Source organism: Dysidea avara, chromosome 14 (genome assembly GCF_963678975.1).
Source record: "Dysidea avara chromosome 14, odDysAvar1.4, whole genome shotgun sequence".
NCBI classification, from domain to species: Eukaryota; Metazoa; Porifera; class Demospongiae; order Dictyoceratida; family Dysideidae; genus Dysidea; species Dysidea avara.
In genome coordinates this window covers 8,990,703-9,134,881 of record NC_089285.1, presented here as the reverse complement: position 1 = coordinate 9,134,881, position 144,179 = coordinate 8,990,703, and the positions used below count along the sequence as shown (strand labels likewise).

Genomic DNA, 144,179 nt, shown 5'->3' with positions numbered 1-144,179 from the left:
CATGAGACACTTGGCATGGCTGTACTTGCACTTCATCATCATCATCATCATCGCTTGTGTAACTCTAATGCCTTCGCTTTCAAAATAGGGCCGCTGATAGGAATTCCATCCTCCCGTTTTTGCTTAAACCATATGAATAGAGCCTTCTCCAATTCTACATCCTTCCCACACTTCATAACTTTCGCTGGCCTTACCATCCCTATCTCTTTCATATTGCGGTTGTATTCTCTCAGTTCCGCTTCTTTACGCTTGATGTCGCAAATTGTCGAACGTCCTACGCCATACTCCTCCGACAATACGGTGTATGATTTTGTCCCTATTTCGTCTAGTATCTTCATTTTATCTACAATCGTTAGTGTCTTATGAGCGCGCTTCACCATTCTTTAAATAAAATTAATTACTGTAGCACTAAATTAAAATTACATTCGATTGTGGGTTTCGCATTAATCATGTTCGGATTATCGAGCGTTCGGATTACTGGAGTTTGGATTAGTGAGGATCCACTGTACCCCTTTTTGCTAGGAAAGGTTTTTTCACCAATTTACAACACCGTTTTTCAAGGGTCAAAGTACATGAAAGTAATTATGAGCATATTTATGATGGCAACCTGTACAAGGAACTAATGATTTCGAATGGCATACTATTATGTAAAAACAACTTTTCCTTGACATGGAATGTAGATGGTCGACCACTGTTCAAATCCTCTAAGTTTAGCTTGTGGCCTCTGTATTTCATCATTAATGAACTTCCTTATAAGCTAAGCTCCGGACACTTAAAGAAAACATGATAATTGCTGGTCTCTGGTTTGGCGAAAGCAAACCAAGCATGAATATTTATTTAAAACCAATAATTAGGAATTAATGGTATTGGAACAGCGTGGAGTTGAAGTACAGCCACTTATGTGCAGGCTATTTGTCGTACTAGCTGGAACTTGTGATTTTCCCGCCAAGTGTTTAGTGTTAAATTGCATACAGTTCAATGGCAAGAACAGCTGTAGTAAATGCTTGGAATCTGGAATTACACTTACCACAAGTGCACGTGGTCACACTCATGTTTACCCTTATAACACTCTATATTCTGATGGACATTGCCAAAATCGAGCAAAAGAGACACATTGTGCGAGCTCCAGAGAAGTGTTGAAAAAGAGTTCAATAGTAGATGGAGTTAAAGGTCCGTCATGGCTGATGAAATTAAAACACTATGACATCATTAGAGGCACTAGCATTGACTACATGCATTGTGTCTTGCTGGGTGTTATGAAGCTGCTGATGTCACTTTGGTTCAACACGACACATAATCATGAAAGATACTATGTAGGAAGGAAAGTTGGGTTGGTAGACAAACGTCTTTGTGAAGTTAACCCACCATCAATAATTACCCGGAGACCACAGGGATCAGCATTTTAAATTTTACAAAGCCTCCGAATACTGATCCTTTTTACTGTATTATTCTTTGCCCATATTGCATGATATATTACCACAGGAATACTGGAACCACTATGCATGCTTCGTAATATCTATTTATAACTTAATGCACCAGTCTTTTCTGACAAACAATTGGAATATTGTGAGAGAACAATTAAGAAGTTTTGTTGCCAGTTTGAAAACTTATGTGGAAAAAGATACATGATTGCAAATATCCACTTGCTGCTTCATCTAACTCAATGTGTTAGAGAATTAGGTCCACTATGGGCCTACTCATGTTTTCACTTTGAAAGCCAGAATGGTATTTTGAAGTCATTGGTACATGGAACGCAGCATGTGGAAAAGCAGATAATAACTTCATTTTCATACCAAAAAAATTTACCTTCAGCTGTCAAGGAACTAATACCAGAAGACAGTGTATACGTGCAGGCATTTGGTCAACTACCTTTTTTGCCACCACATTCCAGGGCACAACTGTACAAAGATATCTGATAGTGTGTATTTGCTAGGAAAGCGACAAAGTATTCCACATATACAAACTTGTAGTCCACCATCAGATTTAGATGTTGTAGCCGTTGAGGTGACTGACATTTGTAGCCCTTGTGTTTACATGTCATTCACTGATATAACTGATAAAACTTTTATTTCTGCATTAGCCAATGTATTAGAGAAAGATTGAACTTGTATAACCATATGTTGTACTATATATCAGTATAAGTCAATTAAATGAATATATTGGATTTACATGTAAATTGCTATAGTAGCAAGTTAATACCACAATTCTGCTATCAAGTGCTATTAAATTGTTTGCATGCAAGTTGACTGCATGAATTGTAAACAAGCAAGTGGTTTGCAAGCACACTACTGCTACTGTTATGCTCGCAATTTGCTATCATAGTAAACTTTTTGCTTGCATGTGAATCGTAAACAACTTGTTATCTGCTATTGACATTTTTGTAAGGGACGTTACTGAAGATTCCCAGTGACCAGACACGATATGCTACCTTGATGCTGGATGAAGTACCAAGTGTGAAATTGTTCAGGAAACATGCTCAACGATATCACTGAGTGGACATCACAGCTACCGCAAAACTATCTTCATTTCTATTCACAGAATATAAGATTTCTCCAACAACTGGAACCCACATCTCCTTATAACGTGATACTTTCAGATAATGCTGTCCATGCACTGTTGAGCTGTTAGTAGTGAAACACTTCATGCAGCATCTTGTAGCAAGATTTAATTAATTAGCACGTGCAAGTCAAGATATTTAAATAATTATTGATTGTGGTTTCTATTTTTATTGGCTAGCTGTTGAAATCCTTATTATGATGTTAGAGAGATGTTGATCATCCCTCTTAGGTAGTCACGGTATATAGCACCTTTCCTCATGCATTTCTGATTCAGTGAGTGTTGCAGTTGACCCAGTTGCAGTATCGTCAGTTCTTCCTCAAGTTGTTACTTTTGGTCCCTGTAGAAAGAAATCCAGAAAATAAGCAATAGTTAAATGTTAACTGATCATAAATTGTAAATAACAGCCATGAAGCATGCAGACTGTGTCAGGGATGCCTAGATCCCTAAAAGTTCAACAATAGCACTGGGTTGAGAAAATTTTTCTTAATTGCTTGGCCAGACGTGAATGGAATTAATTTATTATTAAGGAATCTATGGTACTTATTTTTTATATATACAGTGGAACCTCTCTTAAAGGACTCTGAATTAAGGAAACCTCTGTACTAAAGACAAAAGGTTTTGGTCCCAACAGGTCCAACTCCATACATTTCTACCTCTAAAAGAGGAAGCCTCTATATTACAACCAAAAATTTCTGGTCGTAAAGTGTCCATTATAGAGAGGTTCTGCTGTATTTTTGTAATTATATTCTTGTGTTTATTAGTTATTGTACATTGTTTTACTGGAGCTGTGATTTCAGTTTCAGTTCCCTGGGATATTAGCTATCAACAAGAAACTGTGTATTCCAGTTAGCTACAAATCAAAATAATACTAACGTATAACTGTTGTAAACAACTCTTTATGTGGTAACAATTCTGCTACAGCTTCTTCAACAGGGTTTACAATTAGGCTTCACCAATGGCGATGGGTGTGGTCACGGATGCCAGATAACATTCGACAACCAGATATTATCCAAACAATACACAAAATGTTTAAATAAGCTTCTATTTGTTTGGACGAAATTGAAGATACTGCTAGCAATGGTTGCCTAAGCACTAAGAAGTGTGTGGTAGCAAAGAAAATGGTGGAGAAGTGGGTGTCTAAAAATAATAAAAGTCTTGTCAGATGATACAATGGTTCCGGTTTGAAACAGCATCCGTTGATCGAGAGCACATGACCATGCGTCAGTCTACCATTGTTGATACAAATAACATTATTCACGTTATAACAGCATTGCCTTGTGAAATGGCGAATGGCACCAGCTATCATTGTATGATGTCTACTTTACAGAGTGCGCCATGGCCACCACACTGTCTCACTATTCACTTAATAACTTCAGTTTTGTGTACAGTAGACCTTCAAGATTTGGTAGAGGCACTTGGGAGGCATATTTTAGTAAGTCTTTGCATCGATTTTTCAAGAATCACATTCGACAGGTTGGTTAGACCATAGTGAAGAAAAAAGTATGCAACTTTCTGTTTTGTAAAAGGGAATGCATAGAGCTGTTCTACAAGGTGAGAAACCGTAAGAGCCAAGACGGCTTAGCGATAGGCTTTATCTTGGAGAGTTATTTTTAAAATCGACTTGCTATTTTTGAGTTTCATAGACACAAAATTAAAACTGGTGATTCCACAAAACATGGTATGGTAAACTATAACGCTACAAACTATTTTTAAAACCCTTTAGATGTAGACTACATTATTCACAAGTAGAGTTCTCCACCATCCTAAATTAGCTCATTAAAGCTCAATGCGTAACTATACAGTAGGTTGGCCTTTATTGAAGGTGCGGCCAATATTTGTGCTTTTACTGTCAAGGATCATGTGGCAACAGATTTAGTTTGATGATTTCCTTTCAGACTCTTATAAGTCACGAGAGTAAAACGACAAGGATAAGTATCTTCTCTGCAATGCAGCTCCTTCACTGTAAAATTTTCTAAATAAGGCTGATCATTTTCTCCCATTGCTCTTACTAGATCACTTTTACTGTTTATGATTTTAGGTCAAGGATCATTGGAGGCAATCTCAATTAGGGCTGAGCAATAGTATCGACAGTGCGATATATCGCGATAGTAAATCACTATCGTTATCGCGATAGTAGGGATATCACTATTGTGATAGTTATGATAAGCTCAGATCTGCATTAAAATGGTATTAACAACCCTTCTATACTGTTTTACAGTTGGTATTACCAGCTTTCTTACAAAGGAGTGGCCTGTAAAAGTTTTACCAAAAGTCCATATTCCATCGGCCGCTCACGCAGTTAATTAACAAATGTCCTGTGCATGCAAAATAACTTTCTATATGACTACAAATCATAGCTATACCACTAAGACTTTGTTAAGAGCAAAGTGTTTCATAAACTATTGGGATAGTATTCACTATCGCGATATTTAATGAGTAACTATCGTGATAGTAATATTTTTACTATCGCTCAGCACTAATCTATATTATAAGACTGAAAAGCCGTCCGTCTGTCTGCATTCCGTTTGATGTCAGGCATGTACTCTTGAACCGCTGCGCGTTTCGAAGCGTCTTTGTGTCTAAATAAGCGCTCATTATCCAGCTCTACAATGACGGTTTCGAAAAGTTCGTGCAAGCTATCGTTTGTCCGTTACCGCTCTTTAAACGCGAAGGTGTAGAAGAAAAATGGCTTAAATTCTTTCTATAAACCGCAAGTAGACACCTATCTCAGTCCATTTGTACAGGTCTTTATAAGACAAAAATAAAGGTGTAGCCTCAGGTGTAGGGCAGGTAGGTGAATGGGTTAGACAGCCGCCTTACGTGTAGAAGTTGTGGGTTCAATTCCAGTTGGTGATAACTTTTTTTTTTTTCGATTTGGGCACCTTTTCAGTACACTTTTTTTTCGATTTGGTCACCTTTTCAGTACACTTTTTTTTTCGTTCAGGTACCTTTTCAGTGCACCTTTTAGTCACTCTGGGTACCTTTTGAAACTTCAATGTGTACCGTGAGTTCGAATCCTGTACTGTATATGACTGTAAACACATGATCATACACGTTACATTTGCCGAGACTGTACACACGTGATATTGCAAATTCAAATTTCATTTGATGTGCTGTGTAAGCATGCCGCCTAAGCGAAAACGATCGTCTACCTCTTGTGCGTCTCAAGCAAAGAGACACAAGCAGAACCAAAGATTAGATCCAGCGAAGAGACAGGAAGAAGCAGAACGACAAAGACTGCGCCGCCAGGAGGCTTCAACTCGAGCTACCACCTCGACCAGTGCCAGGTGTGAAGTCTACTCACAACATAGACGAAGACAACGTGACGCAGAAGCCCATCGTGTGGCCCGCCAGGACGAAGAAAGAAGATCACAGGAACGGATCCGCGATGCATCTGCCCGTCGACTGGCGCGTGAGGACCCAGCTACAAGGAGGGAGGAGCAACAACAAAATACAGCTGCTCATCAAGAATCTCGGGCTGATCCACGCTACAGAGCTCAGGAGCAGCAGGCTAACACCACACGCAGACAACAGGTACGTGCAAGCACACACCCAAGCTTTAGGGGGTTTAACTATCAGCCACACAACTTCTTCAACACTACAGATGTAGGCGCACTTAGTGTAGAATGCACACACTGTGGCGCATTAAAATTTCCCGAGGAGACGGAATCCCTTTGTTGCTTGAAGGGAAATGTCCAGTTAGAGGCATTTCCACAGCCTCAGTCATTCTTAAGACACCTGTATGAAGGTACGGACTCGGCAGGTAGACATTTTCTACATACCATACGTAAGTACAATAGTGCATTTCAAATGACAAGCTTCGGCTGTAACGAGATAACTATGGCTGGCTTCAATCCTTCTTTTAGAGTACAGGGTCAGGTCTATCATCGTATAGGTAGTTTAGTTCCATCAGCAGGTGAGTCTCCTAAATTTTCCCAAATTTATTTTATTGACAATCAGCAAACTGAATTAGCTACTAGGTGTGGAATAGTTGATGGGTTAAGGCTTGACATAGTTAGGGGCATTAATGAGCTTTTGCATGACAATAATCACTATGTTCAGCTTATTAAAGTAGCTAAAGAAATATTTGAGCAGCATGATGAGCCAGCGAATGTTAGGGTAGTGATTAACGAGAACAAACGGCCCGTAGGAGAGCATGCTAGGAGGTATAATAGCCCGATGTGTGACGAGGTAGGAGTGCTAATGCCTAATGATAATGTAAATAATAGGGACATAGTTTTGCACTATAGGGATGGGTCTTTGCAGCGCATTTCTGAACTTCATAGGGGATATGATCCTTTGCAGTATCCTTTACTCTTTTCCTATGGCACTGATGGATGGCACATCAACCTGAAATTGGCTAATGGTAGGAAATTAACAGCCATGGTGTATTACCGCTACCACATCATGGTTAGGCAGCAAGTGCCTGTAATGCTTAAGGCTAAATGGCTTTTCCAGCAATTCCTGGTTGACACCTACTGTAAGATTGAAACTGAGCGCTTACAGTTTCTCAGGCGTGAACAGAAGTCACTACGTGCTGATTGCTACCAAGATTTGCGGGATGCAATGGTAGATGGGGATGGTGACCCCAGGAATGTTGGTCGTAGGGTCATTCTACCATCATCATTCACTGGTGGACCACGCTACATGCATGAGCGTCAGCAGGACGCAATGACTTACGTTAGGAAGTATGGCCACCCCGATCTCTTCATCACCATGACCACCAATCCTAATTGGCCGGAGATTAGGAACAATCTACTACCAGGTCAGGAGCCTCTGGACCGTCCAGACTTAGTGGCACGTGTGTTTAGGCTTAAGGTGAAGAAATTGTTAGAGATGTTCACAAAGGAGATGATTTTTGGGAAACCACGGGCAAGGCTCTACTCAATAAAATGGCAAAAGCGCGGTTTGCCACATTGTCATTTGCTGTTGTGGCTTATTCCGGAGCACAAGATTACTCCAGATACGATTGATGATGTCATCTGTGCTGAGATCCCTGATCCAACGGTTGATCCTGAGCTGCATCAGATCGTGACTTGCAACATGGTACACGGGCCCTGTGGGAGCATCAACCCTGACTCCCCTTGCATGGAAGATGGTCGCTGCAGTAAGAGCTACCCAAAGCAGTTCAAGGCTGATACCCAACTAGGTGCAGACAGTTACCCACTGTACAGGAGGAGGAGCCCTGAGGATGGTGGACAGGTGGCTACCATTAACATGAGGGTGATGGGGTCTCGCATTACTCAGGAGATTGACAATAGGTGGATTGTGCCTTACAACAAACTTCTGCTTCGTTCTTTAAACTGTCACTGTAATGTCGAGCTTTGCATGTCCATCAAATCCATCAAGTATGTACTGAAGTACATACACAAGGGTTGTGATCAGGCAACCTTTGCTCTGAGGTCTCATCAGGTGGATGAGATCTCGGACTTCCAGAATGCACGCTACATCAGCAGCAGCGAGGCTGCCTGGAGGATACTGGAGTTCCCCATACATGAAAGGTTTCCTCCTGTGGAACAGCTTGCTGTTCACTTGGAGAATGGCCAGCGAGTGTACTTCACTGAAGATACAGCAAGAGAACAGGTTTCTGGCGACCCTCCAAAGACTACGTTGACAGAGTTCTTTGTTCTCTGTCAATCTGATGATTTCGCCAGGACTCTGTTGTATCAAGAAGTGCCTCAGTACTACACGTGGAGTAGGAAGACTTGGAACAGGAGAAAACAGGGAAAGGATGTCGCTGGCCATCCTGGAGTTAAGGAGGCTCAGGTTATAGGCAGAGTCTACACCATCAGTCCACGTCAGGGAGAATGCTTCTACCTTCGATTGCTGCTTCATCATGTTAGGGGACCTCAGTCTTTTGCTGACTTGAGAACTGTTGAAGGTGACCTCTGTAGTTCCTTTAGGGATGCATGCTTGAGGTTAGGTCTTCTTGAGGATGATAATCAGTACCACTTGGCTATGGATGAGGCATCAGTAAGCAACTCACCTGCAAGTCTTCGCACCCTGTTTGCAGTGATCCTTACTTGGTGTGAACCATCCAACCCTCTGGAGATTTACGAGAATCACAAGGAAGACATGGCAGAGGACTTCTTGCACCAGCAACGTACTCAACATCAGGATGAAGACTTGGAGTTCAATGATGACATCTTCAATGTGGCTCTCAATGACTTGCAGGAAAAAGTTATTTCCATGGGAGGTAGGGAACTGTCTGAGTATGGGCTCCCCCATCCTCAGACAGTGGATAGCGATAGGTTTGCACGCGTGTACCGTAGGGAGATTGACTATAATCATGAAGAGCAACAAGCGTACATAAATTGTAATGTTCCTTTGCTTACTGCTGACCAGCGAGATGTCTATGACACCTTTTGCTCCATGATAGATAGGGACGAGGGAGGCATGTTATTCTTGGATGCTCCTGGTGGAACTGGCAAAACTTTCTTGATCAATCTTATTCTAGCTAAACTTAGGTCTGTACAGTAGGGGCCATAAAAAAGTTTGCATTTCGTTTGTGAACACCATCATTAAACGATACATTTCATCCTTCTTCACATGAAACGATACCATGCACGGCGACGAAAACTGTACTGTACGAATCGTTATGCATGCAGAACACACTAAGCTATCGTTACAATGCATTACATCATCATCATGCGTATAACAAATCGTTATTATACATTGCGCAATCGTTAAATCGTTCGCGGTGCATGAAATATGGGCGCTAGCGGGAAGGCGGGGTTATTCTTTTACAGAGAAGAAAGTTGGAATGGCTGTTCCTGTAAGCGTGCGAAGGGCCTTCGCTATCGTCTGCAAGGAAACGCGTAAGTTATTGAATGTTGCGTAATGTTTAGTGGTTTGTACAGTGCGGTTTCCTTTGAAGCCCACAAACGTAATTAACAGGTGGTAAGCCAATTTGTAAGTTTACCTAATGGGTGTGAATTGTTAATTACTCTATGAAATTCATTTGTTACAGAAGCTCACAGTCATGCCTTAGTGTACTGGCCTAATGAAGGCAGTGTTTCCACTGTGGAGCGTGCTTCCATTGACGAGACCACCATGGAGGTGGGGAAACAATGTACAGTACAGCATAAATATAATGGGATGGTTGCTGCTCAAGGTAACACATTATACACACACTTTAAAAATCATTCAAAACATATTACAGGAACCAAATCCGATATGGAGAAGCTGGAAGATAATTTCGTGAACAAGACATGGTCACCATCTTTTTTAAACACAAACGAACCACCTAAAAAGAAGAAAAGAAAGAACATTTTAAACACAAATGAAACACCTAAAAAGAAGAAAAGAAAGAACAAGAGTAAAACAGAAGATAAACAGGACAAACAGGCAAAGGACAAACCAACAAAAGAAAAGAAGAAGAAAGAAAAGGGTACAAAATTCAACATATAGTACTGTGGTGTAAGATATTTTATTTCAGGTAGAATCTTGGAAGTGTCAGACATACCTGTTGATATCATTTTTGCTCATCCTAGTGGTGAGAGCATCTCTGGTGCTGGAGTATCACCAACTGTACCTCTCACTGTCTCTAGTAGCTCAGCACCTCCTGGTGGTGGAATGATGTTCGGTGCTGGAGTATCACCAACTGTACCTCTCACTGTCTCTAGTAGCTCAGCACCTCCTGGTGGTGGAATGATGTTTGGTGCTGGAGTATCACCAACTGTACCTCTCACTGTCTCTAGTAGCTCAGCACCTCCTGGTGGTGGAATGATGTTTGGTGCTGGAGTATCACCAACTGTACCTCTCACTGTCTCTAGTAGCTCAGCACCTAGTGGTGGAATGATGCTTGGTGCTGGAGTATCACCAACTGTACCTCTCACTGTCTCTAGTAGCTCAGCACCTCCTGGTGGTGGAATGATGTTTGGTGCTGGAGTATCACCAACTGTACCTCTCACTGTCTCTAGTAGCTCAGCACCTCCTGGTGGTGGAATGATGTTTGGTGCTGGAGTATCACCAACTGTACCTCTCACTGTCTCTAGTAGCTCAGCACCTAGTGGTGGAATGATGCTTGGTGCTGGAGTATCACCAACTGTACCTCTCACTGTCTCTAGTAGCTCAGCACTTCCTGGTGGTGGAATGATGTTTGGTGCTGGAGTATCACCAACTGTACCTCTCACTGTCTCTAGTAGCTCAGCACCTCCTGGTGGTGGAATGATGTTTGGTGCTGGAGTATCACCAACTGTACCTCTCACTGTCTCTAGTAGCTCAGCACCTCCTGGTGGTGGAATGATGTTTGGTGCTGGAGTATCACCAACTGTACCTCTCACTGTCTCTAGTAGCTCAGCACCTAGTGGTGGAATGATGCTTGGTGCTGGAGTATCACCAACTGTACCTCTCACTGTCTCTAGTAGCTCAGCACTTCCTGGTGGTGGAATGATGTTTGGTGCTGGAGTATCACCAACTGTACCTCTCACTGTCTCTAGTAGCTCAGCACCTCCTGGTGGTGGAATGATGTTTGGTGCTGGAGTATCACCAACTGTACCTCTCACTGTCTCTAGTAGCTCAGCACCTCCTAGTGGTGGAATGATGTTCGGTGCTGGAGTATCACCAACTGTACCTCTCACTGTCTCAGCTCTTCCTAATAGCTCAGCACCTCCTAGTGGTGGAATGATGTTCGGTGCTGGAGTATCACCAACTGTACCTCTCACTGTCTCAGCTCTTCCTAATAGCTCAGCACCTCCTAGTGGTGGAATGATGTTCGGTGCTGGAGTATCACCAACTGTACCTCCCACTGTTTCATCACCTACTAGTAGTGGAACAGTATTGAATGCTGGAATAATACCAACTGTACCTTCACTATTTAGTAACATCTCAACTGAAGATGCGAATACTGCGCTGGACATGTTTGTCGAAATGGATCAATTTTTAGAAGACCACACTGGTTTGATGGATGAATCTGCAGACAAGAAGAAAGGTAAAATATAAACAAGAAGTTTTGTTATGTTTTGCATGATCCTTTAGATATGCAACAACAGTTTGAAGATATATTGGCTACTATTCAAGCAATTCTCCGAAATCAAAATGACCTGATGTTACGAATTGAAGCATTAGAAAAGTATATTAAAGGTAATTTATGCATTGGATTACAACTTGCTTCCTGCAGTCTACAGTCTATCTAAACTTTGTAGTGCTTTTAACCACATATGTATTGCAAGTCTATGGCAAACTTGTACTGCAGAAACTAATGTAAAAATGTAGCTGTTTAACATGTTATCTTACTTTAACAACTGTCCAAGGTTCATATCAGCCACCCACATTTTCTTTCCGCCATAGGTAACAACTCCAAGAACAACCAATCTTCTCTGATGGTATGCCCAAATGATCATCATGAAGAGACACCTACAACACGAAATACCAATGGTCTCCAGCCATCATCACAACCAGCATGCATACCAATCGTGCCAAAGTTTGAACACCTACCTTCAAAGGAGATTGATACGACAGGATTAATAGACCCACATATTATTATTGCCAAGTATCCACAATTCCACAATGAGAAACGGGCTAGGACACTGGCACGGAAACTGGCGGAGAGATCATATTTTGGCGACCGGGTTCTTCAGCAATGCACAGTGGCTGGCTCACGTAGTCAACCAGGTCTTCCTCTCAAGGAACTCGATGATTTGAAGGCAAAAATTTTCTCCCTTTTTCCAGACAAGTGGGGAAATCCACTCTCCTTTGAACAGATCTGGAAAACATGCACTGTGTCTATTGGGGAAGTGTGTAAGGGCCTCAGAATAAAGGAAAAGAAGTGATAGCATACGTATTATTGTATTGGCTTTTATCTATTTACTGTCACACGTGTATATCTATTTAATGCCACGCATGTATCTATTTTAATGCTACCCATAAAATGTTTAATTATACTGTACTTACCTTTCGTGATGACGATTAAAGAGATACAATTTAGCTGCTCAGATAAAACAACGGAGTTCCTATAGTTCATTTAAAAGCGTGACCTTTTTCCGTGATGACACACGTGATTGCAAAAATTCTGCTGACAGGAAGCACGTGACTTAATTAACTTACCCAAACTGCTGACAGATTAGCACGTGATTTAATTACTTGTTAACAGCTGGCCTCACAGTTTGTACGTGCGAAAGTGTAGAATGGAGATATTTGTATCACTGAAGAAGTCGCACTTGTATCTTTTCAGAGTTACCGTTGTAAGGTTAGTGATTATAATACAAGAATACAACAAGTTTAGTATACAATAGATACAACACAATGTTTAATAACCAGTAGCAGCACCGTTACATTCAATTACTTTAGGTAAAACTTTTTTAAGGTGATTAATATATTTGTTACATTTGGCTACAGTAACAGTTTCCCAAAATTGCTTTATTCCCTGAATCAGTTCTTGTTTTGTTGTAGGCTTGACAACTCGGCGATTATACTCCTTGAGCTCGTGCCACAGATTTTCAATGGGATTACAATCTGGCGATTCTGCTGGAGTCCTCCACCATTCAACGTGTTTCTCAGTGAGGTAGTTTTGAGCTTCGTTGGAGGTGTGTTTAGGATCATTATCAGCCATAAAGCGATGGCCATCGGGATAGACAGCTGAGAGAAACGGCAGTAGCGTCTTCTCCAAAACTTGAATATACAGTGGTGCGTCCATGATTCCTTCGAAAATACAGATTGCTGTTCGACCGCGTCTGCTGATTCCAGCCCAGACATGGACTTTAACTGGATGTTTAGCTCTGTATAAAATAACGTACACATTTTGTAATAGTTGAATTGATGAATATATCATTACCTGGGTTTTAATCTCGGTGGCTCTCCTTGCTTTCTGCAGCAAAATCGCTTGTGGCTTTCCAACTGGACAGAACATTCGTCTGTCCAGACCACATTATCGAAGTTATCGTGAAGATGTTGGCGAGTCCAATCCAGTCGCTTCACTTTGTTAGCATTTCTTATCAATTGACAGTATGCACTGCCTCTGAAAGTCCAACCTAATTGGGATCGACAGCGGAGAACGGTTCTCCTGCTGATGTTAAAGCCATAGGACAGAAGCAGGGAGCAAAGTTGGTACGCAGTTGTTTCGTCGTCCTCTCTCATCCTTGCTTCAACTATTTGTTGCATCTGTACTGTGATTGAGGGTGGTCTTCCTGAGCCCGGCTTTCGTGAAAGAGATCCACTTTCCACAAATGTTGCGATAAACTTAGCCACACCCACTCGCGATGCGGTTATGTCTTCTTCGCCGAGTAGCTTGACGATAGTCGGTGGCTTATGCCCAAGCTGATGAAAATGAAGGATTCTCCGCTTCTCGTACGAGCTGTAAACCATTTTGTTAGTTGGCTACGCTTGCACAATATTTGAGACGCCTCGCAATATTTATACTAAATCGTTAGAATGATTACTTACTGTAGCATAATCGTCGCTACATCATTACAACGATTCAAATCGTTGAACCTGATAACGATACTGTAGCTGTAATGCCGTTTTAACGAACCCTTGCAAAATCATTTAACGATATTATACAATCATTTATTAATCGTTTTCCACAAACGAAATGCAAACTTTTTTATGGCCCCTACTGTAGGTAATATAGCATTAGCTACTGCTTCTAGCGGAATAGCTGCTACTCTCTTGACTGGAGGACGTACCTTGCATAGCACCTTTAAGATCCCTTTGGACTTGCATGCATCGGACATCCCCATGTGCAACATCAAGAAGGGAACTGCACTCTGCAGGGTGATCATAGAGGCTAAAGCCATAGTAGTCGACGAAGCCCCCATGACCAACAGGGGTGCCTTTGAAGCTTTGGACCGTACCCTGAGGGACCTGACAGGGAGTGATCATCCAATGGGAGGCAAGTGCGTACTACTGTGTGGTGACTTCAGGCAGATTCTACCTGTCATTCAAGGTGGCACCAGAGGTAACATTGTTGATGCTTGCCTCAAGCGATCTCATCTGTGGGACAGTGTGGTAGTTAAACAACTACACAGTAACATGAGAGTGCACCTGTGTGGGGATGTGGCAGCTGAACAATTTGCTGAAGAACTATTGGCCATTGGAGATGGGAAGTTCCCTATTGACACTCCACCTGATGTTGTCCAGCTACCTGACATCATGGGAACCTTTGTGAATAACATGGAGGAATTGGTTTCCAGGGTGTATCCAGATTTGCTCACTAACTTTAGGAACTTGGCTTGGCTTTCTGAGCGCTGCATTCTTGCTCCTCTTAACAAGACCACTCATTCCATCAACATGACTCTGGTGGAGCAGTTACCTGGTGACTGTTGTGAGTACAGGTCCTTGGACACCATACCTGATGAATCTCAGGCTGTTCACTTTCCAACAGAATTCTTGAACTCTTTAGAGGTATCTGGACTACCTCAGCATCTTCTCCTACTTAAAGTAGGTGCTCCTATTATTATTCTACGCTCTCTAGATCCTCCAAGGGTTACTAATGGCACTAGGAGTGTAGTTACTAAACTCTCGGCTAACACAGTAGAGGCTAAGATTTCTCATGGTAGATATGCAGGACACGATATTATAATACCACGCGTTCCTCTCATTCCAAGTAACTCGGTTTTGCCTTTTGAATTTAGACGGCTTCAATTTCCAATTGCGCTTTGCTTTGCTATGACCATTAACAAAAGCCAGGGCCAAACTTTTAAGGCTGTAGGATTAGACTTGACAGACGAAAGCTTCACACACGGCATGCTTTATGTCGCACTATCTAGGATAGGTTCAGCAGATAGATTGACACTTTTAGTTAGAGGGGATTGCAAAACACGTAATGTAGTCTATAGTGAGGTTTTTAGATAGGCAAACACACGCACTTTACTTAGGTTTGTCTGCTGCTACTGCTGCTTTGTGGTATTGTGAATCAGCACCTGTAGATGGTGGTAAGGAAGGTATTATGGTAAACAATGTATCAGGTGATTGCTTTGTATATTTATGTATGTGTAAAACTATTTATCTTTTCTATTCTTTTGTCTGTATGCATATCCTGGATGGTTTGCTCCTGATTACTGGAGGAGGGATGACTGCAGCTACAGTGAAATGATAGCGGTCCCGTGGCAGACTGTTCTTCACAACATGGGGCATGTTATGCAAATGGGAGCTATTTATGGACTTACAGCATTGATTTGAACTCTTTTCTACACATGCATAAACAGCAGAGTGGAGCATTTTTTGGTTTTTCCTGTACAGCAAAGAAATAAAGAAAAGGCTGGCAGGTTTTTCCCATGAGTTGTCTTGGGCTGGATGACTCAAAATTTTTTGTTTATATTTATTATTATTTCTTGCTAGCCCCCACTGTTACATTTTGTAAAGCGGTTATATTTTGTCATAACAGAATCATTGTAGTGCAGAGTACAGTAATTCATGGTGTCTTTGGATGATAGAATTCGAGCGATGCAATGAATATCTGAAGTCACAAAATATTCCAATACTATAAGTGCATACCTCTAACAATATCATTAACCCCAGCCCCTGTTAATTATGAAATGATTAATAATGCCTCAATCAATTTATATTAGAATATTATGTATCAATCAACTAGCTATTAATCAGTAGCTAAACATGTTAATCAGTCACTTGTGGTAAACATAGTAAATGACACCATTGCTGAACTTCATGTCAAAAGGATCCACCTTGATCAGTGCCTTCTTAGTGATCTTCTCCATTGGCAATTCAGCAATTTTCATTACTATGTCATCAAAAGCACTCAGACAAAGTCTATCATTTTCGCCCTTGATCCTCAGTTGAGCAAAGATAGCTTTAATGATATGAATTAATATTATATGGGATTGGGTTTATCAAGCACCGTTATTATCTTTGCTACCTGGCATTCAAGCACACATCAGGAGAACATTGTAGCTGCTAATTGATAACTATAGAGTTAAAGGGAAGTATTGTGCACATTCCTGTCAAAACCACAAACAAATGTGGTTATCCAACTCAGCTGCAGGCCTCAGTGACAGCATGCTATTCGATGTCATGAAATAGTACATTTAACCTCAAACTTATTGAATTATTAATAGTGATTTTCAAGCACATCATTAGTACAGCGTTAACAAGTCAATAAAGTATTTAATCACATATGCAGTTGCATGCTACAAAAGCTACACTCTGGTGACTGATTGGATCACTCCATGCTGGTGAGTTGCACTGAAAGGTGTAGCTTTTAAAAGTGCAAGTGGACTGGAAACTTCTTCTCCAGCTATTTCCTGTAAGCTTCTTCCAAATGCTTTTAGGGTAACAACACTGCTGGAACTTTCAGATCTAATCATCATTTGTGCAGTCGCTTCTGTTTTGCATTCATCCGTGCATTGCAGCATACCACATCTGCTACAAGTATCAAATTCTCCTTCAATTCCATGTGGCAGTTTGCTGCGGCAGTTCAGACAAGCTTTGTACACTTCAAATAATTGTACACCAAGTACTTTTGCTTCATCAGTGGTATGCACCTTCTCTTGCTCTCTTATATTTACTGCATCAATGTCATCTATTTCATCTATTTTGCTCTTAGACACAGACAACTGCGTCTCACCACGGAATTCCTTGACAATGACCTTTTCAAATTTGTAGCATTTGGATGAAGACAGCATATTTACATCATCTCCCCACAAGACAATTCTAGCTGTACCAGATCTATCTGCAATCGTAACACTCTGTAGCTTTATTCCATTTGCTGTTTCAACAACATTATCTACTTCAATCACCTTGCCTTCACAAGTAACCTTTGTGTATTCTGGAATATCAGATAGATCGCTTAATGCAGTGTTACAATCATCATCAATTTTCTGTACATCATACTTTCGAGGAGATTTCTCTATTGTAGTTTTCTTGCTCACTAACACCTATAACATGCAAAAAATTTAACTAAACTGTATTAAATTCTACTAAACATTTACCTCATATTCATTGCCATGGCGAGCTTTCTTGACTTCACAATTTCCCAAGACAACCGCTTTTCCAGTTTCTTCAAATAACCGTTTTCGGACTGAGCTGTCAAACCCATACAATCTTATTTTCTTTTGCTCATCGCTTATCTCGCCATCAAAATATGATGCACTCTTGCCTCTCTTCATAGATGAAATATCTCCCAACACGCCACCTATGCGTGCATCTATTGATGCACCTTTGATACCACTAACATCCATTTCTTCCGTGTTCAGATTCATTTCAAGTTACAAAACTCAAGTGAGTGAAAAGTATTTATTTGCAGCTTATTTATACTATCCAACTAGCTATGCTGGAGACCTATTGGAATTTACTGGAATAATCCTCTTTGTAAACATGTTTTGGAGATACGCAGCTCACACTATTTAATTAATCTGCTTGGACAAAAGGGGTACACATGCTATGAATATTTTCACTGTTCTCCATTGTGCAAGTGTTTATTTGTCTGGGTTCTCCAAAAATAGTTTATGCATAGTACAAATATATACTATCCAACTAGCTATGCTGGAGACCTATTGGAATTTACTGGAATAGGCCTCTTTGTAAACATGTTTTGGAGATACACAGCTCACACTATTTAATTTATCTGCTTCAACAAAAGGGGTACACGTGCTATGGATATTTAAGTACTCTCCATTGTGCAAGTGTTTATTTGTCTGGGTTCTCCAAAAATAGTTTATGCATAGTACAAATATCATTCCCAGCAACTTTATTTTGCACTACCGATGCACAATTTTATGATTGATGCTCCAAAATGTTGCAATGCATTATGACTGAATATATAGCTGCATTGTGTTTAGTTCTACATTATAATAGATGGTGATTTGCTCCGTAAATTTCAATGACCCAGAAAGGCAATCATAATATGCTGTCTTTGTAATTATTTTATACTATTACATTAATTTTTTTATTATAATACCTGCACGTAGGGCAGGTAACAATGCTAGTCTCAATATATTGGCAGAATTTTCTTTATCATGTAAAATACTTGCCTTCTGTAGCACTTATGAGCTCTTCCTAGTTACTTGCTTACCATCTCTGGTCGTAAGTACATCATCACCCATGCTACTTTCTTAGATGTTCAAGCTTTCTGTGTACATCTTCTTCCTGGCTTCTTCTGCCAGCTTAACATTGTGTTAACTTAATCAGCTTCATCATTTTAGCCATCACACCATAAAATTTAGTTAATTACCAAAATAATTTGTAAATCTAGTTTGGTGCCATGTACAAAACAAATATCAGCATTTTCTTGGCAGATCACATCTTTCAATTAGCCTTCTATAGTTTTCTGAAGCTCTTCATAAGGGTTAACAAGATTTGTGTTTTACCTCTTTCTAAAAACTTTGGTCAACTTTCTTCCCTCTACTTGTATCTTAATTTTGTTGATGAACTGCAATGACAATAATGGACTAGCATTGGGCAGTGACAATTGTGCCGTGGACAGGCTGATGAAATACATCTGATGTCTGCATGGTGTGGATGGGGTTACAAATCTGTGTCTATTCGTCCCATTTTTAACAGCAGCTGCATTTTCAGCCTACAGAACAGGTGTGTTAAATTGTGACCATTCCATAAATCACAATCTGAATATCGTCATCGCTAATTTTGTAGCAGATTTCAAGCAAAAATGTTTGATTAAGTGCACTTACCTGTATCACTCTGTGACATATAGTGATGTATTCTATGATGATGTATGACTGATTATGTAATAATTGATGATGTTACTATACTGATGATTGTAATATATTATGTGTTTAACATTATTATGATGTATCAGTTGTGATTGTAACATGGTGTCAGAAGTGGGATTGAACATTTTTGTTAGAATAGATGACAGAGTTTTTTGTGGACCCTCTACTGCTTTTGTCAGCTTCCCAACGGTTGAACTGAGCTCCACTAAAGACTTCTCTTCAGTGCTTTCAATTTTTAATTCCTTCTTTAGCTCACGAATATCTAATTCCTCTTTACCACCAATGTAATGATGCACAGAACGGTCACAGTCACAATCACTTGAACTCATAGCCACTGGTACCACAATTTCTTTGTTAACTGCTCCAATAGAATCTCTCATATGCTGTAATTCAGTATCATCTTCACTGTATTCTATGACTGATGATGTACTGTAACTATACTGTATGATTGTAATGTATGTGTTTAACATTGTTATGATGAATCAGTCGTGATCGTAACAACTCAACCTCGAAACTTCTGTAAATGTAGCTCCTGTCTATGATAGTCTGCTGTCTTAGGGTTTTTGATGTGCACTTTTGGCAGAAATCACCAAATTTTGCACAAATGACCATTTATAGGTACTAACCAAATTCTGATATAGGACACGCCCCTTGTGTTTAATTAACATGCATTTTGCATAATACCACCGTTTTGATACTTAATTTGTTTTCACTATTGTAATAGAACTTGTTCTGTAGCTTTCATACAGTAATGGTAAATATTTTGAAGGTCATATGATAATCTATAACTGTAAATGGACACAAAGTTAATTAGTAGATGATGTAGTTTCCTGCGGCTGCCCATAACATGTTCCTCCACATTTACAAAGGCAAAGCAAAGCCAAGCCTTTCAGGTGCCATGCTAGCACGGTCAAGCCTTCCCAGTGACCAGCACTGGGACATCTGCGCGCTACTTAGAAGTTAGCTCTGGAATCCTTCTGTATCAGTATAACCTGCAGGAGGCTGTACCATGTCCCCCTGGCAACACAAACACAACTAGGCTTGAGTACATTATGCTTTTTAAAATGCATATGCCTATTGTTCTTTCTGGCAATTCTTCACCTATTATTCCCAACTATTCCTGGAGTAATTCATGGAATTGTAAAAGTCAAATGGATACCACTTGCAAGCATAAAAACTATACCTAAAGATCAAGATACTCTAATAGAGCAGTCACAACTAAACTTGTCTGACTGTTCTATTAGGGTAAGTGAATGCTCTATTAGAGTATCTCAATCTCGTTGCCCAATTTTGTGCTAGCAATGATTGCAGATGTTCCTTTATGAATTTTTACTACACGAAAAGTGTGTGAATTCTAATTAATTGTTCTAGAAGATCATCCTATTTCAGAATTATTCTTGATTCTTTTTACCACTGATTATTCCAAAAGTTATTCCAGCATAATGTATGCATGCCTAAATACAACACATACAGACACACACACATACATACACATACACATACATACCATAGTGCAACTAGCTTCCTCTTCACTGCTACCATAGTTCGCTTCTTCACTGCTACTGCTGCTTATTATCACTTTGTTGGTAGTGCTAAAGAAACACAACACAACCATGCATGCAATTCTAATATTCTATCAATCAGCATACATCTCATCTGATGCGGGAGCCATCTTTATTAACATGTTTTCTGTTCATTTCTGATTCATTAGGAGCACTCACATTAAAATTTATAGTTCCAAAAAGAAGATGTAATGTGATAGGTAGCAGCATCAAATTATAATTATAAACCCCTTGGGTGAAGTTATCATCTTGGGAGGAGCATCAAATCAAAAAACACTTGTAGTAGAGTTTGGAATGTTGCTGGATAGGCTGTAGAGGAAGAATTATTGCCTTATAAAGAGTTGTTTACTACTGATGTACTTGAACAAGTTCCTGTAGCAGCTGCTACACCATGTTTTCATGTTTTCTCGAGCTGCCATTCTTGTTATGGATAAATTTAACTGTAAAGCGATGAATTCTATTGCAAACGGACAAATTCAATTGCAAATGGGACTAATTCAATTGCAAAAACCTAATTCTTAATTTATTGTATTAATTTTGTTTACTTTTTGTAACAATTATTATGACTGTGATCTGTGCATACTACGTCAAAAGAAATGATGGTGCCAAAGGTAATATTTTTGACTAAACGTGTGCCCCAAATATCAATTACTGATTCAAAAGTGAAGTTGCCACTATGTTCAGCCCATTTCATACTGTAGCTTTACAAACAAGTAACACTGGAAGAAGCACCTCTGCAATCAATCTAGTCACCATGGAAAATACAGACAATTCTTATTTACAAATGTAGGAAAGCCATCGAGCCACCAAGATTTGACACCTAGAGATGTCAGCAAAATGAAATGGGACACAAAAGAGGACTAAGGTAAGTTCATGATGTCAAAAGGCGCCTGTCAGGTTGAAGCATTAAACTTCAGATGATATCACTTATCCCCTAAATATGAATAGTTTGGTTCCATGTACAAAATTATTTTCTTGGCAGATCACATCTATTAGCCTTCTATGGTTTTCTGAAGCTGTTCATAAGAGTTCACAAGATTTGTGTTATGCTAATTAGGGATACGGTCTGTTACAGCATAGTTGATACTGATTTCAATGTCAACTTATAGTTCTAGTTTTTTTATAACGAATACACCTGGTAAGCACAAGTGTGTATCAGCCGGTATACTAGTAACACTTATAAACTGATGCAAATATATCAGCAGACCAGATAGTGAATAGAAAATTGAAGTCCATTGAGCAAGAAATTTATCAATACAAATATTGTATCTACCCAAATTTTACTACACTGTAAAATTTTGGGTGTCATGGCAATACCAAAAAGGGGTGTCCAGTTGCATGTTTAAATACAACCCCCCATGGGTGTTACAAAGGTGCTTCTGCAACACTCTATCAGGTGTTGTACAACACCATCATTAGTGTTACCACAACACCAACCCTCCAGTAAAAGCGTATCTGCAGCACTGTAAAGGTGTATCTGCAGCACTCCATCAGGTGTAACATAGCACTTGAAATCCCCTAAGGGTGTTGTAAAGGTGTATCAGCAGCACTTGAAATCCCTTAAGGGTGTTGTAAAGGTGTATCTGCAGCGCTCAATTAGGTGTTACATAGCACTTGAAATCCCCTAAGGGTGTTGTAAAGGTGTATCAGCAGCACTCTATTAGGTGTTACATAGCACTTGAAATCCCCTAAGGGTGTTGTAAAGGTGTATCTGCAGCACTCTATCAGGTGTAACATAGCACTTGAAATCCTCTAAGGGTGTTGTAAAGGTGTATCTGCAGCACTCAATTAGGTGTTACATAGCACTTGAAATCCCCTAAAGGTGTTGTAAAGGTGTATCTGCAGCACTCTATTAGGTGTTACATTGCACTTTAAAGGTGTTGTAAAGGTGATCTGGAGCACCATGATCAGGAATCATGCATGCATGAATGCATGCAGACACTTTAAATGCTGTTCTTATGCACAAAAGAACAGATATCAATTAAGATTAAGTAATTCTGTCCACTTTTTCAAGTAAATGTTAATAGTTAATTGGTTTCTTCATCAGCACATCTGTATATCCTATGTGTGAAAACAGGCATGTTAGCATTTATTTTGAACAACAACCTGCAATCACACATGCACTTATATACAAAATATTCTTATAAAGTAGTCACAAGTTGTTGATTGCTCTAATAGAGTAGTTACTTGACTGCTCTATTAGAGTATTTAATCCAAACCAGCCAAGCTGTGAAAAAAGAAGCATGGCCTTCCCAAATAGGCTTGTATGAGAAAGATGTGATATCAATGGTGGCGGCCAAGAAATGGCTGTAGCAATAATAATGCCAATCAATACACAATTGGCATTAATATCACTGCAGCCATTTCTTGGCCGCCAACTTTCTTTTCCATGCTATAGCCATTTTTGGAAGGCCGCGTTCTTTATCACAGCTGTAGATATCATTTCTTTTGTATTTATATATTGGGGCTTGTTTTGCTTATCTTTTTTATTTTTCTACAGGTAAACACAAGAACTAGATTTGATGCTACATTTTTATGTGTTTGTATTTTTTGTAACTTGTTGAATGTTCTTTGTATGACTGCTCTATTAGATTGCCTTGAAATGCAATTGTTGCATGTACATGTTTGGTTTTCATGTTATAGCTCATTGATGTTTAAGGTGATGTCCATTCCATAATGTTTGTACCTTAATTGATAATTTACCAACATGGGCAACTTAGGTGGTAGGAGTGACAATGAATCGCACTATCGACTGTTCTATTAGAAGATCTCGATTCTTGTGCGTTTGGTTTTTGCATTATATCTCCTTGATCTTTAATTTGATTTCCACTCTGTAAAAGAAGGTTTGTACCTTGAGAGTCTGCAAGAAACTTCAGCCAGTTTGCGTAAGCAGTTTATGCAGTGAGTGTGCGCAACAATTGCACTTATAATTATTTGAAAACTGTGTGTAACTTGCCTGTACTTTATGCAATCTGTACGAAAATTGAAGGGCAAATACGCTTTAATATGGTCTTGCTAAATCTGAAAATCAAATAAAGCATGTGTGAGCCACAACGTTATTCTAAGTATTACGAAAAGAAGTGGTGCCTGGATGGATTAAGCTCGAATTTGGTATATACGGTGTCCCACCATGAGGGATTACCACACCAAAATGGTCTATTTCTATTCGAGCATGACCGATTTACGTGTGTGTGAAAGTTTCATTCTCTTGGTACATGTATATAATACACACTTCTCTGTTGCATACCCGCACCAGCAATCCTTGGCCACACAAACACATTATTGTGTGTCTTAAATCTCAATTGCTTTTAATGAAATGGTAGGTGAAAAGGAGGATTCAATAGCTATAAAGGATGTTAGTTAAGTGCAATTGCATTCATACAGCCAAAATGCAGGACAATAGGGTTGTTTACTATGATAAATTGTCAACACAGCAATAAAATAGCTACTGAATTAGCTATAGACTGCTACTGAGCTAAATTTAATTTTCGACCGAAACCACAGAAACCCATCTAGATTGGCCACTGCAAGGATCTACTTCTGGGAAAAGCAGAGCTTAAATTTCATGCACACACTGTCTTAATAATATAAACAGGCAGGTTTAGACTCCGGTGAATATAAACATATACAATGAGGGCGCACACCATGGCACAGCTATATATGTAAAGTAGAGGTGGTATCAGATCGGTATCGGTAATACAAAGTTGCAGATACCACCAGTAGACACTTACCATGTTTATTATATCTTCAACCATCACTAACTAAATTTCCAGTAGCAATAAGTTTGTTGGGCTAACAAAGTAGCTAATACAAAGCCTTTGTTACTCTTTTCCAAGTATTGCTACACTTGCTTCGTGTGTGTTCTAATAAATTAGAGTATACATGAATCCTTTGTGATTAAAATTTAATGACAGTGCAGTTATTCCTCAAAAAGAAGCTAAAGTGTGTAAGTTTACGGTGTTTGCAGTAGTATATAGGGTAAATAGATTTAGTTCACTTATAAGTGTCTGAGTGTGGAATCCCATGCACTAAAACTGTTGCTTGAGAAGCTAGCTTAGCTGTTTTATAACTACCTGGCTTGTTTTTTCATGAAAAAGTTTGGTTGCAAAGCTGTAACAAGCACTGAAGAAATATTGGCCGCCCACGCAATTAATTACTTAATTAATAAGCTTACAAGAAAACCACCCCAGACCAAGCAATTAATAATCCACAATGCTGCAATGCTTAGTATCGGTATCAGCATCGATATCGGCAGATGATTTCACTACAAGTACTGGTATTGGAAGTATCGGTAAAAAGCGGTATCTAAATTGTAAAGTATGGACTTACATAGACATGTGTCTATTATGCCAGAATAATTTTGGGAAAAATAGGTGGTGAAAAGAATTGGGTGTGATGATAGGGTGAATTTAAGGTATTATAAATTTAACTTGGAGGGGAAGGTACAATTCTTTTAGATGGCTAGCTACACCTCAAACATTGCAAGCATGAAATTGGCTTAAATATTGAGATACTCTAATAGAACAGTCACTTGCGGTCAATATATTCTAATATAGACTGGCCACTTAAGTATGCATGAAGTGTAAATAATACTCTTGTAGTCTGGCACCCTACTCCCAAAATTTGAATAAAATCCTCAGCCTGTGTTTAACTAGCAGTTTTGGAACAGAACGTGCTCATGTAATAAAATTAAATATGGCATCTTGCTATGGATATTACATTTTAAATGCAGCAACAGCATGGCCAATTAATAGGCTTAATTAGCTTCCAAGCTTTACAAATAAGTATAACTAAACTCATTTACTCATACTCAGTAATCATACACTCACCCCTTGAGTGAATTGAAGACTAGTCTACTACTGACAGTTTGAAATCACGCCGGTATTCCTGAATAACAGGTAATTATTGTGTAAAACATTGCATGCCGCAATGAATATAAAATTATATACACAACTTCTACACATAATGCGCTAATAATACTAACACACTGAGAAATGCGGGGTGAATGTTTGTAGAAGCCACGGTGCTAATCTATAATCATGATAACTAGCCACATTAACAGCCTGTGTGGTGGAAATTAGGGCTGGGCGATAGTGAAATTTTTAATGTCCGAACGGATGTTCACGATAGCCGATAGTGAAAATTTACCTATAACATGCCAAAGAGAGATGCAAGGAGGGATATACTTATGGGTATGTTTTTGACTAAGAGACTAAACAGCCATTTTAGGATGCTCCTTGTTCCCCAAAAAATCATTTCGCATTTATATCTGCATATTTTTACATGTTATATTTTTACATGTTAGGCAGGTTATATAGAGCCGGTACCGGTTACACTGTTTTGCCGGCAGTGGAGGGTATAATACTTAGAATGTTACGTGCATTAAAAAAAAACTTGTACAAAAAACCTAAGAAAGCGAAAAAAAAAAGTTGTCTAAGCGAGGGTTCGAACCCGGGCATCCGTACTCATAAGCAATGTTTGTAACAATTATACCACCAGTGCTGCAGCTAGTCATGTTATTTAGTTTCTACGTTATAAACATCCGACTGAAGTGAACAAGAGTGAAGAAGAAACCAAAGCTGAACCCTAGCCTACCCCTAACGCTAAGGAACTACTTTTCGCATCCCCTAAAGTTGAATGCTCGAGGCAACCTATTAGTGCCGGCACAATAGCCGTTAGTGTTTGCAAACCGGTACCGGCTAAATATACACTTTGTACATGTTAATTACTGTCCTATAGTAATTTTTCAAACGATAGGCGATATCCTATAGCAATACTATCCCAATATTTCGATATGTTCATACTATCTCCCAGCCCTAGTGGAAATGCTATAGCTACTTCAACCTACTTGTATAATGAACACTCCAATCACCATTTGGGGACCGGTGCCTTATTTGTTATTTCTTTACCCGCGTGCAGCGGAAGGCTCACACTTGTAGCTGCTCTAAATATAGCCTCTCACCTTAATTAAACTGAATCTGATTAATGCATCAAAGACTGCATTGCCACGACTGTGCGTCACCAAATGCTAGTACTCGATTCACTACTCCCCGGCTTCAGTAAGAGTGTTCAGTTACGCGCAAACAATTCTTCGTCTATCATCAGGCTCATTGGAAGCGAAGTATAGCTTAGAAGTATAGCTAGAAGAAGCTGGAAGTATATCAGTTACTATATACAGTAATCAAGTTGTTACCTTTCATCATATTTACCGCCCATTTTGAAATCTTGTCGCGTGAAGTACACCACGGAACTAAAATCATATGCTTGAAAGTAGCCAATGAAATCAGTTGCCTTCATTTAAACAGCTTGTCTTGCGCCGCCAGCCCTGCAGTAGTTACTTTTTGTGCACGTGGTACTATGTGATGTGAAGAACCAACCGGAAATCGACTATAAAACCACTTGATCACGCGAAGTTTGCACGTGGGAGGTAGGGTCGAACTGCTGATTATTGCCTGATAAAGAGAATCAAGATTTTATTAGCCTCTCACCTTTTCACGGGGTAACAAATATACGGCGAGCTACAGTGATTTCAATCTCTAGTAGCTAGCTACTATTCTGCATCTCACACAGTGATTTACCAAAGGCATGCCTTTACCAAAAGTGAGTAGCTACTTGTTCATTGTGTTTGATGCACACTGGGTATGTGTCGCTATATGTAAAACACCAGCAATACAGTAGAGCATTGGCCTTTAACATCCGAGGTATTTTTGCACTGATGCTTTCCAGTCACTGACCTAGCTGTGCGAGGACCTGTGTAACTTAAACAAGCTTAACTGAATCTCGTAGCTCAAATTAAAGTCTGAACTACATGGCGATCTTAAAATATCCAACTATAGCTATAGTTTAATTTTACTGATAGCAGAATTTGTCCAGTGCCCAATTGGTAAACTTGATAATAATAATGATAATGGAACAAAGTATACACACTGAAGAATGCACTCGTCATCAGTACTATATAGCTAACAAACTAAAACTACAGTTCAGGATGCTGATCCAAAATAAAACTACAGTTCAGGACTTGGTTGATGCTGATCCAAACTGGTCAGTACTCGAGTAACAACATCAGGCACTTTCTGTTTGTCTTTGATACCTAGGATATATCGCTGAACAAAAATTAAAATAGGGTACAAAGATTTAGGATAACAAATATCAAATACATAATATGAACAGATCATTTTGATTAAAGCATCCTTAAATGAAACACATATCATGGCATTTCTCCTTTCTATTGTAATGAAATAGTCCCCTGGACTTGTCCGAGCAATGTAAGGCTCATTTTGATCTATTGTACTGATCTCATCTTCCAACTATTAGATACAATGAATCACTATACAAACATTAGTGCAGACAGACTTACAGCAATCTTGTGAAAGATCTTTTGTTTTGTTTTAGGTCCGAGGAGCTGACTAAGTAAAATTATAGTATTTTCATCCTGCACATTCACATTCTCTATAAGAAAATATTACATGAATGAAAAAAAAATGATTTTACCTTCATCAGGTAAACTTTGAAGAAGTCTACTCATCGTTTGAGAAGTACAGCCTTCTAAATTAGCTTGAACCCATACTTTGCTTGACAGCATATCTAATTGGCTTCCTGCATCATCAATTTCATCTGTGCCCCTGCATTCTTCTAATATATATCTGATCTCCCTTATGATCTGTATAAAAAAATGTTTAATAATAAATATTACCAATTTTGTGGCCGCTATATTTACATATTTTTTTGTTTCAAGAACTGGAAACTTCTGCAGTACTTTTTGTACTGGTGGACACTCTTGAAGCAACCATGCTCTTCTAGCTTGGTAAGTACTCTTCATAGCCTTTTTTACAAAGCCAGTATCGCAATTCTCTTCTTGCAAAGCATTTTCCAAATCTTGCAAAGTTATTGCTTCATCTTCTGGTGGCGGTGTCAGTCTAGGTGCAGTTCGCTTCCGTTTAGCAGAAGGCAATGACTCTGAAATACTTTCATCTGTCTCCTGTGTGCTTGTATCTGATTCACTTCTTCGCTTTCCCCCTCCTTTGGATGCTTCTGAAGGTCTTCTCATATTCTTGAGCTTCTGTCGAAGTTGAAGCTTCCACGAACCCTATATAGTTACATAAATACGTGCTATTATTTATAAATTTGTGCTAACTTACATATCCATTTCCAATGGTGTCTTTCAGTATAGGATGTGTTTGAACCAGCATTTTGCACACAGTTGTATAGTCCTCAGAGGTTGGATACTGTGTAAATTGCCATATTTCCCATGCAATAGTGGTAATGATTTCTGTACGCACTCCTTTCACAATCTGGGACTTCTCTATAGATTCACATGTTTTCCTTGAAAATTGAGGAATTTTGAATTTTGAGTGCCAGTCAGAGTTAGTCCTTTTGACAGCACCTTTTGTTGTCTATAAAATTGATATAGTTATATACATACACATGTATAGTCATGCTTACTGTGATAGCTGAAGACTCTTGGTTGGAATGAATAATAGAAGTAACAACTTTTCTCTCTCCGATAATCGGCACTATCTCCTGAATCTCTTCTGGCAATAATTTCAAAAATGCTGAGCCGTCGATTTTATGATGTTTGAAGGCTGAAGCCACAGAATCAGGAGACTCAACTCTTCCTTCCAGGTTAGAAGTAAGGAAAGCCTCCAACTCATCCACAGTGCACTTTGCAATGTCCATGACTCCAGCAAAAATCCTGACATGGTAACAGTGATTTCTGCTTCTTTTATACATCACCACTGGGGCAGATTACAGCATGTATTTAATCAGCACTGGGTGTGAAATAACACTTAACAAAATGAATATACTATAGAGCAAATATACCCATCCTATCGTGTTTAATTGGCGGCTGCTGTGCTATCCAACTGAAAGTTAAACACTTGCAGGGCTGCAACTGAATCTTAGCTGATTCCTGAGATGATATTATAATAATTTATACCCATATCCTCCATTCTCAAACACTTAAGTCCTTCCTCGCAGCATTACTGTACCCCTCTACCATTCCCCATGAATTTAGAAACACTTACATATACTTGTGGTTACAACAACAAGTTCATTTGCTTTGTGTAATATGACACCTTTATCATTATACAGATGATAGACTGAGGTAGAAAGGTTAGTTATTCATTGCTAAATGCAACTACACATACAAGCACATACTTCCAAGCTGCACGTGTTAAGCACTTAGTATTTTTGTAATAAAATATGAACACAGGAGTCAAATTTACAGAAATGAATTGTGACTAAACACTTTCTGCAATGTGGTATCTAACTATCACAAAATGTTTGCTATTTTGAGTCTGCAAAATTTCTGTGTAAACATAAGGTAGCTTTTCAATATCTACAAGTAGTGATATGGATGTCTCTTTAACTTCATAAGAATGATAATGGTTACAATATGATATGGTTTCATAGGTAGTGGAATCTAATAGAATCTTGCTGTTTGATATGTAAATATTTTCAATTTTGGCAAACTTGGGATATTCACCATCTGCTGCTTCCATCATTATTAAATGGCTTGTTTGATATTTCTGTCCAGCAAGTTTTATCCACTTTGCTCTGCAAAGTATGTGTGCAAGTAATAAAGTTTGCATGGTAATTGAAGTTTGTGGTTACCTGAAACAGTCAGAATTCCCCCTTAGTGATAAGGGCCTGTCTCTTTCTGCAACAAGACTCCCTATAAAGTGCCACACACATAATTTATGAATTCATCTGTTTCACCAAAATTATAGATGGGTATGTATTTGTTTATATAAGATCATAACATTATGAATTTACAATTCTGGCAATCGTGATCAGTTATAGCTATGTATTTACCTGGCCCAACTTCTTTCTCTTCTTCGAAAAGTGATTTCTGGCTTGTGTGGTAAAAGCACTGCAGCATTTGGTGCCTATTTGCTAGTGTCCATGGTAAATTAATGTAATTTCCCAAGCGCTGAGCTATTTTTTTGAAATATTTATGTTTTGCTTCAAATCTAAGTGCCCACAACCTTGAGAGTGGTCCAAACCTATGGTGTACACATGCATACATATGGCTAAATCAAGTATAATATTTGCTTACTTGGATATGAGTCTAGGAGTATGAATCAGGTAGTGCATTTTTGGAATTACACTTTTATCTGGATACAACTGTGTAAACCTTATATGATGATCTTCTATTAATATTTTTAGATACGCAGTTTCATCTATTGTAATACTTGGTGCCATTAGGTAGTCAGTTATTTCCAGCAGAGTAAGAAAATTGTGCCAATAGTTGTCATCACTTCGGATATAGTGTCCAGTGAGTATTGGTAAATAACGAGCAAAGGTCCACATTTGGACTGCTGCAAAATTTCATGCGTAATTTGTATAATTATGTGCATGGGATGTTCATGTAAACTGGCATGGTAAATAAAATAACATTATAAAATGCCATTGATATCACTGCAGCCATTTCTTGGCCGCCAACCTTTGATATCACCTCTAAATATGTAATTTCAAAATAATGCGACATGCATTTGTATAGTTTGCATACAGCTATGTGTGTGTTCATTTACCTTTTTGGTTCAATCGGCTTGTATTTGAGTAAAGTGTTTTTCTCTCAATTGGTACAGGCGTATCAGATTCTGTTCCAATGGGTAATTCCAGAGACTCAATGTGCTTGTTTAAAGTTTCGAGTGTAAGGTAGTTCCTTTCAATTAATTTGATAAGCATTAGTTTTGTTTCGTATTGCAAGACTCCCTCTAATAAGTCATGCATCATATCACAAATTAGTGCACCACTGCAAATATCAAAATGTAAAACTTCCATCAATAAGCTTCTGCTGTTCACTCCATATTCGCGTGACTGAGATGGGTCATCATCAATAGCTTGTAAATGTGTCTCATGTGTATGACTGCTTCGCAATTCAAAGTGGTCTTCATCAAACTAGAGGTATAAAGAACATAAATGTTTCTACTGAATATAAATCACTATATACTTATATGCTAACATGTATTTTGATTTCTTCTGCTGTTCCTAAGCAATGACGGCAAGGTAGTTGGGCACTAGCACTTTCTTTAAATCCACCTAAAGCAGTGCTGGCAGGATTGTCAGCTATTACAACAGCAAGTGAACCAAAAACTTTCTGTGGTCCATTGAAGGTAACAAGATCATAGCCATTTTCCTATATAAGTGGAATATAATTAAAATTGAAATGACTTTAAACTGTCCTTACCAATTTTTTAATGTCCTCTACTATTGGCTTAATTACTTTACTCATGCCATACTTTTTCAGTGTCCTGGATTTGCACAAAGCAAGAAGTTGTATTCCTTTTAGCTTAGAACGCTTGCTTGGAGTAATATTTCCCAGTCCAAAGTAAAAGGCAGCTAAAAGGAGCCATGTTCATTAAGACACTATTATCGGTAGTACGTGTATTTTATAATTACCTAGTTTATGTTTTCCTTTACTTGAACCTAACGGGTTACACACCTCAACATCATCATAGTATAAAAAAATTTGTAGTGCTGTTGGGTGTTCACTGAATAGTGGCTGTGTAAAGTAATGAGCTCCATCACAAAAATCTGTCAGCCTTTCTGGTGTAGTTGATGTGTGACCTTTTTGGACCTGGGTAGCACATGCAGTAATTACAACCACTATAATATTTTACGTGTTGCATACTTCAGTATAAATACCCTCATCTTTAAGTAACATTTGTAACGTCTTCAGCAAGGGTACATAAACTAGTGTGTCAGTGACTTCTTTCAAGCGACGCTTCCTTCCGTGTCCACGGTGAATTCTTCTAGTGCCCATCTTGATTTTTGTTGGCCTCTGTATGTAAGTGATTAAGCGACAATACTTTCATTTGTATGTTCTGGTGTCAGTTGTGTGTAATACAGTATTAAATGTGGTTATGAATGCAAACATACACTACCACTGCCGTAGCATTCTGTTTTGTAATTTAATGAACTTACAACTAAATTAAAGTTCTCTCGAAAATATGTGAGTTGTTGGGCTGGTGTTTGAAATCCTCTGAATAGCCTGCTGGTAGCCGAATAGAGATGTTGATGTATCAGTAGTTTAGCTTCTGCCATATTTGCTGTACTATCCATCATTGTCCCTATCTGACACCCTATGTTTTCTATAACACTATCAAATAGAGTCTGCACTTCTTCTGTGATTGTGCTCATTGCAGATTGAGGCATTCCATGTACTTCTTTTAATTTAAGTAACCAGAGTGCGACAACTCTGGAATTATCTGTGGATTCACCATCTGCAGAATAATATACTGCACTATACTATTGTACCCAGAGTATGTTGTTACATCATAATACATTGTGTACATGTAATACCTGTTATGCTTGAGATAGATAAGCTGTCTTCTTGTAATGTTGCTTCATTAGAGACCTGATCCCTTTCAGTGTGATTGCTACCATCAATTACCATTGGCTCAATATCACCAGTGTAAATATCATACAGACCTACACTTTCACCAGTGGCTTCTAACTCCATTGTGTTATTTGTACTGTTGTCACTATCCAATCCATGCATTGAGTAAACATGATTTCGGTAGGTGTAAAAGTTACGAAAAGTCCTTTGACAGCCTTGCAAACCACACTGCATATGAAAACATGGATCACAAGCATGGACCAGTCGTATGTGAGTCAAAAGCATTGAAACAGAAGCAGCACTAGCTGCACACAAAGGACACGTAATCATTTCCTGTGAACAACTATCATACATATCTAGTTGCATGACTCTTTTTATATGTGCTGGTTTCACAGAGACTCATAGCCACTAATAATTTCTGTTCCATCATCACAAGTAATGGATGACTTCACTCAAGAATATGGCTAATTGAAGTGCCAAGCCCAAAATAGTTGTGTAACCCTATCTATAAAAATGATAGGCAGCAAAGTGTTTATCTTGGCTTGGTCAAGTTGGTGATTTGTGTAACCACCCAAAACCATGTTGGCATTACATAATGATTACAGGCCAAATCTAAACTTGTACACCCAAAAGCTTAACTGTTTTTTTTTTTTTTACCATGCAGTAACATCTACATACCACATATGAGGTACATGATCAATAACAGTATATGCTAACAATTTACTCTATGTACACAGATTTCTATTAACCAATTTCATTTTTGAAAGTGCGCTATGGCCGACAAACTTTTAAACATAAGTGGGTATGCTCAGAACCAAGAGCTCATAAATGCGTCACAAGGCTTGCTGCACTTATGAGCTCCTGTCAGAACTGAAGCCAGTAAGGGGTGATAATGAATGCCACTGGTTTACCCAGCAGCTATATATAGATCAATCATCTGAGGATGGTTTTTTTTATAATTGCATTTTTGTATGCATAATTATAGTGACTGCTTTGAGAATGAGTTATTAATAGTCTGTTCTTTTGTAACAGTTATAATGGTTGTTGTATTAATTCACTATAGTCTGTTCTATTGTGTGAGGCTTTAATACCAAAGACTTCTATCACCAGTAAAGGTCTTAATTTTCTTCATAAAGAACTAAACACAGTGTATTTGTGCTGTATTGACTTTTTTACTGATCTTAATTATTGTATAACTGCATTGTATGTAAGTACAGTCACTACTGTAATAAGTGTCTTGCAAGGTAAACTATATACTGCTCCAGACTTGTGTAAACCACATGGACTTTGATTTGTTGTGTAATAGTAAGTGGGTTGGTACTGCTTTTGCTTTCAGTATCAATTCTTGTCATAATATAGTTAGTGATTCCCACACTGAAGGGAAGATCTAAAAGTGTTTGAGTACCAAGCCTTTGGTCAGATCAACATCTTTGTGTCTGGCCATTAATATTGTTACTCTGTTGTGTAAGACAGTTTTTGATATATGTGAGTCTGCTGGTGATGACATAATGTTATTTAAATGCCATTATGAACTGGTGCCAAGGTGCCACACCAAAAAGTCAGTAAAGTGATTAACCTAAAATTGTAATTGGTAGCTATAAACCAAGCCAAAGCAATTGGTCAGGTCAAGTCTTTGTGTCTGTGTCATTTACTGAATGCTGCCATATGGCTGACTTGATAAAGTAGTTCAGAGGTGTACAGGTCATGAACTACAAGGTGAAAATTCCATGATAGCTCTCACACAGCTGGTATTGCAGACTGCCCTCTATATGGACAATCATGTTCACTAGCTTGCATGATTCATTCTTAGGTGCATGGTAAATAAAAATAAGCTTGAAAGGAAATGTGAATTATATTATATATAGCTAGGTGTTCCTGTGCTTAAACATTTCCCAGCGCCTATTTTAACCTTGGCATCTGCATCGTACATATTGTCAGTGGCGGATCTAGGAATTTATAAAGGGGGTTTCCAGTTTAGAAGGTGGAAATATATATTGACATGAGATACGCAAAAGTTTGCACTACATCGTCTGGTTTGGTAAGGTGAGACCAAAAAAAAAAAAAAAAAGTCACAGCCTAGTAATAGTACATAAAATATATTAAATAACTTTCTACACACTACTTTAGTAGCTACTGTGACTGCTCTATTAGAGTATCTCGATCGAGACGCACGCCGCGATAATTAAAACATTTAATTGTTACACAATCATTTTTCAAAGGGGGTTTCCGTGGAAACCTTTGAAACCCCCCTAAATCCGCCACTGATTGTTAATATGCATGCATGAGTACCAAATAGCTACATAAAGATGAGCTTTCACAGACTTTTAGGAAGTACTGCATGTCTTTGAGTATGTAGTGTAGTGGATTCCTATAGGTATTTAATGCTTTCAGGATTTCTGTGGTCATGCCAAGTCCATTAGTTGTAAAGGTGTAACCAAGCTAATTATCTATTTGGTTAATTCAAAGCCTTAATTTGCTTTTATAGCTGGCCATTAATTTTGTTTAGCTGGGGTGTGTATGAGTTTTGATGTATGTGTGTGTGCTGATGATGATATAGATAATTTGTATCTATAGACAGGTGTCACTTATAGTACAGTGCCATGCCAAAACATACTTGTAATTTATTTAAAGCCAAAAATATATTTTACTGCCTTGCAAGTCACATACCAAGCCAAACATAATTATTTGGTCATCTTTGTGTCTCCTGTACTTTAAGTTATGTTATCCTGCCATATATGGCTGACTTGGTAAACTAGTTGAGTGGTTTAGGCCAAGAACTGTCTACCTTTGAAAATTTAAACACAAAAACGATGTATACTGTAGCTTCACTCGTGCACAGTTATGTGCAAGTTATGAAGTTCCCCAGGTCAAAAAATGGGTCCAACTTTTTTTTGCAAATCTTACTTTATTTGAAGTGCTGTGTAGATAAATTTTACTTTACCCCTGTAGCCTAAATTTTGTAGGTGTGAATATCTAATGCAACCTCTCAAATTTCAAGAGTAACATATTTCAGAATTAATTCCCATACATTATCAGGCAACAATTGCCCGTTCTGGACAATCACATGTATGGAAAACCATGCATGAATGCAAAATGTCATTTTTTAGTTTGTAGTTTTTGCAACAGTTGGCTAGCTTTTCTGCATGAGATTCTATGACCTATATACACTTTTGGAGAGATTATTTGGTATTCACATGAGATAGTCATTGATCTCATGACCCTACCTACACATTAGGGTAGTTCTCAAGTATTTAGTGCATATATTGATGATTTTAATTAATTAAACATGTAGGTTTTGTCACTGATGGTGAATGGAATTTACTGTGTACTAAAGGGAATACAAGACCACTATCAGTGCTGCAGATTCAAGCTAATGTTAGAGCAAATCATTTCACGGATGGGTTTTAAGAAGTTATCCACTCTTTCTGTACGTTGTTTTTTTGAATGTGCAGCTGTTTATAGCATAACGAGTACTATACGAAAAGTATTTCCCCATTGTTTGTATGCGTGTATGCAAGTGCGTGGATAGTATAAGGCATGAGTGATGTTCATAAGAATAATAATATTCAACAATTACATTCATTCACTGTATAAGAATAAAGATGCAATATGTGTATGCATGTGTATGTAATGTACGGGTACTATACGAAAAGTATTTCCCCATTGTTTGTACGCGTGTATGCAAGTGCGTGTATAGTATAAGGCACGAGTGATATTCATAAGAATAATAATAACATCAGTCACCGAAATGGTCCACATACAATTGCCTGTTGATGTATCATTCCCCGTCCGCTTGGTGTCGTCATATAAAAGGTTCCACATGATACTGCTGCTGCAGTGCATTCTGATCCCCACTGGTAGAGGTTACTGAGTTGCCCCAGAATAGAACTGAATTCGTTCTGTTTTAACTGATGGTATAGCCCATCTTGCCTGACACCATTAAGATTATACACTCTGACTTCATCTTTTGCTACTCCGGTAATTATCATATCTAACCAATAGCATAGTGCTTGTTTGGACAGTGCAGGGGTTCCTCCTAGTAGCACAACACAGTAGTTTAAACTCCTAGTCTTGTAAACCAGTCTCTACATTTAGTTTGGGGAATTACAACTCATGATGGAATGAAATCAGAATATATGATGTAATCATTTTTAACATTAGCTGCATTGCATGAACCAAGTAGAGTGCATAGCTATAGGCTGTTAAGCAGTTCTGTTTCAATAACAGGTATGAAGTAGGCCACAGTAATATCATGACAAAGAAGCACACATTTAAAAATCTAGTGTTACTTGCATGTGGGAAATTTGACGAAACCCTGTTACATAAATAGTTGTATCGCTTCAATCCATTTTCGGTTAAGGTTAGAGCTGAGCAATAGTACAACTATCACTATTCACAAATTGATAGTAACTTTTATATCGAGTAACAATAGTATCACGATATTACTAGCAGTTATCAACCTCACATATACGACGCATGAATAATCCAATTACACACCACATATCTGCTTTTCTTACACTCCATTGGAAAACACCACTATGTATTACAGTTGTAATCTTGGTTGTGCACACTCTACTGAACTTTCACAGTTTCCTCAACTTCAACACTTATCACGTTTGCTTCTGTTATACATGTTTTTTGACTAAGCACAGATATGGATAAGTTACCATGATTGTTACTCACAATAATGATTATCGATTAATCGCAACTAAATTTAGTAGAGGCAATGCTATTGTTAACGGCGTAATTCCCCAGACTCTCTAAAATACAATACTTTTCTCTATAATCAGCGTTGCACCAATATGCATATTTTCACATTTACCAACAACTGATTATTTACCCATTCCTGTACTGATATGCCAATATTCACTGATACTCTTTAATACTTCGTGAATTGCTATTTGTTATGTCTGGGGTAGTTGGGTAATTAATTGCATGGGCAGTCAATTGTACAATGCTTGCTACAGTGCTGTTTACCCCTTTCAAGAAGAAGGAAGCCAAGTAGTTAGAAAAACAAGTAAACCAACTTCTTACTAAGTGTTTTTATTGGGATTACAGACCCTTTGCGAAAGGCAATTGATGGCAGCCAATAAATATATGCCTGTTGTAGCAAACTTTTCGGGGACAAACCTAAAACAGTTATAGCAAATAAAACATTTTAGTTACCACTGCGTACACAACTTTCTTTACTGATACGTGTTCATTACCATCAATAATGATTGATTGTGGGTTTTGGTTAATCAGCTAATTATTTCCACTTCATAACCGATACTAATACTTACAAAATTTGCCGTTACTGATTATTCAACCAACTATTGGTGCAATAATATTTTAAAGTTGGTCAAAAGTGACCCTTTTCCAACACCTGATTATTGCTTTGTGTTTGCTATCAATAAATCAGCTAAGCACCTTTGATACAATAAAGTCAATTGACTACAACATAACACAATACTGTTTGTTGCACTATAAAGCCTATTAATATATAATATATATATACATCAAAGAGGCTATATAAAGGGGAACAGAATATTCAGTTATCCACCCAACATCTATCAAGGTGGCAGTCGAGTGGTTGGCATGCACCCCCAACAGTGAGAGAAAAACAAAATAGCTCATAGCTCATCAAGTGCAGGACATGACTAAAACGCAGAACGGACTGGAAAACGGACTTGCAAATGGACTGGCTCATACAAGTTTTTAAACACGGATTTTCCACTTTTGTTAACAGTATACCATCTCAACCTACCATCTATACCATCTCTTACCTTTGTCCTCCTTTGTGTCCCATTTCTTTCTCCACTAGCCGCATAGGTGTTAATTCGTGGGTAGCGCGTGTCAATGGCTTCTTGTGCTGACTATCACATTATGAAACGGCAATCGTGTGATTTTTCCGTACCACGCCCCTACGTTTCGAAGCGAGTGGATTGATTGCAGAAGCACTTCTCGCACTGTTCTTCGTACGTATCGCTGTATAACGGACACAACATAGTTGAAAACGAACTAACGTTGCTTGGTAGTAATTGATGGTCAGGGCACACACTGAGACGTGTAATTATTTGATTTGCCTGGCACCATCCGTTTCTTTGATGCGGTATGCAAGGGGGTTCACTGGTCATGAATTTACAAAAAAAGTTAACAAACAAGTATAAGAAAAAAAATATGAATTTTAAATTTGAATAGGGATTATAGAAATAAAAAGTAGTGAAACAAGGGAGATCACCTACACCTGCAGCCATACACATTTAATCCCTACTTCAGTCATGTAATGTAGTATAGCCATGATCCCTACTTAAATTTAAAATTCATAATTTTTCTTATAGCTACTCGTTATTATAAAGCACACTGGCTATTTCGCTTCGTTTTTGGCTATGTTCTGCGCGTTACGCAGTCACGTATTGAAAATAGTACATGGGGCGCCTCTACAATCAGCTCACTTCAACGTGGTACAAAAATTACGCCCATTTCATCCTTGCATGAAGTCAGCACAAGAAGCCATTGATGCGCTACTGCGAATCAACACCTTTTCGTTAGTGGAGAAAAGAATAGGGACACAAAGGAGGACAAAAGTAACTCCATGATGCATGCACTGTAGCTCCTTCGGTTGGTGAAAAGGCATGTCTCGGGTCCAAGTGACGTCTAACAGTGAAAAAATCAAGCCTGTAGCGTTAGCCATTGTTGAGTTACGCTTGTCTGAACGCATCAGTTAGTTAGTAAGTATGTAAGTCAGTCAGTAAGTCAGTAGAAAATTCCATTAAACAAGTAGAAGGAAAAATTAGTAATTTTAAGTTCGATTAGGGATCATAGAAATAAAAAGTAAGGAAACAAGGGAGATCGCCTACATCTGCAGGTATATACTAGTGGACATTTAATCCCTACTTCAGTCTATATATCTCTTCATGGCTAGTTATACACTGAATTAAGGATTAAATGTCCACTAGTATATACCTGCAGATGTAGGCAATCACCCTTGTTTCCTTACTTTTTATTTCTATGATCCCTAATCGAACTTAAAATTACTAATTTTTCCTTCTACTTGTTTGTTAACTTTTTGTAACATAATTATGACTGGTGAACTCGCAAATACCACTTCAAAAGCAAGACAAATGTTTTGTGTAAGCGCACACCCCAACTATTAATTATTGAATAGCTAGTGCTTCGTTTCCAGCTATGTTCAGCCTATCACACAGCGTTATTAATGAGGAGATTACATTAGAAGCGCTTCTGCAATATATCGAGTCCCTACGGAAAATATACGAAAGATTCACTCATCAGAATGCGCGCCCCATTGATAAATTAGTGGAAGTTATTGTAGCCATTACGCTTCATTGTTAGCTTTGTTCAGCCCGTTTCACAGTGTTGTAAACGGAGGACATCGTGAGAAACGTCTCTGCTGTCACTACAGAAAATATGGGTGATTTAGCCACCGGGAAGCCATTAGCGCTGCCACGAATCAACACCTCACATGTCAGCAAAAAGAAATAGGGCACAAAGGAGAACAAAGGTAACTTTGGTAAGTTCATGATGCACCCCTTGCACGCACTGCGGTATGCCAAAAGGCACCAGTCGGGACGAAGCGACGTTCAACAGTGAAAAAATCAAGCCCGTAGCCTTAGCCATTATCGAGTTACGCTTGTCTGAACGCATCAGTAAGTTAGTCAGTCAGTCAGCAGAAAATTCCTTTAAATAAAATTTTTTTCAAAATTCATAGCAACTTTTCTGAAGTATTTTGGGCTGACACTTTTGGGCTTGATTCTACCTAAACAATGCTGCCAAGGTGCCATGAAGGTATTGTGAGGCTGATTTCTGGTGAATATTTTTTTGTAAAAAGGTGCTAACCTTGTGGATACAGTATTACCATACTGTATGATAAATTGTTTTTATAATAAAAATTTTGTAGCAACCCTACGGAAGCATTTCGGGTCGTTCTGAAGGCACGTTTAGGCTTGGTTATACCTAACCAATATTACCAAGTCCTCGTGAAGGAATGGTAATGATGGTTTTTAGTAGATTTTTTTCATGGGCCACGTCCAAACCTTCCTGATCCCTACTATACAGTACGGTAGATAGCACTAATAATTCCAAACATCATTGAGTGATTGATGTGTAAATCAGGTCTTGCTACACACGATTATCTAATATCTATGAGTCTACGAAAGGCTAGCTCGTGCAAGTGTAGGAAGATTCTGGAGCGGTGGTAGCCCAATATTACCCACACTTGGCATCCCTAAACACGTGTCAATGTCCGCATCACTGGAAAATATTATCGTTATTCCAGGATCTTGATCTTCATTGGACTGATCATTAGATTCCTGCAACAGAAAATATGCTGAGGATAAAAAAAAGTGATCCCAGAAACATACCATGGAATCTTCCATGCTGTTCAAAATGGCCAAGGTTTGATCCAAAGTTCCAAACTAGATGAGCAGAACAGATGAATGTCCATACATAATACAAAATAGGGTACGTAAACACACAGTTGGGCTGAAGCAACATCTAGAAAAACTCAAGCCTGTAGCCTTAGTGGGTGGGTGCTTGTTTCCAAACAAAACACACACACACACACAAAGTAAGAATATTGCCTAGCATTGATTGTAAACGATGGAGGTACAAGAGCAAGTTCTTTCGACCTTAAAGTGACAGGTAAAAGAAAGGTCAAGGGAGATTTTTAGTAGCCAAACGTGGGTAATTATGTGGGAACTTTACCTCATCAGATCGCGCAGTCATGCGCACACGATAGAATTTACAATGAGTGAAGATAAAACATTGCCTTTAAAAAGTACAAGTACTGGTATAGTGGATTTTGGTTGCGTTCGAATTTCCCATATTCTGTATTGTTTCTTCACTTTTAAAGCCTGCGTAGCCATGGAATCAGCTTGTGTAGTACGGTAGATCTAGGAAGATCGTTAATGAGCTGATTGAGTGGCTACCAGGCGTTGACAACCGCCAAATTACTTGAACACAACCAAAATCCGCTGTACAGGTATTTAATTTATTTAATACATTGGCGACAGTCATACATGTACATAGATCTATAACACGCGTAAGCTCACCTCTACAAGAAAAACCTTTAATAGATCGTGAGTTGACAACTGCCAAATTAAGATCGTGAGTTGACAACTACACTGGCAAACAGTCTTGTAAAATGCAGCGAAAACTCTGCACCCTCTAATAATGGTCAGCCGTGTTTCTCCGCGTAACTGGCACATTTTCATAACGAAAAAATAGAACATTAGGAATTACGGAACGGGGGGTTGCGCGTGTATTAGAAATAATTTTTACAATGGTTCATTCTTGTTGTGTTCCAGGCTGCAGTAACGATTCCGTGAAGAAACCTGGTTTGTCGTATCACCGACTCCCATTGAAAAGAAAGAAGTTGATGAAGGTATGGATACACAAGATAGGTCGGAAAAACCTACCACTCAACAGAAACACCAGGGTTTGTAGTGACCACTTCGTGAACTCGGTAGGACGACGGCTACGAAAGGATGAATTCCCAACATTTAATCTCCCGATACTTCCTACGTCAAAAACTGTGCCAGTTAAGCGAAAATCCCCAAGAAAGTGGTGTGAGACTCCACCTGAAGATGATGGAACCAGCGAGGAGCTCGAGAGTGAATCAAGTAGTGATGAAGAGATTGTAAGTGATGAAGAATGTAGTACTGAGCAGCTTACCATGGTTGATATTAAGCAAATGGAGGAACAGATTGAAGCAATGAAACAGAAGATAACAGAGTTAGAAAAGGAAAATAAATCATTAAAATTTAACCTTGATAACATTGCATACACAGATAAGAAAGTGTCATTTTACACTGGGTTCCCTAGCCGTGCAGCTCTGATGTCATGCTTCAAGTTCCTTGGCCCAGCAGTCAATGAACTAATATACTGGAACTCCAAGGTAGATGACACTGCAAGTGGAGTGAAAAAGAAGGGTCGTCCAAGAAGCTTGGCTCCAATTGATGAGTTTTTTCTGGTTCTGGTACGACTCCGACTGGGTTTGCTAGAGCAGGACCTTGCTGATCGAGTAGGGTTATCCTGTGCTACTATATCAAGAATATTTACTACTTGGATCAACTTTCTTTATTTAAAACTGAAGGAGATTCCACTGTGGCCACCAAAAGATGTTGTAGCAAACATGCCAAAGTGCTTCCAAGACCTGTACCCAAGAACACGAGTCATCATTGATGCAACTGAAGTGTATATTGAAAAGCCGTCATTACCAGATCTGCAGCAAATGACTTTTTCAAATTACAAAAACAGCAACACATTTAAAGCTCTAGTGGGAATTTCCCCTTCTGGAGCCATAACATTTGTTTCTAGCCTTTACTCGGGTTCTATTTCAGACAAGGAACTCACAAGACAAAGTGGAATACTGGCATTGCTTGAGAAAGGTGATTCTGAAAGAGCTATGGAATGTATCAAGAACTATCATATATTTGACAAAGATATACCATCACATTTGACTGATCTAGCTGACCAAATTTTTTTGTATGCTCTGTATTAAGTAACTTCTGGCCCCCACTTTGTGAATAGTATTTTTGTAGCATCATTTTTATAAGTAATATGAAGGTTTGTACAATGGATACACTATTTCTGGTAACATTTCACACTCAAAGTAAACATTTAATTGTGGGATTGCTCTGTTAACCCATTCACTGTCAGAATATATACGTTTGATCATTAACCCCTTGGTGGTATAGACACAAAAGTCACACCATTCACCAACTTATCCTAAGAGGTGCATTCATAGCACCCCGACACAAGGTGCTGCAGAACTAAAAAGGGTGTTGCAACATGTAAATTTGGGGTGTTAGGGAAAAGGCAACACCCATTGGGTGCAGTTGTAACACTTTTCACTTTCAAGGAGTGGGGTCTCAACACCCCTTTGTTTTTCCAGTTAAAAGGGGGTGTTGCAAGTGCACCCGAATTTTAACAGTGTATATATATATTATATCTATATGAACTCTTGCTCAGACACTATCAGGCTCAAGAATTTGATTGGACTTTACAGTAGCAGTGGTAATCTTAGCTTCAAGATATTCTAGTGAGTGAACTTTGTGTATGAGTGTCATCTTTGATCTTGGCATTTTCTTCATTGCTTCTTATATTTCATTGGAATACTTTTAAAGTCCCAGTGACTTTGAGGTGGCAAGTTGCAAGAGAACATGGTAATAGGTGATGAGTCACTGAGGACATTACAGGCTTCATCAGAAATACCAACACATTCCCACTCATGGCCACAGCAAACCATGCATAACCTTCAATTATCTAATCGCAAGAAGAGCATAATGTACTTGACTCACTTACCCTTGAGTTAATGATGGCATAAATGACTGAATTGCAAAATGAATCATCAATTACTCAAAGGCGATGTCATGTACTTAAAATAGCATGATGCATCTTAAAACCCTTAGTCTGAGCAACTAATAACTTAGCACACTATCAATGGTAAATACATTCCAATTTCTGTAATTGTGGTCCTAGTGTTCACCATCAGAGTCATTCACAACAGAGTGATTTTGAGGGTGACAACTAGCCACCACGGTCAATAGACTAACACTGTCACATGTGTCACTAACATAGTCCTGGGTATCAACTCTTGTAAAGGTCACTGAATTGTGTAACCTTGAGAGTTGATGTCTGGCTAGCTATGCTATATAGATTGTTATTGTTACAGTTTGAATCTAACTTTTTATGAAACATCTTAAATTTGATGACGCTTATATATAGTGGCATCAGTGAGTTGTAGAAGAAGCCTTAATTGTACCTTCCTGTAATGCCAAATTGATTACTGCTTTGCCAGCAGAAATCAGTAACTATCCAGTGGCAGATCTAGATGGGTTTCTGGGGTTTCAACAGAAACCCCTTTTGAATTTAGCTTAGTGGAATTCTCAATAACTTAACACTATTTACAACACTTCACTTTTCGTCTCCAATTGCATTAAAAACAATCGAAATACTCTAATAGAGCAATCAAAGCTACAGCTTGTAGTCACCATATTTGCCTAACTATTTACAGTGTATTTATTGTAATTGCTAACTAAAAATAGCTTAAAATCTGATCTCAGAGCTTCTAAAATATCAAAAATTTTCCAGAGAATGGTCATCAGATGCTTTATTTAGCTATACCAATTTTCAGAAACCCCCTTTTAAAAATCCTAGATCCGCCACTGCTATGCCCTTGTCAACAGGAAGTTTTGGGCCAACACTTGGCTCAATAGCATATTTTAGTAAGTTCAGTAGATTTATGTTTGCTACAAACCTTGACACATGTGCTGAGCAACTCTCTTTTTAACAATAGGCTAATTTTAAAATGCTTAACTTCTATACAGATAGTAGTTAATCGCATAATTTGGCAGTAATCACTTGCACTATTACATGAATAAATAGTGCATCATCATCTCTCATAACATAATGATAATTCACACCACTTTATCCGTATCTTCCTTCAGACCAGTGTTGTAATAGTAATGTGTTCTAAATTTTGTTATTGTTGTTGTTATTGTAGAGCTTCACAAAATACTTTTAGTTTTAGTTATTAATTGTTAACAGTGAAGCCAGCGGGTACAATTTAGTTATTGTTAATATTTGTTATTGTTACATTCAAAGGTAAATTACATATTCTATACGTATACATGTATTAAGTGTACTGATCATTAGCCTTAATCAGGACTTCTCTCTCTAAATTAGTGTTGGTTAAACGATTGCGTCTACCAATACAGCAGTACCCTGCTATAGAAAAGGTGCATTCTATTGGAGCACTAGATGCAGGTACTACCATTAAGTCTACTGCTAAGCGAAAAAGATTTGGTAATGTAGTTTCCAACTCTAACCAAAATGTAAGAGCATCTTTTTTTACTGGGCGTTGGTATGTTGAACCGCAATTCATAAAATCTCTCAATTTCATTTTCAGCAGTAGTTGCAGCTATACCTTTGTCAACCTGGTGTGCTTCTCGTAATCTTTGGCTTATGATACTGGATAAGTGACGAAATTTCTTTAGAGGAGGTTGTTCATCACTATTTGCTACCACAGACACAGTTTCTGTGTTTCCTGACTCAAGGGTGGTGTCAGTAAATTCTGATATTTCAGTTTTCAATGCAACTATAAGATGTGCCTTTACCACTGTGGTCTGTTGATCATTCAAAATTAGCGTGTATTTTGGATCCAGAAATGTTGCAATTAAGTAATACACATCAAATCCAGCTGCAGAGGGATTCACATATTTATCACCTTCATTTTGCATATTTTCTTTTTGTTGTAGCTGTATAATTTTGAAAGCCTTCACCATGTTGCTCCCATTATCAGTTATTATGCTTCCAATCTTGTGATCAGGAATGTTCCAATCTTTGAAGATTTGCAAAACAATCTTTAATACTTCCTCTCCTGTATGAGGGCTTGGCATGCGTTTCACTGCTAAAGTGACACTGTGACGCTTGTGACTGGCAAAGAAATTACAAAAATTTAATTTTCTAGCTTGCAACATGTGGGACAAAATATTGCCTTTTAAATCTATAAGCACTTCGTCTATCTTCTTTGACATCATATACCTAGATGGAATAGAGTACCTACTGCCTAATTCTGTGATTAGTGAAGAGAAAGTTGGATCCTCAACCAAGCTAATAGGGGCACTAGATGCTGCTAAAAATATAGATAACTTTTTTGTGATAGCCTTGCATTTAGGATCTTCATTGTTATACAGCTTGGGCCTCTTAAGAAAAGTAGTGATTTGTGGTTGATTACTTTCCATTGAAAAATTACAGGCAGCATTAGCTCTAGTACATGACTTCTTTTCATTTTCTTTCTCTTTGTTTTGCTTTTCCTTCTTAATTACTTCATCATAGGCTTCTCTATGTGATGACTTCAAATGCAACTTTAGGTTTGTGCTAAATTTTCCTGAGAAGGTTTCCCACACTTAGTCTTAGTTACTACATTTGTTATAACCTCTTCACATTTGCTCTTTTTAGCACTTTCATCATATATTGCTGAAATAATCCCACACTGGACTTGTTTTAGGTCTTCCCAGTTACTGCTAAATCACTCATTGCTATCATTCAAAGTCAACTAGTTTTAGAGCTTAATTTACAAGTGAAATAGGTGGTTGGTAGCAAGTTATTTATGCCTTGGCTGACCCATCCCATAGTACATCTGCTTGTTGTATTGTTTACACCTTCACAGAATGCATGGTAGCTAACTCCACCTGGTTAGTTAATTGCATGCTTTTCATAGATATATCCTAAATCATATATACTACCAGGGGAAGTGACTTTAACCAGCTAATTGTCAAAGCAAATCCTTAATGTTACAAAAACTCTGTGACCATTATTGTTATTGTTATTAATTGTTGCAGTCTATAAAAAATCTTTTAGTTATAGTTTTGTTATTGTTAACAATAAATTTTATCCCTTACAAAAACATCCCTTACAAAAACTGGTTTTTGATATTGTTATTGTTAACAATTACAACACTACTTCAGACCCACTACAAGCCACATACATATGTGTACTAATTGGCTTATGTAGAATCACTGTAAATTTCCTCATCTTTTTTCTCATCTTTTTCTGTGCACCCTTTGTGCTGCTGAAATTTCTGCACACAATTCTACTAGCTCAAATTTCAGTGATAGTTTTAGGAATTATTACAATGTAGTTAAGCTGATGCTTATTTATTATAAAGACAGTTAAATCTAGACTTCTATGGGTCTGGATGGTGGAGCAGAGAAATCAGGAGGAATGTCACCCATCCCTTACAAAAGATTTTGGGTTTGGAGGTAATCTCAATATATTGGCAGAATCTTCTTTATCATGTAAAATACTTGCCTTCTGTAGCACTTATGAGCTCTTCCTAGTCATAGAAAGTTACCTGCTCTTGTTTAATATCCAAGTCTTGAATGGAGCCTCCATTTACCATCTTCACAGCAGGGGTTCACCTGGGAATGGTGCAAGTTGCAGTCTATTTTTCCAGAACAAATGTATCCTCCGCTTGTCTATCATGCTTTGTTGTACCCAGATATAAATATTGCATAGTTGTAAGTACTCGAACTCACGAGATGATCAAGTGTATATCCTCTTCCTGGAGTTTCTTGCTGACTGAACATGTGTTACTTGATCAGCTTCACCCTTTTAGCCATCGCACCATAAAATCTAGATAGTTGACCAAAATAATTTGTAAATCTACATACGAATAATTGATGTAGTAGAAGGCTGAACAGGTGGATTCGCTGGAAATGCCATCAATTCTTTATCGGATGATAGCCAAGAAGGAGAATTCAGAAAGCTGTCCAGCTCCTCATCTGTTGTATCTAATAAATCTAACAAAAGTTGGTGTTGGGGCTCTAGGTGCCAGAACTGGTGGAGTCATTTGCTGCAATGCTGTTGGCTGTTGAAGTGTTTGCTGTTGGAACAATTGTTGTGGTGCAGTAGGTTGTTGGGCAGTGGGGCTGGCTGAACTACTGGAGGCTTGGTTTGCTGCACCATAGTAGTAAGCAGTGAAATAATCTACCCCTGCTTTACTAGCATTGTCAAAGTCTTGTTCTCTTCACCTACAGTTGTATGAACGATATGTACAAATTTATATTATGCTACAATAAGTGTTGCACTGTAAAAATAAGTGGTGGGATCTGTAGCAAGATAGTGGATGTCTTACAGTGACTGCTACCAATAAATCTAGTGAAGATTATGATCTCGCAACATATTTCACCCCTTTTTTTTTATTGCCTGCATCTAATACACGCCAGAATGGTGAAAACCTTAAGATTTTTCTGGTTTTCATTAATTAAGTATTTATATTTTCCGTACTTGTTATTCCCATTCCAGCTATATATTCCCAACCTCCAATACACTTCCAGTTGCTGTATCTGAGTAAAGAGAATTACTGGAGATCACTTCATTTGTAAAATGCATTATACCTTTTGAGATAATTACATGTAGATGCTTAGCTTTTGATTTTTCTCTTGCGATCCATGCCAGTTAATTCTGCATTTACTTAATTAAAGTTTATGTACCGTAGATATATATATTTTTTGTGGATTTCGTTGATGTCTTAACCACGTAATTTAAATACTTGACGGCCATGTACAAATTGTATGGAACGATCTAGAGATCGATGTCTAAACACTGTTCTCAGGCATTGTAGGGTCCATGTTATATCACCGGACAATTCAAATTCGCGTGTTTGTATGTTGCCTGATAATAATATATCCCATACAGAAATTTCAGGGTTGTTACATAGTTGTCACAGCCTTGTGTAACATGCATGTAACAAGGTTGTGGCAGCATTGTAACATTATATATACAGCCCACTTACAAGCATGTGACAAGGTGTCAACATGGTTGTAACATTTATGTTACAGCCTTGTAAAACCAGTGGAATTGTAACGCCTTTTGGATTGTTACAGGTTTGTTACATGCATGGTTGTCCATGAATTGTACATGCTATATGGCTAGATATTTAACTGCCATGCACATGCATGTATGCAGCTATATGTTTGCACATAACGTCATGTGTTTAATGTATAATGAAAAGAAAACATGTACAACTGCATACAATATAAAATGCAAATACTGTTACAGTACCTGTTACAGTACATCACTGTGGGATGTGTCTTTAGATTTGTTTTTGAGTTTTCTGCGCACTTGTGCACATTTATCATTAATGGTCTCCACCAATACCGCTTTACCAACTGCTCTTTCGGTATTTGTGTACTTGTCCTGAACAAATTCTATAAATATAAACAAAGAATAATATTGCATGTATAATCATGACATGAATTTTTACTTACTTATGCAGGCTGCAACAATATCCCCATCAAGAGGCTGATTGCCTTTGTTATTTGCTCCAGCTTTGGTGGTTCCGTAACAGCTGGAGCAAGCCAGTACTTCTTCCTTAAAGAAAACACTGAGCAAGGCCCGCATCATCTTCGTAGGGCCGGCAGTTGATGCAGCACACACTTCATCCAGTTGTCGTCTAGTGAGCATGACTCCATACCCCTTCACCAACTCTACCATCGCTGATTTCATCTACCAAACCATATATAGTTGTTGTTGTACATTTTAAATACGTACCTTTACTGTTTCATCCTGAACTTCCTGTATTGTTCAATAGTATAAGTTAATACATTAATGTACCGTATATGACCGTATTAAAGCCGGGCTCAAATACACGCAGGGGCTCAAATATACGCCGGGTACAACTAGGAGACTGTCATAATAAACGCCGGGGTGCTAATGATATGTACTGAAAGGGGTTCTAAACTCATGTCAGCTGCTAACTATACAGTGATGTCTCGTCACCAGTCTTATGATGTCTCGTCACCAGTCTTATGATGTCTTGTCTTGTTCGACTATGCCTTCTCTTCTGGTGATGGCCATAGCGTATTTATCGTGGTCATTGTCATCTTTCCACCCGACTTCCAATGTTTCACCCAGCAGAGGAGTCCAAATGGGTTTATGTACGTGATAGGCTATGGATTTCGTATTTCGTAGGTACTTGTACTGACACCTGTCATTCTCAACGAGTGGCTAGTAAGAAATAAACGCCGGGGTCCAAATTAACGCCGGTCTCGTTTAAACGCCGGGTCAAAAATGATTTATAGGAAATAAACGCCCAGGCTTCTATACGGTCATATACGGTATATGCAGGTGTACATACTATGATGTGTAGACATGCAGGTGATATATCTTAATCAACAACATGTTTGTTTGTTTGTTTGTTTATATTAACATGTTTGTTTGTTTGTTTATATTAGTAATTTGAAAATGATGAAAATTATTATGTAATGATGGCTATGGGTACTAATAGCACATGCTGCAGGCAACATAACTAAAATTATTATCTATATATAGACTATAGTCTTGTCACTGATGGGCTTCTCTTTCTGCTTCGAATTCGTTACTGTAGCAGCGTTCTTCGAGTTCTTTACTTTGGCTTGCTGTGTGCTTTTTGCTTGTGTACTGTGAGGCTCTTCTTTGGCTTGGATGGCTTTTCCAGTGGTAGCTACATTAAAATACATCGAGAACCTGAGTGTGTATAGCTATAGCTACTATAGTCTATATAGGCATGGCCTATGCTATAGCTATGATTACACTATACGTACACGTACAGCCTTACAGATTCAATGTTCGGCTTTGCTGTAGGACTGGGGTTCCCTATAGTTAGCATTGGCGAGGTGGTATCTGGTTCAGTTGTTGTTGATTCAGCAAAATCACAGCCACTTAGAATATCCTCAACAGTGATGTTTCCTTTAACCATCTCATCACAGAGCTTGTTCAAGTTAGGCCGATCCTCTATAAGTATATCACGGAAAAACATATAATTGTACAGGCTAATCTACGTAGCTGTGGACATGGAGCATTGCAATTGCCGAAAAGCATCAGTCTACGTATCTGGCTATATTGTAACTAGCTATACTGTAGATATACCTGATATTTTTAGGATTTCCACGTCATACGGAGTCTTCCCCCTCCATCTCATCTTGACAGTAGCTCCAACATCAGGTTGATAGTCCTTCACAGTTGCGGAGATCGGCATCACTCCAACCTGCCCATCATCAATCCACAGAACAATAGCAAACTGGCTGTTTCCATGTTTAGCCATAAGACTAGCTAGCTATAAGGTACGTAGTCAACTTTCTACAACAAACTGTCAATGAAAATGAAATCTTTAAACTTTGCTGCCAAAAATCAAAAATCAGTTAACTTCATGGCTTGCTTGTGTAATAATAGTATCACGATTGTTACGTAATTAGCTAGCCATTTTCCGTGTATCATTATTAATAAAATTAATAGCAGAGACAACTTCCTCTTGGTGATCTCAGGTAAACTGTTCCAGCAGTCAATTACACCCTTCCCCAAGAGTGCTTCCACCTACACATTGCATACATGATAGCTATACATATTTCAGTGATATAATTGCTTTAGTATTAGCTCCTATACTGAAATAGAGATATGGCCATGGAAAACTGCATAACTAAGTAGCATTTGACAGAGTAGCCTATAATGAAATCTTCATACAATGAACATTTTTCATTTGCTGATCCACTTTCAAAAACTGTTGCCTGTCGTTCAACAAGGCACAGGGCTAAAAAGCTAAAGGAGGATACAAGTTCACTATTTCAACATTCTGCAGAAGCAATTCCCAATATTCCCGATTGTGGTGATGAAAGCGAGGAAGAAGTAATGCTAGAATCACAAAATATTGTGACATCTCTACCTAATGATTCCAGCTTAGATCCATATAGGGGTACGAGTTTTGATATCACTAATGATGAGTTTCAATTGACAACTACCAGTCATCCTCAGTCCCTTGAATTCCTAGAATTAATGGCAATTGCACCAGAACCTGAGCTAGAGCTTGAGGAAGATGACACAAATGATGGTGAAGCCATTAATAGCTCGGCTAATAGTGAACCTTCTATCAATGAGTCAGGAGCTCATGCTGAAATTTTGTACAAAGACTCATTGATCACAACAGCAATATGCAATGAAACACAATCTAACCATGGAAGCTTTGGCTGATTTGCTTCAGGTTGTAAAGCTACACTGCCCGTCACCCAATAATATACCTTCAACTCTTTTTCATTTTAAAAAGCGATTTCAAGATTTGCAGTATACAGTGCAATACCATTTCTATTGTAATGCATGCTTGACAGAAGTTCCAGAAAATTGTGAGGTGTGCAGCAATCAAGATTGTTGCTACAATTTTGCAGAAGCCAAGTCTTTGTCATCTTTTATTGAACTACCAGTGGGATTGCAGCTAAAAAGTATTCTCAGTCGTAAGTTATCTTTTGCATATATGTTTGGCTGAGTCATATTGCATATAAGTACGCCTGGTTGCTTTCTGTACTGATTAAGGTATTAGCATAATTTTATATATCTTATCAACAAATGTGAAGTGCTTTGCATGCATACGCCCTGTTCAGTATAATTATTCCATCTGTTTTCCTTGCAGTTTTTCTCAACAAGAAATAATTTTGTGCGACACTGTTATGGAAAAATGTGTTGGTATAGATTTGACTTCGCAACTTGTACTCTTGCTGGGGCTAGCTGTTGTACATACTTCATGTTTGGAGTTATATTCATAACATGTAAATTTTCACCAGTACTTATAAAACACTTATAACAGTGATTAAAGCCGATTGTAATGACTGATAGCTTGATTCAACATGATATACTCCATTATATACATGCATTGGCAGTCCATCTCTATACACATAGTGACAATCCATTTACAATCTCTACACAAGGTTGTAATAACAATGTAATTGCTTTGACCACCTAGCCACAATCTTATTACAATGTAATCACAATCTTACCAGCATGCCACAGCCTTGTAACAAGCTTGTGACAATCATAAATTTCTGTATGGGTAGGTCCAATTTATTTAGAAGGTTTCCACTCTATTTTTAGAGAATCCGACGATGATGTGGGCGAGGCTGCCAAGCCCACATGAGCCAATCAAATAAAGTACATTGTTATCCATACTATTAACAATTGAATTAGTAGGTGGGCACATTAAATTTGCCTATTATTTTAAACTTTCATCATGCATAACTTCTTGTGTCATCGTGCTACGTACGGCCTTGACATTTTCAGCAGGTATTCAGCAACTACTTGGTTTTATACAGGTTGCAGAGTGCAAATATTTGAATCCGGTACTGAGTTATGTCCAGTTGAATGACAGTGTGTAGTTTGTGCCCACATGCTTTATTTTCGCAGGCCCAGTCACATATAGTGATGATCGGTCCTTCATCATAACTTGTAGTGTTCATGTAGTATTGGATGTTGCCTACTACTGCTCACTCCTTCACTAATGTCAGTACTATTAGTAACAAAATCTCCTTCACTTAAGCTGCTTCTGTTGCTGTCACTACTACTGCTAACCTGTTCTATAGTTGCTGGAACTACTTATCTCCTCATCATTATAAAAAATCATGACATTACTGCTACTGGTTACTAGATCTTCACTACTGGAAGTTACTCCTCCTTCTGATACAATTAAATCTTGTAGTGCCATCTTAATCTCTCACCAAATTTTTCACCTGAACTAAAGCATGAGTTTGCTCTGCTGCTAAAAGTTCATCAAGAAAATCTCTCAGTATCTCCAATTAAAAATCTCTCTCAAAAGTTTTCTGCTAAAAATTTCTCATCTACAAAGACTCACTAGTGTACTTTTACTCCAGTCCTTCGTCATTACTTGTAGTGTTCATGTAGTATTAGATGTTGCTACTATAGTAACAAAATCTCCTTTACTTAAGCCTTCTTCTGTTGCTGTCACTACTACAGCTAACTTCTGTGTCATAGTGACTGGAACTACTTATCATCATAAATCATGACATCACTGCTACTGATTGGTGTATCTTCATTACTGGAAGTTACTCCTCCTCATTCTGATACAGTTGGATCTTGTAGCTGCTGCAGTGCCATCTTCCATCAATGATTACAAATCCAGTGCCATCTTCCATCAATGATTACAAATCTCTCACCAAATTTCTTGCTCTATATACAACTTAGACTAAAAAAAAAAAGCCACACAGCACAAGTACAGTGAAACCTCACTTAGTGGCAAAACATAATCGTGAAATGTTTCAGTTTATACACATAGCTATAACCCACTTTCTAGACTTTCGTGAACTTAAAAATGTGAAAATTGTGTTTTGCAGTTTCTTGAAAGTTTCCCACTATACGGTACTTCTTACCTGTATGGTCCTTACCTTTTTACCTGTAAGGTCCTAAAATTTTTCCAGTACCTTTTTACCTGTATGGTCCTAAAATTTCAGTACCTTTTTACCTAAAATTTCAGTACCATTTTACCTGTATGGTCCTAAAATTTCAGTACCTTTTTACCTGTATGGTCCTTAAATTTCAGTACCTTTTTACCTGTATGGTCCTGAAATTTCAATACCATTTTATCCGTATCCTAACATTTCAGTGCCTTTTATTCCACATGGTCCTGAAATTTCAGTACGATGAGGTTTTAGAATAGTTAACTCAGATTCATACTTTTTATACTGTTACTGTTTACCAACATTCAGATTGTGATAAAAGAACAGTTTCATCCAAGGCCATGGATCGCCCCTCTAAGAAAGGGAAGCAGTCATCATCTACAACCAGAGGAAGTGCTGATGGAGACTCGTCAGAAAAGCCATTGGAGTAGTTTACTAAAGGGGACTATGTTCTATTGAAATGCGAGCAGTACAAAGACTGGATACCACAGATTGGGCAGGTTTTAACAATAGGTGATGCCACAATTAAAATTAAATGGATGGACGGTAGTTTTAAAGGCAAATGGTCACCCTGGAAGTATGGAGGCAGGCAAGTTAGAGTAGAGTTACCTCAAAGATCCATAATCCGACGCATCGAATTCAATGCCAACATGGAGTTACAAGAAACTGACATACCCAAAATTAAAACCAACTATGAGGACATTGAATATGTGTAAATAATATTTGTCACCATTTAGGTAGTTGTATTTAGGAGTGGACTATATGCATGCACATGTGTGGAAAATATTTTGTGGTTTGGTAATTAAAGTGTAATGCTCCAATTGATTTTAGGTCAGCAACCATATCCAAAATCACATTGCAGTGCCGTTGGTCTACTGACTTGTATACACTTCAGTGTTCTATGCAAGGTATTGAATGTGTTCCCAATTATATTTCTTTCTACTCCTCAACTGTAGGTGTAGCTATCTGAAAGACGACGATGTTGGCTACTTTGCTGTGCATACAATGGCAGGTAAAAAACAGTTTATTGTGACAATGATATTTGTGCTGTTTTAGATGAAACGTGGCATAGCCGAGTAATGGCATGGTGGTGTAAGCTTGTAGCTGTCATCTTCAACATTTGGAGAATGGAACAGACTGGACTTAACTGCCTCACATTGTAGTACCATGTGCCTATTGATTCATGTACAATTGTTCTGTGAAGGTATTGCCTGTGCTTTCAAGCATTTTCCTTTATACCATCTGCTGTAGGTGTAGCTATCTGAAAGACGATGATGTAGGCTACTTTGCACAGGTAAAAATATTTTATTTAACCATGCATGATATTCAATGTTGTTATTTCAGACAAAGTGCAACATGGTCAAGCAACGACAGGTGGTATCAGTAGATTTGTTGCTGCCATCTTCTTCACTGATCAGAACATCTGAGCAGACTAGGCTCAACTGGCTTCCTCCACCTACAGAACAATTGTATTTTTTGCGTGTATGTATTTGTATTCATTTAAAGAATGAAATAACTGATTGTGGTAACAAAACATGTAAAATTGCGTAAAACTAACGAAAAAAGGTGTGTTGGGATACTGCTTCCTAACTGATTAAGTCTAGCCATGGATATTGGTCTGAAATCTGTTTTCCAACGAAGAGTGACCTGATATCATCAATCGATATATTCCAATCGTACTTCAAATCTGGATGTAGGTGAAGACATTGTGTTTGAGTTAACTAATGCAACATGACTTAAGCACAGGCTGGACAAATCAACAACTAGATGGGGGTGTGAGCATGAAGACATAAAAACAGCATACCAATTTCAAGTCATTTTGTGTGGGCTTAGTAATAAGTGAGAAGTATCCATTTATTGCTGCAACTCCTGATGGGCTTCGACAATGTGATTGCCATGGAGATGGTGTAGTGAAAATAAAATGCCTATATTGCACAAGTAATTCAGATGCTGAGTTGGCTACTTTCATTGAGCACACCAGTACTACTACCAGGTTCAAACTAAAATGATGGCTTGTCATGTAGAGTTTACAGACTTTGTAGTTTGTACTTTCCCAAACAAGAATCCATACCAGTACTACTACCAGGTTCAAAATGATGGCTTGTCATGTAGAGTTTGCAGACTTTGTAGTTTGCACTAGCTTTCCCAAACAAGAATCCATCCCTGTTTGTGACACATATCAATATTGATTCTGAATTTTTATCAAATTACATTGATGAATCAGGCACTATGTATCCTACCAGAACTGCTAGGGAGATGGTTTACAAGCCTGAAAGTGCTACAGATGGTAGAAACATTGAGAATAGTTATTGCTACTGCAAAGAAGAACTAGGAGGTGAAATGGTTCACTGAGGGGAGTGGTGTCGTTTAAGTTATAAAGTATCTCATTCAAAAAAGTGGTATTGCCCTGATTGCCAAAAATTCAAAAAAAATTGTTATGTAAATTAATTGTAGAAGCTGTAAGTGCCACTGTCATTTCATCTAACATGACTATTGAAGCAATGAGTTCCAGCATAGTACACGTAATGCGCCATTTATACATCAATCAAAGTATGCATTAGTGGGTCACTGGGATGGCTGGCAACCACTCTCAACATAGCTGTGGTATGTGCATAATCTATAAGTTTGAATTGCAAATTATTGTAGCAGGCTCAATTGATATACAAATTGCAACGATATTCAAGAGCAACAGAGCCAACGTAGATGAAGTGTATGTATGTGGATTCATTCCTAAGTATCTATTACCATCAAAGACACCATGGTCATTAGAGATCCATTTTTGCATCTGCAGTTATTCCTCTCATTGAACACTGCTCCGTTTGGTACAGTAATGAAACCATGGTGATTGCTGCAGGTTAAAGAAGTCTAGAAGAGCATTTCAGATTGGGAAGTTTTTAGGTTCTGGAGGAGTACATGCATGCAAGCGTGAAATACAGTCTATTAATGTAATGCAGATCATAATTATACAGTATCTACATACATGTATGAACCTCAAGCTATTATTATAGTACAGTTATCCATACATGCAGTATTACCTTTTGTTTTTGTTCCTGGGATACAATGTAATTACACTAACTACAGGATGCACTATCGATATCACTGTGAACTTTTTGCCCCACTACATTTCAAGTGTCAGTCTTTTATTAGTGTTACTTGGGATTTCTTGTATTACCCATGTTGATGTGAGCTTTAATTTTACTGATGCCAGACCACTTTGAGCTTATGTACTTTGAGAATCATCATAATGGTGCGATTGTGTCTTCCAACCACTGGATAGTTTGCATAGGTCATCATATTTTAGCAGGCAGTCATGATCAGAGTTCTGTGATTGAAATCTCAAGTAGAATTTTGTCATTTTGGTACTATAGTTGTAACACGGGCATGAGGGCTTTGTCTGATACATATTCCAGACTGCCTGAGGGTTGCAGGCCCAAGGGCAGAGACATCAAGCAAAGCCTGAATGCTCTGTGTTACAGCTATTATGTAATATTTACCAGGTTGATAGCCTGTACAGGGTGATCATCACTGAAACCAATACGAGTGCATCCACTGGATATATTATATATTACATACTAAAATTTCGATTATGGGTCAGCAGCTAGTACATTCTGGTTACGTTTGGTTACAATGAACGGACACATCCTAGAGATATCAGGGAATTTAGGTTTTTCTTTTACAATATAACCTCATTACTTAAAACAACCAGAAATCATACATTTACAGTGGCTATTCTCAGACCTGAGTTGATTGTTCGACTTCATTTGTGGCTTGGGATTCCTTTTTTTCCACTATCACCACTATGCATGTGCCTTGTTTTTGTTGGTGATCACCTTCTAGAATGTTCCCATGAGAATTCGTCACCATGATACATTAAGGTCAAACTAACTGGAGATGGTTTGGAGCAGTCAGAAGCCCTTCCTGTGTTTAGAGCGTGGCAAGGGGTATTCTCGTAACTATCATCTCCAAAAACATCATCAAGAGGATCATGCTCTAACCACCTCCAAAAAATGAAGCAAACTGTCCCATGTGCACTCAGAAACTTCACTCTCCTGGAAATGAGAAGACAATGTGAATTGGAACACCAAAATGATCTGGGTATGTACATTATAACATGTAATGAATTATACTATGTAACTAACTATGCTGTGACTGTACACAATAGGCACTACAGTGCACGAGTTTGAAACAGCATCACAAGATGGAAAGAAACCAAAGAAGAAAGTTTTGTTTACTACACCAAAGAAAAGGAGTACAAACCTTCTGAGAGTAATATTGAGCTAATGTGTGTTTTCAATATAGATCATTGCTTGACAACTAATCATCGCCTGACAACTGCATACCATCCACAAGAAAATGGATTAGATGAGAGGTTTAACCAAACTAAACTATTATAACCAGCTTGACAAAATTTATTCAGTGTTGGTATGAAGTTGTTTATTTGTACAATACATCTGTGCAAGAATCCACTAAGCATACACCATTCCAGGCCATGTTTGGAAGAATGGCTCGGCCAAAAGAAAATTGTGTTGCTGATCACCTAAGGATGACAGTACTGTGATGAATAGCATATGCAAAGGAAAGTATTTCAATGACAACAGGAAACTAATCAAGGGAAAGACATGTTAGTTATAATATTGTGAGTACTTTCTATAGGTAAATATTCAACATTATGAGTATGCAATTGGTACATTGCTCAAAGGAGGAAGTCATTGGGTGCTACTGGTAAGTATCTAACTTGTGCCATGGAAACGTAGCTATATTATGTGTTTTCTAAACAGTGTGTTGATGTGAAGACCAAATATAATTCTATTACTTTAAAACTTTACCACATGTGTCTCCAAAGGAATTATGGCAATTTTCAATACATGGAGGGAAAATGGGGGAAAGTAGGTGGAAAATGGAGAGGAATTACTAAGCACTAGTGTTTGCAAAAAGACATGTGGAGTATTTGTCATGAAGGTATTACATATTATTCCACCTACTCAGAAATTTTTCTAGAAAATAAATTCAGGAGGGGCAATTCGAGCTTTTCAAAACTTGAGGGGGGGGCAGAACTTAAAAATTACTTATCATAAAATAAAAAAAGTTGAAGCATAGTTCAGGGGAGGGGGCAAAATCATTTCAGGGGAGGGAGGGTGCCCCCTTCCCCCCCCCCCCTAAAAAATCTCTGTATTATGTACACTTATTGCACTCATATGAAGTTGCAGAGTGAATCATATCACTGTGATGGTTTCACCTGTCTTGTGTTGCAGAGGGAAATACACTATTGAAGAAGCAGCATGTAAAAACCTACATAGCACTTTTGAATTTAAATAATTACTAATCTGCTACAAAAATATTTACAGCTACTACTGTAACAATTATTTCATGTAAGTATATGATAATAAGACAGATCTACGGTTACAGAGGTTGCCCAGGGACAACTCCACGGAAGGAGGGGTTTACAGAAAATGGTCAAGCATTCTTAAGTGATTAAAAACATGTTATTATTTTAGTTTGCTCTCATTCCTGAGATATATAATGTACACTGTGCCAGTAGAAACAAGCACAAGAATGCAGTAACACATGTATATGCCAGCTAGCTTTCACATATTCATTTTGTGAAAATGCATTCAAGAATATTTACAATCTAATCATTTTGCTGTCTGAATGAATTAACAGTTTTGAATATAGTATACAGTAGCTAGCCAGACATCAACTCTCAAGCACACAATTCAGTGACCTTTACAAGAGTTGATACCCAGGACTATGTTAGTGACACATGTGACTGTGTTAGTCTATTGACTGTGGTGGGCTAGTTGTCACCCTCAAAATCACTCTTGTGTGTATGAATGACTGTGAATGGTGAACACTAGGACCATAGCTAAAACTTCCAAAAATGCATTTGCTGTGAATTATTAACTTTTACTGAAATGTAGCTACATAGTTTATGCAAAGATAGTTTAGTGAAATAGTTAAAATTTATTTATTCACAATGATTAACAACCAGTACAGGTGTAGGCCTTCATAAGTACCCCCAATACAATTTACTTTCTCCAACATCAAACATTTCTGTTACTAAATTTAAATTCCATGGAACACAATCTTTCCTCATCCACACCTTTACCCATGGGGTACACAATTAATGATATTGCTTTGGTACACGTACTGTGAGTTCCTTCAACCCATCAAACTGAAGTAACGGCTTGATATCAGTGCTTAACTGAACTTCTAACTTCTCCAAAAGTTCCATGCATTGTAGGGCAGTTTTCGACTCTATCTTAGTTTCAGGTGGCAAATTAAGTTTTACTACTTTGTTACAATGGCTTAACATTTGAAAGAGCATCGGTGTGGCAGTCACGTGTTCCGGTATGGCTAATCGCTTAACGTAGCTGCCACAAGCCTTCAACACATTCATCACTGACTGTTCCTCTCGACAATCATAAAGTGGCCATACAAACTCACTCCACAGTGATGGTGTTTCGATCACAACTCATAGTATTGATGAAACGTACCTCAACTTCACTTTATCACGAATTATTGGTAAAAACGATATAATGTAGACTAACAGTTCCATGGGAAGATTTAAGATGTTACAGTTTCTAGAGGAGTTATTCCCAACTTCGGCATTTTCTCCACGTGAACACGTTGCCGCGGTATGCTGAAGTTTCGATTTAGAAACACTGTGTTTCCTTCTGATATATCCACACAGAAAACTGTTTCTAAGCGGCAGTGTAAAAATAGTAAAAGAAGATAAAGTGCTATAAACAGTACAGTGACAAGCCTAAAAATTTATGGGAAAGTGAACAGTAAATGAATACAATTGCTAAACTGTCAGCAGCTAAGACAATACAATACAATATGGATCTGGAAAACTGCTGGACTTGACAAAGAGACAATAAATAAACCATTTGCATTCACTAGCAACTTGAAGGTATTAGAATTTTAATTATGTAGTGAAGACAGCATTCCATCCTGTCACGAATGCAAATGAAGCAGATAATACTAGTAAACACATCAGGTATAATGGTGAACCTACCAATCTGATTTGCTGAATAAAATGAAAAATAATGGCTAACTTTATTGATGATGTCCAGCAAACACATCGTCACTAGATATTGATAAATTGAATGCATGGAGGATGGAACTTACGACAATAATTTGGATTTCCGTATGCAAAGTAGGAAATATGAAAAAGGATGGTAGGGGTTTCATACATAATGACGTCTGTGTAACATTAATAAAAGCATGCCTTATATACTGTAACTGGTCACATAAAATATGTTGCAAGAAATTTCCATACTAACTGGAAGATGTACTGGCAAGGAAAAGCCACCAGTATGAGCATAGCTAGCCAGACATCAACTCTCAAGATCACACAATTCAGTGACCTTTACAAGAGCTGATACCCAGGACTATGTTAGTGACACATGTGACAGTGTTAGTCTATTGACTGCGGTGGGCTAGTTGTCACCCTCAAAATCACTGTGTGTGTGAATGACTGTGATGGTGAACACTAGGACCACAATCATTAATACAGGCAAGGTTTCAATCTTGTGAATATTGATCTTGGAGTTATAGCATTGGATTGGATCAGGAAGAAATATGATTTGTACAGCAACAGTATTGCAAATTAATTACAGGCACTTAAATTTATGGATGATACAACTGAAACAGGCAACGATAGGATTTGGCTCAATCTCATCATTAGCTGGCAAATCCAACATAGTGCCTTACCCATGTCCACAGAAGAATAAGCCAAAGACTGAAGTGATAATGGCAAACTCCACATTGTAAATAAGCACCTAGGTCACAATTATCTCACGTGACTTTTGCTTTACACACAATACAAAAAATTTTTAATCTTGTGATCAGGTAAATCTAGTGGTTCACATGATTTATCGATTTGAGCTAGTTGTGTATGTGTTGTACAAAATAATTAGAGATGAAAGTAACACTTAAAATTGCTGGTGAACTATGCATTGATGAAGGAGGTGCTCAAAGGGACACACTAACAGCTTTCTGGGATGGGGCATACTCTAGTGTTTGATGGATCTAACACGGTGATTCCGATGATCCATTCACAAACTGACTTGTCAATGTTTACTACCTCGGGAAAGATTATATCACATGGCGTTATAGCTACACTTATTATTCCTGATTGAATAGCACTGTCTTCACTGTAGCACTCCATGGTCAATACATAAGATATCTTCAACAGTGTTGTTGAATGCACTTTTAAGTTACATTAGTGCAGCAGATTGAGAGATGTTCAAGAGAAGATGTCATTTGAGCCAGATTTCAAGCCAGATACTAGGTGTTTTGTCTTGATTTGGCTGCAGAGTAGTACGAACACATCTTTATTGATTAAAATAGTAGACCAGGCAGTAAGATTTGAATTTTAACTAGCTGCTGCTTTATCCACTATCTATTCTGTCATGCCATAGAGCTTATTGGGATGGAAAATCAGTATGACCTTGTCAAACTTCTAGATGGCCTACTGCAATTACTCTTGTCTTACGTTCAGAGTGTCAAAAGAAACTTTTTTACAAAGTGACCACCTCAGAGGGCATATAAAAATCCACACAAAAAACCAAATCACAATTCAATTGACTACACACAATTCAAATCTGAAACAATAACACACATAGCTACAGTGACATCTCTATCACTGTTAACATTGTACCAGACTGCATTAAAAGTTCATGCTAAATACATGATTTTAAAATCAACTATTAATTAATCAATAAGCCGCATTTTTTCTACTGGAAAAATCCCTATTCAAGTAGTGATAGTTGCCAAAGACATGTTGTTTGATGTAGATATCAATGATTCATTACTTTCTTTAAAGGTACAAGATATTGTTTTCTTGGCAAAGACGGGCTTTGTGATTGATTTAGTGGATGTTAAGAAAGAAGATCAGGTAAACATACTATAGTGCTGCATGTGTGCTTTTTGGAGACACTATAGGCAATGTAGGAAAGGTGATAGGCCTAACGAACGCACTTTTTCCATACATGAATAGCTACTGTAAGGTTACAGGGTGACATGTGTGCTTAGCAAGAGCAGGCACTTACTGCATGTAAGCCAGTCTGTAACCTTGCTCAATTGTCATAGTCCCAAAGGATAAAAACTTTGAAAGCCAAGTGAAGATTAGTCATAAAATCACAGGGCAGAGGCTAGTGCACTATAGTACTGAGAATTATAGAAGTAGTTCAGTTGCTACAGGTACGTAACATAAGCAGCTAAACAGACTTTCAGACTGAATCACTGCCTTCAAAGTTGGGAAAAGTATGCCTAATCTTTGTTAGGGCTGAGTGATTATATTGTTTTAGCGATATAGTGCTACCGTGATATTTTTAAAAAGTATTGATATTTTGAAATAACTATTGTGATATTATGTCTGTACAATAGTACGATTACAAAAACATTTGTAATGCAGATATGAAGAACTGATCAGAGGATGATGGATTCTGAGAGTACCTGGGATTTGTCTCATGACCCAGGCCAGCTGCTGTGTGTATTGATGATAATTGCAGACTTTAAGATTTCGATTCAACAAATCAACAGTTGTTACAAAATTACCAACTGTGGCAGTCCTGGTCAATTTTGTGCAGATAGACAATGTTAGTATGCAAGATTATATGGATTAAGTTTCAAAATTGCAAATGGCATTATAAGACAATTCTGTGAATGAAATGGTCGTCCTTGTTAACATAGCAAACTGTAAGTCAGCAATCTGGAAATTTATTGGCTTTGTGCCAGACAGTAACAGGAGGCCAGCAAACATGAACGAGCCAGTATGCAAGTTGAGTGGAACAGTAGTATCTTTTTTCACCATGGGGCACTCCTTTTTTACAGCTTAGCTGTTTTTTTTTTTTGATTAGATAATTAAACTTCTTTTTGTATTTGTACACCCCAAAACCTACCATTGGCCGGCTTTGGAGCTTTTTAAACTCATCTTTTTTTCTTTACCGAAAAAGACCTAAAGCAGATTTTTAATATTTCAACTACTTTTGATTTTATCAGTAATTATGCAAATTATATACATTTACTTAATACATGCCAATTATTCCCTACAGGATAACTTGTTCTTAACAGTGATCTCTCTACTAAGTGATCAATAAGAAGATTGTTGTACCAAAAACAGGGGATACTCCATTGATGCTTGAGGTTAAATGGTGTATTAGAAACAACATTAACACCTGGTACCAAAGTGAAGCAATGAGTTTATTGTTGGACACCTGCACTTTCCTTGATCCTCGTTTCAAAGACAAGTTTTGTACTGAGGATGAACCAGTGGTGAGGTTGATTGATGAAATAAAGGCCTATGATGACAATAAAATTATAGCAGCAGGTGGAAGACCATCACAAAGTGACTTACAAGCTCCACCAAAGAAAAGGGGAAGGTTCAGTTTTGCAAATTCGTGAAAATTAATTTTTAGCTAGCTCCATTCCAAAATAATGCCCCTAGAAATATTTAGACTAGCTACCGTTGTAACATATATACTGTAATTTACCTTTTATAATTAGCAATTGTAACATATGCAATTTTATGTAACACATGTACTGTAACTTCACGATTACTAAATGTAGCATACGTACTCTTATTAAGTGTAACATGTACTGCACTGTTAATTTTACATCCTCGGCTATGCTGTCTGTCTAGTAATTAATAATAAAGAAAAAAGAGTATAGCCTAAATATTTCGAGGGGAAAATTTTGCAATTTTTGGGGTTAGCTACTGAAATTTTAATCCTTGAGATATTTAGACTCTATATAGTGCATAAATATAATATGCAAAATTTTAAACTAGGTAACATTTCGAAGCCTTGAAAAATTTGCCCCTCAAAAAACTTTACAGCATATGGTACTAGCCTGGTTTAGCACATATTCTAGTCAGGAGCACGTTTTTGTTATATATGGCTGTGCCTTGAGTAACGGCAGTCACATAACTTAGGCAAAAACCTAAGAAAACGAAAAGAAAAAAAACTTTCACTAAAGTAGGTTTCAAACCTGGGATCTCCCACTCTAGTCCAGTGCTCTAACTACTGTATCACTGTGCTGCCAGCTACCCTAAAGCTTTAATTTGTACCTTATATATGTCATTCATGAAAAAGCCTGCATTAAAGAAAAAAACCAAACCTGAACCCTGACCCTAACTCTGTACAAGACGCATACCCTAAATTGAAAGCTCGGGGCATATTACTAGGCGCGTCCCCTAAAGTTGGATACTCAGGTATATTAGTTACAAGGTGTGTGCCCGGCCTAAAGTGAAATATTCAGGGAAAACTAGACGCGTGCCAACCCTATCTCGTCTTAAACTCAACAAAAACTTACCTTAATACAACTAGTGTGTGACTGCGCCATGCTTTTAGCAGCAAAATGTTATGGTGCCGTGACTCTAGGCACAGCGCTTTATTATTGTACCTATCAGTAGCAGGCGCCTCTATAAATGCATGAGGCTTGACAAAATTTATCATTTCAAAAATGTTTACTTACTTGTTAGAGTTTGTTGTGGCAGCTGTCTTGTCAGCCATTTTCTTGTTATGCTGTGCAATTTTCTGGTGCTTCTGCTGTCACAGAAGCAAGATGGCATCTTGTATCTTTCATGCCTGAACAGTTTGCCTAGTTATTGGGCAAACTGGATGAAGTTGAGGGGACTTGTGATGGGGAGAGTGGTGACTCAATGGGTATGAATTATTCAGGTTTATAAGAACAACTATTATCATTGTATTATATTCTGCAGAGGATACCTACTCGAGGTCATCAGGTGACCACAACAACAGCAGCAGCCAAAAATAACTTTTGACTTGAAGGTACTATATATAATGTTTTGGTGGGGCTACACCATGACCACGGGGTCTTTGCTTACCTTACATTTTAGTCCTTGGTTTTCTTCCAGGGTTGCCCTTTCGGTTGACAAGATGATAATTAGAATACGATGTTGCATTGCTTTCTGCAATACTTACTATATATGATATGAACTACTAACAAGGTTTATGTTTGTGACTAAGTTTTCGGAATCAAAGGAAGTTCATAATTAATGCACTAATTTTCTGTTTCATTTCCTTTCAGTTGTCTGATGAAACAAAAGCACTATATACGGAATGCTTTCTATGTGCTTTCAAGTTGTATAGTGCTGTTTTGCGTGAATGCGTAGCTTGCCAGATTACAATCCATGAACTACAGTTTGCCAAGGGTGGCTCCAGAATTTTGGTAACAGGTTTCCAAATTTTCTGTTGCATGCACATATAAGGGACTGGGGCATATTCTTAAGTTAGGAATTGCGTATGCTTGCTTCTGCTAGCATACTATTAGGAGCAGACTAAATAGTTAAAAGGTGAACTATGTAAAGATTGATGTATACAACAGACAATGTCAGGACTTAAATACCTCTGAGATACGATATTTACTGTGTTGGTAAAGATGAACTAAAAATTTTGACTGTTCTATTAGGGTAGTTGACTGCTCTATTACAGTATTTCTTTCCCCAAATCTTCAGGACTACTTTTAAATACTTTTAAAACTACTTTTAAAAGTATTTCTTTCCCCAAATCATCAGGAATACTTTTAAATCAAAGCTTTAGCAAATGGGAAATATATTTTCTAAGATTGGGGGAACAGTGAAGAAAGCACAACTTGACTGTTGGAAAAGTGGAAAAAATGAGACCTAGAAGTTGACAATTAATGAAGCAGAAGTACAAACACAGCTATTATGAAAGAGGAGGATTACAGAAGATAGGTTGAAACATAAGATCACCAAGACAGTTGGAAAACCAAGTAGACAAGCTGGAGAAAACCATTGAAAAACAACACATACAAATGCTTAATTTAAAGTTAGGCAATGATTTAATACCACCTCTTCACAGAAACCATGGACAGAGCTCGCTAAGCAACAACAATACCACAGAAAGGTAAAGGATCTATAGTACGAGTAAGTGAGTTGTCTTACAATGAATATAGCATAGACGAAGTCACTGACCATTTTGCTGGCACCACAATAGAAGACAAAAGGTGGCATCCTCAATACCAAGATATTTGCCAAAAAATCTATGATGGTACTAAATTGAAGCACGATTCAATGACAGCCATTCAGTTAAATGAAGCTGTCTTATGCCACAGCAGAGTGTCAGATTTACGTATACTGATCCTATCAACTGTGGAATTTGCAAGTTAGTACTGGAAGACACAATTGAAAAAGCAGAAGGCAACCTGTCTGCTACATCCAGGGGTAGCAAAACAGATTATGTATGTTATATCTTAACATGGGAGGAGACAAGCCAAGTGTCAGCATCAAATACTATAAGAGTTCCCGTGGTGATGCTAGAAACTAAATGTCTCCAAACACAAAGTAAGAAAGTCATAGCTCAAGCGCTTGGATATTATCGTAAGAGCCAAGGCTTTCATAACCCATCTCAACAAGGGATAGCCATCTTATTGAATGTATCTAGTTGAAGTGAGAAATTTTTTTTCTTATTGTACTTATTTCATTGAAGGTAAAGATACAAAAGGATATGAAATTCAATCACCAGCTTTTGCACTGTAACACTGGAGCAGAGAACATAGACACAGGTGTGCATTAACTGATGAATTGTGGAACAGGATGGTTTAAATCAAAGACAACAGTTTACATTCCACCCTATATGTCAAAGACAGATACTCCATATCAGACCACAGTTACTGTAACATGAGTTAAGCATGCTGTCAGATTTACAATCCTCTATTAAAATAAAAAAGCTCAAATCATAACTGAATTTGTTCGAATATGACATCAAAAAAAGCACCTGGTAATACCATCAGAGTCCAACAGAGTTTAAAAGCCAGAAATAATACAGAGCACATAACCAGAAGACATATCATCATGTTTTCATATCCAAATAACTGTAGATGAGCATGGTCAACTTCCAAAGGCTTGCTCAGCACCAGGTAATCATAGCATTGCCATCTTCAAAATGTCTGAGTCTGATTATGATGCTCTCTGTGAAACAATGCAGGACAATATCAGTGTTGGAGTTTGTGGAGTTTGAACATTGTGTGGCAGAAAAAAGAAACAGAATTGAAGAATTAGAAGCTCATCAAAGAGACATAAAATAACAAAGATGCTCAAAGTGTAAGGAAAAGGGCCACATTAGAGAACATGCCATAATTTAACAATATTCTAATCTCAACATATGTACCACATGTAAACACTATGATAAGTGATTAACTGTTTAATTGGACACAATCAAACCTAATTAATTAACCCTTTAAGGACCGCTGCCGTAATATTATGTCCAAAGTAGGTATTGCTTGAAAGACCAGCGCCGTAATATTACGTCCAACTCTATTGGCAGTAAACAAAGAGCTATAACTCCGCAACAAATGAAGCTATTAGATCGAAACAGGGGCCATTGTATTCGCCATTCATAGGTGATTCTTTTGATATATAAAGCCAACTTATCACACAAAACTAAGCCTGTGTAATATTCCTAACAAAGTACAAACATTTAATATTTACACAACAGTAAAACTAACCTTGTAGAAATCACTCCATAACTTTGGCTGTGTTCATCGTATTAACTTCAAATAAAGCTCAGAGTGCTCACTATTTAGAGGCGAATAATTTGATATACAAGATCATGTGATGCGGTTTTAAAAAACTAAAATGGTGGACTGTTTTTATTGATTGTGTCACGAAGAAATCGATCGCGTGTAGGTGTTTGAAACTCACCTTAGTGCTTTTAAGACATTGGTTCTACACTTTGGTAAATTAGATAATGTTGTTTATTATTGTCAGGCGAGTCTTTTAGCATAATTTGTTATACAATTGAGCACTTGTAGGGGCTTTGTCAATGCTATAAACTTATTATATTTTTTTAAAACACTAAATGCACAATAATAAAACGTGTGGGCTTTCAGGGTAGACTATGCACACAATTCTTGGTCCTTAAAGGGTTAATGAGAGGTACTTGCATCATGATCAGTGTATTATAATAAAACTAGTATATTAAAAATTATAAATTTAAAAATGAAGTAGGAATCCAAGCGATAAAAAGTAGTGAAACAAGAGATGAACAATGGTAGCTATTACAGTATAGCTCAGTGGGAAATCACTACTTTGGCATTGAACACAAAATAATTGTTATACCATGCCAAAGTAGGGATTTCCCACTGAGCTATACTGTAATAGCTACCATTGTTCATCTCTTGTTTCACTACTTTTTATCGCTTGGATTCCTACTTCATTTTTAAATTTATAATATACTAGTTTGTTTAGTTTTTTTTGATAAAGCATACAGCTAGCTATAAACATGAGACTGTTCTATTAGGGTGACTGCTGTATTAGAGTATCTTGAGTCAGCTGCAAAGATGTGTGCCTGCCCCAAAAAGGGGTGTGGTCATTGTGGTTTCAACCAATTCATAGTATTATAGACTAGAGAATATCAAATCCAAGCTCGAATCAACCTACCAACTTGAAGGTGTGTGATTACACATACAGCTAGCGTAAAAGGGGTATGGTAATTGTGGTCTCGATCGATAGATTGATAATACGTAGAATAAAGAATGGGCATGATGTCGTGACCTATCATGGAGTACTGGTACCTCCGTACTCTGCTCTGTACAGTAGCATAGTCTAAGCGCCTTAAATAATTTTGTAGCGTCTATTACGCTGCTTAAAGAAAGTGTTGATATGGACAATTAACGCCTCGATATGGTTTCATTGGATGAAGAAGACAAGCAGCTTGACTGAAGATAAGAGAAAAGACAAGGCGCACAGGGCGTACACTTGTCGGAACCCCAAAAGGCACATCCCACCAGTGAGTTTGTTGGTGTGGCGTAAAAATGGTGACCGTGCGCTGCTTCGTTTGGGCTCTAGGCTTGCAACTGTGGTCAGTGAGTGAGGCAGTGAGACAAAATTTCAAGCTTAGACAAATTTTTAAAATTCTATATCTGGCCGTCAGTAAGCATTTTCTTGTTTTAACGCTACATTTGATGCTAGATGGACTAATATTATTCTGTAAAAGTGATTTTTGTCGCCTAAGAAGTTCTAAGCTGGATTTTAAGAGGCGATATTTTTGGCGGCACGCGTCATTTCAGGGGGATTCCTACTTAAACAGTACTACTGTACTGTTTGATTAATTATTCTGTGTAGATACATGTGTATACCCCAATGGGACCATCTTGAAGTATACACTGACAAAAACAAGTTAGTGAGTTGGAAGAGACTAGAAGGGAACACAGTATCGCAAGGCATTATCCTAGATGATACATTACACAATGATTCACTAAAGAATAATGCCAACATACATCTGAGGGAACAATTTATTAGGAACAGCAACTTCAGGGTGCAAGGATAAGGGATTCATGACAAACTAGGTGACATCACTGTGAAATCAGGTGGTGTTTAAATTTAAAATTACTTTCAACCTCAGCCTACCATGCATATTCCTGAGTCAAGGCACTATATCATGCTTCGTTAGATGAAATGAAAATTAAAGAGAACATAGAACTTTGTGAAAGAGGAGGAACTGAATTCCTTAAATGTGTCCAAAGCTCAAGAAAACTAGAAACAATACCTTTCTTTGTCAGTAGTTTGCCACGAATTTTAAAGACTTGGATAGGTATAACAAGAGTATATATTAGACCTATCCAAAAAAAATTTGATCTAGCACCAGAAGGTGGACAGAGCATAGCTAGATAGCTATACATGTCAACTGACAATTAAGACAAGTTTAAAATTAATATAAGTTCATATGTATTTTATTTAGTTAAAAACTAGCTATAGCCGAGACTGCTAGTATTGTCCTGATTAAGTTCTACTGGTACAGACTCTACTTTGCACTAGATGTTGTTCATCATGCACTAGAGAAGAAATACTTCACACTTTAAAAGGTGGTACTTCAAGAGAACATAATGGCTTGATCATGCAGTCATTATACAGTACATTGTATATCAGTACTGGGTGTGACTATATTTCATACCTCAAATCATTTGGTAAGGCCACAGTTACTACAGTATGCTGCTGTCCCAAGGCAGTTTACTTTATGATAAGAGAAAAATAGCATTTATTAGACTGGTTGAAACATGTTACCTTAATGACTTTCAACTCCCACATAACTTATTTAATTAAAGGTACTTTGTCACCACAATGGCACTTAGTATGGCTGCAACAGGTAGTATAATAAATGAAGAAGACCACTTGTTAACCTATGAAGGCGAGGGAGATAACATCAGTGAAGAGGAAGATACATGTGTCATATCTTCCTGGTTATAGTCAGGCAGGGCATGATTGTACGTTGTGCAACTGTTGTATAACACTCACCTAATAGACGGAGGTCTCATAGGACAGTTGTATATAATCTGGTGCACAGCTATTATAGAGTACACCTGTGTTCAATGACTGGATGGTCACCATCTGGAAAGAAGAAAGTATGTACCACGCATCCAAGATCCCTCAGAGGTGGCTCTGTACACACTCACAGGTCATATTAAAAAAGTAGTATGAACTGCCAGTATACTGGTGTGCATGTGGTACCACATCTTTAGAATCTTCATCTGGCAAGGTTATGATTACACTATATGCATAGATAAGTAGAGAGCGAGCAATTGCGGGATAGGAAACCATTGTGATTCACGCGTTCATTTCATACCCCGGTTTTCAGTGGCGACGTCTGAAAGTGTTGAAGACACGGTTGATGAGTTGTCAGAAAACCTGCGTAATCTTTCTTCCACCCAGCCCAGTAAGTTTGTTATGATCTTGGTGTGAGTTTTGAGTCTACTCAAGTAATTTAGCCGTACAACTGATACTGTATGCTGTGCTCTATTGTCTGTGATACAGTCATGGAATAGTAAAGAGCACTCTTCTCTACTTTTCAAAACAAACACAATGATGTCTAGTAGGCAATGCAATACAGGCAACTTGCCAATGTCTTAGTGTTACAGTAGCTATAGCTAAGCATAATAAACATGAGAATTGTGACAACTCTTTTGCATTAATTAACACCAAGATTAACACATATGTGAGTGTGAATTAGGCTAATGTTTTAAACTGTCTGAACATCAACATAATGACAGCTTTAGTTATAATACCTAATGGCTTTCTACATGCAACAATGTGTAAACCCTATGATGCATGCATGCTACTTGCACATGGTCCAGTATAGCAAACTTTAGCTATGTTTTACAAAGGTACACCCTTTAGGCAAGGTTTACAGTGACTTACAACCTTAGTACCAAGACATACAACTAAAATGTCCTTTCTCTGTTTTATAAACTTCATAACAGTGCACTTAGTACATATAGTACTGTCTGTGCCTTGACAAGCACTGACTTAATTCATGCAATGCTTCACTGCAGGAATTTCTCCATCTTTACGATGTTACCATGGTGCTCTCATGGGAGTGCTCAGTGATGGGCTATTGGAGACTGACAGTGATTCTGTCAGACTGTGCATAAGTATTGCAAAGTATTTAGTTCAATTGTTTACAAACCCAACAGTTAATGACACAAAATTTGTAGATGATATTGTGGATATTTTACTAAAGCCAATGGATTAGATCTCTGGGAAAGTGGATAGTGAAAAAATGTGGTCAGAATTTCACAAGCTACCTTTTCTGATGAGTATACCAAGAAAAGGAGAGAATACTCTGACGGTTGTCAATCCAAACCAGTTTTTTAACAGCATGTTACTACAGCACTCTTTGAACAGATTACAAAAGAAAAGTTCCATTCTTTACAAGAAAAGTTGTGCCCTGAGACCATTCGGGATGAAGTTGGCATTACAATTGATGAGGAAAATGCCATACGGTATGTGGCTGGCTATGTGTTACGTGAACTGATAAAGAAAGAGATGGCACCTACTGCAAACAGATGACGAGTATGTGACTCGAACTAGTTCTTCCCAATGGGTACAATTAATTGATTGTGGTGGGCTGATACACGTATCTGAAGAGTGCCATCAGTTGTTTCTGTCTGCTGAACTCCTCACTCATCACCACACGTACACCAACAACCTAGAAATGTTGGATGGAGGATCCCAGCAGCACTTAATCAACTTGAAAACGTTGGATGATAACGTTCTGTTCAATTGGACTGTGACAGGTGGTGACAAGGTTGTGGTACTCAAAGAGATTGTCCAGTTGTGGATTACAATCCGAGGCAATTCTTTTGCTAAAAGTATTATGGAAAAATACAAGAAAAAAGCAAGAAGATAACACCAGGATTTTTATGTACTTTATCAGTGATAAATGCATAGTTGGTGGGGTGGGCAGCTATAGTCAGTAGGCTGTGACCTTTTTTTTTGTCTCACTTTATCAAATCAGACAATGTAGTGCCAGCTAATTCATTTTTGACCCCCCCCCCCCCTCCCCTTTCCAAAAGTCTGGATCCGCCCCTGTCTCCTGTTGCCTTCTTTTGTGCAACTACCAGTGGTGCATCATAACCTGCATAAATGAAACAGTTGTGTCCATTACTCTTCATCATCCATTGTTGAGATGTAACTTGCTGGTGGCTTCTACTTCCTAATTAATTGATCTCACTTACCATCCGCTATGTATCATGTCATTGGCTTCTCCAAGAAAAGATGCCTTGCTTGTACCAAGTACAGAGAGAATTATCTCCGTGGAAAACTAAGGTCACTCGTGGACTCTTCAAAGCAAAGTAGTTCTGATCCTAGCAGCAATGTCAACTACAACGACCTCGATTTACCAGGCAGACTGAAGAAAAGGATCCAGGATTTACAGACATTGGTGAGAAAGCAGAATAGGCAAATCAAGACTTTGCAAGACTACTGGCCCACCATATTCAGAGTAGCAGAGTAAAACTCAATGATAGCACCCAAGAAGACTTAGCAGTGTCGATACAAAAGTATGGCAAATCTGTACTGGTGAAGATTTTTTCCAAACAGTAATTTGGATGCAAGCACCGGGTGCCTAAAATAAGAGGCAAGTTACATGGCATCCGGTGATTATTTGTTGGGCATTATATTTACATTATAAATCCAGTGGGGCATACACCTGTAAGGGACGCTTAGGAAGTCAGGTGTTATTGGTTTACTAACTACCAGAACTCTGAGAGATTACAGACAGTTTTTGTCTCATTGTCAGGCTGGATTTACAGCTACAGCAGACTGTTAGACCAACTGCTAGACCTCATTGAACAAAGGAGACCAAGTCATCTAGCTAAGTATGTATTTTTATTGATTGATGAAATGTATGTCAAAGAAGGCTTGGTGTACAAGAAGCATACAGGAGCATTGGTTGGCTTTCAGAATAGGTATTGTTTAAGAGCTCAATGAACATGAGCACTTAGTTGCTGGGGACGGCAGGAAATTCCGACAACTGACAAAAACCATGATGGTCATTATGGTGCGAGGTGTGTTTACTGACATCTCATTTCCCTATGCTCAATTTCCACTGGCATCTTCAACTGGTGCAGACCTGTTTCCTCTAATTTGAAAAGCAGTTGACCGTCTAGAGTGTAATGACATCAAGGTATTGGGTGTCACATGTGATGGAGCATGTTAAAAGTACCATTTCACTGGCAATGTACACACTGACAATGCCAGCTAATACAATCACACTGTATGTATTCTTGACTAACCACACACACACATGCACAACTAATTCAATTTTTTCATTCCTAAGTAGCACAAGTCTATATGAGGACATTGACGACCTAATCCTTGACGATCTATTCAAGGACACTGATTTACTTTCCACCACAACTCCCACGATGGAAGAAATTCATATCAATCCCCATCAACCCAACGAGGAGCAACCCTCCCTTAACCACCCCATTTCTCTAATAGAGGCAGGCAAACACCATCTCAGGGCTCTTACTGATCTAAAGATCCCTATCATCCACCCCAGACCAAACCTTACACAACAACCTAAAGTTGAAATGTCTGAACACTTTGGTATACGTTCAGTCAGAACAGTTTAAAATTATTGTAATTTCGGGCTCTGAACACCACATGTGATGGAGCATCCATTAACAGAAGGATGCATGGTGATAGTCGCACACACAAAACAGCTGATGTTTTCTCGAATGATGGCATATCATTGTCGTTTTTCATTGACTATCTGCCTCTTGAAAGCTATATGAAATGGATTTCCTAATCCTAGTCAAAAGTTGTGGTTATGTTTTGGTATATTGTATCACATGCATATTGTTTGTTACAAATGTACAGTGCAATGGTCAACCAATCAGTTTGTGCAAGATGTTTATGAAAAGAATCTGGGCAGCATTTCAAATGTAGGTGTGTCTTTGGTACACAAGCTTACATTAGAGTACACCAATCTGACTAGCTTCTCCAAAATGCGCGTAGACTTGGCAGCACAGGTAGAGTTAGGATTATTAAAGGCTATGTCAATAGATTACTACTGCACAGGTTCTGAGCAGCACTGCATCCTCTACTCTGTTGTACTACTGAAATAGTGAAGCATTTGAGACAGCCTACTTCATTGATAAAGTTGACAAGTTTTTTTACTCCTTGAATGTAAGTAACTTCACACAAGGAAAGCATACCAGAAAGCTATTCAAAGAATCTTATCGTAATGCTGATGATCATTGTCTCAAGTATAAAGTGCATACATGGTGTTTTGCTGTGTGATTTTTATGTATGCACATGCAAAACTGCGTATATTATGACTCTCTGTTTTCTAGTTTTTAAAGGATTTCTTGCAATACCTTCAATCCTGGCAGAAAAGTGTAGATAAAGAAGATGATGGTGCTGCCCCATGAGACAGCTAGTCGCATCCACATAACAGGTACAGTAGACCCTCGGTTATCCGTACCCTCGTTTATTCGAAATTGGAAATGACTGTTCTATTAGAGTATTTTAAGTTTTAAGTATAGGTGTACGTTCTATTATAGTATTTCAATGGAGCTCTGTATATAAATGTATGGGCTTCAGTTATCCGAACAATTCACTTATCTGAACACTTTTATCATTGCCTGAGAACAAAGGGGTTCAGATAATCGAGGGTCCACTGTATTCTTGTTATAAACCAAATGTACTTATTTCTGTTGTTCTCATAGTGTGGTCATTCAGTTGATCTATTTTCGTACTCCTGGTGTTTGTGGCCTTTTAAGATACACAATTAACCAGGATTGTTTAGAGAAGTACTTTGGGATCCAGCGCCAGAGTAGCAAAACCAATGAAAATCCTACAGTTTCCCAGTTCATCAAGAATGCTGACACAGAGTAATACACTCTATATGGATTGATGAAAACACAGAAACTGCAGAGGTCACACTACAAAATGGCACATGGACTTCGAAGCAGCAAGGGTGCCACTGCAAAAAAAGAAAAAGAACTAGAAGTCAGTTATTGTATGTCGTAAGTACTCATTCAAACATTTAAATTTCGTCCGTAAATGATTTTGTCCCTTAAGCCTTTTGACTTAGCTCGCTACACACTACTCTAATACTGTGACTGCTTTGTTAGAGTGACTGACTGCTCTATTAGAGTATCTCAATCTTGGTATACCAGAAATTTTTGGAGAGGGGGTCAAGATCTCCCCCCTTATCTGCCACTGACAGGAGATGGAAACGCCTAAAGTCATTCATACTCAAACACTACTGGAATGACCCTGCTTGTTTTCCAGCCACCAATACTCGGAGATGGAATAATGGATCTCCAGAAGTACGTCCAGAATTTGTGTTTTGGACATCATAAACGAGCAATTGATTTTATCAATGCTATTAAAACAAAGTTTTTCACACCAGGGGAAAAAAAAGTGTACCTATTGTAAGTAATAAGACAGTTTATCCCAGTCAAGATGACGATGGAGGTACAGGTGTTCAATCATATGATCTCAAAGAAATTTCAGACACTGTTAGACAAGAATAGTGAACTGGCAAAATAAGTTACAAGACAGCTTCAAAGTGAAAGAGCTTCAAGAGTTTACTCAATACAAGGTGATGGTAAAATTAGACAGTACAAAAAGCCCCAGTGTTCAATATTTTGTGAATCAACTTGCTCGTAAAAGTGACAAGAACAGTTGCATTGTAATTCCTTCTAATTGGACTGGTACATTAAAGAATGCGTTAAATCTAAACACCAAAATAGCACTGAAATTCCCGAGCAAACCAGTACAATCCCAAAGATCAAACAACAAACACTTTTTGGATTCATCAAAAATCAAGTCTGTTGAATGTCAGGACATGCAATCACAATCAGATAGATAGTAACTTTGTCAGCAGTTAAATATTTCCAGTAATGAAATGAGCAAACCAACATCAAATCAACTAGAAGATAAAGCTGACAATCACATGCTTCCATACAATTCATTTGTGTTAATTCAGCAATGAATTGCACTAATAGATTCCAACTAAAGTTTCTACAGATTATTGCCTTGATGCTGATGGTAAAGTCCAGGATTCCAGGTTACTGACACCTATGTGTGCTGAGTCGAGACTATACAATTACTCTTCAAAAAAAAAAGTGAGCACGTCAAATGACAATAGATAAAGAAACATCACAAATTGTAATACCAAAAGCTTGGAAGTAATGGTATTTTGTTCAGCAGGAAATTTCCTTGTGCTTTGTTCAAGATCCTATTTATCTCGGTGTTAAGTTAAAATCTAGATTGATCAGTGTCTCAAATTTGCCAATGGGAAAATATTCAGCCATAGCTTCCCACCTACATCTAGTCCAAGTGTCCTTTTCCAAGGAGCACCACAATTTACGGCTCAAAGATCTAGACCATCAAGATCAACAGAATTTTGAAGCAGTAAGTAGAATAACAAGCACAAATGTATTAGCTTTGCTAGATACTCTTCCAGACAGCAAAGGCACAAAATTCTATTTGCAGGTTATTAAGAGTATTGTTGACAGCTTCATAGACAAGCATTTGGAACTTTAAGTCGCACTGAAGAAGCATGGTGTGCTCAGTTTTTTTACGTTAGTAGAGAAAATGGATTGATTGTTCTGAGAACTATGATTATGTGCAGAATTTTATTTCTTTAAATTCATACATTTGCATGCCCATACTCTCATTTTGCTGCTAATGATATTGCGTAGTAAAAGTTCAGCAGAGCAGTGCTATTGTCCATGGTTGTTGGGCTCACAACCAAGTGAAAAGGCTTTCCGAGCTGCATGAACTATGACTCCAAATTTTTATACAATCGTAAATTTCAATGTACTTGGGCTGCTGAGACATCTGCACAAACTCCAAATACAGGAATCTCATAGCAGCATTATTGAAATTATTTGTCCACAACAGAGTAACGAAAAAAGTGGTGTGAGCAATGAAAATTTCACATAAGATATTACCAACTCTGAAATTGAACAAGCAGTAAAAATGCATTGGAAAGAGCAAAAATAAAAATCTATAGGAATGAAAGATTTACTGAGAATTGGGATAAGGTTTTCTTTGGTGATGTAGATGATGTAGAAGAGAATGAAGGTAAAGATCTATTAAATTAAAGCATTGAGTGTGACCAAAACAAAGCAGCTGCAAATTATATCAGCAGAGAATCACATATTCCAGAGGGAGTATAAAGAAATTGTTAGTAACTTGGACCTAGCTAAGAAGGATAACGGGTTTCTTGAAGTTCTTCATAATGGTGAGGTTATTTACACCAATAAGTCAATGCTACAGTACACCTGTAGTTTGGATTTACAAGAAGGTGAACGTGTATCTAGTGATCGCCTTTTCAGGGTGAGAATAAAGCAGCCTTACAGCTCAGGTTCTTGCTTCTAAGCTAAAAGTCATAATCCCATAAGTGCAAGAGTATGTTAATCCTGGTGATTTCTGTGTTTTTCTAGATAGTTCAGCTAATATATGCAGCATTGGTTGTGTTGACCAATTTTTGAAATCAAAGAGAAACTTGAGAGTGAAAGGCAGGTTAAAGACTGCAAGGCACCACTTTCATCAATATTGGAGCACTATGTAGCTGTTTACTTGCTCAGATCACTGCAACACATTTGTGTACTGAAATAGCATGCTAAGCCATTGATTACATACATATTTCCATGTCACATGCTTGTACACTACCAGTTGGCTGCTTAGTGGTGAAGGCTCTATGTTTGTTAAAGATAGTTGATTGACTCACGGCTGTCACCTAAGCTGCACACTGCAAGCACTTTGACTGAATGATGATGCTATTTCATTTATAAATAAATAAATGTATAAATTTATGTGACGGTGACAATGAAGCAAATGAGGACAGAGAAAAAGAAGTACCAATGTGGGTTACAAATGCAAGCAAAAGGAAAAAGCACATCTTGGAAAATGAGCAATTAACTGATGTTTTAGTAACTATTCTTGTGGTATTTAAAGAAATAGTTTCCAGAGTTTTGGAGGGCTTCAGTCTACACTACTGCAGAATTCACAATGTCATTCTGCACTCCCAAATCACAATAATTTAGTCCAAGTCATACACATGGAGACATAGAGACACTGGACTATGATTTCAACTGACAGCAACAACATCAACTTGTATGATTCTGTGTACAACAGAGTGTTCACATGCACAAAACAAGCTATTGTATTGAAGCCAATCAGGATTCATGTCAAGAATGTGGCCAAACAACATGGCAGCAGTGACTGCGGAATTTGTGCCATACCTTATTATAATCTTTTAGTTAACAATGTAAATCCTTGTTCTGTTGTGCTTCAAATCGAAATGAGACACCATCTAAAAATGTGCCTTCAAAGAGGATTTTATACCACATTTCCAGTTCTTAACAAGAATCACCAATTTACTTCAGAGGATTGCTTGGTTCATATCATTGAAATATGCCCAGTTTGACACCTATCTGATGATGGAAACTTGATGGTTTTGTGTGACATATGTTAAAAGGTGGATTGTCTTGATCTCCCAATTTTTAATGAAGATGATGACTGGACATGTGTTGATTGTTTAATTAAGTAAATTTGTAATTTTCATTTCTCCCTTTGGTGGTTCAAATAGATGTTGACATTATACAATATCTAAGTACATTGCACTGTAATTTTACAAAACTGAGAAGGTGATAATAATTTAATAAATAACATACAATGGATCTATACTACACAGTATAATATAGCTAGTTACAATAGGTGATAGTTGAACCGACATGAAAATATTACACATACATGTCTCCCAATAAGTGGCACAGATTAACCATCACTCGGCTCCGGACGTTGAATTCTTCCAGCGAAGACTGACTTACTCTTGGATTCATTCCTGCTTGCATTCCTGGTATCCCTGACTCGCCTGTAGCTACTAACTTAGTTCTAGTAACAATGGCCTGTTCCTCGCTGACTTTCACTGACTTACCTGACAATCTCACTGACAATATTATCCTGCTGACCATAACTGTTCCGATGTCTTGGTTAGCCCCAGTATTTCAGGACCTGATTTGGTTCATAATTGTCCAACTGGGTGAGAAAATACTTCGTTAGCTTGAATAAAGAATATGTCATGGAATAGAGAGGAACATAGAGGAAATCGATTGATATTACATAGCATGGAATACAGTGAGGAATACAGAATACAGGCCTTAATTTAATTTTTAAGGTGCCGAGGCCAAATGTCCTTACATATTCACAAATGTACAGACATGAGCTAGAGGAGCACTTTACACTGCCAGAATTGGAATAGGGAGTTTCCATTGAAAGTTTTGAGGCTACATACAACCACATAGCTGCAACATATCACCTGGTCATTACAGCTGCTAGTGATAGCAGTACACAAAATGGAGGTGGCAATGGTGAATCCTTGGGTTGGGAAAATGTAGTATCTCCTAGCAACCAAGTGACAGTTATTGTTAGCACTGCAAACAAACATGCACACATCAGCTTTTGTGGTACCACTATTGGTTTTGCAAGGAAATGTGTGTTATTTGTGTGGATTTAATTTAAAGCCTGGAATATCATAGAATGTGACATATAGTCCGGAATTTGCAGGAATATGAAATACAGTGAAATATTAAGCCCACATTCCAAATACCGTTGACAATTTTGCCAGTGACTGACCCCCGAGCACTCATTTACAAACCAATCAATGTCTAAAGCTGCTTTGGCATCTACCAATGATTGAACTAGTTATAAGTTTTTAAACTAATTCACAGGCAAGTGGAATTTTTGGTTACTATTGTACCATGGTAGTTTTATTATGGTGGAGTTTAAGTGTGTGGGGTTATAAATACTGCATACTTGTGACGTAACTACGTGACATGTCAAGACAATTGTGGAATCCGAACCGGATTTTTCTCTCTACCATAGATTATCGAGTGACGGGATAGAAAACTAATTTTTACAGGTGTACTCCTCACCTACAGTTCCATTTACACCTTTTGTAAACTCTGTCATAAACGTTTGTAGAGAAAAGTTGCTTTCTTCGGGATGTACAGTAGCACAAGGCGGCCTAGTAACTCGGAAGCAGAGCCTCCTAATCATTGTTATCAAGGAATAAGCTGTGCCACAAATTCGCACATAAAACGGCATTGATCGTTTTAAGTTGAACACGTTTTGCCGCTTTCAGCCATAACGAACAAAAGACTTTATCATCAAAATATGACATTCATCAGTGAAGGGTTAGATCAGTCAAGAATTATCCAATTCCATTCCTGTCGTTGGTATGGTGTACCACAAGCTCATGGGCTGGTGTAGGTGAGGAGTGCGCATGGAAATAAAGCTCAACCAGGCAGTGGATAGTTGATGGAACGCCTAGATACACAAATGAGCATTACCAGAGAGCACTATAAACCGTTTTGTGCCACTAGTTTGTGATAAAGAATTATGTAAAGCTGATTGCTACAACAATTTTTAATAAATCACATGATAGTTTTCTATCCCCTCTCTCTCGATAACCTACAGTGGTTCTAAGAGACCTTGCACAACAAGCCAGATCGCGTGCACTAGATCTCATCCAATCAAATCAATTCATTTTTGAAGTTCCAACTATAATTACTCTAGTCTAGACCGACTTTTTTCTTTTGTGTGTGGGTGGGGGACAAGGGGGTCTGGTACACTTTCGATAGAAATTCTGTGTAGCCTTCCATCAGCTCCACGGTGGGTGCTGATTGACAAAGCCATTCACTACTGAGCAAAGTGTAAGAAGAGAATGGCTTTGCCAATCAGCGCCCACTGTAGAGCTGGTGGAATGCCATTCAGTCATTGGGCATTTACCAACCAATTAGCAAGATTGCCACCCATTTCCTTGTTTGGTCTGACATTTGTCAGGTTAGGGAAGGTTGGGCATAGGCTGGGTGTAGGCTGTGGTTCTCACCTGCATAATATTGTTACTCTTTTCGACACGATAACAATGTTCTGTTGCTAGGACATTAAACTAACCAGGTGGACCATAGTGTAAACAAGTAGTTTGAGACAAATAGTGTTGTTGGCTAATTGGCTGGCAGCCTTGTCAGATCAACTATAAACCTGGTCTGACATTTGTCTGATTATTACTGAAAAATCTGGAACAAGTGGAAGTGATTCTACTGGAAGTGCACCCGACCCACACAAAAAAAGGGGAAAAAAGTCAGTATGGCTATACGAGACGGTTTATCTTTGTCAAAAAGACAGGGTGGCACCAAAAGGCATAGCCTGTACAAGGGTGCTTCCCTAACATCCATACACACTATATGTAAACACAAAACAACAGATACAAAAAAAAATTACAGGTACAAGCAGTTACAGTACAATACAAAAAGAAGTAAAATAAGACGAATTATAATTACCCCACGTGATGTCTTGGTCTCTAGGAACCGCTGTATGTCCCTACCCATGACAAAGAGAAATAAGCGGTCTGGCCACGCGAGACTAAGCTTCTCGACGTAGCTGGAAGAGGCGCTTATATTTTCCAATCGATAAATGCCATGCGGTGGCTACGTGCTCAGACTTGATAGATGCACAAAACAACATAATAGTACACCTACAGTTAGCATATGACGAAGTGTGTGGTTCTGTGATCTGGTTTCCCATCCCTCTTCCATCCAGAGATCCCAAGTCGTCCTAAAATTAAATGCAGCTGATCCCGAGGCCGATCCTTATTAATGCGCTTTATAAGTTAATTAATGCGCATGCGCACGCGCACAAATAGACTGTGGTGAAGGCGCGCGAGGCATACGAGGCATACATGCTAAAATTAATGTGATGCGAGGTATGGGAAGTCTAAGTTGGCGATTCTATTGGCTGTTTAACTATGGGTAAGTACACTCAAATGTTAATCTGCCTCTACACATCTGTTGTACGTCACGAGGTACGTCAGGTATATAATGAATCTTGTTATACGCAGAAATCCTACGACCTTTGAACTTCCGGTACCAAAATCACGTGATCACATTTCGGTTCACATGAGTTCCTAACAGTGAGATTCTTCTTTGGTGTTTTATTCTCACCTCAAGTGGCTACTTCGAACTGATGCTACGCTGCTTCTACGGTAAACCATAAATGTTGACAATGGACTAAAAGTGAGTAAATCATAAGGTATTCAGTGCTATCAGTTAATCACAAAGTAGTTATGCATTCTATTATAGCTGATAAGATAATCTACACATCATGCCAATAATCAGTTCAGTCATCACAGGATAGGGCCAAGTTTGCCTCTCTGCCCACAGCTTGTATGTGAAGAGCAAAGACTTTTCTTTAAGTATTGTAGCTGTTGTAAACTTGTCTAGTGTGTGTGTGGTTGTATTTGTTGTCTGTTTTGTAATGTGATTTTTGTATTGTGTGTTCATCTCATGTTCATCAGTTCAGTTGGTGGGTGCTTGTAGTTCTAGAAGTTGCTTGCACAGAGTGCAATTCCCCTGTTCCCACACATGCAACTGGCATAATGTTTGTTGCACTATAAAGCTTATTAATAGATAACAAAGCCAAAAAGAATTAAAGCATTAGCTACTGGTAGGTAAGTAATTGCATCGTTCCAGCTCTGTGATGTCGGCCAGTTCCTTTGTTGTGCAATTTCTGAAACATATGCAGCCTACCAGCATGGCTGTAGATCTGTTTTTTGCTGTAGAACTCAATGTGGATTGCATGGCTGCTGGAGCATTTATTCTTCATTCATATGTACATAGTTAGCTGTTACAGTAACTACAATTTGTGTAAGCGTACATGTGGAAAGGACTTATAGGCTGTGCCTTCTTTCTTCCTTGTAATTTTAGCCATTCCAAATGTGGTCAATACAATTCAGTATAATAATGTAGCAGAATTTTAACCTTAAAATTGCAATTTTGGACTAACCGTATATAAATTTCATGGTAAAGTACATTATGTGGCAGTGTGAATTGTAATTATTTTTCATGTCCTCCCTATTGTGTTGTAAAACTATTTTGCAGAGTATTATACACACAGAATCCACCAGTTTGAGATTTGGTGTACAGTAAGTGTGATGTGTTTATGAATTTGCTATAATAGACCATCTGAGATGTGCAATCTTGGGTGTGGTTTTGTAAAAAGTTGAAAGCCTCGGGTAATGTATTACAAATGGTAATGTTTGCCAGCCATGTATGTTGTCATTAGGTATGTTCAGTACAAATTCATGCTCTTGGCTAGCAGAGGAAATATTAAAACTTTTACCTTAATGCTATCCTGAGGTTTGCTTGTTGTGACTTTCCACTGTCTGTATGAAGGTAAGTTTACGAGAGGGCTGGAGAGTGACTTGTCCCAGCAAAGCCAGGTCAACTCTCAAACTACCATAAGCTTACCTTCAAACACCACTAGTGTGTCAAGTAAAATGAATGCACTGCCAGTTGTTTAACCATTCTCGCTTGAAAACTGGTGCCGGATTCAAGCAAGGATTTTTTTTAAAGAAAAGATTCACAATGACATAGGTATAACAAAGATATTTAAACTGCATGCAATATAATCAATATTCTTAGTGGTTGTCATAATAATAATAATAAGAGACTAGTTAGATATCTCAATCAGTTCACTGGATACTCCTTATAATAAAGGCTGGTCAATGCACACCCTTCCTGTATCCACAGATACTATTGCATCATAATGAGAATTTGTGTAGTATAACAACTCAAAATGTGTTGGCCTCAACAAAGTACATTCTTCTATCTCAGGAATGTGAGGATACTTGAGTGTGGGGTAGTGCAGTGGGTATATAGCATTCCACTTGTGCTCATTTCCTGACTGCTCTATGAAAAATACCAGTACTGCCAAAACTGTTGCTGCAGCTACTACTTCCATCTGAGTGGCCTATGCACCTGACGGCCAGTTTTGCTCACAATGTTTATCAATCTTATCCACATCTTTCCTTGGAATAAAATAAGGTCTGAAAATTAACCATACTGGTTACCACGTGTCGAATTTATGACTTTGTCTGGTTAAATATGCATCACATGATAACATCAACTCCTCAGCTGCCTAAACATTCAGGCAGTATATCAAATACAATTTTAAATATTACTTTAGCAATAGATTATAATAAAATTTGTTGTAAATGTGACTTACACCATGTTGTGTCTTAGGCTGTTTGTTTTTTCCATTGTTACTACCTGCATATATTAAGTATGTCTGTATATTGTTTCGATTTGTTTGTTCATATACCTGATATAAAATTGTCAATTAATTTCTTCGAAATTGTGTCGTCAACAGGCTGAATATTTTCCTAAATATTTCCTGAATATTTTCCTTTTCCTTTCCTATTGTAGAATGACAGATTATCACTAAGTATGAGTATATAATCCATACCTGTATTGACTCATCAGGAATTTCCATCCCACGTGTGTGCCTGTCAGTACCCTCTTGTTTTAGTGATGCCTCACTGCTGTCTCTCATGACCTCCTTACACATGCGATCAAAAAACAAATCTTCAATTTGTAGGAGTGTTCCAACCAGATCATCAATTCTTTTGTTAACTTGATGTGCCAGATATCTTGGATTCATCTTTGGCTTGTTATGAAAACTAGATACATGCAGTAGTATGTATGATGTGTAAATTGCATCTTAACCTCTTACTGTTATACACCTACCTTTCTACAAGCATATTAGTGTCTGTGCTCTGGTGATCAAAGTGACGGTAACACATGGCCCACTTTTCTATTAAATTGTAAATGAACATTTTCAGTAAATATGTGCACAAGTGTTATTACATGTAATTGCTACAACCAAGAGTTCATAATATATATATACTGAGGAGAGCATCCTACTCTCATATACCCCTGTAGAAGGGCGTATCGTGAAGTTATGATATAAGGACAAGATGTTGTGGTTTGTGACGTATGAGCAGCCGTAAAAGTGCAAGAATCGTTAGCACTATTTCACACTCGCGACGCTCAGGATAGCTGTATTCGTGAATGGCCTAGCAAGAAATGCCTACGAAGCGGTCTTAACCCATGAAGGAACAATTGTAGTTCGGTGAGAAACGCTTAGAGCTGGAGTTAATTTGGTTGCTAGCGACATTGTTAGGCACGCGTTCAATCGATACCATGTTCAACTAATGACATCATTAATTATACAAAGAAAAACGGGCGAACTCAGAAGTGTTACGTCATAACTTCACGATACGCCTTTCTACAGGGGTATATGAGAGTAGGATGCTCTCCTCAGTATATATATTATGAACTCTTGCTACAACTGGTCCCCCAAAAGTTGGTCCTCTTGACCACCTATATCAGCCACTGATGGTTCCGTAGACCACTTACAGTGCCACAAATGGTCCCTACGGACCATTTACAGCACTATGGATAGTTTCCATTTAACATAACAATAACCCACGTAACGAACAGGAGTTGTATAATCAGCAGAGTTCGTCACTTTTCACTTATGATTGTGTGCAGTAACTATACCATGTATACATACCACCAATAACAGAAGCCATAAGTTTTGCCTTCCTTTAAGTATCACAATCATGCTGGTTGAGAACATATCATATCACCCGTATCATTGTGGTTTGAGTCATTAGCTAGCTACCTACCATATTATAGCTAGATAGTTAGGCAGGAGGAAAGTTGTAGCAGTAGGATTCTGGTGAGAAAATTTTTGATGAGATTGTTACAGATTTGTATTGGACCAATGATTTGGCAGGTTTTAGTTTGTTGAAATACCACACAGTTGCCAAACTTTCTACAGTATTGTGTGAGTGGGTGGGGATCACTTGTAACGAGGAACTAATTGAGACAACATCATATGCTCTGGCCAAACCATTAGATATACTGTTGTTGGCCTGGCCAGACAACTTGGAATGTGGACCACTTACATCATGACAGTACCAGCTCTGGATCTATACTCATTGTTGTAATACTCTATAAACTTCGGCTGTCTGGTAGACCAATAAGTCGTTAAGGTTTCCTCCTTATCTTTAAATGTGTCGCTGTCCTCTTTGTTCATTAGTATCCATAAACATGCATATAGGTTTGACTTCTGTTCTGAATCCTTCACTAGGGCTTTCAGTTTTCTCTGCCATGCTCTAAATGTTTTGTATAAATACATGTTGTGATAAAAACAAAATGAGGTAGCACATTAACCTGTACCTATGAATATGCCATTTACAAAGCAAATGTCTCACTCCTGGATATACAGTACTACATCCATTGACTCCAGCCAAATCTACAAACATCATTGGAAATATGAAATATCACATCTTGTCATTGTAACACAATAGCTAGCTACATACATCTGTCATCAAATTAGTAATCTTTGCTTTAGGACATCGTTCATGAACTACTTTGAAAAACATAGTTAGTGTAGCTTCATCTTCTCTATTAGAGATCAACCAAGCCATAGGGCATCCTGGGTGCATATAAGCATAAGTATGCACTGTAGGTTCTAATGATATTAAGAATAGTGATTTGAATTATACAAATGATTAGCTGTTCATAGAAATACAAGTGTGCACACTATCTTGTAATGTGATTGCTGGCAGCCTGGCATGACATGTAATTTTTATACCAAATTCATTTGTAATACAATGCCAACCATTAAACCTGCATGTATAGCAGTACATAGTCAGTACAGGGTACAATATGGGACTCACAGCCAAGAAATCAGAATAATTGGGGGGGGGGGGGGGGGGGGTTATTTCAAACTCCTTATGTTTTGCTACTGCTATGTTACTGATTGTTATAGAGGGAAAGAAATTACATACATGAAAAGTTATCTTTAAAGTGGCATTGTATAACAGTTTAATTGTAGTAGTTAGACAGATAGGCAATTAAATGTTAACAAATGTAATGTGAAATTAGCATCCCTTAACTCTGTATATGCATGGAGATGTGCATTTCAAGGTCTTATACTCATTAGGCCATGCGTATCTGATCCCTTGTTGCGCAGGCCCGACCAACTGCATTTTTCTTCAAGTGAAATAGTTTTGAAAATCACGTGTGTGGATGATGTGTTCCAATTAAAAGACCATACAATTGTGTTACAGCCAAAAGGGTCCATTGAAGATTGTCCAAAAGTCTAAAATTGTACAGATATAATGGGAAAGCGCGAAGTGGAGAGCCTAGCTGGCAAACAGGCAGTCTGATAATATGAAACCTGAATTTTTAACTGTGTATGTAAAATATAGCTACTGCATTTTGTATGAAAATCGCTATCATTTTCAAACTAATCTACCTACCCAAATTTAAAATAATTTTGCCTGTGCAACATAAGATCAAGTAGGTATGGCCTAATGATTAAAACAACAGATTAATAATTAATACAGTGCAGTTTAATGTTGTCTTACCATTACGAAACTCATCTGGGACTACCAGTGTTACTAACTTATGTTTATACGAATCCAGGCACACAATTTTGGCTGAAAATTCTTCAAATAGATTCATCTGGAATTCTGTTATGATAGCCAAAAAGAAACTATCATCAGGTAGTAGGTACTTGGCATTGGCAATCCCTTGCTGCTTATAAGCTATAATTGGAGATGGTGATTCTTGATTTAGTTCATTGACAAGATGATGCATCATCTGTGTGTCGATGTTTTATAAATTCATTTAGTTTTCTTCGTATGTTTCTGCAATCTTGGCAAGAAATGAAGTGCTTTCTGTTTGCAGTTTCTCTGAAATATTGTCTCTTCACGACTACCCACACTACCACGGATGTCTGTGTGATTGAAAATAACTTATGTAAAATAGTATTCAGAGACCAATATTATATCTCACAGTAGACCCATGCCATGTGGAGGTTTGACCAGCCTTAATGTTCTTTTGAACAAGGTAAAGTTGTACATATTAAATTCAACTATTTAGATTATTCACTGACCACTGCTGATGAAGACTAACAACTATCACTCAAAGTTGGCCTGAAACACCGGTGAAGGGTGAATACCAAGCCGGTCGACTGAAGTTAAATGTAACAAAGTAATATCGTTAGTGTTGTGGCGTGTGTGGTGTGTATAGGATAGTTCGATTTTAGTTTTCAGTTGAAATATAAATCAACAGTGGCAGTTTGTGTGTGTGTGTGTGTGTGTGTGTGTGTGTGTGTGTGTGTGTGTGTGTGTGTGTGTGTGTGTGTGTGTGTGTGTGTGTGTGTGTGTGTGTGTGTGTGTGTGTGTGTGTGTGTGTGTGTGTGTGTGTGTGTGTGTGTGTGTGTGTGTGTGTGTGTGTGTGTGTGTGTGTGTGTGTGTGTGTGTGTGTGTGTGTGTGTGTGTGTGTGTGTGTGTGTGTGTGTGTGTGTGTGTGTGTGTGTGATAGAATTTCAATTAGCAATATACTTGATGATTATTGTGTTAGTCATAGGCTATATGTAAGTATTAAAAAGCAATGATTCAATTGGCTAGAAGGCAAGTCTGGTAGTACCACCTGTCTTCTGCAATCGCCTAAGCTTTCACACAACTTGGGTGAAACCATTCATTGCATTTGTCGCGCTACACACCATTGGGCTTCCATCATCTATTGATCTGCATAGACAATAGACATTAACTTCATCATACCTTGGATTTCCACCTCTTCTTGCCTTGATCACTGGAAAGGGAATCATCTTCGTATTGGACAAGCACTGCTCTAAATGTTTTCTCATAATACTTTGATTGTACACAAACGATCCAGGATCTTGCCCATGTGCCAGTGCAGTGCAATATGCAGCGGCAAACACACAATCACGATCAGCCATTTCTCCAGCCAGCTTCAGTGGAACGTGCATCCAGTTTCAAAGTTTGAGCTAAATGCGTGCAAGTATATGCTAAGTATTAAATTAACAGCTACATAATTCTATATTACAAAGAATCCCTCGGAGAATCCCAATCTAGCCCAGCCAAGAATATCCATTAAAGTTGCTATAGCTGCGCGTCACTACCAGCCAGCTGCTTGTCCGAGTGCTAGTCCTAGTTCCTGTCCTAGCCAGCTTCTTCTCCAACTGCAGCCACTCAACTTGAACTCAGTTATCTTTTGGTCTCGCATAGCCAGACCTTATTTCTCTGCATGGCGCTTATCGATTGGAAATTATAAGCGCCTGTTTCGGAGCAGGCGCTTATAATTTCCTATCGATAAGCGCCATGTGGAGAAATAGGGTCTGGCTATGCGGGATTAGTTATCTTTGGTATTAAACGCCAAGTTGAGTGCGAGGTTGAGCATCAAGTGGGTAATACTATTGAGCACTGATATATAGTACAGTATATAAATCGTAGCTACTAGCTACATGCTACGACTTACCGAGGAGCCGAATCCAACCAACTTATGTAAACCAACTCAGTGCGAGCACGATCTCAGTACTGCGAGCTCAGCCTTTAATCTGCTGCGAGATCTGAATTGGTAGCACCTGAAAACTGAGCGGCAGAGGGAAAACATGCTTTGATACACGTGTAATATCCGGACATGTCTGCAAATTTCCAGGAACTTTGAAGTTATCAGATTTCAGGATTCCGGAGATTTGTAGCAAAGATTTCAATTGTGGACCTACGAGATTTCTAGCTTGTTGCAGACCCCGCGGTGTGTGTGTACGTGCGTGCGTGCGTGTGTGTGTGTAAGAGGAAATTATATATTTCAAGTTGGATTAAGGATCATAGGATATAAAAGTAGTTATACTACGAGGCAATGAAGCAGAAGAGGTTGCCTATACCTGCAGATATACTATTGGACATTTAATCCCTACACTTCAGTCTATACTGATTTAGGGATTAAAATTGGTATATCTGTTGGTATAGGCAACCTCTTACTTTTTTTGCTATTTCTTTGTTTCACCTTTTTATAACAAAATTAGGAGTAAAAGCACTCATACTAGTCCTGCAAAACCAGACCACTACTTTTTCTTTTGTGTGTGGGAGGGAAAAGTATTACTTTTTCCCACTAAAGTAGTGGTCTGGCTACGTGGGACGAACTTATAATATTACATCAAAAAAAAAAAGAATAGCACCAGGCATGCTATTAAGTTAATTTTACGTCTATCAATTACTGAAAAGTACAGTGGCAATTATGCTTCTTTCTTCAGCTATGTTTGCCTATTAAACAGCAATAAAAAAACAACAGTACAAGAACTGTCTCTGCGTTCACTATGAAATCGAAGTGTTCTACCACCATAGCCATATGGAAGCCATATTATGCTACAACACTGTTATCAGCAGAAGTAACTGGGACACAAAGGAGTAATCCATGATGTATGTATTGTACATACTGCTATAACAAACAGTAAGCAGCCATTATTCTATCTCACAGACCCTACCATTACTCACTAAACTTAGATTGGAATTGAAAGAACAAGGTGTCCTCTACTTGCAGCTATTAATTCAGACGAGTGGGGCCTTTATTTGCCAAGTCACACTGCGAGATATTTGTGCCTTCAAGTTTGACGTCAACTAGCAGTAAAAGGACCTTGCTTTTAGTTACTATCATGACACTGGATGGTAGTATGGACTACTAGTTAGTAACCAGTGACAAAGAACTTGCAACACAGCAGAACTATTAACCACTAAAAAATTCAAGATATTCTTGAAATTGTGAAACATTGCGTACACTACCATATAGCCGAAACTTTTCAAGAGACAAAACTTTCACGAATTTTGCAAGTAATGATAGCTTCGTGAAAATATAATCGTGAGATGTTTTTGGTTTATTTACATAGCTATCATGCTACCAAAACCGTTTCCTAGACTTTTGTGAATTAAAAAAACACGAAAATTGTATTCTACACAATTTTGTAAAAGTTCATCCCTCAAAAATTTTCCAATGCGGTAATTACTACAGCAACAGAAACCATTTCTTTACACAACTGGTTACTATGCCTACGTATACTGAACAATCTAGCACTAATACAGAGGTCTAACTCACTAGTATACTAGAGAAAACTGACGTACAAGTACCCCTCTTACTGTTTAGATACCCCAATTATCCTTGGCGCAAAAAAAAAATCTGTGCGAATGACATGAATCTTCTTAAACAAAACTCTTTCACTATTCTAATCACTTCTACAAATCTCTTCTTTACTACTGACTTAACAGCAGCGAATTACTTCTGGTTACAGAGCCATGCACTAGCAGCACGCAGCATTATTATTATTGCAATCCTGTGATGCATCAAAAGGAATTTTTGTGGTAACCTTATGGCTTCTTTTGTATGGATTCAAATTAATTAGGTTTAAGTGGGCATGTTAGTAATTCCTATGGCTTCACATGCTAAATCTTGGTTTTCATTGATCTGTGCTTGCTTTCCATCCCTTTTTGTATCAGATGTTTTGTGGTAATTAAAAATCACCATCTCCAATTAGAAGTACTGACTTAGTTTAGTATTTTAGACCTAAAGAATAGAATTCTACAAATTTTGGGTCTAGTCTCACAGTTTTAGTTCTAAACTTTGTCATCTGCTATCTAAGTATGTTTGTAACAAAAGTATGGAAGTAATTTTTATCAAATGAGGTATTGAACTCTAAATTTTCTATGAAAAACAGTTATCTCCTCTTTTGAAGCCATAGTAGTCATTCCTGAAATCTGTTTTATGTTACTACAAGCCACTGCAAGAATTTTTGGGGAGTTTAATTAGCAGTAGGAGGAGAATCGATTTTAGTGCTAAAATTACAGTGTTTTGTAACCACGCCATAATTTGTAAATACTTCAGAGGATTTCACTCAGATTTGCACTAAACAGAAGTTCAATGTCTCAACTACAACATGTGTTACTCATCAGGTGGAGAACAGTATCTGTGTTGGTTTTACAGCTTCATATTAAACACATAATTTTATTCACAGAAGCCATATATTCTTGACATAAGGGCTGCAGTACAGATAGAATATGGAGTAAACATTATACTTGGTTCTCAATGCAATGGAAGAAAAGGAGACAACACAAGTAGAGTGTGTAGGGGCAGATTGTAAACATCAGATTACAGTAGTTATCTGTGCTAATTTTCCTACCTAATTTATCAGGGTAAACCCCTGAATTGTTCACGAGATTTGTCTTTCCAGATGATTGGATGTGATGTTTGAAGGGAACACACTGGAGTACATCAACAAAGTAATATTGCCTATTATTTGAGTGAAGCGTGAAGAGCTGAAACTTCAACCAGATTATCGTGCTTTAGTACTATATGATGAGTGTAAGGGCCAGTTAATAGATTCTGTTCATTCCCTTTTAGACAATAATGTTTATGCAATTAAAGTTTCTCCAAAATGTACTGACTGATGAATTTCGCTGTTAACAGATCAGCAAAGGAATTTTTACACAAGAAATTTTGTATTTGGTACTCTGAGCAAGTTGAACAGAAGCTGACTAAATGAGACACTAGAATGGTGTTACATTATTAATGTACTTACAAACTTGTAATAACGTTTACTTGGTTTGATTTGCAGATGTAGCCATGATCCAGTGGAATTATGAGTTGCACCATGTTTTGTTCAAACACAGTTTGTTTCTTTTTGCCTTGCAATACTGTAGAGTACAAACCTTTCATGTATGAAACATCAATAACCATATCTCGCCTGCTATAGTCAGCTTTATCCAGCTAACGTGCAACCATTCTTTCCTTCCTTTCCTGTTGGCACTATTGTTGATTTTGGGCAGGCTCCTCTTCAGTCTCTAGATGCTATTTGTCTGTTTCTCCTTGACCACCTTTGCATTACTCAAACTACTCAAGACTGTTTTTAATAGACATCTGGGTGCTTGAATAACAGTTTCTGGCCTTGTGAAGGTCCTGGCTTCACAACAGTTAGTGGTGTACAGGTGAAAGGACTCATTAGTTGGACAAACATTTTCTGTGTGGATTTCATTGCATATCAGCCACTAAGGAGCCAGTGCAGCCCTAAATTTCCCCTATTGAGCCATGTGATCATGCCTGGAAAGAGTTGGTACATAAGCAGAAAGAGAGGAACACCAGATCTGTCTTTGCTTTGCCGCCCCTTACCTAAACGGCTACATACAAAAATTGATTTAAACACCCTTAGCTATATAAATTTCATTAATGCAGATATGTATCTAATGAAGTTCCTTGTGAAGTCCTTTTTTTCCTTTTACAGTACTCTTTGTAGCTTTTTTGTACTCTTTAAACAGTTTGCTGGTAATGGAGAATCCTCTCACTGTGAACCACAATGTGACAATATCCTGCAGTAGTGTACTAGACGTGGAGATATTAAAATCATACATTATCAAGTCCCAGTAAAACAACAGGTTTTCATCAGTGACTATTTCATTGACTACACTTTCCCTTATTGCTAGCAACTCATATGCAAAGCTTTAAGAAATCTGTATGTATCATCAGATACATGCTTCAAACCACCATGATTAGTTGTGGGTTATCCACACCTTTACATAATCTTAAATAAGTATCATGTGTTTCTATGTCACTCCTAGTAAGCTGATAGCTGCCTTCACCAATTGCTCTCTTGCATCTCCAGACCATGTTTTATACTATTGCAGCAATTTCTTGACTACAGTATAATATATGGCATTTTCTTCCAATAGTAGTCAAATTTCTTTAAGGTGAACTTTCCCTGTCATCTTTTCGTCTGTTGAATCACACAAAAACAATTATACATACTATAAAATTATATTTTATAGGAAATGACACAGGTTATCATTTGACTAGTACATTAAAAATTATAAATTTAAAAATGAAGTAGGAATCCAAGTGATAAAAAGTAGTAAAACAAGAGATGAAATGATGGTAGCTATTGTGGCATAGCTCAGTGGGAAATCCCTACTTTGGCATTGAACACAAAATAATTGCTATACCATGCCAAAGTAGGATTTCCCACGGAGTTATGCTGTAATAGCTACTATCATTCATTTTTTATCGTGTGGATTCCTACTTCGTTTTTAAATTTATAATTTTTAATGTGCTAGTTTAAGTTTTTTTTGTTAAGGTATACAGCTAGCTATAAGCATGTGACTGTTCTATTAGGGTGACTGCTGTATTAGAGTATCTCGAATCGTAGAGGGCTTTGCGATATGGGTACTGACCTTGCAAAAGCAAGGAAGCCGTCATGCTCTGCAGGATTATTTAAAGTGCCATTTGAAGATCAATGCAGGTGTTGCTTACCAGAAGCATCAAAACAAGTAACAGTCACCTTACCCCTTCAATGTGGTACTACAGTTTTATTGCTATTGCTCTCTTGTACTTCTTTATACACACAATTGAACTGCCACAATGATACAATTCAATAACACAATAGTACATGCACAATTTACGATTCACCAACACGACAGAGGCTAACAGGTAACAATTCCCAACAATGAGTACCATATTAACTTTTGACAACCACATTCTCTTAACACACTCTAACAGTAGATAGGCAATGACTCAGATTCAAATATGCATGTCGTTTGGGAAAGAAAGAGATCAGCTACCACTTCTCAGTATGAAGCGATACCTTTCCTCAAAATGACGAGAAATCTCAGAGACTGGAAAGGCAAAAAACATGAAGCAGAAGTTTTAAAAATCTCCAGTGAGTGTCTATGTAGATATGTAGCATGTGTACATTAGACTATCTTTCAAGTAACAGACAACAGCTGAACAAAATTTGTGATGAGTTAATAAGGTTTCAAATAACCCCAGAAGATATCGTTTGTTGAGAGGACAACTCTGAGCCAGAGGAGTCTGGTGATCCTATTAAAACTTCAGCAAAAAAGACTAAAAAGGTGATTCATAGCTACATAATAATAAATAACCATAATAATTAATTTATACGTAAAGAACTACATGTCAATTAAGGGGTACATTTGCAGTATGTTTACAAAGTATTTGCATGCATTTAAAATTACAAAAATGACGGAAAACCCCCATAATAGTAGGACTAAAATTACCTCCAGATTCAATCTTGTTACTCTTAATTTTCAAAAATTTCCTTGGGTACAAGTAACAAATTGTATGTCAATGCATGGAGTGCTGAAGATCAATAAAGTTTTGAAGATGAGATGAATTCGAAGAAGGCAATGTGATGATCATTGAAGATGACAAGATGCCATCTTTTTCATACAAGTTTATCATGCAGCACCATACCCCAGGACTGGCGCACCCACTGTGTGATTCCCATATAGCCGGGAATTGTTTAGGGAAAGAATTTTTGCAAATTTCATGAGTCCAATGCCTTCAATAACACTGTCATCAAGAACTCCAAAGAAAATCACTCCTCCACCTGAATTAAGAAAGGCACTGCCATGCTACAGATTTGCTCCGTCTGTCCACTTCAATCTGTTCCCTACCTTAATGTCATGTGGCCACAATGACTCGAGAATGGATGCATCCATCTCCTTTAGTATAACCCCTTCAATTCACCTTAAAATAACGTTCAGATAGCGATACATCTTGTCTGCCAGGTACTTACACTGAACTTGACTGGTTCAATCTGTTCCCCAAATATTTGTATATATATATAGGTACTCTCTTAAAGGCTTACCCCAGTTGTTATAAACTGCACGGGGCAAGCTTACGCAGTATTTCAAAGAGAAACTAAGAACTATTGCAGAAAAGATTTGTGCATCATTGCATAGCACATTAAAAAGAGCTACTAAGATTATTTGCCAAAAGACAGTAAGTAGTGTCTCTCAGCCAAAACATCACTGCTTGAGCCATCAAGAAGAGTCAGCAGACTGCTATGGAAGAGAAATATATTATCTATTGTTTTAGAGGATCAGACCAAAATCTGACATCTGGGAAACCCTTCAACTTGACAGAAGACAAAGAAATGTGCCTAAATTGGTCCGTGTTTATACATAGCTAACTAACTATGCACTTGTAGACTTGATTTACTCCACTAGGAGAGCTATTCTTAAAGAAATAGAGATGAAATATTGGTTTGTCTTTTCGTGCTTGGAGAAGGCCTTTGAAACCATTGACTTGACATTTTTCACCTCTTTAGTGACAGTGATGTCTTCAAAGTGCACTGCTGAAGATATGTGTGCATTCAGCTGTTAGTATGGAATGTATCAAAGCTGCTGATGCCTGCCTGATGGACAGTTTACAGAAATACTGACTGACTATGTGTATGTGTATTCTGCAATGTTATGTTCTTTATGTATATGTTAAATCATAGCCAGGAGTGCTATATGAAAAATAAAGTACAAGGCGCGCGACCGAGTACTTTATTTTTGATATAGCACGAGCAAGGCTATGCTTTAAATGATTTATGGAACTTTCTAGTCGTGTAGCTTCACCATGCACTAGGACTCATATTTAACTAGCGTTGCACGAACTATTAGCAGCCTGAACGCACATAAACTAGTTTAACAAAGTAACTCACGCGTATTTCACATAGTAGACGATCACTGCGTCTTTTGGCAGGTTTTGCTCGCAACCCATAATCGATTCTATTGTGAGTCACATGGTGAAGTATTTCCGTGATATCTCCAGGACTTGTCCGTTTACATTAACAAACGTAACAGCAACGTTACATTCTCCCACCCATCATCGAAGCATTTAGGTATGTCTATAAAAGCAATCCAGTGGTGAAACTCGTATTGGCTGGGGTGATTGATCACTCAGCGCGGCGAGGCTATCAGCCTTCACCGGCTTGGGTGATTAGTCGTACTGGCACGAGCCCGGTAGGCTATTAGCCTACACTAAGGCACGTGGGCAACTGTGCTTTATTGCCCGCAAAGAGTGCTTTATTGAAGGAATAAAGCACTCTTTGCGGTGCAATAAAGCACTCTTTGTGGTCGATGAAGCAGTTGGCCGGCTGAGAGTGTACTTTATGAAATTTAAAGTACACTTTTTCCTTTGATCTCGCCCACGCAAAGTTCTATAAACATTATTTGTATGAATAGCTCATTTGTATATACGTGGGTGGGAGGTGTGGTTTGTTTAGGGGCTGCATGGCCACCTTCATGACAAGGTTGCCATGGACATGTTAACGCTCCTTGTGTTAATTTTTAGGTACTCTGTGGCTTTCATCATGTGTTGTAGCAGCTAATGTGCTTATATTGAAATGGTCACACACCCTGATAAGCAGGAACAGGATAAATGGATCTTGTAATGTTATGTAATCAATGGATTTGTGGTCGCTTTTAATTACCATTCTGGTGGCTACTTCAAAGAGATACTGGTGTTACGAGTAAAAGGGTGTTACGAGTAAAAGGAAATGGTAAGGAGATAGATTTAGACACATTTTAACACTCTAGTGGGTGATTTTCACGTAACAGATTAGTGGTCTCGTGGGTTTATGCGCATACCTAGTTGGTAAAACACCTGAAAACCAGATTTCAAATACTTAGCACTTTTACACTGCATGACCAGCAATGATACTCAGCCAGCAGTTCCACAAGTGGCATACAATATGAGCAATTCTCATGCAGCCTGGATTATTGTTATGCTAGCAGTTATTCATGTTCAATGCGAGATGTTCAATCCTAAGTTCATGGAAGCAAAACCAAAGTGCTCTTTGCGGAGAATATCCTACAACAGAATTATTGATGAAAACTGTGTTATATTATTGTGCTCTACAACTTGTAGCGGCTATTGCCATTCTTGGACTTCTATTAGACCGCCTTTCATCCAAAGGATGTGTTTTTGTTTCAAGGCTGTAAAGACCAAAAAGAGGACAATAACTTTAAAGTGCATGGACCCTGATCAAGGAGAGACATTTGCCGAAAATGAAGGAAGAGAAGTAACCCTGACCATAGACGAAATTCTTGACCGTAAATGCTTTTTGAGTAAATAACAACTGAGTGACAAAACTGAAAAGGAAAATGAACTTGAAACCTCTAAGGTTTGTCTGTTACACATAATGAAGGCCAACAGTTCTGCGACTGACTCATTTTAACGTTTTAGGCAACAACAACCAGAAAGAAGATGCCACCAGACAACAGATGCCACCAAATATAAACAATACAATCCGAGTTTGGCCAAGATGCTTTTAAGATGTGAGGCAAATATTAGTGTCATTACTTATCAAACGGTACGGTTGTACCGTTTAAGTAGGAATCCAGGTGAAATTTTTGTGCGATGCCCAAAAATCTGCCTCTAAAAATCATCCTAGAGATATCTTACGAAAAAAACCACCTTTACAGAATAGTACTAGTCCATATAATACATTAAATACAACAAAACGCTTACAGGTGGCTGGATACAGAAATTGCCAAAAACTTGAATTTTAGACTGACTGCCTGACTGACCACAGTTGCAAGCCTAGAGGCCGAACGAAGCAGTGTGCAGCCACCACTTTATGCCACAATAACAAACTCACCAGTGGAATGTGCTTTTTGGGGTTCCGACAAGTGTATGCCCTCTGCGCCTTGTCTTTTCTTTTATCTTCAATCAGGCTACTTGTCTTCTTCATCCAACGAAACCATATCGAGGCATTAATTTTCCGTATCAACACTTCCTTTAAGCAGCATAATAGACACCACAAGATTATTTAAGGTACTTAGACTATGCTACTGTACTGAGGCATAGATTATATATCCCTTACCAGAGTTGGGGTAGTTACTTCAGTTACTTTTCAAAAGGTAACTAAGTACTCTAGTTACTTTTGTAGTATAAATTATGACTTGTTTTTAGCTTTTGTAACATGAATTTTGCTCAGATATGCATCAGTAAGGGATGCAATACATATGTGCACTTAAAATAACAATTCTGTGGCTATTTCAGGTCAGTTTTAATTATTGCTACGTCTGTTACTCAAGCTGAATCATAGAGAACAGTACACAGAATCTGTCTACTTAATGTGGCTGTAGCATATATGGCACATAAATTGAAGTGCTCTTGTAGTTTTAAAGCATGATTAGTTATAGTTACAATGTAACTACTGTAATTAGTTACCATTGTAACTTAGTTACTTTTCAGACAATTACTCCTAGTTACAAGTTACTAGTTACAAAGCAAGTAACTAGTTATATTACTAGTTACTTTAAAAGTAATCCGATACGTAACTTAGTTACAAAAGTAACTAGTTACCCCCAACTCTGTTCCTTACTTATATAATCTATGACGGAGGGTACTGTATCACGATAGGTCACAAGATCACGCCCATTCTTCATTCTATGCATTATCGATTTATCGATTGAAACCACGATGACACAACCTTTAACGCTAGCTGTATTTCAGTGACCACCTTCAAGTTGGAAGGCTGACTCAAGATACTCTAATAATCAATCGAAACCACGTCCCTTTTTGGGCAAGCGCACATCTTAGGAACCTTTAACAACAAATGATCAGGATACTTCATCGATGGCACTGCAATAATTGCAGGTAACATAAAGTTTTCTGTCCTTACTTCTGCTTTCAAAGTTAAATTTGCTTCTACTGTCAAGTCTACAGTCGCAAAGGCCTCCCCAAGTACTACCAATATTTCACATCTCTTTCTTTATGAATAGCTCTTGCTTGCAGAATAAATGAAATCTGCAAGTGCATAGTTAGCTATGTATCAGCATTCCTGTCAGCAGACCAAGGTAATGCTGTTCAAATTGTTGAGGTTGTTCTATTAGAATATTTTAAAAATCAAGTACATGGATTTAGTGATGTTGTGGTGAGCAATTGAAAGGTTCTGCTAATGGATGTTCAAAAACTCAAAAATTTCATTGATTTTCAACAGATCAAAGGCCAGTTTCCTTAAATGCTATATATTACTGCAAGCAAAACTTATTTACCATTTAGTAAAGATTTCATCGAATATACCACAGCACAGTGCTTCTAATCTTCACCACAGATGTGATATATATGCTTAAATCCCATAGTATCAAAGTGTGCTGCACTGTATTAACCCCTTTGTGGGAAAAAGTCAGGTTACAAAAGTATGCACCAAAAAGGTAGATTAAATATTCGGATCCTGCTAAAGACTATATTGTAATTATTAAACACATGTTTAATTATTCATGATTATGTTAAAAATGTTTACAAAACACAAACCAAACACAATTTGTTAAACCACATGTCAGATTTTGGTCTGATCCTCTAAAATAGTAGTAAACATAAATATTGTATTCTCTTCCATAATCATTCTGCCCAACTCATCTTTCTGGCACCAGCAGTAAAGCTTTGGCTCAGACACTAATGTCTTTTGGCAAAGACTCTTTCTGAAGTGCTGTGCTATGATACACAAGTCTTTCTGGAATAGTTTCTCTTTGAAATACTGCATATACTTGTCCCCTAAGCAAAGTAGTTACCTAAGTTTATAACAACTGGGGCAAGTTGAGTGTTACTCATGTTAATGCTTCTGATAAGTAACACCTGCACTTATCTTCAAATTACACTTTCAATAATCCTGCAGATCGAGCATCATGGCTTCCTTGCTTTTGGAAGGTCAGTACCTGTTTTGCCATACCCCCCCCCCCCCCCCCCACATATGAAGGTAGGAACTTTTACAATGCGTGTATCAGGATACTTCATTGAAGGCGCTGCAATAATTGCAGGTATTACACAGCAACCAAAGTTTTCTGCCCTCGCTTCCGCTTTCAAAGTAAAGGTTACTTTTACTGTTGAGTCAACAGTCACAAAGATCTTCCCAAGAAGTACTAAAAGATGAAGACACATCTATATCTTGTTAGCAGAGTAAACAAGTGCATATTTACCTAAATATAAGCATTCCTGTCAGCAGACCAAGTTGGGCACATTCTATATAGGAGTGTATAGCTTGATACGTGCTGAGCTACCATGGGTATTTGGTGCTTTTGTTGAGGTAAACAGCAGTTACTTTAATACCAATGGCTTTTACATTAATACCGTGATATTTAGTAATACCGTGATACTTTTTATGGAAGGTATACCGTTTGCTGTTTTTCAATACCGCCCAGCAATAATTAGCATTATTTTACAGATTGACAAGGATCAAGACGATGCCAGGGCTAATTTTACACACCCACATGATGAATCTATTTGAAGTCTTGAGACAAAGTGGCTCATTGGAGTATTAACATTAAAGAAATAAGAACCAACAGTAGCATAAAGTTCCCCTTAGAACTGGAAGTGCTGCAAATTAATCTAGAACATCAAGCCTTGCCTACTTGTCAGAAAGGTGCTAATGAGCATGTTTGAGTTGTGAGGTGTATAGAGCAAATGGACTAAAGCTATAAAAATGCAACAGGCAGGCAGTACTACTCACCATATTACCAAGAGATGACTTATAGCTGTACCAGGTTTGTGCATTATTCTTGATTACTGTAGAGCTCGGAGCTAGTGATTATTTTTATCATAGCAGTAAGTCGTCGTTGGACATTACACAACATCTACTGGTGATGTTATTTTGGCTAAAAAAAGTTGATTGTTTACTTTTATCCCATGAGAATTAGTTCTATTGTAAGGTACAATACATTTTACTACTACGTATTGTACTATATAAAAACCTACTTTAAAACTTTGTTGTGGATACAAATAGTATTTGACAGGAAAGGTCCCTCGGAAAGTTTCGAAGGTGTGGTTTTTGCAAAAATCTGTAAACACTTTTGTTTTAAAACTTCTAAGATGGTTTAAAAGTGCAGGCATAATTATTACAAACTGTAATAACAACTAACCATATTTAGGGACAGTTCTGATAGGAGCGCTCCTTAATGTCTACTTCTCTTCATTGAGTGTTTCCAAGGGGGTCATTGTTGTATGTAGCTCTTCTTCTACTGATGTCAAAATGTCGAGTGTGGTTGAAATTTAGCTTTTATATTACACTTTTTTTTTACTTTAGGATGGTGACATAGCACCTATATTTCAGTAGTTTTCGATTGTGGGTTTGAAATTTGTGCACTTGACCACTGACTTGGCAAGAATCTAGTGGCCTCAACCATTGTCTTAGACTTTTGAGAAAGGTTGCAGATCTACTTATACAGTGAGGCACGCGCTAACAACAGCTGTGAGAGCAAAACCTATTCAAGTAAATTTAAAAGTTTGTTGAAATCTTTTTTGGAGATCTTTTCTTTTAGTACATGTCAGGTTATACTTATATACCTATGAATTGCAAGCCCATATACTGTGTATGATGTATTAATTTGAGCATTTTTAACAGCTTGTATGTGTCAAGGCTGTGATGAATCTGCTTGGAAGTTCCAAAAAGGTGACTGTGCTAAGAAGTGATAGTGCAAAAAGGTGACTGTGCTAAGAAATGATAGTGCAATCGTAAGTTGATTAAAACTGTATGGTTCTATGACGTATTATTGTTGGAATTTTTAACAGCTAATTGTCAATGCCATGGATGTGCTTGCGAAAAAGACAAGTGTTTACGTGAAAACCCTTGTTGTAGAAAGGCATAGCTAAACCCTCTCCGCAAGCACTTAACTTCACCTGATACGTAACATGATTAATATTGGCAATATGTACATGATTCAGTTGATATAGTTATTAGGATTTTAAAGGATTAACTAATATAACAATGATTACATACTGTGGCGTGCTAGACTATACCCTTACAAAAATGTGCATGCAATCTGCATGCATACAGTTATCAATTGTTTACATAATAATTGTATACTTGTGTACACATACAAAAGTGAGGTATTGGCCATTTTGTATGTATACAACTGTTTGTAAATTGTATGCAATCATTTGTATGCATGCAAATGTTTATGAATTGTTCACAAAGAGTTGTTGTATGCATACAAATGTTCGCAAATTGTATACAAGCATGACAATGCATGCGCTACGTAAATTGCATGCGTACTGTACATATTTTGTAGCAAGCAAACTGTATGTAATTTTGTTTATCACTAATATAATATTATCATGAAAAGATCAATGTATGCATGTACATATACTGCAGCTATATTATATTGTTAACTTTATGGTATGGTTGACTGCTACTCTTTTTGTTTCAGTTTTCTCTTCGATAGAGCACAAGCACTGTTCACGACGATGTTGATGGACTCATTCGTTATTTCATTCGGATACCTTCTTGTGAAGTGCTCATACATCAACCCTATTATGTATACATTTATGCAATTTCTCATATGAACATGTACATACGTACTTTTTATTATATCCAGCTTTCTTCCATCGAGGGCAGGGGTAGAATTTGCATTGGTTCTGCCCACAGCACACGACACGGCTAGAACTTGATGGCCATACACTATTGCCAGTATCTTCCTCAAGGCAGGCTTCCATTGTGTGGACATGCTGTTGCATATCATTTTGATCGTAATGTTCTGTTCCCTTGAGAGCCCTAACCCCAAGTCGTCATCATTGTCATGGCCATCTTGCAAAACTGGCCCTAATTCAGCCAGTTTATCCTCGATTATCTTTACCCTACCATCCAGTTGTTGGACCTGTTCATAAAAATCTGTGACCTGATGGTTGGCTGATTGACTAACTGTGGGTTGGGAGACTGTTGAAGAATAGCTCCACATACTGTTAGACTGAGGTGGATATGCAGCATAAGCTGGTGAGTATGGTGGATATTGAGTTAAGTAGTTCCATGCACCACCAGAATAATGAGGCCCAGCTGTTCCATTAAATGTACCAGCTGATGTTATCGAGCCGGTAGTTTGAGTAACAATTGTACTGGTGGAAGAGATGGGATTAGCTGTCTGTCTACTGGTAGGATTGGCTGTGTATCTACTGGTAGAGGAGATGGGATTGCCTGTGTGTCTGCTGCCAACTGCACTGGTGGAGGAGATGGGAGTGGCTGTGTGTCCACTGCCACTGGTGGAGGAGATGGGATTTGCTGTGTGTCTGCTGCCGCTGGTGGAGGAGGTGGGATTGGCTGTGTGTCCACTGCCACTGGTGGAGGAGATGGGATTTGCTGTGTGTCTGCTGCCGCTGATGGAGGAGGTGGGATTGGCTGTGTATCTGCTGCCAACTGCACTGGTAGAGATGAGATTTCTGGCAGCTTCACTCACTGATGAATTGCTGGTTTCAGAGTTTGAGAGAATGTACAATGGAGGTGGGAGTGGTGGCACAAAGTCATCTTCAAAGTCTTCCAGCATTTCAGTTTCTAGTTGTTCTCTGACTTTCTACAGTAGTTTGCTTCTTCTTTCTTCTCTTCTTCTGTTGTAATGTCTGGCTATCCCTCCTCTGTTGTGATGTCTGATTATCCCTCCTCTGTTGTGGTGTCTGGTTATCCCTCCTCTGTTGTGGTGTCTGGCTTGCATTGTTCATTAGTTCAGTCAGTATTGCTTCATCATTTCCTTTAATAGTTAAATAAATTTTAATAAGCAGCTAGCTAATTTAATATAATGTCTTACCGACTTCTATCACCTTGGCAGCATATCGCCGGCCGCCTTTCCACTTTACTACGACCTCTTGGCCTGGGGCAGCTTTGCCACTCACAATTGTTTTGCGTCTTACTACGCTCTTTTTTCCATCTGTCCACACAACAAACGCAAAAGTTGGGTCAGCTCTAGGGTCAGCCATTCCGTAGCTAAATGTAAGATTAAGGTAAATGCGGGTATTTCCGGACAGCGTACAATTCCGGACACTTTGGTACCTTTATCAAGCTAGCCGAGGAACGAAACAACGGATTGCCTTGAAATTTCTGCTGTGAATAGCTATTCTTATAGGGATTATAAAAATCGAAAAGTGTGTTCTAGTTGATTCATTCTTGGGTGCTATACACGAAGTGTCCGGAATTGTGCGCTGTCCGGAAATACCCGCATTTACCTTACGCAATATTATTTTAGCTAAACGTTGCTGTCCACTTACAGTTAAGATCAGTAGCGTCAAAGTAGTTTAACGCAGCAAGGAGCCAAACGTACGCAAGCAACGAAAACAGAACGATTAAATCCAGGTGAGTGCGTAATGGGGTCGCGCCTTTTTGCTAGCTAAAAATGATTGGCTATATAGTCGCGGTAATTTTGCTCGATATCGCGCTACATGCTGAAGTACTAGTCTTTGTTAGTCATCTTAATGTTATGGCCAGTAATTCTATTCCGGTCGATCGAAAGCGTCGCGGTCCTTACCTTCAATATTTGCAAACACGCAACCCCTTGACAGCAATCAGTGCCACGAAGAACTCGACTTCGCTACCACCAAAGAATCTCGCAAAGAACAACTCAGCAATTGCGTAAGTTTCGTTTACCATAGGTAGCTAGCTACTCAGTAGTCTGGAGCCACCACCCCCTACTTTTAGCGAATGAGCGGCGGTGCCAGACTATTAAGGTAGCTAGCTACCCGGCTAGTATAATTCCGTCCACTCAGTATAAATCCACGGGAGTCTGCATGAGGTATGCACCCATCAATCAATTGCAGTGCTTGCTAATAACTATATTTTCATCATTATTGGCTTTATAACAGTATAGTATAACTATAGGCTAAGGCAAAAGTGTGCAGTGAACTTTGTGATTTCTTTACATGGCTTTACTATTTGACCATAAAAGTCCATTCCACTAGCTATACTGCATGCATGAAGCTCCAATATAGTAAAATAATTTGCTGTCAAACCAGTGTACTTATAGATAAAAACACAGATAAAAATTTCAAAAAAGGCTATATATACCCAAAAACAACCAAGCTGTGAAAAAGGTGCGGGCCCCCTCTCTGGACATGGTTAACATAGTTGTGAAATTCAAGGTGGCAGCCAAGAAATGGCTGTGATGGTAGCTAGGTTAACGGCAAAAATTTAATAACAACAATTCAGGTGTATTATAGTCCTAACCTTTTTAACTATGTCCTTCTTGAGAGGGCCACACCTTTTTTACTCCATACCATGTGGCATGTGAGACCAAAACAATAGTACAGCACCTAGTTTATATATATATATCTATATAATTATGTTCACCATGTACTATAGTGCCTAATGAAGAGCCTTCTGCAGCTGAAAACTCAGCTGAACATAGCGAAGTTGACGCATGGCTTCAAACAGATGTACAGCGTGATGATGATATAGAACAGCTTGAAGATTTCAGTGACGTTGATGTTCTGCAGGATGCAACTTCCGAAGTTGATAATGCTTTACAACTTAATGATTCTGTACAGCTTGATGATGCCGTTTCCCAAGTTCATAATGCTTTACAACTTAATGATTCTGTACAGCTTGATGATGCCGTTTCCCAAGTTCATAATGCTTTACAACTTAATGATTCTGTACAGCTTGATGATGCCGTTTCCCAAGTTGATAATGCTTTACAATTCAATGATTCTGTACAGCTTGATGATGACAATGTACAGTTTTATAATTGTGCACAGGTTGAAGATGGCCCGTTAGATGATCCTGTGTAATTTGATGGGCACATGCAACTTGATGATAACATGGCATTTGAAGATCAAGAAGAGAGCAATGAAGGATTGGAAGACTCAGATGAAGAGAATGATAGTGAGCCACAGTATGATCATGATGATCCACTCTATCCAGGTGCAGAGATTACAGTTGGTGTGTTCATGACTTTATTGCTGGCTTTCGCTGTTCGTCATAAATTGACAAATGAAGCTTTATCCGATTTACTGTACCTAATGGATCACATTTGTCCAAAACCCAACAGATGTTGCAAAACGCTTTACAAATTTAAAAAGTTCTTCTCGTTTTTAGTTTTACCATTTAAGTGTTGTTACTACTGTTCACAATGCGTCAACCCTATCAGTGTCAACCCTATTACTTTTGCAACAGTAACAGCCTGTTCTGTTTGTAACACTGCTATCAATTCAGTGAAGGATTTGAGCTATTTTATACACATATCTATATCTGATCAAATCCGATCATTATTTGTCCAAAAAACATTCTATGACAACTTGCTTCATCGATTTACAAGAGTTAAAGCAAATCAAGGTGGCTATGAGGATATTTATGACGGTTCATTGTACAAAGATTTAATGTCACCAAATGGAATTCTGAGCAGTCAAAACAATATTTCTTTGACATGGAACATAGATGGTCTACCAGTTTTTAGCTCGTCTAAGTTCAGCTTGTGGCCGTGCTATTTAGTAGTAAACGAATTGCCATATCGACTAAGACTGCTGAAAGAGAACATAATAATTGGTGGACTATGGTTTGGCGAAGAGAAACCAAATATGCACGTGTACCTTAAGCCAATCATAGGCGAACTTGCAATGTTAGAGCAACATGGTATTGAGGTACAATCACCATCTGTGCCTCATCCATTTGTAAGCAAAGCTGTTCTGCTAGCAGGAACTTGTGACCTTCCTGCTAAGTGTTTAATTCTAAACACAATTCAATTCAATGGAATGTTTGGATGCAGTAAATGTCTTCAACCAGGACTTTCTTTTCCCACCAGTGCCCGTGGAAGCGTGCATGTTTATCCATTTTCTTCAGAAGATCCTTGTGGCCCAGCTCGATCACGTATCCAGAATGATTTAGATGCACGGCAAGCAGTAGCTGAGAAATCTGTTATAAATGGAGTTAAAGGTCCATCATGGCTCAGAAAGCTTGAGACGTATGATATAATTGATGGGACTGCAATTGATTACATGCACTGTGTGCTATTAGGTGTAATGAGATTATTACTCTCATTATGGATTAGTTCCGAACACCACAATGAGCATTATTACATTGGCAGACAAGTTAAACTAATTGACAGTCGTCTTGAAACAATAAACCCACCATCAATAATAACCCGTAAACCTCGCAAGCTCTCCACACATTTTAAATATTATAAAGCTTCCGAATACCGTGCTTTCTTATTATATTACTCCTTACCGGTACTCAGTGGGATTTTGCCGTCTCAGTATTGGAATCACTATTCTTTGTTAGTGGTTTCCATTCATACCTTGCTGCAGCAATCCATATCTGACAGACAGCTTAATCAATGCCAATATTTGATCAACACCTTTTGCCAACAGTTTGAAGTTTTGTATAGCCAGAGATATATGTCTGCTAATGTCCACCTTTTATTACATCTTCCAAATACTGTACGTCAATTAGGACCTTTATGGGTATTTTCATGTTTTTACTTTGAAGGACAAAATGGTATGCTGAAGAGATTGGTGCATGGAACTCAACACATCGATAAACAAATCATTAAATCATTTTCGCACTTCAAGAATTTATCAGTAACAGTTGACAAGTTCTTCAGTGAGCATCCCAGCAGTCATCTTGATGCATTCAAACATCTGGACTCGAGTTATCGGCATAAAGTGTCACCAAACAGTCTGTGTATTGGAAGCAATTTGTATGCTTTGGGAAAACCTTCAATAGGTAGTATAGATAAGCTGCTTAAAAATTCTGAAGTGCAAGCACTACAACAAGTAATATACGGACCAAGACAAGTCAAAGTCTACAGTCGTGTTAAGTTTCACAATATTATGCTTCATAGCACTCCGTGGAACAACAAAGGTGTCTTGAAGCAAAACAATGCAACAGTGGCATATAGGAGATCTGACCATGTTGAATATGGAATAATAAAGAAATTTGTTGTCATAAGCGATAACGAAATACCAACACAGACAATAGTAATTATATGTACACTTGATCACACACAGCTGCAGCAATCAGGCACAGTAGTGCCACACATATTTGTGTGCTCACCACCTTCTGAGTCATCTGAAGTAGTAGCTGTAAGCATTAAAAATATAATAAGTCCATGAATATTTATGGCTTTTAGTGATGTACCAAATTCAGTGTATGTTGCTGCATTTGCAAACTTGCTAGAAAAAGATTAGCAATTATGATTTATGTATTGTATATAGTTATATAGAAACATATACTATACATTTACAAGGCAGGCATATTTACATGGTATACATAGGTGTATATGTATAGGTGTATGTTGTGTGATAACACTTTGCATGTGTCTTGCTTTAGTGAAAATATACCAATATTTTGATTGGAGGATTTCTATACATATATGCAAGTGTTACTTGCATATACAGAACTGTTCTTAAATAAACAACTCTTTATTTGTTACGTTATTCATCCTTTGCTGTGGTATGCACTCATTTCTTGTTAACTGCATCTGTGCATTTGTTACGAGTAACCTACAATTTATACAAGCCTAGATCACAAGCGTAAAAGCCTAGATCTTATGTGCAGCATATATGTGATGGAAATTATGTGCATCGTTCTTGTATGAAATTCTTCATTCATGGGGAGCTTGGGGAAATTTCTTTTATATTTTATGAATGATTATATACAGTCCAGTTATTGGTCATGTAGACACAATTTTGTGGTCAAATCAATCATATGCTGGTGGGAAATTCACAGAAAATTTCCATCACAAGTTTTGTCAAGCTCCTTTCTGTCTGTGGAGTTAAATTTTGGTAAGTATTCCTTAAGTCATACAATAACAAGTTTACTATAATATTACATTTTTAATGGTTCTATGCAGTGACCATACAAGTGACCAGTCAGCCATAATCAATTTTGGTGGTTACCAGTGTGTGTGCATATGGAAAGAGATGCAGCAAAGACAGGCAAGTTATAACATTAAAGAAATATGAACCAACAGTAATATACAGGTGGTCACTAACACAGGTGGTACTGCACTTGTACACCTCCATTGTGTAAGACAACCTTCTAGTTGGGAGTGGTTATTGGAAACTTGTGTAAAATATTCCGGATTATCCAAATGGGTTACGCCCGTTTCATATAAAATAACACCGTCTTTTAAACAAAGCGCCATAACTTCCGCATACTCTGGTTGGCAGACACGAAGTTTGGCTTATCGGACTCCTTGATGAAAGGCGATTCTATTCATGTGTAAGTTCTTTGTATAGTAACGAAGGGGAAGCTAAAAAGGAGCCTTGCACCGCAAAATTTACATGTTCAGAATGCCCATAAAAACACATGTTTTTTTAACATATCTTTGTAAACTAACCTGTTTAATAATTTGTACGGTCGGAGTCTTATTGAGCATCCTTCGCTGCGTAGAATGATACCAAATTTGGTGGAGGATAACAACTTGTAAATTGGGATTTTCCCACTGAGATGATTAAGTTTTCCAATAGGTTAATGTATGAAGCGCGTATCATGTCGTCATCAGTAGTAAATAACTGTCACTATGGCAATATTTTCCCATTTGTACGGTCGGAATTGGATAGAGAAATTCAAAGGCTTTCTTTTATTGTATGGTGTGCTGTAGAGATTTTGTGAGTTGTGTATGTAGTGTAAAATACATGTATTTTGCATTGGACAACAAATGACAAGGAATGATGAGATTTTATGATCAGCCTCAAGTTGAGGTTTCAAAAAAGATATTAAACAAGGGTTTAACCCAGTGTTTTGAAAATAAACAGGCGGTATCAAAACCAGTGTGACTCAACTATCACAGATTACTAACAATACCAGTATATTGCCCAGCTCTAATGCTAATCCACCATTCTTCCTCGTAAACACATGCTACATATATTCAAGAATTACAAAATAGGTTGTCAGTTTCTTAGTTTTAAATTCATGAGTTAATGTGTGTTGCTTGTCTTTGCTGCATCTCTTTTCGTGTACACACCCACTAGTAACTACCAAAATTGATTATGGCTGACTGGTCAAGAAATGATAGTAAACTGCAGGATTCTTATCATTTTCCTTTAACAATGTGTTAGCTAGCTATCCAAAAATTTGCAAGTATAGTGGAACCTCGATTATCCGAACTAATTGGGGGGAAAGGGTGTTCAGATAATCGAAAGTACGTAAGATCGAACATCCATATACATTTATATACTGAGCTTTGCTCAACTACTCTAGTAAAGCATACACTTTTTGACAAAATACCCTAATTGAGCAGTCGATTTGGTGTTCGGATAATCGAGAGTTCGGTTAATCGGTGTTCGGGTAATCGAGGTTCCACTGTATACTGATCTATGTACATTTCAATCACCAGATTCTGCCAGGTATTAGTACTTTAATTTTCCAGGTATCGCTGGTTCTGTCAATACTTACTTAACAAAATTAAATTTTCTATGAATTTTCCCACCAGCATATGATTAGTTTGACCACAAAATGATGTCTATATAACCAATAACTATAGAAGAAAGTTCCCCAAGCTCCCACATACAAAACTTTTGGAATATTTGGCTATGGTCCTAGTGTTCACCATCAGAGTCAGAGAGTAATTTTGAGGGTGACAACTAGCCCACCACAGTAAATAGACTAACACTGTCACTTGTGTCACTAACATAGTCCTGGGTATCAACTCTTGTAAAGGTCACTGAATTGTGTGACCTTGAGAGCTGATGTCTGGCTATATAGCTATGTATAAAAGCTAGTATTTTGCTAGCTTGTCTTCACTAGTATCTATTAGCTATATTGTCACTATTCATTTCAACTAAATGTCCAAACTCATGCGCACGCACATTCTGTAAATTAATCAGTGTAACATCTTAGGTGACTTGTGTAGTACAGAGGCTCTATTGGCAGTCTCACATAAATTTGGACTTTTTACACAATAGCTAACATATCGCCATGAAATTTCATATTCCTGTAAGTATATGAGATTGTGTAATTGTTTCTCTTCTTTGATCTTGTATATTGCAATGAGTGCATTATTTGTCGACCAACTGAAGCACGTTTACATACACCAATTTGTGTACTATTGGTTAATTTTGCTAATTCTTCAAGATGGGTTTGCTCGGGTAGTTCATTAATATGATCTATTGGGCCAATAGCAAAACAGTCATTCAGCACTGCTACTGAGTTTTCAGGTGATAAAAACGTGGCAGTCATGCAGTGGTAAAATGCTGATGCATCTTTGCTGCTTTGAGAGCTGAGTATTTCTTCAGCAAATTGTGGAAGTTTTTGGGATAGTGTTATTGCTTCAATTATTTGTAAGTCAGCATGTTGTGTTCCTTTTTACAAAATTGAGTAGCTTTCCGTTTTGACTTTCAAAGGGAAAACAGGAGTATATAAATAGTGGTCAAAAGTTGGAGACTACTTCTGGCAAATGTAGCAAATGGTGAATATTTGCTGTCATATATCGTTCAGAGTAATAAATTGAAAATTTAAAACAGTAATGCTTAATTAGATGTTCTGCTTTGATTAACATTGTGGGAGATATGGAGTCTTGCAGTAATGTTGCTACTGCCTCTACTAGGAACATGTGATGGGTAATGTAATCAACTGGCAGTATATTTAACATTACAGGAAGGGAATAGTACAGAAGCCAAGAACGATACTCTGTAGCTTTCCAATAAGAGCGGTGTTGCTGAATGCTCCTGGGGACTCGTGTGATCACGTTAGGTGGTTTAATTTGCAACAACTTAAAATCTGCTTCTTGAACTTTTGTTCCATAATACCATAATTCTCCTGCATGTTCACTGTCAAACCAGAGTTTCAGCAGCATTTTAGTGACACCAAGTAAAACGCAGTGCATATAATCAACTACGTTACCTTGTATTGTCGATAGCCAACTAGGTCCCTTTACACCAAATATGGGCATATTAGTACTGACTGCCTGCTTACTATAATCTGATATTTGATTGTTAGTACGAAGTGGTCCAGTAGGGTCAGCCTCTATGTAAGGATAAACACGAACTTTACCTCTTACTTCTACTGCAAGCTGTTTCCCACTTTGCAAACAGTGACTGCATCCATACTTACCATTAAATTGTATCATGTTGTATACCATTGCCTTAGCAGGTAAATCACAAGTCCCACAAAGTAACATTGCACGACAGATGAAGTTATTTTTAACATCTGGTGAAAATACCTCCACTCCATGACAATGCAAGTGTGAAATAGCTGCCTTAAATGGTTGTAGAAATGTCATCATATTTGGTTGCTGTGGTCCAAACCATAAAACACCTAATATCATATTTTTTTGACTCCAACGCTTTTGGATTGGTAGCCCATTAATAACAAAGTACAATGGCCAAATGTTGAATTTTGAAGATTTAAATACAGGTATCCCATCAGTATTCCAAGTAAATGAAATATTGTCTGGCGTAGGTAGAAAATTTCCAGGTTTCATAAATTCTCTGTATCGATGACCATCATAAATATCTTCAATATTATTAGGATTATGTTTCACTCTATTAAAACGATAAAACTTTAAACTATAAACTATATATTCACTATAGGTGTGTGTGCAAGAAAAACGAGAGAAAGTAAGTGTACACTTGATCTGCAATCAGCATGCAAATATCATTATACAGGTGAAGGTGTTGCCAAAAGTGCATGGAACTGGTGAAAGGAATGGGTGTGATGGTAAAAGGTGCATAAGGTGTTGCCAAAAGTGCATGGAACTGGTGAAAGGAATGGGTGTGATGGTAAAAGGTGCATCATTGGCAGCATCTCTGACTAGGTGTAAATGTCAGCCAACTCGACTTTTGCGACTTTTGATGAATGAGCTTTTCACAGAAGATGAACTAAGATGCAGCACGGTCAGAGGAATGAGGTCTGACTATCCAGCATTGGATCAGGATACCATGAATGCCATACTATGTTAGTTCTGATAGCTAGTATACAAAGTATGGTGTGTTATATACAGTGTACGTGTATATAGGTTTCACCCAAGCTAAAGCTGAAGAACAGAACATGCCAGTAACAGAGGAAAGCTTGGTCAGGCAAGCAAACAACAAGTGCTACCAGCATCGGAGACCTGTAGTTGAAAAAAAAAAAAAAAAAACGATAATTGTTTAGAGTAATTAACATACAACGTACAGCTGGTGCTGGACTGACATGCAGCATTATATACATTGATCTGCATGCGTGTGTACAAATATATTACATGAGACATATAGTAATCCTGTTACAAGCATGGCACAGGATGTAGTTTAGCTGCATGCATACAAAAATTTCAATACAAACAAAAACAGGCGTGTAACAATACAACAGTACACTAACAGGCATGCAACATTTTAACAGGATGTCAACAGTACTGTGCAAAACAGGCCTGTACATGTAGAATGTAGAGCTAAACCAGTGAAACACAATGTCTGTGACATTCCTGCCAGGCAGACCTGCCACAAACCTGTAGCAGGCTACTGAAGCGTAGTATCAATCTTGCAACAGGCATGCAGTATGTACATAAGTACAGACCTATAACAGGTTTGCTAGAGGCTTGGAATTTTATATGGGTATTCAATATTCAGTGCTGACAAAAGCAGTATCTGCATCTTTGATAGAGTAGGTGTTAAAGACCTTTTAGCTGGTAGCTAGCAATATTGCATGCAAGTTCATTTTAAAGGTTATACTGTATCTCCAAAGCTGAAGCATGCATGATGAATGCTTTTACATTTTTAGAAAATGGTATGCATAATATACTTTGAGCAGAAAAGACCTAAAGCATCACAAATCTCACTTTCTCATTCCTATTGTACCAGTAAAGATAGCATGCAATCACAAAATCACTTATGTCATTTAGCTTCCCATATAGCACAATAAATCAGAGCATTTGTTGAGTATGCCAATAATGAAATCTATCTCATACATTATACTATGCCTCACCAGACACCATGAGACACAGTACTGTAAATATATGTGATTATTTTAATATTAAAGGAATTTTCAAGAACACAATGTGAAAACATTTTCAGGGACCTAGCAATACACGTCATTGAATTGTATGGAGATGGAAAATTAAAAAGGCTGTCATAAAAAGATATGATGTCAAAACTAGAATTTAAGCAGCATCATTTCCAGTGCCACACAACTTAAAGCCATCAATTCAAAAAGAAGTTTGGGGAAAGTTGTGAGACCATATACCCTTGAAGGAAATGAAACAGAAGGCCAATGACTTTAGGGATCTGGAAAATATCCGAAAAGCCTTTACTAAATGCACACGTTTGTTATGGAAGGAGAGTGTGGAAAAGTATCTGGCATAGTAAAGATGACAGGTTGAAGCAGTTCCTGGGATTGAACTTTACAAAGAGTGTCCCTCAGACTTTTGTTGATTATTGTAAAGCAGCCATGAATGGGTCTCATCTACAAGGTGCCAGCAGCAGCACATATGAGGGATCACAAGCAGTTGTGACAGTAGTGAAATTTCAGAAGTATCAGTGGAGGCAATACAAACGTCATTTCCTTCATACTCAGGAGCAAATCTGATAATCAGTTATGTTCCAAAGGTATGTTCCAAAGGTCTGATCATCGGTATATAAACGTAAAAGTATTTACATTTTACAGGCATGGATGGAATCACCAGTGAAGGAATTGATATTAACTTGCAGGCTGCAACAGTATAACATTGTTATTGTGTGCCCATCACGGTGCCAAGGGCCATTAGTTGTAGCAGCATGTATCTTGTTCAGGTAAACTGTCACACATCATTAGTTTTGTTAATATAACTATAAAAAATAATTCTTGAATAGGTGATGGGTATCAGCTGGTTGATGCTGTTGGGCTTGTTGTTGCCTTAGGCCATTTTTCTATAGATGACCAGCTAAAGCAAGAGCCTATACTGAGAAACATCATAATATGTTTCTGATTGACACCAAAAAAGACCTTAGAAAATGGTATGCATAATATGCTTTGATCTTTTGAGGATATTGAGGTCTTTAAAATCCACTAAGAGACCTGCTAGCAGGTTCTTAGTTATAGTTAGACAGCACATTCCAGCCTCTTCGAGGTATAAATGCTGAGTAGGAGGTGTTAGAATGACGCAACATAGAAACCGAGGCAGAGCCGAGGTTTCTATTGCGTCATTCTAACACCTCCTACGAAGCATTTATACCTCGAAGAGGCTGGAGTGTGTGCTGTCTAACTGTTTTAGAAAATGGAACATCACACCAGTGGAAAAAAAGCTGTTGTAAGCCCGTCCTTGCTTCGTAGATTTCGCGACAATTTTAGAAAGGCCGGTATCTCGCCAGTTGGAATGGAGTTTGAAGATTTTGTGGAGCCCACCCAGGTTGTGGAAAAGCCTCTAGAAGATACAACATTGAAGCCTAAAAGTGCCACACGTTATACTCGCTACGAACTCAACGAGATGGATGATGCTCTATTTATAGCTGCATCGCAAACGTTTGAACAGCAAGCTTTGTTTGCCGGCGATCCATTGTCTGTGAGGGGTGACACTATGTACGGACTCAGTGACGATATTAGTGATGAGTTGCTTGTAAAAGCATCACAGGAATTTGAGATTAAGTTTGGGGAGAACTACGACGCTTGAGTAATTGCAAGCTGCAGCCTTTTGTTACAGTGTGCAATCAAACGGTGACGTCCGTCTTGACGACAGCCTCAACGACGACAGCAAATGACACTCGATTTTGTTCACCCTTTTCATCATCTCAAATAGATCGAGTAAAAGAAGCTCGGATCTACTAGATCTTTTTGACTTTGTACCCTTGTTGTGTTTATCACAGTTTGGTAAAAACAGTTTCTAGTTAATAATAAATTCTTGTGTGCATAGTGATAACTAATTAACTAGCGTATGGTTAGCCATGAGTCTGAGTCTCTTCGTGATATAGAGACTGCTATTTTAATGGAACTTCAAAGCATTGCCAACATACCATTTTCTAAAAATGGTTAGAAACCTGTTAGCAGAAAATACCTCAACCATCACAAATCTCACTTTCGATCATTGAGTTGCAATGCTCCCTCCAAGAGACTGGCCTGCAGTGGACGACCAGTCACCACACTGTAAAACTAACACACCTAGAATACCAAAAAGTACCAGCTTTTAAATTATTCAAATGATATCACTGTATGCTAAGCAGGCTGCTAGTACGAGATATGGCAAAAACTCATAGCAAGAGTGGAACAAAAAGAGCATAGCATCAGCGTGGGAGTACTTCAGTTTGGAGAAAGCATTTTGATATAATAAATAGTTGTTTGAGTCATCTCCATTGTATAATATAGGCTAGATTAAGATAAACTATGTAAATAGTACTGTGACATACACCGTACTATATGCATACTTTCATCATAAGCACATGAGCTCACAAGGAAGTTTGTGAACGTTGCTGTACTACAGTATCTAAGCCAAGAGTATCGTGTTTCCCTGCACACATATCCCTAGGGATGTGTGTTTGCAAAGTGCATGCATAGCTACTAATGCTGCTATTGCTACATTGCTACTGCCCCCTGCTGCATTAGTTACTGCTTGCTATACTGCTTCTACTACTACACTACTTGTATACTATAGTTTGTTACTATACTATACCAGCTAGACTTGAGCTCTTTTTGCTGCTCTACTAATGCTTGCAGCTGCTACTGCATGCTATAATACTATCTGACTATAGTACACGTTAAGTTGGTGATACATTTATTCGTAAGTTCATGTTATGGGTGCGCACTTAATTGTTGAGAATATGGTGTCCAGTGCAGCATCAGCAAGTGTAGTCTCGTGCCCAGACCCAACCCACTGCATTGAGTTGAGTACTAATATGCAGTGGATGGAATCTGGGCATGAATTTAGTTTATATTCATGTTATAGGTAATATCAAGAGTTAATAATAGTGGAGAGAATCTCAATTATTAACCCTTTATTATCGAATGGCTAATATATTGCCATAACGAGTGCCCTTTATAAACGGAGCCATAACTCCTTTTTCCTAGGGGCTATGAAGCTGAAATTGCTAGCAAACTGCTCAGAAGGACCAGGCACTTCTAATGAAGTTTACCGTTCGGCGATAGGAAGAAGCATGGGCAAGTTATGGCACTTGGCAATATAAAATAGCGTTTGTGTGGCTCTGAAAGCCCCTACTAACAAAATCCAACTGGGCTTTTATGAGCCATGTCATGGCACAAAAGGGAAGAAAGTTTTCATTAATGATGATGATGATGATATTAATGATATGTAAAAAAAAGTTACGAGAAGAAGGAGGTATTGTTGTGGTGTTATGACCCTTCTGTTGAGCAGCCAAACCACACCAAAAAGCGTTCACATGCTGGTGATAAAGACTTGGAACCTAAGCCTAAGGGTATGTCACGCTTTGAGAGTACTCAGTACTATTAGCCAACTTCTCGTCACCGCATTTACACAACCAAAGAAATGTGTGATACATTGAAATAAATTTTAAGCTACAGTACTGCTCAGCTTGAGCTAAACAATAGCACAAAGTAGTGCCTGTTTTCTGAAGTTTTATTGAAGCAGTTAATATCTAGTTAGCCTATTACACTCTACCTGCTACAAGTAGTGTAAACAGCAGCAAAGAAACAATGCTACACTCTCTGTTTCTTCAGGAAATTTGCACAACCGTTTTGAAACACCATATTTCACCTTTACGCTATTGTTTACTGCTCTCCTGTCCCTACCCAGTCCAGCCTCCAATTAGTGTAGGTGGTAACTAACCCAGTTGTAAACAACAAACACTAATTTGCTGGTTACAAGTACAGCGAAATCTTCCACCTGTCGAGGCCATAAAGTTTGTGCAGCGAAACGAGGATAACCCATGACGTCACTATGTAAATAATACGGGCGTTTCCAATCCATGTGACCATAGAAAATGTATGCGTTCCTAATGAATTGGAAACGCCCGTTAAATTATTTTCCTATCCTAGTTACAGTGCGCCAAACATTGGGAATTTTGCTGAGTGACTGTTTGGCTTTCTCTTGCTTGTTTGAAGGCCGGTTCGAAGGCGTGGACATTCCTTTTACATTGTTTATTGTGTTGCGTTGTGTACTGAACAAGAACACAGCGTGTCTGTGGGCACTGGGAGAAATATTGTTTGCGACAGGTGACAATGGCAGGTACGCACCAGCTAATAATTCAACAGCAGTACTATTAGCCAACTTCTCGTCACCGCATTTACAACTTCTCGTCACCGCATTTACATAGCCAACTTCTCGTCACCGTTTGAAACGCCTGGGTCCCCTGAACAAAATGATGGTGGTTTCAGCCTTGTAGCCCTATGATTGAAGTAAAGGCACTATGGATGGAATTCAATAGGCATGTGCTTTAGTGGCTTTTCGGTAACAAAAGGTAAACTTAGCTAAAAATAAGGTGGAAAAGAAAATGGAAGGACTTTGAAGAACGGGTTCTACATTAGCAAATCAAGACTTAGAAGGAACACGTTACTGATCTTGAATCCACGAATGCACAGCTACAAACTGAAGTACAAAAGTTACAGCAGACTATAGATGACACGCAAAAGCAATTGCTACAAGAGTAATTTTTGTGATTTTTGATTTGTAAAAGAACTGTTGTATCTGATTTTAAATCCAAAATCAAAAAATAAAAAATAAGTAGCAAAACATACATGATATCATTCAGTGGAGTGGGTAGTGCAAGAGTACTGAATTGAGAATAAAGCAAGCGTGTTGTAAAATAATACCCACAAAGGATAACCTGTTGGCTGGCCTGTGACGTTTGCAACCATTGTGTCAGCCTAAATGCTGACATATCCAACGTGATTGGGAAATATAAAGAGATAAGAGAAAATGATTTTTAACAAATATTTGGGAGCAACAACAGGTTATTTATTCTAATATGCTAAGACAAAGAAGCAAGGAGTGAGATGGCATCATTTATTCATTAAATGATACTTGAACATCATGCAAACATACAGTATGGAATATGACATATTGAGAGAATCTTATATCACTGCCTTCTATGCAAGTGCACTCTATAGGACTATACACAATGGCATAAACTGGTTTGATGCTACAATAATTTGAGGCAAGAAGTAAAAATTTCTTAGCCTAAATGGCAGCCCATTTGGCTGACATCTGTTGAGAGTCTGAATGGAGTGCAACCCATTCAACTGCATTTGTATGGCTTAAAAGGTATAATATATAAATTAAGGAAGGTTGACATTTAACAGTATATACAGTACCTACTTACAGTATACAAAATGAACTTACATGTCATTAAAATTAATATTGATATTGCAAATATCAATCAAGCTTTTCAGTTGGCTAGTGTGCCACCAAGACCAAGGCAACTATTATCAACAGGTACGTTTTCATTACTTACTGTTCAGTTAATAGTTTTAAGGAGTCATTTTGTTTTAGTTATCCTCCACTATATTTGTATATTAGTTTTATTGATCAAAAGTAAATTTTAGATTTGAATCTTGGTGAACTATAACTAAAACCACAACTAAAATTGTCTGACAACTACTAACACTCCCCTGTGACAGTTACAGTATCTCCAACTTGAGACCTTATCTTTTGGACAGCATCATCAGTACTAGAGTAATGCACTACCTATACAATTATAAAAGTACTACTGAAACTATACTATATAGCAGGGTTCTATCATGAGGTCGCAGTTTGGACAATAAAAAATTAAAATTTGTGACATATTTCATCACATGGAGTTTTCTTTGTCATGAGGAACATTTAACAACAAACCAGGTGCTATATTGCTGACTATTTAACAGCTTGATCAGTTGCTCATTCCCCTACACAACACCTGTTTCTCTGAATGCTAGGTGCCTGCATAAATTCATCATGGATACAAAGAAGTCACTGTGCTTGGCAAAACCAATCTTATCGTCTATTTACACGTATCGAGAAATGACAGATTTAAGTATTAGAATGTATTGTATGGTTGAAGCTACTGTACGTATACAAAGTTTTTACAGGAATTCCTTATCTTCCAGATCATCTACTGTACAAACAGTCACAACTAAGTTTCTTGCCTTTTTAGATGGTTTTAACTTAACTGAGTTGTACAGCCACACACAGTCGATGCCACAGGGCTTTGGAAAAGCAGCCAGCCCACTCAAACCTGGATAATTTGTACAGTGAGATTTGTGCATTTATGCAGCTTTGTGTTCATGATGAAAATTCAAATCTGCTGTCTTGGGTGATAAAACCAGTTTTCCCAGACTCAGTCACGTATGGCTGAAATGTTTATTTCAGACTACGCTTCATTGCTTTCCATCTTGTCCATGAACACTTATTAATCAGTGAGTAATAAATTTGTGCAAGGAATTTAATGTCACATATTGGTCACCTTGCAAGATTAAGTGTCTAATGATTATATTTCCTTAAGTAAATTTGTCCATGAAAAAAACACTGCTATATGGTTACTAAAACTAAGAAACCGATTTGCATAAACCTTTACTAAAACTACTATAAAAATTCAATAATGATGCATCGCTACAGAACAAAAACTAAAAATCTAAGCTATGATCAAATTAGTTATGAAACTTCAAGTTCAAAAATTGGTACGTGAAAAACATACCTTTTCGTAAATCCGTTCACATATCGATTCAGGGACAATAAGATGTTTTTGTTAGCATGGTTAATTATGTATGCTGTTAGTTGCTGAATTCATCCGACCTAGCACAAGGCAGCACTATACTTGAAGAGTTAAACTTTCGTCGAAGTTACTTTCTTTGAATAATTTGAAAATTAAACTCCTTCAAAAGAACCTGTTATATAGTAAATGTAGAGCTGCAGAGTTAGACTTTTTGTCACAACAGACTGTGGGAAAAAGAAATGAAGTATGATAACCATCAGAATTGGTAATCTATTGATTCTTGTGTATTGCTTAAAACCACAGATAATTTCTAGCATTAACTGTGTTTACACAAAGTCCAGCTGCCTACTAGGCCTTAAAGAGTTTTAAGACTCTACAGTTACCTCCATGGTCCACGTTACAGTCATACCCAGGAGCCTTTCTACATGAGCCTGGGGTTAGCAGCTGATACACTGAAGATCAAGTGGCCAACTTCACGATTTACAAATAAGAGTGTGTGAAGGATGGGTAGACAGAACCAAAGGGAGACAGAATATTAATATTTGATGAAGTGAAGGTAGCTTGCCAACTCCTGTGGAATTCTTCAAGTCAGAAACTTGTGGGTTTGGTAAATGACACATGATGAACAGGCTTTTTTACTAGACTTCTATAAGTACATCAATAATTCACAAGCTTCACAGCAGACCTCATACATTCTGTAGTTCTTATGGTGTGACTTAACTAGCAGTTACGACATAGTTGGTCCTTACTATACCTGCATCTGTTGAGAATGTGATGTTGTTCAGCACATTCTTATGTGCTTTGTTTCTATGGCAACTTAAAAGACTTCAGCAACTGTTAGATAAGTGGCAAACAATTAATATAGTGTTATGAACTACTGATGCCCAAGGAATAATTTATGCAGATATAGCATGGCAAAAGTAAATATAGGCATCCAGAATATGGATTACTCAGCCATTCATTTTCCAGGTTATAAATGTATGTGCAGTGATGGAATGATATTAGGGGTCATTCATAGCTGGCTGTTTTTTACAGGTGTTCGTATTTTCCAGGTTAACAGGTTTCACTGTAGCTTGCCACTCTTTAACTGACATACCATGTACTGTACCTCAAAATAATAAAGAAAAATGAAAATCCAGAAAATGCTTTACCAATACTTTTTGAATTGCCATACAACTATCCAAAAGATGTGGTGGACGAATTAAAAGAGAACAGACTGAGTGGAAGATCACATGCCAAGTTTATGGCAGCTATGTTCTGCTATCTTTAGCCACAAATGATTTCCCACAACATAAGAATATAGCCACGTAGGGAAGCAGATTGTCTGCCAGAACTGTTTTCAAAAAAGCATTTCTGGATCTGGCTACGTAAGTTAGCTACACAATTGTGACCACTTTATGTCTCGTCTTATAACTTTAGGGATATTTGGTGGAAACAATGCGAGACAAGATGAAAAATATCAGGAATGTAAAGCCAAGAACCAAAGAGACCAGACACAGATATATCACCATCTAAATACCTATCAAACAGCAGAAAATGGAATATCTACCTAGATATCTAGTTCCACCAAAAATTGCTCCAGTGAAAATGATGCTTCTTACCAAGGGATATAAAGTAGAAGTAATCATCTGTTATACAGTGGAGGAAAATCTGCTATAATATTTAAGAGATGGGAAATGTGGGTCACTGAGTAAAAGACCATTCCCAAGGTAGCCACGTCATTTTGCACTTTGGCCCAACAGACATATTGAAAGAAATAAGAATATGCTGTAAGATAATTATATACTGTACATGCACTGGTGCATATGTTAATGCCAGGATTAACTTCTATAACTGAAATACAACCACCTCTTGCTCAGGGTAAACGAATATGGTTCAACGACTAGAGCAATAGAAGAAATTGCAGACCAGGAATGCAGGAAAAACAACATTATTGTTTACAATTTACTCGAAGGAGCAAACAGAGATGCTGCTGACAAGGACTCTGCATCAGTGTTACTAAATTCTATTCTTGAACAAGAGGTGAACATTTCTAATGGCAGGGACACTACTTCAGGTAATGTTAACCATTCGTGAAGCGATATGTTAAATCATACATCTGCTACATTCTTAGTTCCCAAACAGAAACATGATACACAATGACGATAAGGACTACAGCTGATTTTACAGACATCAATACATAACAAATTATATGGGCAATTCCGTAAAAATGTCAACCAAGACCTTAAAAATGCTTTTACAGGTATCGTGATAACACACTTGGTTGCTGTTTTCAAAATAATGATTTTTTTATTCTTAAAATAATGTGTTTGGATCATGTATACAATTGTTACATAGATTCAGCACTGAAAAATCAATTACATTTACTAATTAATAATGTATGGCTTACAAGATCGAGATATTATTGACACTATACGTCCGTCACAAAATTAGCCAATTTACCACAGTTAGCCAGACATCAACTCTCAAGGTCACACAATTCAGTGACCTTTACAAGAGTTGATACCCAGGACTATGTTAGTGACACATGTGACGGTGTTAGTCAATTTGCTGTGGTGGGCTAGTTGTCACCCTCAAAATCACTCTGTGTGTGAGCAACTCTGATGGTGAACACTAGGACCACATATGCATATCTAACAAGGTACATACTAATGTGGAGGTGCTGCTCTGTACCGTAATAGTGGATTTATTTATTGACTGTTGGCAGCACTTGAGGAACACTTTCAATCGTGTGATTAGCTCTAGAAGTAACAACCAAATTTCTACATATACTTTCATAATATGTAAATAAGTGCACCATGTACAACCTACAACCTTACACGCCACAATGTACAATAGATTATGTACAATGTCTCAAGGAAGTATCATCCCTCCTGATTTCTCTGCTCCATCACCTTCTGACCCATTGATGGGTAAATAAGAACAACCAAACACGTGTAGTAAGAGACTACATGTATATGGATTTGTGTCACAACTGTACAATTAATCCCAGAGTGTGTCATCCTACCGTGTGGACATGCAGGACTATGCAGGACATGTGCAGATAGGGTTAAAGAAACTACTGGGAGTATGCTGCACTTCATTTTGTTTTGTCTGTGAGATTCTTAGAAGTACAATAAATTAGAAATATTTTTAGAATTGTAAGAAGTACAATTGCAAGCTGCAAATGAATTCAATTCTTTTGCATTATCATTAATTTAGCCATTTTACATCTAATTTTCTTGTGCAGGATCATCTGCCATTGTGAGCATGACTGTTATTATCTGACTGGCTGGACAGCATCATGAAAGATATAGTAGGCAGCAAGAAGTGTGAAGTTGGTGTTAGAAGACAAAGCCACCCAACCCAGACAGCAAGAGAGCCATGTTTATTGACATGATGTTTCTTGGTAGTACTTCATAACATATTTCTTACTCAGAGAACTTGAACCAATGTAACTTCTGTAAACTTGTGTATGTATGCTACCAGGCCAGCCAGTTCAGGTAAGACACCTTAGATTATACTGCCAACTGAAGTAAGAGTAGCAAATTTATCGGTTGGGGCCTTCTGCCAGAGAAGACACACAGCTCTTCGATTAGCTTTTCAATGATAAAGTAAGTGACTGGTATATAAATACACACATCATAATGTTTTACAAAAAATATATAAATAAATAGGGTGCAGTGCAAGAGCATAAGTTTATAAACTATTACAGCAGGTGAAGGAACAAGAAAACATCTTGTTTGCGGCTTGTTTTCAACCCTTTAAACGGTCCCCAGAATATGGGGATTTAGAACAAAATGGCTATTGGAGTTATACCAGACCCTGTTTCCCGGCCTGCCAGAGGTAGCAGTAATTGGTTTGGACACTGCGACATTGATACAACCAATGTAGGCCCATTCTGAGGCTGCCAAGGCTAGTAGGCAACAAAAAAACAAAAAAAAGATACATATCAAGGAGACCTGATGAAATGGAGGAATTAGATTCATTTATTTGACTGAATAATATAGTAACCATTGGGAACACTTTTCACCACAGTATATAACTTTCATCAGTCTAAAGATGTGAAGAAACCTCTTTAACATATTTGTAATTATATAGGGTTGAAATTGACAGTGATTCAGAACAATGGAAAGATGAAGACCTCTTCTCACCAGAAATCTTTGCTCTCAAACTATACACGTGGCTATCATAGCATTGCGTTTAGGCTCCACCTAACAAAACCACTCCAATCATCGACACAACCCTGGTTGAGCAGTTACCTGGTGAGTGCATCCAGTACAAGTCCTTGGATTCTGTGCCTGATGAATCCTAGGCTGTTGAGTTTCCAACAGTTTTAAAATTCTTTAGAAATGTTAGGGTTACCTGTCATTGAAGGTGGTGCACAAAATATAATTTTATGTTACTTGGACCCCCCACAAGTCACCAATGGTACTAGATGTGTGATTACTACACTTCCTGCCAACACAATAGAAGCCAAAATTCCCCATGGTAGGCACGCAGGTCATGGCATCATCATCATTCCTCGCATTCCACTTATTCTCACCTTGCCCTTTCTGTGTAGACTAGTAAAATTACTCTATTGCAGTTGGCACGAGCCTCTTAATAATAATTACTCATTTATAACGGTCATAGCAACTGAAATGCTGCAGACCACCTTATGCAGGTTTTCTCTATAACAGTCACCTGTATTTTAAAGGCCATCTACATCTGGTCCCAAGGTGACCATTATAGACAGGTTCTACTGTACTTAAATCTCTAATAAATTTACAATATGTGCACTACATGATGCCTGTACATAGGGCAAGTAACAATGCTAGTATATATATATATATATATATATATATATCTAATCAAAAACAGCCAAGCTGTAAAAAAAGGTGCGTCCCCTAAAAAGGCAAAGGTGAAAAAAGATGTGAAATCCAAGGTGGCGGCCAAGAAATGGCTGTTAATGGTAAAAATTTTAATAACAACAATTCAGGTGAATTTTGTGCCGAGACCTTTTTGATTAGATATCACTTCTTTTTGTATTTGTATATCCCAAAGTTGGCCATAGGCTGGCTTTGGGACTTTCTTAACCTATCCTATTTCTTTACCGCAGGAAGAATAAAAGACAGAGCAGATTTTTAATACTTCAACTGTTTTTGATTTTATCAGTAATTATATAAATATATTTATTACATGTCTATTATTCCCTACTGGATAATTTGTTCGCAGCTGATCTTTCTACTAAGGGACTTGAAATGTAGCTAAACTCTCTAAAGGTTGATTTGTTTGTAGCTGCACTCTCTACAGGGTGATTTGTTTGCATCTGAACTCTCTACAGGGAAATTTGTTTGTAGAAGAACTCTCTACATGATAGTTTCTTTGTCACTGAACTCTCTACAAGGTGACTTGTTTCTAGCTGGCTCTCTACAAGATGACTTCCTCTAGCTGATTTCTCTACAAGGTGACTTGTATCTAGCTGAACTATCTACAGGATGATCTGTTTATAACTGAAATCTCTACAGGGTGACTTGTTTCTAGCTGATCTCTCTATAGGGTAACTTATTTCCAGCTGAACTCTCTACAGAGTGGGTTCTTTGTAGCTGAACTCTCTACAAGATCACTTCTTCTAGCTGATCTCTCTATAGGGTGACCTGATCTCTCTGTAGGGTGACTTTTATCTAGCTGAACACTCTACAGGGTGATTTGTTTGTAGCTGAACTCTCTACAGGGTAATTTATTTGCAGCTGAACTCTATGCAGGATGATTTGTTTGTAGCTGAACTCTCTACAGGATGGTTTCTTTGTAGCTGAACTCTCTACAAGGTGACTTGCTTCTAGCTGATCTCTCTACAGGGTGACTTGTATAGCTGAACTCTCTACAGGGTGATCTGTTCATAGCTGAACTCTCTGGGTGATTTGTTTGTTGCTGAACTCTCTACAGGGTGATTTGTTTGTAGCTGATCTCTCTACAGGGTGATTTGGTTGTAGCTGATCTCTCTACAGGGTGATTTGGTTGTAGCTGATCTCTCTACAGGATGGTTTCTTTGTAGCTGAACTCTCTACAAGGTGACTTGCTTCTATCTGATGTCTCTACAGGGTGATCTGTTCATAGCTGAACTCTCTGGGTGATTTGTTTGTAGCTGAACTCTCTACAGGATGGTTTCTTTGTAGCTGGTCTCTACAAGGTGACTTGTTTCTAGCTGATCTCTCTACAAGGTGACTTCTCCTACTACAGGGTGACTTGTATCTATAGCTGAACTATCTACAGGATGATGATCTGTTTGTAGCTGAAATCTCTACAGGGTGATGTGTTCGTAGCTGAATTCTCTACAGGATGACTTGTTTCTACATATAGCTGATCTCTGTATAGGGTAACTAGTTTCTAGTTGAACTCTCTACAGAGTGGATTCTTTGTTGCTGAACTCTCTACAAGGTGACTTCTTCTAGCTGACCTCTCTATAGGGTAACCTGATGTCTCTGCAGGGTGATCTGATCTCTCTACAGGGGGTGATTTGTTTGTAACTGATATCTCTACAGGTAGATTTATTTGTAAGTGAACCCTCTACAAGGTGATTTGTTTGTAGCTGATTTCTCTACAGGGTAATTTGTTTGTAGCTTAACTCTCTACAAGGTAATTTGTTTGTAGCTGAACTCTCTACAGGGTGATTTGTTTGTAGCTGATCTCTCTACAGGGTGATTTGGGTGTAGCTAATCTCTCTAAAGTGGGTGATTTGCTTGTAACCGAATTCCTTATATTGTGTCTAGTGTCTATATAGCTGATCTCTCTACAGGTTGATTTGTTTGTAGCTGAACTCTCTACAGGGTGATTTGTTTGTAGCTGATCTCTCTACAGGGTGATTGTTTGTAGCTGATCTCTCTACAGGGTGATTTGGTTGTAGCTAATCTCTCTAAAGTGGGTGATTTGTTTGTAACTGAAATCTCTACAGGTTGATTTGTTTGTAGCTGAACTCACTGCAAGGTGATTTGTTTGTAGCTGATCTCTCTACAGGGTGATGTGTTTGTAACTGAAGTCTCTACAGGTTGATTTGCTTGTAACTGAACTCCCTATATTGTGTCTAGTGTCTACAGTATATAGCTGATCTCTCTACAGGTTGATTTTTTTGTAGCTGAACTCTCTACAGGGTGATTTGTTTGCAGCTGAACTCTCTACAGGGTGATTTGTTTGTAGCTGATCTCTCTACAGGGTGATTTGGTTGTAGCTGATCTCTCTACAGGGTGATTTGGTTGTAGCTGATCTCTCTACAGTGAGTGATTTGTTTTTGTAACTGAAATCTCTACACAGTGTTTTGTTTGTAGCTGATCTCTCTACAGGGTAATTTGAAACCACAGTGATAGCGAAGAAAGTCGTGATTCAAAGTTACCGGGACGCACCGGACAGTCCACCTCAATATCTTTGGCCGAAGTTTATCAGGAAGTATGCAAAACTATTATATGCATGGTTGTTATGTCATATATTGTAGGGATTGTTTGTCTATCTGGGGAGTACAATTGTAGAATTTAATGTCAATATCGACAGAATGCACGCCTTTTGCTATTCAATTTGGGGTTCCCCATATCGACAGGGACTAAACTGAGGGATGCTGCAGGAAGTGCACAAGCAAAAATAAATGATGATCTCGCCCGTCTAGGGAGCTGATGGGATGTTTTATTTAATCCCACAGGAGAATGATAAATATCTATATGTTTATCAGTTTAACCCTTAAACGCGCAAAAGCCATTATAGTGGCCCTCACGCATGGCAGTAAACAAAGCGCTGTAACTTCCGAACCATTGTCCGTATGGCTACGCAACTGCCATCATTTAATTCGTGATGTATTAGCGAATAAAATGATATGTAGGGTTTTACCCTACACTGAAACACAGGGCCAAATCTCGCCATGAAACTAACCTTTTACGAAATGAACATGTAAAACTGTTTACATACCTTTGGAAAAAGACTCGTATCTCCTTCCCAGTTCATTCTATTGTTCTGCAATAAACGCCAATCGATTCGCCATTCAATTATGCCTCAGGCCATATATGGGTCATGTGACTCAGCCAATTACAAATATGGCTGCCACCGGAAGGAATACGAAATAGCGAAAAGTCAAGACGCTGTTCTTCATCGCTTCATAACAAGTGAGTGCCTGTTGTTACAGTGGTTATTTAAACTTCCCCTGATAGCCTATTGAATAAACTTTCTGTTTATATAAGGTGTTAGGCTAATTTAGTTTAGCAAACTCTCACCACTTTCAATTTTGGTAAACACGCATTTCTCAAAACCTGCGTGCGCGTTTAAGGGTTAACAAGACGTTGGCTTATTCTTCAGTGCCTATGCCATTTTTCTACCAGTTTTGTTTAATAGATGAGGTGAAGGAGTATATTAAACCTTGTGAATCAACAGCATGTCACGACATTTATTTGGCTTATTTCCATAGTAACGAATGCTGTAGATTTTTGTCAAATGATACAACACTTTCTGGCGTGTTGAATTCGCTTGATCACAAAATTGCAGGGAAGTTCTCAGAAGATGAATGGACAGAGAGGCTATATAAATGCCTGGTATCCCAAGGTATTGATGCTGAATGTACAGCTCATTACAGAGGTAATCAAGTTAGTGAAACTTGGAAAGATAGATTGCCGGAAGCAGTTCCAAAAGGTTGCCTAGTATTTCGAGGCTCACCAGATATGATTATAAAAGTAAATAAAGATGAAGGCATAGTTGATATGGCCAGCGACGATAAAGCCAACGACGATAGCAGTGATGAATGTACAAGTAGTCAAGAAAGTGGCAGGTTTCAAATGGGTCATCAAATGACTAGTGGATACAGACCTAATTCTTTTTATGATAAAGTGGGCGAGCTCATTGCAGCTGTTCATACAAGTTTAGTATGCCGAGCTCTTCGTAAATATGTGAAGAGAAAGAAGGTATCTGCGCATACATCGCATGGCCTACACATTCACAGGTCGTTTGGCGTTATTTGTTTAGAGGTGACTTTAAGTGATTCGCCCTTGAAAATAAAGGCAAGGTGATTTGTTTGTAGCTGATCTCTCTATAGGGGGATTTGTTTGTAGCTGATCTCTCTACAGGGTGATTGTTTGTAGCTGATCTCTCTACAGGGTGATTGTTTGTAGCTGATCTCTCTACAGGGTGATTTGGTTGTAGCTGATCTCTCTACAGTGGGTGATTTGTTTGTAACTGAAATCTCTACAGGTTGATTTGTTTGTAACTGAAGTCTCTACATGGTGTTTTGTTCGTAGCTGATCTCTCTACAGGGTAATTTGTTTGTAGCTGAACTCACTGCAAGGTGATTTGTTTGTAGCTGATCTCTCTACAGGGTGATGTGTTTGTAGCTTAACTCTCTACAAGGTGATTTGTTTGTAGCTGAACTCTCTACAGGGTGATTTGTTTGTAGCTGAACTTTCTACAGGGTGATTTGTTTGTAGCTGAACTCTCTACAGGGTGATTTGTTTGTAGCTGATCTCTCTAAAGGGTGATTTGTTTGTAGCTGATCTCTCTACAGGGTGATTTGTTTGTAGCTGATCTCTCTACAGGGTAATTTGGTTGTAGCTGATCTCTCTACAGTGGGTGATTTGTATGTAACTGAAATCTCTACAGGTTGATTTGTTTGTAGCTGAAGTCTCTACATGGTGTTTTGTTTGTAGCTGATCTCTCTACAGCGTAATTTGTTTGTAGCTGAACTCACTACAAGGTGATTTGTTTGCAGCTAATCTCTTTGCAGGGTGATTTGCTTGTAACCGAATTCCCTATATTGTGTCTAGTTTCTAGCTGGTCTCTCTACAGGTTGATTTATTTGTAGCTGAACTCTCTACAGGGTGATTGGTTTGTAGCTGAACTCTGTACAGGATTGTTTCTTTGTCACTGAACTCTCTACAAGGTGACTTGCTTCTAGCTGATCTCTCTACAAGGTGACTTGTATAGCTGAACTCTCTACAGGGTGATCTGTTCATAGCTGAACTCTCTACAGGTTGATTTGTTTGTAGCTGTTTCAAACTGATTTCACTGTAGGGTAACTGTGTAGCTGAACTCTCTACAGGATGGTTTCTTTGTAGCTGAACTCTCTACAGAGTGATTTGTTTGTAGCTGAACTCTATATAGAGTGATTTGTATGTACCTGAACTTTCTACAGGGTGATTTGTTTATAGCTGAACACTCTGCAGGGTGATTTGTTTGTAGTTGATCTCTCTACAGGGTTTCTTTGCAGCTGAGATTTCTACAGGGCAACTTCTTCTAACTGAGCTCTCTCTTGTTTCTAGCTGTTCTCTCTACAGAGTAACTTGTTTGCATAGCTGAACTCTTTACAGGTGGTTTTTTGGTTGCTGAACTCTCTACACTGTGACTTGTTTGTAGCAAAATTCTCTACAGAGTGACTTGTATGTAGCTGAATTCTCTACAGAGTGACTTACTTGTAGCTGAACATTGTATAAACTATAAAGTGACTTGTCTGTAGCTGAAATCTCTACAGGGTTACTTGTTTGCAGCTGGTCTCTATAGGTTAACTTGTTTGTATAGATGAACTCTATACAGGGTAGTTTCTTTGTAGCTGAACTCTCTCCACAGTGACTTGTTTGTAGCTGAACTCTCTAGAGAGTGTAGCCAAACTCTCCACAGGGTGCATGACTTGTTTATAGCTGAACTCTCTTCAGTGTGACTTGTAATGTTCTGATTCTTCTGAATCACTACAGCGATATATCTGTAACTGAACTCTCTATAGGGTGACTTGCTTCTTGCTGAACTGTCTATAAGATTAACTGTTTGCAGCTGAACTCCCTATAGAATAACTTGCAATGTAATAGAATTCTATAATGGAGTAAATAAATTAGCAGAATGCTCTATTAGGGTGAATGTTCTATTAGAGTATCTCGATCTCGCATATGCTACATATAGTTGGCTTTGGAATCATAACTCAGTGGTTTGTAATCCGATTCTTGCATGGACTTTCTATGACAATTATTCCAGCCACACACCGATTTTCAGCTCACTGCTCTAAGCGGTTTGCCTGGTAGGCATGAAAACTATTAGTTTCTTTTATTCATAAAAATCGATCGCGTAATTGTGACACAGGTTGGGTTTTGTGTTATATCTCGATGGCCTTTAACTGGATTCCTTTCAAACCACAAAAAGGCACTCCTATGATAGTTACTCCATCTACATAGCAATTTTCAGCTCATTCCTTCAAGTGGTTTACCCTGTGGGCGTGACAGACCTTCGACCTTATCTTACGCAAATAATCAGTCATAACTCCGAGAATGTTCACCAGATTTCTACCAAACTTGGTACTGAGATTCGCCTTAATGAGCCCTTTAAGTGTGCAAAATTTCAGCAGGATTGGAGCACGCATTCGTGTTTTATTGCGGATTTTGCAAAGTGTGCGAAAAGAAAAAAACGAAGAAAAAAACCCAAACTTTGGCCGATCGTATCTCAGAAATGGCTGGAGCGATTTTCTTCAAATTTGGAATGTGGACTCCCCTACCTAGCCGGCACTACTGTAGCAACTTTGGTTTCAATCGGATAAGGAATCACAGAGCTACAAAGGTGTGAAAATTGCATTTACTTTCTTCCTGTAAATATACTCACGGTGTGGCGCGCTGGCTTCTTGGGCCGCACAACACATTACCGTGTGTCTTGATTCATAGACAGATATTAAGCATGTAAACTGTTTAACAAATGTTATTAGCAAACAACATCATTGTAATCAGTAGCAGTAGCTTTCCGAGTAATCACTGGTGGTAGTGGAATTGGTGGAGCATGTGATCCGTAGATCCACTAAATAACATATTCCTGGATCTCTATGGAGTATGGAAAACCCGAACAACCCAAATCAGCCAGAACGGTGTTATATTTGCAATTGGAATCATGTGTGCTAGCACTAGCATGCCACTGATTATTAATACTTGTAGTAACTCTTCAGGGTACACCACAAATAATCATGAGAGTGAGCATTAATTAGGATACACATAGTCATTTACCTTAGAACAATCTTTCTCAGCCAACCTTCATCTTAAATATACAATCCAAGACATAGGCTAGAGAGAAGCTTACTTGCGATCAGCACCTGAATTTATTAGTCATACTTTCAGTACAAAACTAAAGGATTGTGGTTAGGGGTCATCCATTATTTTCAGCATTTACGCAAGAGTACAAAGTGTATGCTAGGGGGGAGGGGGTTAAATCACACGTACGCTTATAAAATGATAAATAATCATTGTGTATATACTGTACATAGTATCAACATTTCTACAGTATGCTTTGTGAAGGAGGGAGGGGGTTAGAAAAAATGAGTACTCTTTGTACCCTTGCATAAAGACTGAAAATTATGGATGGTCCCTTAGTTCAATAAATTCTCTGCTAATATGCTCTGTAGAATCCTTACTTGTATCAAATCAACTCTGCAGGATACACAATACATCAAAAGAAAGCGAGCATTAATTGGGATGCACGTAACTGCATCCTAAACAACCTAGCTATATCAGCTACACCTACAGACAATGCAACCAATAAGTTATGTGTTGATGGTTTGGTGGTGACCACAAAAGTACTGCTTAACAGTAAACCGTGAGGTTTCAGGTTACACTGTAGTGCCAGCCTACTTGTATCAACTGTGTAGCAGTTAGCAAAATGCATTTATAACCTGTTACCATGAATAACTTTCAGTTGTGGTGTATATCCAACTTTTAGATAGTAACTACAGATTAACAGTTGACTGTTTTTAACACAAATAAACATTGCGAGCTTGATTAAAATGTGCATTAGTTGGTTACCAAGATACTGTGAAATACTGGATACCGGCATATTTTCTCAATACCAGATACTGGGAGCAAAAATATAGTACCATCCAGCATCATGCAGTAGTTTAATAAACTTCAGTTTGCTTTTACTTCTTACATGCAAGCTTCTCAGGAGGTTGGACACGCACACGTGAGTGCATACGTTTTGTATTGAAAGTTTAACCAAGCGCTCACAAAGGTTTTCACAAATACCATTGGAGAGTGCACTTCAAGTTTAGTCTATTCAGCCGGTCAACCCCATTACTCCAGGCACGTAAATCGCTCTTGAAATCTACGGGGATCATGTGTGTAAGCGTTTACTGGGTGGAATCCATGTGTAATACTATAGGGACGCCTTATGTACGCGTATTTTAGCACAATAATTGTCAAAGAAAGCAATGTGCATGCTAACAAAGCCTCCCAAAGTAATGAAAAAGAAGAGCGGATGCCGCTAGCCTGGCCTCACAGAGAATCAAAAAGAGGATTAGAAAATCGCACACCCGTCTTGCAATAAGAATTTGCTGTTCAACTTAAGAAACACAAGGTAACGTGGTACGGATATTGCTAAACATTTCTTCTATCACTTACTCCTCATCACATATTATAAATATGCAATTAACAGTAATAAATTTCAGAAATGCTTATATCGTGTCCAACTTCCTCTGCAAGTTTCTTTTACCATTTAACAATTTTGCTGATGTGGGTGCATATGGACATAGTAGTGCTGTACACCAGTGTGCAAATAACCAGTTGTTGCTTAGATCAGCCAATTAACTGGTGAGGAAACCTTTAAACTGGTAATTGCCCACCCACTTGGTAAACCATAAATTACCCCTGCTGATAAGTGTTAACATCATAACATAACCTCAAAGCATATGTAAATATGTGATTGTAAGTTATAGTTATATCGAGGGTGATATCGTAATGACAATGATGTCATCCGAGTATACGGGATATAACTATTTTATATCCCAGTGTGCAGAAATTTATGGATAGTAAATTAAGGCAACACTACAAGTTACTAATACGGTAGTTTAACAAATGTCAACAACAATCTGACAATATTCGCTCCAGTAATCACTCCCAACGGTCACTATGGCAAAAGAACTAACTTCCTCTAGTTTTATCGTTCTATCTTGTACTACAGCAGCTACTTGTTGGTCTTTTTATTTTTTCTTGCATGCCACACCAACTTCTGATGAAGGCGAATCGTACCTGGAACTGCTAAACACCACCCTTCGCTACAGTTTGTAGGCAGTATGCAAGGTCTCTCTTGTAGCTACAAAGTAGAATCTCCACACAATTAGGACGAAATCTTGAGCACAGTGCAAGGCATAGTGACAGAAACTCAAACTCCTGTGTAATGGATTAACAGTTTTCTTGCAAGATTTAGCTGGTTTTAAGTGCTATATTGGTGTTTTGTATCAATATTTCCTTATTTGGCTTTGTTCATTGGTAAACAATGCCATTCGCAGTTATTATGTCTGCCAATATACACACAAACGGATTAACCAGTTATTGTTAATTATTGGTAGGCAATTAACTGGTGACCAAAATTTTGTAGGTGTACAGCACTAATAGATAGGTAGGTAGGTAGGTAGGCAGATACGTGTACACACACACACACACACACACACACATTTACGAAAACAAGTTCAGTAAACCGGCGCCCACCCACAGCCGGACTGTGGGCACGCGCATGTTAAAACCACAAGCATAGAGGACTTGCAGCGTGACGTAAATCATCGTAATTGCTAAGCAACCGTAGCTGTCGGCCATGTTTCGGGAGTGTTTTGGCTGAAAAGCGATTTCTCAAGATTTGGTACAGGCTGTAATGAAGCGAATCAGTGTTGAGTTGTGTTGTAAATACCACACAGCTCGTTAAAAAAGGCGACGAAGTTAGAATTGGTGAGTAATGTATCGAAATTTAATTAGCCACCTATTTCACGGAGCCAATGATAAGATCTTCTATTTCGAAACCAGCCCCGCTTCCCAGTGCCACTATACCCAGCGCTTAGTGAATAAATCTCGTTACCTTCATTCTGACCCAATATGCGCCATAGAAAGTTGTCCCGAAACATGTCTGCCTAGCAACAGTTGCTTCACGCGTGCAAGTCCTCTATTAGCTTACACACCGTGACGCCACGTGTCGTCTCCAGAATCCGGGTTTAGCTGCGACCTGCAAGCAAAATGATACATATAATAACTGTTCAACTCCACCGATGAACAAACCATTTATGACTTATTAGACGAAGTAGACTTCCAAGTCCACCGCTTCTGGTCTTGTCTATCCAGTATTGCGTCTAGCTATACTTCGAACACAAGGTTTAAGTGATCGCGAGACCTACCAGTGAAACATGAATTAAAGAACAAATTCTCATACAGCACTCACCGAGAGGCACATTCCAACCGCAACCTCTTGAGCACGTGATCATAAGGATGGCGTTATTTGGAGCAAATGGTGACATTGCAGGGTGACATTGTGCCACGATCTAGTCTCGTGCCCAGCCGGGCTCGCGATAATTCGCAAACACGAATTAGCGCGAGCCGGTCAATATTTTTATCTTGACCGTTGACTTTGAACGAAAATTTGTCTGACCATTGACCTGGTTCCGTTTATTTTTGCTGTATTTTCGTGCCGGCACTACTTACTCGCGAAGCTTTGACCATGCTAGGAAAACAGCTGGACCGTTCAGTGTTTTTCGTGAAAACTGAATGGCGTTGTTCATTCGGCTTTGACCGCATACTACAGTGGAGTGGTTCCCCCTTGTTTGGAGCTTCACTGAGATCTTAGGCCACTCCAAATAAATTCTCTGTTTCCCGTCCACCGCCCGCATCTAGTTACTGCCAGCTCTAAATATTCCATTATTCCGTATTCTTCCATTATTTTCCGGTTATTCTTGCATACTGATAGGCTCAGTAAAAGCCATCTTGAAACAGTGTCAGCTCACGTGTCAACAGTGCTGTCAAGTCTCACGTTTGTTGTTTTTGCAACTTAAAAAGGAAGGAACAAGTTTAAGCATGCTTTTATGCAGCCTTTTTGGCTGTGCCAGCATAGATATACCTCCGGAGGTATATACTATCTATGGTGCCAGGCAAATAATGGCTTGAAAAGCTAGCCGATCTTCAGTGTTGGGCAAGTTACTTTGTAAAAGTAACTAGTTACATATTACATATTACTTGCAACTGAACTATTTAGTTACAGTTACATATTACCCATAAAATAAAGTAACTGTAATAATAAACATATTGTATTACTTTGTGTCCACAGCCTTAAGCTGTCACGTGTGAAACTACCACCTTATCACGTGACATGATTGCGCTGTTGGACAATATGCAAATTTTGGTTATAAGTAAGAAGCTGGTGAATAAGCTTCATTCAGTAGGCCTCGTTACTTCACTGTGGCTAGGCATTACTCAGAGGATAACTAACGAGATTAGTAACTTCGTTACTTGTAGTAATAATATTACATAATATTAGACTCGTTACAGTAACTATATTACTTAGGTAGCGCGTTACATTTATAAGTAAAGTAGCTTGCATTATTTTACCTGTTTTTATAGCGTATTTCGTTATATTACTTTGTTACCACAAAAGTAATAATATTACGTAATGCGTTACTCCCAACACTGCCAATCTTATAATGAAATAATGGAAATGGACCGCCTGCCCGCATGCAAATATGCCCTAGTCCAGGACGGGAAACAGAGAATTTATTGGAGTGGCCTTAAGCTAGACATAGCTAGCCATTCAAACACAAGGTGCCACTCACGCTATGAAATTTCGTACAACCACACAGAAATAAATTTGAAATTTGGAGTGAAAGCAGAAATTTTTGGCACGGACTTTTCATTAGCACGCCCCGTTATCGTAACATTTCCCATGTCTATGCAAGCTATTACATAATAGAAATCATTTAAGTGTTGTACATATGAGGCATCTTAGAAACCACAATATTCTGTAGTGTCTTCATTTTTTACTGCTTTATATATTAGTGAAATTTACAGCTCAGATTTCAGTGGACCTCACAAAGAACAACTGATTTGTTTGCAGCTTTAGTAGCTAATATTCATTCAAGAGGTATGCAAGCTATATAAATTTAGCTATACTGGGTTTTGTATCTGTGTATGGTATAGCTTTCACCTAGGGAATGCATGGACTGTTAGCTTAAATTGGCTATTTATAAATGTGAAATTGAAAAAAAAAAACTGAAGCTAGCTATGTAGAATTCTTTTTATTTTGCATCCAGCACTGAGTATGCACTTGTGACAGTCACACCACTCTGTGCTGACATAAGCAGCATGTCTTTATAATTATATAATGAGAAATGAGAATAGGTATAATTTTGTGGTTGTTATTATGATTAAGATATAACTAGGCAGTATATAACCTCATTTATGGCTCTATATAATTCTACATATGTACGGATACTGCATGTGCCAACTAAGGTACCTATACTATAGCTAGGGTATATATATTGGTGTTTTCATTAATTTAATGGTACTGTGATACCTTTGTGTATTTACGCAAGTAGTGTAATTTTAGTCCTGCAGTAATTAACTCTGGGTGGTCTAAAAGTACAGGGGGATGACCAGGGTGTATACACTTGTATCCATTAGGTACTAGGAGACAATACACACTTACAGTGTGCCTCCCTGCTGAACCTTAGCTGGCAAAACTCAAAAGTTAGACAACACATTTGTGGTCAAATATGGCAGAATTAAAAACTGAAGCTATATAGCTATGTATAGACTTCTTCTATTTTACATCCAGCAGCAGAGCCTAGTGATGATGTCTTTCCTACAATTCCACCAGAGTAACTCTCTGAAACTGTGCAAAATCTTGCAATACTTGAAGAGAAGAAAATAATCAAACAAGGTGTGAAACAAAAGCTAGTCAAATCACAGGATGCTTCCACACATTGCATTCCATTGTATGAAGAAAGTGGTACTTCAAAGTGTACCAAAGTAGACAGAAAGGTTGTGGAAGTAATTCATAACAGTGAAAAACTCTTCATAAGGAAAACAACATTAGTATGGCTCTTTCAGGAAAATGAAAGAATATCAAGTGATCATTTGTTTAGAGTCCAAGCACACCAGCCGTTTAGTAGCAGTGGTAAAATCATTATGTCACAATGTGATAATTCAAAATTACCTATAGTAAAGAATACTGTGCGTTTAGGAGATATATGCATAATTATTTTACTTTGCTAAACCAGCAGAGGCAAACTGTGTACCTTGCATGGGCAGCAGGAAAAATTACACAATTCATATTTTACAAACAAAATTCAAAGAGGGATCAGCAATACAAAAAGTCTGACTTAGCAGTTGAATCTCCTGTAGGAGTGTCATGCTCATGGTTTAAGCATTGTGGTAACAAGTTTTTATTGTTGGCTGAACTATGCAGAAAAAATCCATGCAGATTACCTCCCTCTGCAACAGTGTTATATATATGTACACTTTCACTAGGATGCATGAAGGATGTAAAGAGCTCTGAAATACAATCTAGCTCTATTCGTCAAGTACCATCAATATCAACACTACACATGGCCGGTGAGTTTTGCCTTGATCATGATGTATTACAATTTATAGATATTTGTATTGCTGAGAAAAAGCAGAAACAGAACCTAAATCCTAGTTAAACACAGAAGATAAAAACAAGAACAGATTTGATAGATTTGACTGGTGACTCATGCAGCTAGTGCACAATCTGAGAGCACAGAAAAGTTACGGGTGTTATGCAATGGGTTTCATCTCACAATGAAGGAAAAACAGTTATTAGAAAGTGGTGGAGACTTAACAGACAGGATAATAAATGCAGCATGTTCCCTTCTAAAAAAGCAGTTTCAGGATTGCAGACAACCTTATTACAACAAAGTAGTAGAGCACTCTCTCAATGCAACAATGCAATCCAAGTCATACATTTACCTGATAGAAAGCATTGGGCTGTAATTTCTACAGTTGACTGTGATAACAACACAATTAAATATCGATTCAAACAATTCAAACGATTGTTAATTTGTTGAGGCCTTGCAAGTCCATGAATGCACAGATCATGGATATGCAGCCACAAAAAAAGAGCTGCAGACTGTGGAATCTATTGCCTTAGTTATTGTGTGTCCTTGGTATGTAAAAAAGATCCTTGTTTATATGTATACAGACAGAACGAAATGAGAGCACATTTAATATCATGCCTAGAAAATGGAATTTTGACTGTGTTTCCAGTGGTTAGAAAAAGAAGATTGACGAGTAATATGAGAACACAGGTGAAGTTATTTATATGTCCGATCTGTTTACAACCAGACAATGGAGGAACAATGGTGTTTCGTGAGCAATGTCAAGAATGGTTCTACCAAGACAAATGCATATCTCCAAATGATGAAGTTAAAGAAGATGATGACTGGTTCTGTGAACAATGTGGACAATAATGTATTGTACTATATATAGCTAATGCTGTTTGTCACTTACCTGCATGCACTGTTATCTTTTACTGCATGTTTTACATAATTGCAACACAAAAAGGTAGTAATAAGTTTATTTGAAATTTCAGAAATTAATTTCAAATTTTGAAATTTCAAGCTCAAACCTTGAAATTTTTATGAAAATCTGAGAAATTTCAAATTTCATACGCGATTTTGAGTGTGAGTGGCCCTTGTTCAAACATTTTTGATGCAGTTTACAACTGCATAGCTAATAGCTAAAATTTTATGGCCAACTAGGCATAGCACAGCGTAGATAAGATATCCTAAAGGAAAATATAGCTACTTGTAAGGGACTAAGGGTATAGTTTTCAAGGCACTGGGTCTGGGATTTTTCTCTGCATTCTACATTAATTTTGGGCAGTTGGGACATGTTGCCATCTGACCCTCAACATAGCGATTCCGGAATTCCGTAAATTTTGCATAAAATTTTCTCCGTAAATCTTCCATTGGAGAGTTGGCACAATCAATTCATTGCCATACGAGTGATTGATCAAACAATTAGATTGTTTCTAGGGTTTCTGGGAGCTAGGAATACAATGGTGCAGTTAGCTTCCTGCTACAGATATGTTTGTGTGGAGTTTTATGCCAATTATAGGATTATTTTGCAATATAGCCACCACAATGTTATGTTGTCTTTGCAAGAAACGACCCAGCACATGTTAGTTACACCAAGCTGAGCATTTTTGTCCATGTAGGTTTCAATATTACAATGCTAAAGTCAGCAAATTGCACCACAAATAGCTCATCTATTTGATGCACCATTTTGGTAGCTGTCAAGGAGCTGTACATTAAGAGAAAAATAATCATATAAGCAGCTATAAATCAACAGCACAATTCCTTGCTTTGCATGCACATTGTATTTTTGAGTGGAGATGACTGGTACAGAGTGGTTGTATTGCCATCTGCAAGAAGCTAAATGCATGCAACTATTAAGTGGCTTTCTATGGAGGTGACCTTTATTCAGAGGGTCTTACGAGATTACACTGTGGTCCATGTATTAAGGTATTTATAACAGAAAACAGAAGTTCAAAATATTGTTGCAAAGCTCACTCATAAGCATTTGTTCAATTGTGCCATTTTTGGGACTATTTTTAATGGAAAAATATGGAGAAAATTTTGCTTATTTTCAAGGACAAAACTGCTTATAACTCAACCATCCTACGACGGATTTTTACAAACTAAGTGTTTACGAGATCCTCAGGGAGTACTGTATAAGGCTATGCTAAATAAAAACTATTTCCATTAATTTTAAAATTCTTCCATAATCGCTACTCAACACCACCACAATCTTGCATCTAAGTCATAAATAAATTAATAAACATGTTTCTGACTCCCTGTAGCTCCTATAGCCTTCTCACAGGCCCCTAGTGGGATAGCACTTAATATAAAGACCTTAGATGGTGAGAAGTAGTGGTTGAATGCAGACAATATCTCAGATCCCAGCTGTTGTGGCATGTTGCGGGGGATCAAGTCACCCAGGTCTGGAATTTTTTTCTGCATTCTTCAGTTTTAGATTTTGACTCCCCAGTAACTTGCATTGTGCCGAGGCTTAATAATATCAAGTGCTATCCCACAAGGGACCTGTGAGAAGGCAAGGCCTGAAAATACATGTACAGCTGAATAAGGGGACAGAAATAGGTGCATGGGTTGAAGCCATAGGCTGCAGAAAAGGAGGGTAGGGTAGGGGGCTGACCAAAGGGAGGCAGCCCCCTTCAAATTATATTTCACTGAAATTATCCCTCTTGGAGTGGGGCCGGTAAAACCATTAACAGCTCAAATAACCTAATAGAGCAGTCAAGGCCTTCATAAAAATGTGTTCCTAAAAGTAGTAAAAAAAAGAATGAAAAATTACCCCAGTATAAACCAACCACCTCTTACCTTGAGAGCTGGTGCAGTCTTACCACTGCATGTACCAAGTGTTTCCAGGTGGCTGGCTACAAGCTGTTTTGTACTGCTTATAAATGCTATAGCTATGTTCATTAACCCTGTAGTCAACGGTACTCTTGACTAAAAGTTGGTGCCCCTTCAAATTGTACCTATAAAATTGCTATAAAT

The 144,179-nt window shown here is 38.1% G+C and overlaps 10 protein-coding genes and 4 long non-coding RNA genes across 22 annotated transcripts; 5 read left to right on the top strand and 9 right to left on the bottom strand.

The window, feature by feature from the left end:
* The first annotated feature begins 7,887 nt into the window (after positions 1-7,887).
* On the top strand, positions 7,888-9,039 carry LOC136244053 (uncharacterized). The gene has a single exon (XM_066035577.1). The coding sequence runs from the start codon at positions 7,888-7,890 to the stop codon at positions 9,037-9,039; it is 1,152 nt and encodes a 383-aa protein (XP_065891649.1).
* Positions 9,040-9,540: 501 nt separating this feature from the next.
* LOC136244306 (uncharacterized) lies at positions 9,541-12,441 on the top strand. 2 transcript variants are annotated; one of them, XM_066035860.1, is made up of 5 exons: positions 9,541-9,673; positions 9,722-9,949; positions 9,998-11,491; positions 11,539-11,643; positions 11,851-12,441. In XM_066035860.1, the coding sequence occupies exons 1-5, from the start codon at positions 9,613-9,615 to the stop codon at positions 12,330-12,332; spliced, it is 2,370 nt and encodes a 789-aa protein (XP_065891932.1). In that variant the 5' UTR covers positions 9,541-9,612; the 3' UTR covers positions 12,333-12,441. The 2 variants fall into 2 exon arrangements, with proteins under 2 accessions (XP_065891932.1, XP_065891931.1); XM_066035859.1 differs by having other exon boundaries at positions 9,613-9,949.
* A 1,794-nt stretch (positions 12,442-14,235) lies between these two features.
* On the top strand, positions 14,236-15,007 carry LOC136244052 (uncharacterized). Its single transcript, XM_066035576.1, has 2 exons — positions 14,236-14,901; positions 14,972-15,007. The coding sequence occupies exons 1-2, from the start codon at positions 14,236-14,238 to the stop codon at positions 15,005-15,007; spliced, it is 702 nt and encodes a 233-aa protein (XP_065891648.1).
* Positions 15,008-16,546: 1,539 nt separating this feature from the next.
* LOC136244705 (uncharacterized) lies at positions 16,547-18,432 on the bottom strand. The gene is made up of 2 exons (XM_066036242.1): positions 17,445-18,432; positions 16,547-17,390 (listed from the first exon to the last, which is right to left on the bottom strand). Exons 1-2 carry the CDS (start codon positions 17,712-17,714, stop codon positions 16,653-16,655), a joined length of 1,008 nt encoding a protein of 335 aa, XP_065892314.1. The 5' UTR covers positions 17,715-18,432; the 3' UTR covers positions 16,547-16,652.
* Positions 18,433-27,640: 9,208 nt separating this feature from the next.
* LOC136244676 (sterile alpha motif domain-containing protein 3-like) lies at positions 27,641-29,903 on the bottom strand. The gene is made up of 6 exons (XM_066036222.1): positions 29,189-29,903; positions 28,885-29,139; positions 28,464-28,832; positions 28,238-28,406; positions 28,104-28,195; positions 27,641-28,053 (listed from the first exon to the last, which is right to left on the bottom strand). The coding sequence occupies exons 1-6, from the start codon at positions 29,474-29,476 to the stop codon at positions 27,751-27,753; spliced, it is 1,476 nt and encodes a 491-aa protein (XP_065892294.1). The 5' UTR covers positions 29,477-29,903; the 3' UTR covers positions 27,641-27,750.
* Positions 29,904-29,985: 82 nt separating this feature from the next.
* On the bottom strand, positions 29,986-33,212 carry LOC136244051 (uncharacterized). The gene is made up of 11 exons (XM_066035575.1): positions 33,053-33,212; positions 32,675-32,973; positions 32,382-32,531; positions 32,150-32,327; positions 31,938-32,089; positions 31,713-31,886; positions 31,279-31,648; positions 30,804-31,065; positions 30,560-30,750; positions 30,359-30,419; positions 29,986-30,301 (listed from the first exon to the last, which is right to left on the bottom strand). The coding sequence occupies exons 1-11, from the start codon at positions 33,210-33,212 to the stop codon at positions 29,986-29,988; spliced, it is 2,313 nt and encodes a 770-aa protein (XP_065891647.1).
* A 3,406-nt stretch (positions 33,213-36,618) lies between these two features.
* LOC136244317 (uncharacterized) lies at positions 36,619-41,138 on the bottom strand. The gene is made up of 2 exons (XR_010695149.1): positions 37,773-41,138; positions 36,619-37,731 (listed from the first exon to the last, which is right to left on the bottom strand). It is a non-coding gene; the product is annotated as an uncharacterized lncRNA (long non-coding RNA).
* A 111-nt stretch (positions 41,139-41,249) lies between these two features.
* LOC136244315 (uncharacterized) lies at positions 41,250-42,309 on the bottom strand. The gene is made up of 3 exons (XR_010695147.1): positions 42,140-42,309; positions 41,450-41,503; positions 41,250-41,398 (listed from the first exon to the last, which is right to left on the bottom strand). It is a non-coding gene; the product is annotated as an uncharacterized lncRNA (long non-coding RNA).
* Positions 42,310-42,369: 60 nt separating this feature from the next.
* LOC136244050 (uncharacterized) lies at positions 42,370-43,590 on the top strand. Its single transcript, XM_066035574.1, has one exon. It carries the CDS (start codon positions 42,370-42,372, stop codon positions 43,588-43,590), a length of 1,221 nt encoding a protein of 406 aa, XP_065891646.1.
* A 6,003-nt stretch (positions 43,591-49,593) lies between these two features.
* LOC136244314 (uncharacterized) lies at positions 49,594-83,762 on the bottom strand. Of its 3 annotated transcripts, XM_066035872.1 has the most exons (5): positions 51,504-51,980; positions 51,193-51,368; positions 50,148-51,078; positions 49,865-50,102; positions 49,594-49,804 (listed from the first exon to the last, which is right to left on the bottom strand). In XM_066035872.1, the coding sequence occupies exons 1-3, from the start codon at positions 51,676-51,678 to the stop codon at positions 51,001-51,003; spliced, it is 429 nt and encodes a 142-aa protein (XP_065891944.1). In that variant the 5' UTR covers positions 51,679-51,980; the 3' UTR covers positions 49,594-49,804; positions 49,865-50,102; positions 50,148-51,000. The 3 variants fall into 3 exon arrangements, with proteins under 3 accessions (XP_065891944.1, XP_065891942.1, XP_065891943.1); XM_066035870.1 differs by lacking the exons at positions 51,193-51,368; positions 51,504-51,980 and adding an exon at positions 83,639-83,762 and having other exon boundaries at positions 50,148-50,171; XM_066035871.1 differs by having other exon boundaries at positions 49,865-51,078.
* LOC136244316 (uncharacterized) lies at positions 54,899-56,342 on the top strand. Its single transcript, XR_010695148.1, has 5 exons — positions 54,899-55,713; positions 55,762-55,817; positions 55,862-56,009; positions 56,057-56,099; positions 56,150-56,342. It is a non-coding gene; the product is annotated as an uncharacterized lncRNA (long non-coding RNA).
* A 1,706-nt stretch (positions 83,763-85,468) lies between the features above and the next one.
* Positions 85,469-90,180, bottom strand: LOC136244503 (uncharacterized). 3 transcript variants are annotated; one of them, XR_010695357.1, is made up of 8 exons: positions 88,327-88,667; positions 88,184-88,259; positions 87,910-88,119; positions 86,684-86,750; positions 86,403-86,616; positions 86,259-86,353; positions 86,163-86,206; positions 85,469-86,075 (listed from the first exon to the last, which is right to left on the bottom strand). XR_010695357.1 is itself a non-coding variant. In XM_066036091.1 (8 exons), exons 1-4 carry the CDS (start codon positions 89,612-89,614, stop codon positions 86,720-86,722), a joined length of 552 nt encoding a protein of 183 aa, XP_065892163.1. In that variant the 5' UTR covers positions 89,615-90,180; the 3' UTR covers positions 85,469-86,075; positions 86,163-86,206; positions 86,259-86,353; positions 86,403-86,616; positions 86,684-86,719. The 3 variants fall into 3 exon arrangements, 2 of the variants coding, with proteins under 2 accessions (XP_065892163.1, XP_065892164.1); XM_066036091.1 differs by lacking the exon at positions 88,327-88,667 and adding an exon at positions 89,380-90,180; XM_066036092.1 differs by lacking the exon at positions 88,327-88,667 and adding an exon at positions 89,380-90,180 and having other exon boundaries at positions 85,469-86,031.
* Positions 90,181-102,336: 12,156 nt separating this feature from the next.
* Positions 102,337-110,189, bottom strand: LOC136244392 (sericin-2-like). Of its 4 annotated transcripts, XM_066035974.1 has the most exons (4): positions 106,619-110,181; positions 106,162-106,337; positions 104,949-106,104; positions 102,337-104,897 (listed from the first exon to the last, which is right to left on the bottom strand). In XM_066035974.1, the coding sequence occupies exons 3-4, from the start codon at positions 105,901-105,903 to the stop codon at positions 104,779-104,781; spliced, it is 1,074 nt and encodes a 357-aa protein (XP_065892046.1). In that variant the 5' UTR covers positions 105,904-106,104; positions 106,162-106,337; positions 106,619-110,181; the 3' UTR covers positions 102,337-104,778. The 4 variants fall into 4 exon arrangements, with proteins under 4 accessions (XP_065892046.1, XP_065892043.1, XP_065892044.1 ...); XM_066035971.1 differs by having other exon boundaries at positions 102,337-106,104; positions 106,619-110,189; XM_066035972.1 differs by having other exon boundaries at positions 102,337-106,104; positions 106,162-110,189.
* Positions 110,190-136,316: 26,127 nt separating this feature from the next.
* LOC136244751 (uncharacterized) lies at positions 136,317-138,070 on the bottom strand. Its single transcript, XR_010695565.1, has 3 exons — positions 138,035-138,070; positions 137,875-137,986; positions 136,317-137,821 (listed from the first exon to the last, which is right to left on the bottom strand). It is a non-coding gene; the product is annotated as an uncharacterized lncRNA (long non-coding RNA).
* Between the last annotated feature and the right edge of the window lie 6,109 nt (positions 138,071-144,179).

Excerpts from the sequence above, each read along its gene's own strand:
- LOC136244053 (XM_066035577.1), top strand. The coding sequence starts at position 7,888 with ATGTCCATCAAATCCATCAAGTATGTACTGAAGTACATACACAAGGGT.
- LOC136244306 (XM_066035859.1), top strand. The coding sequence starts at position 9,613 with ATGGAGGTGGGGAAACAATGTACAGTACAGCATAAATATAATGGGATG. Across the intron at positions 9,950-9,997 it reads AAAGAAGAAGAAAGAAAAGG|GTAGAATCTTGGAAGTGTCA; the intron begins GTACAAAATTCA and ends ATTTTATTTCAG. Across the intron at positions 11,492-11,538 it reads ATCTGCAGACAAGAAGAAAG|ATATGCAACAACAGTTTGAA; the intron begins GTAAAATATAAA and ends ATGATCCTTTAG.
- LOC136244052 (XM_066035576.1), top strand. The coding sequence starts at position 14,236 with ATGTGCAACATCAAGAAGGGAACTGCACTCTGCAGGGTGATCATAGAG. Across the intron at positions 14,902-14,971 it reads AATTCTTGAACTCTTTAGAG|ATCCTCCAAGGGTTACTAAT; the intron begins GTATCTGGACTA and ends TACGCTCTCTAG.
- LOC136244705 (XM_066036242.1), bottom strand. The coding sequence starts at position 17,714 with ATGAATCTGAACACGGAAGAAATGGATGTTAGTGGTATCAAAGGTGCA. Across the intron at positions 17,391-17,444 it reads GCCATGGCAATGAATATGAG|GTGTTAGTGAGCAAGAAAAC; the intron begins GTAAATGTTTAG and ends TGCATGTTATAG.
- LOC136244676 (XM_066036222.1), bottom strand. The coding sequence starts at position 29,476 with ATGTATAAAAGAAGCAGAAATCACTGTTACCATGTCAGGATTTTTGCT. Across the intron at positions 28,407-28,463 it reads TTCTTGAAACAAAAAAATAT|ATCATAAGGGAGATCAGATA; the intron begins GTAAATATAGCG and ends TTTTTTATACAG. Across the intron at positions 28,196-28,237 it reads TCAAAGTTTACCTGATGAAG|AGAATGTGAATGTGCAGGAT; the intron begins GTAAAATCATTT and ends ATTTTCTTATAG.
- LOC136244051 (XM_066035575.1), bottom strand. The coding sequence starts at position 33,212 with ATGGAGTTAGAAGCCACTGGTGAAAGTGTAGGTCTGTATGATATTTAC. Across the intron at positions 32,974-33,052 it reads ATCTATCTCAAGCATAACAG|ATGGTGAATCCACAGATAAT; the intron begins GTATTACATGTA and ends ATTATTCTGCAG. Across the intron at positions 32,090-32,149 it reads TAAAGGAAAACATAAACTAG|CTGCCTTTTACTTTGGACTG; the intron begins GTAATTATAAAA and ends GGCTCCTTTTAG.
- LOC136244050 (XM_066035574.1), top strand. The coding sequence starts at position 42,370 with ATGGTTCATTCTTGTTGTGTTCCAGGCTGCAGTAACGATTCCGTGAAG.
- LOC136244314 (XM_066035870.1), bottom strand. The coding sequence starts at position 83,695 with ATGGAAGAGGGATGGGAAACCAGATCACAGAACCACACACTTCGTCAT. Across the intron at positions 50,172-83,638 it reads CACTTCGTCATATGCTAACT|GAAGTTCAGGATGAAACAGT; the intron begins GTAGGTGTACTA and ends TGAACAATACAG. Across the intron at positions 50,103-50,147 it reads TTCAGGATGAAACAGTAAAG|ATGAAATCAGCGATGGTAGA; the intron begins GTACGTATTTAA and ends ATGGTTTGGTAG.
- LOC136244503 (XM_066036091.1), bottom strand. The coding sequence starts at position 89,614 with ATGATGCATCATCTTGTCAATGAACTAAATCAAGAATCACCATCTCCA. Across the intron at positions 88,120-88,183 it reads TGTAAATGGCATATTCATAG|AGCATGGCAGAGAAAACTGA; the intron begins GTACAGGTTAAT and ends CAAAACATTTAG. Across the intron at positions 86,751-87,909 it reads AGAGCTGGTACTGTCATGAT|AAAAGTGGGCCATGTGTTAC; the intron begins GTAAGTGGTCCA and ends ACAATTTAATAG.
- LOC136244392 (XM_066035972.1), bottom strand. The coding sequence starts at position 105,903 with ATGCTGGAAGACTTTGAAGATGACTTTGTGCCACCACTCCCACCTCCA.